Source organism: Dipodomys spectabilis, unplaced genomic scaffold (genome assembly GCF_019054845.1).
Source record: "Dipodomys spectabilis isolate Male_0828 unplaced genomic scaffold, ASM1905484v1 ptg000108l, whole genome shotgun sequence".
NCBI classification, from domain to species: domain Eukaryota; kingdom Metazoa; phylum Chordata; class Mammalia; order Rodentia; family Heteromyidae; genus Dipodomys; species Dipodomys spectabilis.
In genome coordinates, this window is record NW_024870785.1 from 1,487,462 (window position 1) to 1,631,640 (window position 144,179).

At 38.1% G+C, this 144,179-nt stretch overlaps 1 protein-coding gene across 1 annotated transcript; it reads right to left on the reverse strand.

Annotated features, from left to right (window-relative positions):
• Nucleotides 1–11,348: 11,348 nt before the first annotated feature.
• Dph6 (diphthamine biosynthesis 6) lies at nt 11,349–97,321 on the reverse strand. The gene is made up of 9 exons (XM_042687742.1): nt 97,246–97,321; nt 94,089–94,183; nt 90,062–90,255; nt 42,847–42,920; nt 32,890–33,008; nt 16,780–16,841; nt 13,848–13,942; nt 12,727–12,814; nt 11,349–11,664 (listed from the first exon to the last, which is right to left on the reverse strand). Exons 1-9 carry the CDS (start codon nt 97,284–97,286, stop codon nt 11,611–11,613), a joined length of 822 nt encoding a protein of 273 aa, XP_042543676.1. The 5' UTR covers nt 97,287–97,321; the 3' UTR covers nt 11,349–11,610.
• Between the last annotated feature and the right edge of the window lie 46,858 nt (nt 97,322–144,179).

Here is a 144,179-nt window from a genome sequence, read left to right on the forward strand (position 1 = left end):
CAACAGTTTTGTTTAAAATACACAGATAGTGCCTGTGTGTACGCAGCTTGAAAATCAACATCTTTTACAATAGCAAAAAAAAGTTTTCTACTTTTTCAAAATAGTTTCTAAATGAGCTTTGAACTAAGGTTTTAAATCAAAACATGATGTTCTTATTTTATGGGTTTTCATAATCCGAATGTTAAAAAATGTCAAATGTTTTCTGTAAAACTAGTTAATAAACTAGCAATTTTGGAAAAGTCAAGATGATTAATTGATGCCCCTTGGGTTGTTTAATGGAAGCTAAGGAATTCATAGGTCATCTGAGTTACTTCCTTCAGAGTCAGATGGGAACGCAACCCAGTCTGGTAGAACTACCACCTGCTTTAATGATTACCTGTTGAAGATTAAACTTTTTCATCTATACTTTCAATTACCTTTCCTTACTATTGCTATTATTATATAGAAGGACGGAAATCCCAGATTCCTAGCATTCATTCAGCGTATTTATTTCACTTAATAGAGGTAGAGGACTGTGACTTTTTTTGAATATAACCGCAATACTGTTACCACACCTAAGAGTCCTTAAATCTTTGTATCAAAATGGAATGAAATACAAAAAATGTAAGCTATCTTAGCAAGTAGAATACCAATGGTCAAAACAAAAGCCATAGCTAATCTGTATGTGTGTCTTAATTACTGAGACGATTTTTATAACTGCATGTTGCTGTATATGAATTTATTATGAGGTAGAGTTCATCCATGTTTCAGGAGGATTTTGACTTTGAACATTCTGTATTTACTGGTCGGCATATTCAGTGTGTTCACTTATTTCTACAGTTACACACTCACACAATTTAAGCCAGGAGCTCCTCAGGCCCGTGCCCACCGCACAGGTGCTGTTCTCTTGCAGGGGCTCCGTGCCCAGCACAGCCTTTACCTACGGCAGTGAGGAGCAGCTGGGAATCCACACGAAACACGCTTCTTAGATAAATCATTTCTCCTTTGGCAAACTTAAAGGTTAATTCAATTCCATTTAATAAATATGTATTGAGGGCCTACTCAGTGCTGTCTATGCTCTTTGACATTGCATGCACCATTGACATCAGCAGTCAATAAAAGAGAAATGATCTCTCCTTTTTTCAAGCTTATCATTTGCTCTAGTAGAAGAAATACAAAACTATACCAGAGGCAGGTCCAAATTAAATTCTAAAATCAGGAAATGTGATATTTAAAACAATATCTAACAGCATTTGTTTTGCATGTGGAAAATGTTTTTGTAGGGGAATAAATGAGGACAGGCAGGAAGTTTTGCATACAGAAGGCCACTCAACTAATACTAGTGGGATGAAATTGATTAACCTACTTTTTTTCCTTCTGGATCAGTGTACATTACTCTTCATGTTTAATAAGTTGGTTGTGCTTAAGGCAGGTTAAATGACTTATAATTATATCTGAAGTAATTATTTAAGTTTGAAATATCAAGTCTGTTTTATTGTAGGATGGCTTTCTTTTGCTGAAGTTTATGATTACCACTAATGATAAAGAGGCCAGACAGAGAAGAAAATGGATTGGCAGAACATACACTAAGTTCAAAGAGGAAATACACATCACCAGTCCTAGACCCATTTAAAAATGTTCTCTCTTTAGAAAAATATTTGTTCCAAGTTGAAAGCCCCATTATATGCAGTGGAATTGACCCTTAGCTTATAATTAGCTCTGGGTCAAAAGTCTAACTCAGAAATTCAAAATATACATATATACTTGACCTAAGGGAAGAAAGTCTTCAGTTAAGTGAAAGCTTTTATGTTTGAAAGTTCTCAGGAAAGACTCAATTACTGTCCTGTAGGACCGGACAGTAAATAAGTAAATAGAAGAGTTAAAAGTAAGTAACAAAAACACTAGATTCTAAAAGAAGTTTATATTTCCTCATTTAATAGTCACTTATTTAGGCAAATAAATGATCAAGCAATCTATGTGAAATGGATCAATAAAAATAATTAAATAGTATGTGACCTGATAACACTGTACAGTATTTCTCTATATGTGATCCATGGTCAACATTAGGAACAAAATTGAAGGTAAGTCCATAACTCTATCCTGAAATTAAATCAATTACAATGAACATGGAAAATTCTTTATTTATATGTCATAGCTAAAGAACGTGCAAAAATACAAGCAGTTATGAATTCCTATCTTATTACAAACAACTTCTGGCTACCTTTGGAACTCATCCAGGGAAACTGCTTTTAAAATAGAAGGATTAAATTCTTAAAGTGACTTTACTCCTTTGTCTTTGGTAAATCAGTTTAGAAAAGTCATTTTTTTTTAAAGAAGAAAATGAGTTCCGTATGCCTGACTAGGAAAGACATGTGGAAATATGCTAAAATATAAAATAAAACTATTGAAAGATGTGATAAAATATGGAAAAATAAAACCAGTGAAATACAGTATTATCTCCCTTATATTATAGATGAGAAACTAAGCTAAGAAAGGTTAGAAAATATGCTCAAGAAATCTAAAATGAAAGTAGAAGGCCATACTATCCATTTTCCATTTTCTTATTATTTAAAAATTTTTATTTTAAAGTGATGTACAGAGACTTTACAGTTATGTAAGTCAGGAGATAAGTACATTTCTCCCCCATTTTCTCATTCTTGGTATATATATCACAAAACTGATTTGGAAATTAACCTTTATCCAAAAACCAGAATGAATGCTGGTCCTGGGGCTTGGATTCAGGTCCTGGGAATTATTATTGAGCTTTTTTTTGCTCAAGGCTATTGTTCTACCACTTGAGCCACAGCTCCATTTCAGACTTTTTGATGGTTAATTGGAGATAAGGTAATGGGTTGGAAAGGCTACCCTCAGATCTCAGCCTCCTAAGAGTAGGATTACAGGTGTGAGCTGCTGCCACCGGCCTACATGTTCGTTTCTTTTGTCATTATTTACCTTTGGGTTCTGCTAGTTTGAGACCTATGAGAATATTAAGACTTTCCTAGGTGTCATGTATTAATGTATTTCCCAGGCTTGAGTTTGTGACTTCTTGTTTACTTTTGTGAGGGGAGCCTTCCTTTAAGTACCTTCTGCAAAAGCAAGCTTGGTGGGCATGACTACTTTATTCTTCTCCTGGATGGTCCTTGTTTCTCCATTGGAGTTGAAGGGTAACTTGGCTGGGTAGTGCTTTCTTTCCTGGCTTTTAGGGTTGTGCTAAGAACCCTGGGATGATTCTTACGTATTTACTTTATATGTGAGCTGCATTTGCAGTGTTCAGTACATTGTTTCCTAATCTTGGCATTTTAATTATGATGTAACATGCTGACATTTTCTCTATTCATGTCTACATGGAGCTCAAAACACTTACCACAGGGGTGTCTGAATCGTTCCCAGGCCTTGGGCACTTCCTATTATCATTTCACTGAGGAAGTTTGTCTTTGGTTTGTATTTCACCTCTTTCCTCTACCTATGGATTCCTAGGTCTGGTCTCTTGATCATGTTCCAAAATTCTTAACACTTGTGAGCAGTGTTTTTTTTTTTTCCTTTACTGTTCTCTGAGTGAATATTTCTTTGATTTTATCTTCCATCTTAGATATTCCTTGTTCTGCTTGATAATCACCAGATATTTTGATGTCATAAAAAACACACACACACAGAAATCTTATCACCTCCTCAATAAGCTGTAGAAGGAGCATGGTTAAGCGATAAACTGGGGGTATAGGTAACAAAAAGTATTAGGAGGTTGGGTGCTGGTGGCTCACACCTATAATCCTAGCTACTCAGGAGGCTGAGATCTGGGGATCACAGTTTAAAGCAAAAAAGTCTATGAGACTCTTATCTCCAATTAACCATCAGAAAACCAGAAGTGGCACTGTGGCTCAAGGCTAGCCTTTAGCTGAAGAGCTGAGGGGCAGTGCCCAGGCTCAGAGTTCAAGCCCCATGATGGACCAAAAAAAAAAAAAAAAAGGAAAAGAAAAAGAAAAAAAAGAAAGTAGTATTAGGAATGGGATAAGGGAAGGAAGAAAGTAGAAAAAGAAGCAATAACGTACAGAAAATAATAGTATGAGAAAACTCTATGTAATTATTACAGAGAAAAACAGAATGGGTTGAGAAAGAGTAACAAAACAACCAAAAAAACCTAAATAAAACAAAGCAAACAAATGCTTAGATACAAACCTAGAGATTATAGGTCATTTCATGGACTGATACTCTTAATGGAATCTGTATCAACAGACACAGTAAATACAAGGTGTGTGAGGCTACTTCTGAATAAAACACATTTTCACAATAAATCTCTTTAACAAAAAATATAGTAAATATCTGCCAGTAACATAATAATCTATTATCAAAAATTATATGCTGTTGGGTGCTGGTGGCTCACGCTTGTCATCCTAGCTAACAAGGCTGAGATCTGAGATTCAAGGTTCAAAGCCAGCCCAGGCAGGAAAGTTTGTGAGACTCATCTCCAATAAACCACCAGAAAACTAGAAGTGGCGCTGTGGCTCAAGTGGTAGAGCGCTAGCCTTGAGTTGAAGAGTGCAAGGACAGTGCCCAGGCCCAGAGTTCAAGCCCCAGGACCGAGAAAAAAAATTATATACTGTATGTAACTGTATGTGCTATATATAAACATATGTACTGTATGTGTGTGTGTGTGCGCGTGTGCTCACGCACATGTGAATTTTTTTTTTTTGTCGGTCATGGGGCCTGAACTCTGGGCGCTGTCCCTCAGCTCTTCAGCTCAAGGCTAGCATTCTACCACTTGAGCCACAGAGCCACTTCTGGCTTTTTCTGCTTATGTGGTGCTGAGGAATCGAACCCAGGGCCTCATGCATGCAAGGCAAGCGCTCTACCACTGAGCCACCTTCCCAGCCCTGCACCTGTGAATTTTATGCAGTGGACAGAGCAGTAGTTTGTTCATGCCACCATCGCCACACGCATGTGAATAGCATCCTGGGTAAAATGCCACTAGGGTAACAGGAATTTTCAGCTCCACTGACCTGATAGGACCATTGGATATTATAGTACTATACCCAACTGTGTGCTACATCCGTGATCATACTGGAGTAATAATACCATGTTTATTACCCATCTGAACATTTGTTAAGTGTCATGCAGAGCTTTAATAATTTAACTCTACTTCCCTAATGAGCTTGGGAAACAGCCCACTTTGGTTATTTCCAGTATTTTCTTTGTCTTTTTTATCTCTAGTAGTTTTACCATGACACGCTAAACACATTCTCTTTTTTAAATTCTGTTTGAGGTTCATAAGACTTCTGGGATCTATACCTTGGATGGTTCATCAATTCTGGAAAACACTTTGGGAATATCTTTTCAGATTCACACCTTCATTTTTCCTTTACTCTCAAACTCTGAGTATATGTATTTTAGACCTTGTCCCTGTTTCTCTGTTTCTTATACCTCTTTGAGTATTTCCTTTTTCTTTTTGTCTGTGCTTCATTCTGGATACTCTGTTCTGACATCTCCTCTAGTCCCCTGATTCTCCTACAGGCTCCTACCTAACTCCTATCCCTTCCCTACTGTAAAATACCTCAAGCAGCCAAAGTTCATAATCATGATCTGTCAACAAAACCAAAAGGACTGGTATTGCTACTCTCAATCTGGGCTGAAGTCTGTCACTATGAGCTTCAGCATTCCCATATGAACTTTCGTTCCTGGAACCCAATCGGGCAGTGAGGTAACTTTCTCATTCTAGTCTGTCCAATCTACTATTTCATCCCTAAACATTCAGTAAATAGGTACTGAATGAATAAATCACATAGTGTTCCTTATTTGTACAGTGAACTGACACTTAGGAAAACACCAGAAACTTTTTGTCTTAAAGTAACAAAGAAGTTGCATGGAATAGCAGAACAACAAAGTAAATATTAAAGAAACAATAATAGAAAAGGAAGTGAAGAAAACAGTTGATGGCTTATTTTTGTAGTTCTACTAAATTAGTAGGTATTCCAAGATTTAGGATACCAGTTTGACTCCTGACTCCTAAGACAACACCTGCTGAGGGTGGAGAGGAATCACACAGCTTGAAGTCTGGTCCACTTAACCGCTGATCACCGCTCTAGTGAACTGTAGCAGTGGTCACCCAGTAGTGTCGGAGGCCCAAGACTCATCCACGTTGCAAGCTGCACCCATTAGGCATAGAACAATTAGTTATGGCACATCAGGTTTTAAAGTCTGCTAAAACCTTGCTCCACCTTATCAGTCTTCTGATCTTCAGCCTAAGGTCATCTGTTGGAAGGTGGCAGGATGGCGTAAGGAAGTTGTTCAACCAAATGTTGGTGAAGCAAAGTCACATTTTTATGATACTGGGGTTTGAACTCAGGGCCTGGTGCCCTGCCACTTGAGCCACAATTCTGGTCTTGCTTTTCATTAATCTTGAAGATGAAGTGTAGTAAACCTTTCTGATTAAGCTGGACTCAAACCAAATCTTCAAATCTCTGCCTCCTCAGTAGCTAGGCTAACAGCCACCAGTGCCAGACATGAATCTTCATTAACTATCCTCATCTATACATGAAGACACTAAGCTTCCTGCCTTTACCACTCCGTAGGACCATCATCTAAATGACACTCCTCATGCTGGGACAACAGTGTGGCACAGCCATGGCCCTGGCGAAAACTGGGCCCACGGTGACAGATAGCTGTCCTGTGGTCACAGTAGTGGGGCAGCGAGTGCCAGCAAGGACGGGGATTTCACCATAAAACCGCGACGATTATGTAACTTAGACGTGTCTATGGAGAATTCATTGTAGATCTCACACCGTTTAAAACAGAGTGGGAACCCAAAGATGAAAGTTAGACTGAAAAGAGAAGAAAAAGCACAGAGGGGGCTTAATGTTAAAATGTTTCCCAAAGTATTTGGTGATAAACCTTTAGGTTTGAAGAATGAAAAGAAAGAGCAAAAAGTGGGCTGAGACTAATAATGTCTTTAGAACTTTTAAGTATTAGGAACTTGAGCTTTTATAATTATTTAAAACATGTAATTGCCCTCAGAGAATACTGCAACAGAAAGTTACGTGCTAAGTGATTATAGACTATTAGTGCTCCAAAGATTATTTCTACAAAAAGGAAAATTCAGTAAGAGATGGTAATAAAATTGAGACTATATTTCTGTGACCTTTGTTTCTTTATAAATACATTGGCTTTGCCATCAATTAATTTGAAATACTATTTCTCATAAAGTTATTTTAAAATCTAAAACAACTATATAAAAGTTTCTGAGTAGTTACAACTAAAAACTTGATTTTCTGTTAAAGGTTATACATTTCAATATGATCCTATGGTTGATTTATGTAAAGTTTTGTATTTTTCATTTTCTCAGGCTTGTCACTGCAGTGATGTATGGTACATTTTAGCATCAAGTTTGCCATAAGCAATAAACTCAGAGTCCTACAGAAATTTTAATGTATTTTCCCATTTTCAACCTAAGCCTTTCATTTGTTTTTTGAGGGGTGGCGATTCCATGTTCAGTTGATATCATTTTAATACTCACATACATATATAATTTAAGATTTTAATTTAAAGGTAAAATTTAACTAAATAAATTATTTAATAGAAAAGCTAATGGAGGCTCTCATATATAAAGTAAAAGCCCAAATGATATCTTAAAATGTTCAATAATCTCTCTAAACATTGTGATTTTACATCCTAGTTTGCTTTAAAGAATTTTTGTTTAATAGTGAGATAAAAGAAAAGGAAAAGTGAGTCATAAAATATGTATGCAATACAAAATGAAGATATATCTCTAGGACTCCACATGGAATAGAAAAATGAAGTATGAAAATAACCAATTAATTTTTGAACTGTTAGCTAGTATCTTTAGAACTACTTTAGAGCTGATTCAGAGGTTATACAGATGGGAAGGAAACAGTCCTCAAAACAGTGCCACCCAGCAGAAATGGTCAATCATTCATGTATTGTCGAGCACAGACCACCAGATTAATCAAGCAATGACATAAAGCTGAATGAAGTTATGTTACAAAAAGTGAAGAAACAAAGTGTTGGTATAGTTTTAGCTTGTATGACTAAACGTATGGCAGCATTTGAATTCGACCCTATATCATGAGTAGGTTGTAACCAGTTAAAGAAAGGGAAGAAAGCAAAGTGGAAGAGACAGAATAAGTACAGGCAAGGAAGAAAAGACATGATATTCAATGGTTAAGAGCGAAGAATACATTCAAGACAGCCCTGATAAAAAGGACTAAGGAAAGTTATATATTACAGCAATGTATCACATGGGCCTCCGATTGATGGCTATTTTTTTTTTTTGGTCGGTCATGGAGCTTGAACTCTGGGTTTGGGCACTGTCCCTTTCCCTTAGCTCTTCAGCTCAAGGCTAGTGCTCTACCACATGAGCCACAGCACCACTTCCGGTTTTCTAGTGATTTATTAGAGATAAGAGTCTCAGAAACCTTCCTGCCTGGGCTGGCTTTGAGCCTTGATCCTCATATCTCAGCTTCCTTAGTAGCTAGGACTACAGGTGTGAGCCACTGGTGCCTGGCTTTGATGGCTAATAATTTTATGCATTTAGAAAATAATGTGATCAGGAAATGTGCTGGAACCAATAGTAGAAAGAAAATTCAATATAGCAGTAGAATTGCATATTAAGATTGTAAAATTAGACAACTCATAGAACTTTGGGCAAAATACAACTTTAATGGGAGATGCTGGTGTACGAAATATTAGAACTATGTTGAAAAACGAACTTTACAACTTTGGTGGTGGGGGGGAGGACTTGGTGGGAGGGGATGGGAGAGGATGGGAAGGAATGGGAAGGGGAAACAAAGGAGGAGGCTACAATGCTTGATAATTACATGCTTGCCCATGTAATTGTAACCCCTCTGTACAGTATTTTCACAATAAAAAATAAATAAAGAAAAATTAAAAAAGAAAAAGAAATAGAACTACAATATAAAGGATTACAGCATTAAGCGAATAGTGAATGAAAGGTAGGTTAATGGATGATGCCAATAATTTCTGCCTGAGTTTCTAAGGAGAAACATTTATGCTAAATAACAAAGTAGGGAAAAATACATTTGGAAGATTAAATGAGTTCAAATTTGTGAATAATGGTGTAACCTTGAGGCCATCTTTTACTTGTTAGGTTATAACAACACACCTAAACAAAACTTTGATGACCTAAATAAAAGTTATAAGAAGTAAATAAACAGAAGCTAGCTGCAAGAACTAATAAGTGGGACTCTATATTAATGTTCTTAGGCAAGGAGATTCAATATTATCAACATGTCAGTTCCTCCCAACTTGATCTAAAGATCAATAAACTCCAATCAAAATCCCAGCAAGATATTCTGTGGACAACAACAAACTCACTCTGATGTTTATAGGGAAGCAAAGACCCTGAGTAGTTGATACAATATTGGAGAGTAAGTCAGAACTCTGACACTATGTGAATTTAAGACTTACTGTACTTAGAACAGTGTTGTATTACAAAAAAAAAAAAAAAAAGACAAGTAAAATTAGACCACACAAATGCTCCAGAAAACAATATAGTGGAAGAAAGATACTCCTTATAATAAATGCTGCAGGAATGATTGTTGAATGAATATATATAAGCATATTATTCTTCACAAAAATTAAATCAAAATGGATCTTGGAATTAAAAGTAAAATGTAAAGCTATAAAACTCCTAGATATGATATAGGAAAAAATGTAGATGACCTTGAGTTTAGCAATCGTCTTTTAAATATAGAAGAGGCATAATCCATGAGACCAATTATTGAATAGTTGATCTGATGAAATGAAAAATGCCTGGTTTGTGAAAAACAGCAGTATGAGAATGAGAGCATAAATTACAGATTGGGAGAAAATACTTGCAAAAGACATATCTGATACAGAACTATTGCAAGAATATACTGACTCTAAAGCATAATATTAAGAAAATAAAAACACAATTTAAAACCCTGCTATAGATCTAAAGAGAGATCTCAGCAAAGAAGATATACATACGGAAAATAAAAATAAGCAAAGATGCTCAACAAAATATATCATTAGATAATTGCACACCAAGACAATTAATGAGGCAACATAACATCCTATTAGAATGACTGAAGTCTGAAACATGGACAACATCCAAAGCTGGTGAGGATGTGGAAGAAAAGGAACTTTCATTCATTACTACTGGGAGGAAGTCAAATCAGTACAGCTATGATGGTAGACAGGAGTTTTTTCCAAAGCTAAACTCTCATACTCTTACAATCTATGAATCATGGTCCCCTGTAATTACACAAACAAACTGAGAACTTACATCACACCAAAACATGCACTTGGATGCATACAGCAGCTTTATTCGTAGTTGCCAAACGTAGAAGCAATCATGATGCCCATCAGGAGATGAGGGGATAAACACAACTCTCACATATACATACAATGGAATGAATATGTGTGCTACTAACAAGAAATAGGCTCTCCAGCACAGTAAGATACAGGGAACCATTAGCACACCAATAGGTGAAGGGAAGCTAATCTGAAAAGGCTACATACTGTATGATTTCAACTCCCTGACATGGAGTCAGAAAAGCAAACACAGACTGCCAGGGGATAACTCAGAGGGTGGAAGGAATAGGGAAAGCACAGAGGATTTTGGGTAGAAGAACTCTGTGTGATACTCAACTGTGAATGCACATCACTAGACACTTGTCAAATCCCACAGAATGTAAATTGCTAACTGTGAACTGTAATGCAGACTACAGACCTTTGAGGATAAGGATACATAAAAGCTAGCTCATCTGCGTCCCACTCCAGATGGCCAGGGGGCTGTGCTTCTGTAGAGGAAGGGCGTATACCTGAGTAGAAAGCACTCCACTTTCTACTCAGTTTTGCTGGAACCAAAAGCCACTTGAAAAAATAAGTCCATTATTTAGACGGTCAATATGGGTAAAATTATTAAAATTCTATTTAAAATCACTTCTAACATGAGCAGTGAAAGTTATAGTTCTTCCTGATTGTCTAGGAATGCTGAAACTCATGAACCATGCATATGTTAAACACAAAATTGACACCCAATAGAGGAAGTTGATTAGGTTGGTCACTTCTTTATTCATATCTATATCTGAATTACTCTTCATTCTGATGTAACTGCTAGAGATGGGTGCAAGCAAGGAAGAGAGGAAGAAGAAAAAAAGAGTTCTGAAAGAAATGTATCAGGGGCTGGGAAGGTGGCTTGGTGGTAGCGTGCTTGCCTTGCATGCCTGAGGTCCTGGGTTCGATTCCTCAGCACCACATAAGAAAAAAGCCGGAAGTGGCGCTGTGGCTCAAGTGGTAGAGCGTTAGCCTTGAGCTGAAGAGCTGAGGGACAGTGCCCAGGCCCAGAGTTCAGGCCCCATGACCGTACCAAAAAAAAAAAAAAAAAGAAATGTACCATGTGAGAAAAAGGAAAATTAAGAGACACATTCCAGGAAGTGGCCATAGAGAGGAAGTGCTAAATAAAGAGAAAGGGCAAATCCAAAGGAAGTTGTCAATATGAAGGAATAAGCTATTGATGTTTTCACAGCTAATCAATGGTTCCGTTAATTTCTTCTTGAAAAAGGTGTCATTTTCTAAGTAAAAAAGAAAAGGAAAGGGAAAAGGTTGGCATCATAGTTTAAAAATGCTATGTCACTTTCATGAATTGTGTCTATCATTGGATGTTCTGTAGCTGTCAGGACCAGGAAACACCTAAAAGAAAAAGAAAGGAAAATGCATCACACCTTAGAGGTGTCACACTGTGCTGTGCATGGGGCAAGTGGGCTCTGGAGGTGGATGGCACACGAAGCCAGCCTGGTGGACGTGAGCTTTCTCAGGTGGAGCTGCACACACAGTGTGAGGAGTGGCCGCACAGGAATTCAGCGGTCCTCATTTTCCACATGTGTACATGGTGTCAGAGTAGTAAGGTCCTGTCAGTGCCTCTCACAGAGGTTTGGACACTGTCACCCCATTTTCAGAGAGTTATTCAGCTCCTCTGAGATGAAAGCCACCAGCCATCAACTTTCAGTCCATTTTAATGACCTGTTTTTTAAGCTGTTCACCCTAATTTTTCTGGAGAAACTACCCTGTACTATGCAAACTCTCACCAAGGTTCTTTCCCTACTTTTGGAGAACCCTTATTTATCCTCTTGGTCCTTCAGACCCCTGGTCACATAAACAGACTTCGGCGTGTGCCTCACGAGGGGAGAACATGAAGGGAGGACTGTCCCCTTCACTACTCTCATTTACAGGCTTATTTGTCCCTATCATTTCTATGACAAATATAAAACGATTGCGATCGGATCCAGATTTTCACTTGTTGCTCAAGACATCTTTAAGTGGTTGTTTTGCTGTCTCTTGATCAAGCTCCACTGTTCTTTCGGCTTACCTGTAAACTTTCTCTTCCACCCCACGGCCTTATCTGTTCCCTTGGATCTTTTCATAAAAGCTGTTTCCCTCCTTTTGTCCTGTAACTGTGTAATGAAGATTCAACTCATCATCAAATCTTTCCTCTAATGGCTGTGCACATTAGGTTTTATACTGCCCACTGTCTTCTCATCCACTGAGGTATGCCTTCTTCACTTTTCAACAGGCCTGACAGCTCTTTGGAACAGTGTCTGTGTGTCATACAGAGCTCTCAAAACCAGAAGTATGTGTAAAATTCTTAGCTACTTAGGAGATGAACTTGGTTCTCTACCTGTGGAGTCACACATGCACCATCAGTGCACCTGCCTCATACGTGTGTGAAAATAACTGTCTGCTGAGGTGACTTGCCTTGTCTTCCAAGTGCGCCTCTAAAAAGCGTAGGTAGGCCACAGGTGCAAATGCATCATCTGAATGGACGACTACTTCCCAGGAGTCCCTGAAACACAGGTAATTTATAATGCATTTACCGATGATGGGCATTATGGCAAGTCATCGTCACCCCCCCCCCCCAATGCTGCATGTGCTTCCACTGGCACACAGTATGTAGTGAGAACACTACACACTAATTCAATACGTCATGCCAAGAGTACAGAACTTAATGACACATAATTAAACGTTTAAGCTCACTCAAAACTCTCTGAACAACTTTTGAGACTTCATTCCTTTTCTTTTTCACAAATTTGCTTGGTATGGGCTAAACATTAAACATTTGTGCTTTATCTTCATTATTCTTTTCATTTTTCAAGAGGTAATTCAATGTTTCACACACACACACACACACACACACACACACACAAAATCTCAATTGTCCTTTACAAAACCAGTGCTGGTGATGGTTTTATGTTCCAGTTGAACTCTAGACAATGCAGTGTTAAAAACAAAGTTTAAGCTGGAAGTGGAGCTGTGTGTCAAGATGGCAGAGAGCTAGCTTTGAGCATGAAAGCTCAGGGACAGCACCGAGGCCCTAAGTTAAAAGTTCCAGGATAGGCACCAAAAAAAACAAAAACAAAGTTTATACATAAAAATAATCCCAAATAATTGAATGTCTAGTATTACTTTTCTATTTTGTTAAAACCAAGAGAAAGGAGAAAAAAGGATAGAGTTAATGGAACCCACAGGCTACTGATGTGGCAGTTTATCAAAAGTAACTATAATGAAAGATACATAATACAGGCAATTCACACTTGGTGAAAGGCTAAAAAGTGTCAGTGTGCAGTTATCAGTTTTACTGCAGGCCATAATCAGCAAGTGAACCAAAGTGCAACTCTACAAAGTTTATAGCCTTCTCCGAAGGCCTCTTCAGGCGAGTATTGATTTAAGTGTTTGGATGACTTCACCAGTATTAAACAAACTGAGTGTTTGTGAACTTGAGGACCTGTTCTATTTCTCCCAACAAAGGTCACCTCCTGCGAAATATTAAGTTGTTACTATTACATAAATTTAAGAAAAATGCTGAAATTAAATCTTACACAATTATTTTCTTCTTAAATAAAGGGCAGTCCAAAGTGAACGTCTCATATTCTCCACCTTCTCCACACACATGGACTCCATACTTCTTAGAAAGCTGCCAATGAGAGACAATCAAAGAGGAGAAAACTTAAAACTACACACAAGATGCCACTATCCTACTTCATCTTAGAAATTCCATGTAGTCATTGACTCCAAAAGATTACCTACAACAGAAAAGTATTCTTCTTTTTGCTGAAAACATAGGTTTAAAATCATCTCAAAATGTGTAAGAGATTCTGAATCCATTAAATTTTCTTCAAAATGACAAAACTTATTACTATATATTTTTAGGATACTATCTTTAGATCCAAAGGGAAAGTAAACTTTTATGTAGTATATGGAGGTATAATTGACAATCTATGTCTCCTACCCTTTGACCTTTATGTGGAAGGAAAAATAATGTGTTGCTTTTGGAGAACCTTAAGGCATGTGAAGAAAATGAAGTCGCATACATGGTTATGATGTTTATAAGACTATTAAGACAGTTTCAAGGATACTAAAATTTGTGAAGTTACAAAGCTATAAAAGGCCTAAAAAGCACTTGGAATGGAATGTAAAGTTGCCTAATGAAACCTGAAATTTAACAACAGGCAAGCAAGAAGACAGGTCTCTGATTTGCAGTAAATATAAGCCATAGTCCTGAAACAGTTCCCGGGCCAAGAGAAGCCTGTCCTGGGCAGATGGTTAGCAGCACAGTGCTGGGCAGCATGTCACAGGCTGTCACGGCAGATGCCAAGTCCACTGCCGTCCTCTGACTGTCGGAGCTTCACCTGCCTGAATTCCTCCTCATCCAACACCCTGGTGGCTCAAGGGAAGTGTTATTCCTTTAATGTTCTACTTCTACCACTGCTGGAATGGTTTCCTATATATAGTTGCATACTTACTTGAATTTTTTTTAAGTCAGGCTACTGTTGTGAATCCATTAAATTTAACTGATATGTGCTTGCATACAACAGTTTACTGTTTGGAAGGAGAAAGAAAAAATTAAAGGAACAATTATAGTAAGAAGTCGTTTTTTTTTTTTGTTTTTTTTTAGCAGATTCATAAGAATCTATAGTAGGCAATGCAAACCAGGAAATGTCTGCAAGGAATTCTAAAGGCCTCTACAAATAAAACTCAAGCTAAAGAGCTGAAAGATGTTTGCCAGAAAAGAGGAGACATGCAATGGTGAGGCCTGGGGAGGGAAGGCGTGTTCCCGTCAAGTTCTACAGAGCATACAAAGGGCAGTAGAAACTCCAGTATGGAGCTGCTGGGGTGGACGAGGAGAGGACGCAGTGAGTGACCCTGGAAGCTGGAGGGGACAGGTGGTGTGGGCCTTCCCACGCCACGCTGTGAGGGCCCTCATCTAGGAGAGGGGACAGAGTTGTTAAGCAGAAAACTCACCTGATGATTGCATTTTGCAAACAATATTTTGGAAACACAATGGAGAAGGGACCTAAAAGGACCTAAATTCTAGAAGCAAAAAGAACCGGGGAGTTTTTAGCTTCTTAGAATCCTAGCTTCTTAGCCTCTTGAGTAGCTAGGATTATAGATAGGCATGAGCCACCAGTGCCCGGAAGAAACAGAGTTCTTGGTTGTTACCTATAGTCAACCTACTTACTGGCTTTTTCTACATGCTTGAAATATGACTTGTATTTTGAACTTGAAGCTTCAAAATTTGGAGGTAAATTACAACAAGTGATTTTGCCCCCAAACTCTCTCTTTCTGAGAGTCCCCACCCACTCTGGCAGTCCCTCTCTTCTGCAGTACTAAGGATTGAGCCCAGACTCTTAGGCATGCTGGCACTTGAGTGATGCCCCAGCCCTGTTGTTTAATTGCTTTGTTAAAAGCTAAATTTAGTCTGAGGGTAGTGAACAGATGTGAACATAAATACAATGGCGGCCACAAAACTAACTGCTGAGAGTAATCATACCAGAAGAACAAGGAAAGCAATCATATCTTATAGATTAACTTAAATATATGATATCAACCATCTAGAAACCAAACATAATTTGTCACAATTACATATTATTTCATTTCTCTTTTAATCTCTGCAATCTACCCAGTTAATACTAAGCACTTACTAATCCTTAATGAAATAAGGAATTAATATTTCAGGAAACATCAACATTTGGTAATAGCAATTACATCATTCCAATGGCATTAACAATGGCCAGACATAGAATCAAAAAGTTAGGGACTTGGCAAAAAATTATGACTTCTTAGAAATGCAGTTCTCTCATAGAAGCAGAGTGATTTTTTTCTCCATCTTGATTGTGAAGTAAAAAATCCACATGGTATCATTATCTTCTTCTAGCTAGTGAAGATTTGCCATACAAAACCTAACATTTCTCTTCCCAAACTAATCAAATACAATACAATTAACAGAAAAGAGTAAATGAAAATAACAGAATATTTCTTATGTGCAAGTGCTCATTCAGGATTTGAAAAGTATAACGATTAAACAGGGTCATCGAAACCTGATTAAACAGGGTCATCTAAAACCTGGTATAATTTTTTTCACTAAGTAGCAAATTAACTTCTAATTGGTAAGAGAGAGATCAGAATAGATCTTCAAAGGATGTTTCACTGCTGTTTATGATAGACAAATATCTGCCTATAGAGATTCTGAGATACTTTATAGTAGTATTATTTTTATGGTAGACAATACTCATTTTAATAAAAGAAAATTTTGGACATACCTAAAAGGTATTTCAGTCAACAGACTAGAAGTATTTTCATGATTGTAAACTTATTTTCATAAACATTGGACATTCAATCTTCCAGAAAACATATACTAAATGTATTTGGATTTTTCCAAAACAAGAATAATTTTTATAATCATTATACCACATGACTATTTTTCTCCTCCCTTAGGTGCCTAATATTTTGAAAACTTGTACAAATTCTTACCTCTAAGAGATAAGGCTCCATTTCAGTCAGGGTTTTACCAAGATGCTTATCTGGATCTAAACCTGCCAAGAAAGGTTAAATTTTTGTAGGTAACTCTCAGATTTAGAACTTTAAAGACATATTTGCCCTCCTTTGGCTTTTTTTATACCTTGGAAACCTGTGTGTATACCTGCAGTTGCACTGATTCTAAAGTAAAAGGTCCTTTGTTAGTATTTCCCCTTGTAAAATTGTTTTTCATGCTCCTGTGACAAATACAGGCATCAACAACCACAGGTATGATTCAATCTACTCTTCCTCTTTGAGAAATTGTAATGAGCATGGATATGTAATTTCAAAGACCGGAAACTTAAATCCTTGGTATTTTAATTACTGCAGCTCATTTTACTCATAGACCACAGCGTGTGAACTTAGTTCTAGTTTATTCCTATTTATTAACCTTTAAACTTCTCAGGTGAAGAATGAGAAAATAAAAGAATGGTACGTTGTTATGCCTGTGCAATCAACTCACTTAATAGTAGAGTAGCATGTGGACACAAATAATAGCATTACCACTGGAAATGACATTTCATTCCAATGGCCTTGTACAACAATGTGTTTTCTTAGTATTGTAAAGAGGGTAACAAGTTCTTAAAAATCATTGTGCCAATACCCTGTTCATGAGCTCCCATACAGATTTCAAATAACTCGACAGCAGGGTATACGTAGACATCTGAGCATAGTGTGGACCATACAAAGTCTTTCCGTACACCAAGGATAACCTGACAGGAAAAATAAACACACCTACCAGAGTCAGCTATGAAAGAAATAATTTTCTTTTAGCTGTTTAAATACATATATCGGCTCAGTTTAACTCGACTAAGTTACTCTCACTAGTGTTCCAAGTTCAGCTATAACTCTGCTTTCGGCATTTGTTGTTCTTCATGAGAATTATGCTGTCCATCTAACAGTGCTTACAGTTAAAGAATCTTCATTTTCTTTATGCTAGATTGTACAATTTTCAATGTGGCTGTGAGGTTTTGCAACTTCCATACAGTCTCCCTAGGTGTCTGTTTTTGTGTGTACTTCCTAGCACCCAACAAGACCTTTCAATCTCAAAACTCACATGCTTCTTTAAATTCACATTGCCTGTAACATAGTACTGCAATTTCTCAATCTACTCTTCTAGTTTTAAGTAACTCTCAATTTGTTAATTCTGTCTATGTTGTCTTTGGGTGAAATACTTATTTTCTTTTTTATCTGCTTCATGCATTCTCCCTTTGGCTTGATTCATCCAGAGTTTATTCTGCCTGAATATTTTGTTTTACGTATTATGTCTTATTTCCAAAATTTCTAGTTGGTTATTTTTTACATCACAATGTTTCATTCTGAATGAATGATTATTTCTAATCAACTGCTTAAAAAGTGATTCTAAAGCTGGGTGCTGGTGGCTCATGCCTGTAATCTTAGCTTCTCAGGAGCCTGAGATCTAAGGATCATGATTCAAAGTCAGCCTTGGCAGGAAAGTCCATGGGACTTCTAACTACAATTAAACTCCAAAAAGCCAGAAGTAGAGTTGTGGCTCAAGTGATAGAGCACTAGCCTTAAGCAAAAAAACTCAGGGACAGTGCCCAGGCTGATACACCCCCCCCCCCCACACCCCCCCACACACCCGCACACACACCCGCGCGCGCGCGCACACACACACACGTTCCTCCTTATGGGACACTTTCAGTGTTTGTCTCTCTATAGGACATGCTCTCCCATATTCCCTGCTCTTAGATTCCTAAATTATAGCCAATAATAGAGGAAATGATTTTAAAACACAATTTTTAAATCCAGTTTTTAATTTTTTATTCAATTTTTAATCTGAAAATCATTTTCAAATTAAAATTACTTTTATAAATACAAGAAAAGATGAAATATCTAATTTTCTTACAGTTTCACTTTCCCTTTGTTTCCTCATCTAGAAACATTTTACTATTATATCTATAGTCTTTGTAATACTTGCTGTAATTTCCCTAATTTGAACAAGACAATCACTAAATTTTAAATCAAGGATATGGAAAAAATAATTTCTTTATGTAGAAATACTTACAGCTTATAATTATAGATCTCTAAGATTTTAGTATTTACTTTAGGTATTTTGGTTTCAGAAATTTTTAATTGAGTGATATCTGCAAAAAACTCTGATTTTCAAGATCTTTCATAGCTGAAAATAGGTCAGGCTAATAAATAAAATATAAATAAAATGTATTTATCATTGAATTATTTTTAATTTTTGTTTCAAAATGACTCAGAGCAAAATATCGTTAATCAAGTCATTGAGCTAAAATGTGTGACAAACATAAACCACTGCTCAGTTTAATTTGTTTACCAACAAGAAGAATCAATTTGCATTTCTAAGCATAGCTAAAGAGTGTTGATGACATACAAACATTTGTGCTTTAATGATTCTATGGAATTATTCTATAAAACTGTTCTATGTATATGAATATACAATTATACCTCAGTAACTTTTAATTCATTTCATACATTTCTTGTGTTTTTAACTTTTAAGAAATAGTTATTTTGAAGATATATGTTACTCTCTAAATAAAACCTAGAATTTTGACCTGATACAAAATCATTGTAATTAGAAAAATCTTTCTCTTAATCTTTGTAATGTCCTATTTCCCACTTTACTTTATATAAAACTACCTTACGCTAAAAACCCACTAATGGTCTATGAAAAAAAGCACAGCAGCTCATGCATTTTCAAATACAATTTAAATTAATTTAAAAGCTTCAACTTAATTCTCATTCTTAAGAGATGTTTCTTGTTTTGGATCATTCCTTTTAGATGTCTGTTATCTAGTGAAGACTGGATCATGATGTACACAAACTATGAGCCACCAAATCTTAGAAAATCTATTCCATTTGCCTCCCTGACCTATCAACTGTGTGTCTACAGTTGACAATTGTGAGCCTGTATCACCTACAAAACTTGAGACAATCACATGCAGTAATATTGGTATCAATATCCTCTATAAGTACTAATATTAATAGGAAAATACTCCATAGGATCCCAGATGTGGTTATTTTTTTTACATGCAAATGCTACACTATTTTATTTTTGTAAAGGTCATGTACAGAGGGGTTACAGTAACCTGTGTCAGGTACTGAGTACATTTCTTTTGAACGGTGTCATCTCTTCCCTCATTTTCTCCCAGTATTGCCCCTCCAAACCCCCAATCCTACCCCTACCAAATTGTATAGCTCATTTTCAACATAGTGTCTAATGAGTATTGCTGCAGAATTACTTTACCCTATTGTCCTACAGTTTCTGGGCTTACCTACAAGACAAATGGTACAGAAATCAAATACAGTGGAGAAAATAGAAAGAAGGAAAAAAAAAAACAACTAGAAAAAAAAATGCACATAGCTATTAAGCCCTTGTGATCCTCTCCTAAGAATATCCTCCTTTGGTCTCACTGTGTGAATATTTAGTCCTGTTTAATCTATCATGTCCAAGTGTAACTTTCTGCCTTTTACTATCCATTGGGTTTACTTACAGATTTATAGCCACATTTCAATGATTACAAATGAGGGAAACCACGTAACAAATGTTTCTTTGGGTCTGGCTTACTTTGCTTATTATAATTTTCTCCAAGTCTTTCCACTTCCTTTTGAATGGGGAGATGACATTCTTTCTGATGTGTGTGTGTGTGTGTGTGTGTGTGTGTGTGTGTGTGTCTCACATTTTCTTGGTCCATTTGTCCATGGAAGGGCATCTGGGTTGATTCTCTATCTTAGTTATGGTAAACAATGCTGCAACATACATGGTTGTGCTGGTGGCTTTAGTGTGACCTGGCTTGTGATCAACTGGATAAATGCCCAGGGGTGAGATTGTTGGGTCATAGTGAAGCTCTATGTAGAGTCTTTTGAGGAACCTCCACCTGCTTTCCAGTGTGGTAGAACAAGTTTACATTCCTATCAACAGTGTAGTAGTGTTTCCTTTTGGCCACATCCCTGTCAGCATTTGTTATTGTTAATTTTCTTGATAATTGCCATTCTAACTGGGGTGAGATGGAATCTCAATTTAGTTTTAATTTGCATTTCTTTCATGGCAGAGATATTGAACATCTCTTCATGTGTCTGTTGGCCATTCTTACTTCTTCTGAAAAGTCTCTCTTTAAGTCGTTAGCCCATTTATTAATTGTTTCTTTGAGGAGTTATTTTTGGGGTGTTTAAATTTTTGAGTTTTAAGTAGTTTAGGTAAGAGGGTCTTGTTGGATGCACTCCCATCCTGGGGGCTTTCTATTTTTCTTGCTTGCTGTGTCCTTAACCATGAAGAAACTCTTCAGTTCAATGCAATTCCATTTATCCAGCCTTTCTTTGATTTGTTGTGATTCTGAATCTTAGGAAGTTTCGACCTGTGCAGAGGAGCCCTAGTGTTTTTCCTACCCCTGCCTGTATTTGCAGGGTACCAGATGTGGTTATCTTTAGAGGTATATTTTCACTCAAATATATGTTATTTTAGGTTGCTAATATGATTTTTTCCAAGTACAAAAAAAGATTTATTGTAACTTCTGACATCTAAAACATTAATCATGTTTTACAGACATTCTTTGATGGAAGCTGGGTAGATGAATAAACCCACAACAAGACCTAGGCACTGGATAACTCCATGCAGAATTAAGAAATTAATTAGGAGGAAGAACCATAATTTGCAGAGCTGACATCTATTTTACTTCACTTGCATGTATCAATGGGAAGCAATTACAATTCAATTAAAATATTCAATTTTATTACTTTACTGACTGACCTTGAAGTTAATGCCTGTTTTATTTAATTGCATCATCTATGAATAAATGTTAACCCTGCAATGTTATGCCCCATTATTTTCAATGCATTTTCAACTTCTCAACTGAATTATATTGTCAATTTATTATCTACTGTCATGAAATCAAGTGAAGGTTTATTTCTTCATGACAGCCCAATATATGATGAGAGAAACATCACAAAATGGTTGGCAATGCTATCTTAACAAACTCAAGTCAAATGAACTGTGCTCTCATTTCAACTTTTGTAGTCTAAACTTTACTGTAAAAGTCAGAAGGTGGTATCAGAGAATGCATGGTGGCTCTGAGAAGTAATTGCTAGTCTGCTTCTAATTCTTGATTAATCCACAGGAACCAACATCCCTCATGGCTTCACAATGAGCACAGCCTGCATTCTTTACCTGTATCCACCAAGTTCATTGCTCACCACAGCAAGTAGACAAAATTCTATAGTTATTCATTTATTTATAGTTTTTGTATACGAAGATTAAACCCAGGGCCTTGCACTTGCACTTGGTTTCTTCACTCAAGGTTGGCAATCTACCACTTGAGTCTCAGCTTTACTTCTGGCTTGTTGGTAAGTCTCTCTCAGAGTCACCTGCTTAGGCTGGCTTTGAACTGTGAGCCTCAGATCTCAACCTTCTGAGAAGTTAGGATTAACTTCTCAGCAGTTGGCAAAACTTTGATTTTTTAAAATAAATTTGTTTCTTCCTAGAATCAGATGTATGCACCATTATCATATAATTCGGAATGTTAGATGAATGAGACAAAAATTTATATTATTAAGAACAGATAGAATAAAAAGAGTATATAATCTCCAAAACAAAGACATACTTACATATTTCAAAGTGACTATCTGGGAAAGGACTTAATTTCACTTTCTATATTTTCTATTAGACCATCACATGTTTACTATTTAAAGAGGTTGTGTCAAGACTTATCTCAGCATATAACTTCTTCTGAAATCTATGAACTGGCCTTTTGCCTCAGCATAAGCAACATAAATTAGATTCATACTAGGTGCTTAATTTCAAGCTCTATGATATACATGAAATGAATAAACAGTGTCACCTTCAGCATAATTATAGTTAATGACAATCAATACTTTACAAACAACAACTCTGTGCCCTCTCCTACCATTAAAAATGCTATATAATTTTTAGAACATAAAAACAAATAAAAAGTAAAAGTTACATGTAGAATATAGAACTTTTTCAAAGAGGGGATTTTGAATATTCATTTTAAAAAGTGCCTGTATAATTTTTCTTACTAGGTTTAAGCATACCAACTACTAGAAATAAAAAGCAGCTCATTATGAATAGAGAATGTTTCAAAGGGGAGAAGTTGAAGCTAAAAATGACCAAAGCCAGATCCACAATTTCATGTTAAGGAGTTTGTAACTGAAAGGACTGCCACAGAGAAGACGGAGGAAGTCTAAGCAGAGAAATGGCATGATCCAGGTTGACTTTTAAGAAGCTCACTCTAGCTGCAGTCTACTTACAGATAAGGAAACAAGATTGTTACAAGGCAAATAAATAAAATGGGTGCTTCAAATAGTCTTGGTTAAAGAGGATGTAACAGAATAAGAATCAGGGCTGGGAAGGTGGCTCAGTGGTAGAGTGCTTGCCTTGCATGCATGAAGCCTGGGTTCGATTCCTCAGCACCACATAAGCAGAAAAAGCTGGAAGTGGCTCTCTGGCTTGAGTGGTAGAGCACTAGCCTTGAGCTGAAGAGCTGAGGGACAGCACCCAGGCCCAGAGTTCAGGCCCACAACTGACAAAAAAAAAAAAAGCAGTATGGAAGAAGAGATTTGAGAGCAACAGATGGCATTTTTCTCTTCTCCTGCCCTCTCCACCACTGTACTCATTCCACACACTGAGAACTGGGGACTCTATTCGGTCTAGCTCTGTGACTGCTAGTATTTGTATTTAAAATTAAAGGAATGATTTTATCAAACATACTCAGAATTTTATATTTAATCCTTGATTTTGTTTCTTAAGTTTTAAAACTCTCAACTTTTGATGTTCTAATTCTTGAGTTATAAGTTTAACATTTCTGTGCTAAATTGCTTTAAAGGAAGATAGAATACATTTAAATCACAATTAACTATACTTGAAAGCATACTAAGTTATCTTTTTAAACAAAATAATCATTTGAAGAAAGCTGATATAAAAATTGTTAGTTAGAGAATATGAAAGAATAACAGACCTCCTTTAACCTTTACTGTTCAGCATTCTTTTCTAGGAGGGCTATTACAATGAATGGTTTTAATTATATCCATTATTACTCAAATGAGTGACAGAAGAGCACCATGTGTGGAAGTAGTAATTAGCAATGCTTTATCTTAACTTATCGGGGCAGTTATGAGAGAGGAATCAGATTAAGGAAATGTATAGAAACTACCACAGGTGAGAATGTGTAGGAGTAGAACTAAGCAATTGGAAATACCGCACAATTAAAGCACATGTTCTAATTAGTAAGGGTATCTCCAATGTTAACCTAAGGTGAGACTTTACAGTATCCATTAAGCATCTGTCTGGTTAGCAGACTCTTAAGAGGAAAGTAGAATATAAAAACAATCTAGGCTGCTCCATACAGCGATATGGACACGCGCTAGAAGGGATATAGGTACTGTAACACTACCTGACATTAAAAAAAAGAAAATCCACAGACACACTCAAAATATCTGGAAACAATTCCATAGAGACATTTATGAAAACACTGATAGTATCTAGAATATCTTATGACATGTACAAAACTTAGTTGCCAAAATATATGTCAGGGAAACTACTGTGTATCTGAAAAATAAAAAGACAAAAAAGCAAGGGCTGAGGAAGCAAGGTAAGAATCTGGACCTCGGACAGGAAGGCAGAAGAGGAAGAGCAGCAGGGGAGTTAGCTCAGTTCAGTTTTGTTCTTCATCGACCTTTACTGAGCAGAAAAGTGGGGAAAGGACTATTCCAAGGGCACTTTCTGAGCAAAACCAGTGGGGCAGGAGCAGAGAGCAATCTCCCACGAGGAAATAATAGAGCAACTTGAGAGAGTCTACAGCAATAAATCACCACAGCCAGATGGCATTCAACTGAGAGTTCCTGAAGGAAATAAAGTGTGAAATGGTTGAGCTAAAGATGATGATATGTAATATGTCAGAAAATTACCAACCATTGCTAAAGCATGTTTTTGCTAATACGGACCTCTTCTTTAGAAAAGAAAACAATAAATAACTAAGACTTGTAGAATTATAGACTGGAGGATCTCTTGTTTATAATGGAGAAACTGACAGAGTCTAATTAAAAATACCTTCCTTCAGCCTTGGAATGAGGCTGACCTGCTAGGTCAAGTCGCCCACTGAGTCCATAAAGAGAACACTGTTTCTCTCCATCCTATTAAACTTATCTGGAAATGCCAATAAAATACTAGACAGAAGTAAACCAGTAAATGTAATTTATCTGGGAATTGCATGAAGCTTTTAACAAGGTCACATGAGACTGTTGGGGAAAATAAATAAACACAATCTTCAGAGGAGAGGCCACAAGAGAAACTTCTGTCATTAACTGTAAAACTTGCTAGATAATGAAAACAAAGTTTCAGGGACAATTTCTCTTTTCTTCCTTAACACTGGACTATGTGTTTCTTAATGTTAAACCAATGGTGATATAATATATATATATATCACAAACATATCTGTACATATGTATATACACATATGGTATGTTAGTAGCATAGAAGAGTAGATGAAAAGATTGCCTTCACATTAAGTAAAAGTGCATTTTACTATAGATAAGACTCATAGCAATAGCAAGGAAGGAATAGATCAGCAGGCAATAAAAGTGAGCATCTAACAAAATTTTACAGAATCTGAGAGCTGCAACTGGATCTTAAGTTTCTTATTAGTGTGCATCAGATAGTAATAAAAACTATAGTAACAATTTAATAAAGCTGATTGTTATGGATTCACTTCTGAACAATATGTTTATTGAGCAATATATGCTTTCCCTTGATTAAACTACTTTTAAAAATGTTTCTGGGATATACCTTCACAGCCAGTGTCTTCTGAAATTATCCAATGGAACCAAGTCTTTATTGAAGAGTGGAGCCAGAGAAAATTAGAAAATGAGAAAGGATGGAATTTTTCTCTACACAGTATGTAGTTAGCCCTATTCTATAACCTCTGATAACCTCTTCTGTCTCATCACAAGGGAATATGTTCTCTTTTGAAAATTTTATTTTAATGTAAAGGTGATGTACAGAGGGGTTATAGTTGCATAAGTAAGGTAATGAGTACATTCGTCAAACATTGTTACCCCCTCTCGTTTTCTCTCCCCCTTCTCCCCTACCAACTCCCTCCTCTACAAGTTGTAAAGTTCATTTCCAACACAGTGTCTGTGCATATCACCACTACAATGGTTCACCCTTTGTCTTTTGTCTCACCATTTTGTTATTCACATTTCTTTCCCCAAATCAGAAAAACATATATACAAGACACAAGGTACCAAAATCAAAAACAGTGACAACGGGATAAATCAAAGGGGGAAAAAATGAAAGAAAAAATAACTTCACAAAGTACATTAAAAACAACAACAACAACAACAACAACAACAACAACAACAAAACACCTTGTTTCCATATCTTGGAATTCATTTCAATTAGTATTATTTTATATGGCCATACGTACATAGCTATTGAGCAATTGTGATCCTATACCAGGACTATCCTAGACTAGGACTATCCTAGACTAGGACTATCCTAGACATATACTAATTATTGCAAATGAGGGAAACCATGGAACCTATGTTTCTTAGGGTCTGGCTTACTTCACTTAATATGATTTTTTCCAAGTCTTTCCATTTCCTTACAAATGGGGACAATGTCATTCTTTCTGATGGGAGCATAAAATTCAATTGTGTATATATACGCCATATTTTCTTGATCCATCATCTACTGATGGGAATCTGGATTGGTTCCCAATCTTAGCTATGGTAAATAATGCTGCAATGAACATAGTTGTGCTGGTAGCTTTAGCGTGGCCTTGTTTGTAAGGAACATATTCTAGAGGGACCAAGGGCTATGCCCCAGCAGCCCACACAAAGAGCATGGAGTTCTCTGCTTATAACAATTATACCACAGCTCCAAGTGTTAGAAAGTTCCTAGACAAAACCACAGAAGTCATTGTGCAATTCTTGCTCTTAGACTTGTCCTCTGAAGCCACAAAGAGCAGCAGAGAGCTGCTTTCAACACTGGAGACAGCAATATAGACCCATACTCTCCAGCCTTCTGTCTGCCCCTGAGGGAGGCTGAGTATCTCCTCACGCGGCGTCCCACGGCGCCGCTGCTACCCTTTCACTGATGTGGCCACCCTCCTCTCCCTGACTTTTACTTGTGTCTGTGGTCTCTTTTCTTGTTATTGTTTCCCCTTTGTGAAAAAGTAATGTCTGTTCATGGTAGGAAATATGATAAAACACTGTAAATTATTGACATTTTAGCTTTACTATATTAACACTTACTGGAGGTATGAGTTACTAATATATTGCTTTTTTTTTTATTTTTATTTTTATACTCTGTGAGGTTTTCCCTATAAATACATTCCACAATTGTTTTTAGAATGATTTTTTTCCCCTAAATTACTATAAAAGTGCATATTACAACACAATATTCCTTATTAACTTGCTATGTAGCCTTTCAGATCTACTTAGCTTCTTTGGCAGAAATCACCACTTGCTTACACAAATTAAGGATAAGATTTCCTTAAAAATCAAGGGCTATACAAGGCAATAGTGGCTTACTCCTGTACTCCTAACTACTCAGAAGACTGAGGTATGAGGACTGTGGTTCAAACCGAGTGTGGTAGGAAAATCCTTGAGACTCTTACCTTAAATTAAGCATAAAAAGGCCAGTATTGGAGCTATCATTGAAATGGTAGCACACTAGTCTTGAACAAAAAAGCTCAGTAACAGCACCCAGGCTCTGAGTTTAAGCCCCAGGACTGGTGCAATTGCATGCATACAAGCATACACATGTGCGTATCCCCCCGACCCCGCAAGCCCTAGTGCCTATAATATACCTATAATATGTATATATATACATGTATAATATCTTATTATGTTTGTATTATATACATATAATCCATACGTGTTCACATATTAACATATGTACATACACATATGCATATTATATACCACATTATTGTACCATATTTTATATTATAAATATACGTTTATTACATTTTATCTTGTATTACATATATTTGCTCTAGATGATATATAATAAATATCACATATTACTATATTATAAGTAATATGTGACAGTTATAAATATATATGTAAATATGTATATAAGTATATACATTATGTGCCACATATATATTGTGTGCCTACAAGCATTAAATTTTACCTGGAAAGATACAGTTCCTAGTTTTAGCCATTTGATATGATTTAGTATTAGGAAGGACTCTATTATTAAAAGTATCAGTGAGTCCATTAACTTTTGTGTCATCAACAAATTTAATCGGCATCAAGTTTAAGTATTCACTGAAATAATTCTTTAGAAGAGTAAAAATGGTTGGATAAAGAAATAATGTCACATGCCAATCACATTTTCTTACGTGTTGGTATTGGCTTATTAACGTCATATTAGTTCCATTTGTTTAGGTGAAATAGTTGTCTTCTATTTTATACATTCTTTACAGATACATCCTTATGCACACAGAGCCTGTTGTCTTTACACAAGAGATGTGTATATGAAAAACTTCAAGTAAATTAAACACATCCACTAATTCAACAGAAATCAATTTAAAAGGATTTCTGTAATGAAAAAATGTACCAATGATACTTTAGTAATGCTATGTCATCATAAATGTTATATTGTTATGTAACTTTAATGAGCTAGAACTACAAAATCAAAACACAGGAGCTGAGGGGCTGGGTAGGTGGCTCAGTGGTAGAGTGCTTGCCTTGCATGCGTGAGGCCCTGGGTTCAATTCCTCAGCACCACATAAGCAAAAAAAAAAAAAAAAAAAAAAGCCAGAAGTGGCGCTGTGGCTCAAGTGGTAGAATGCTAGACTTGAGCTGAAGAGCTGAGGGACAGTGCCCATGCCCAGAGTTCAGGCCCCAGGACCGGACCCAAAAAAACAAAACAAAACAAAACAAAAAACACAGGAGCTGAACATTGTGGACAGAAAAGTGAACTAAGCCTGGTCTCCATGGGAAGACCAAAGGGAAATCATTTAATTGTTTAGTGTAGGCCTAAATCTTAGCACAAGTTTAACCTTGTTAATTTGTACAGGAATTGAAAAGATTAAAAAAAATGGCATCTGTTAAATAGATGTTGTTAAGTAAAGCTTAAACTTTTCTAGCGAAGGATAAACAAAATTAAGGCAAGAGTCCTCTGGTTAAAGAGAAAGAATAGAAGTATATGTAAGTTGTATGATGTTTTAACCTGTAAAAGCAGGAAGTACTCCACAGAACACAGTTCTGATTTACACTCTTAAAGAGGAGTATTCTAGATCCTGTGTATGCTGCGGTGGGGTTTCCTGTAACCATCTGCTACCCTTCTAGATACTAGGTTTTTCAGACTTTTAGGGCATACACATTCTACCAGAAAGGAACTAAGTGATCACAGATGGAAAGTGGAAAAGGGGCCTTACTGTAATAGTGGGGAGGCAGGAGCTGTTGAATCAAAGGGAACACATTGTTAGCATTCCAGGAAGGGAAAGGACCAGATAATGCATGGAAGGGGGGGGGGGGGCGGGAACTAACAAGATAAAATTCAGAAAGCATAAACAAAGATTTCTCAGCTATTCTTAGAAATCACAGTGGTAGTGGCAGTAATCTGGGATTATTTCAGTACTGTCAACTTTTTATCTGTATCTACTAGTATGCTGAATGCCAGCACAAGTTCCCTGAAGCAGAACACAGTATTGCCATGGCTTACACGCGGCAAGTAAACACTGTCATTCTGACTCTTCCCATCTCTTATTTTGGGACTGCACAGATCACTATGCAGTCAGTCTCAAACTAAATGCTAAAGCTTGTCTTTTAACCTAGGTCCTACATTTCTGTAATATTTGCTCAGTAAGCTCTACCTTCAAAAATCTATAATGATATTTTACCTTTAATTCCACCTATGTAATATATATGGCACAAAATAATGAGAAACTGAATTAAACCAAAGTATTGCACTACCCAATCTTATTGAAACCAGAGAATCAAGCCTCCAACATCAACATTTTTTAATGGCAACTTCAAGAACAGAAATACTCGGACAGCACAGCAAACTGGGCAAACGTCCAGGAGATCAAAATAGCTCTCCAGGACCCCCATGCCATCTTGTATAGATTTTGACCCAGATCAGCATATAAGATTAATTGGAATTACAGCGGCAGTCTATTTTCCCCACCACACACAATTTTTCTTAAGCACTTCCATATTTACAGCATCTGGTGCACTGACCAGAGATCACCGAGAAGTCCAGACTTCATTTGGCTCAAGGACCTGGATATGTGCTAGGTATCACAGTACAGGTTTTAACAGCCACTGGGTTCTAGATGTTACTATGCTGTATTTACTCCAGGACAACATAATGTTTCTCCCTTAGCTGTAGAATTTTGATGCATGTTTGATGAGGAGCACAAATAAACGTTTCATCCGTGATACTTGAGGCCATTAGTGAAAGGCTAACTATTGTGTTCTCCTTAGTGGGCATCTTTAGCGTGGCTTCTAGCACTCATGGCAACTTTCATAGTGACTTTCAGCTCCTTCCTGCCCTGCTGACTGACAGGATCTCCCACTGTCTAAAGTAGTCTGTTAGTCCAGTCATTTAAGCTTTGCTAATTCCCACCAGTCTCCTTAAAGAGAGCTCCCTCTAGTGTTTATTTCTTCTTTCAATATGGACCCAAAGAAACGTAGGTTGCATGGTTTCCCTCAATTGTGGCAACTATAAATTTACAAGTAAACACACTAGATGGGACATGATAAACTATACAGGTCTCTATGCATTCACACAGAGTGAGACCAAAGGAGGATGTTCTTAGGAGAGGTACACAAAGGCACGATACCTATGTGCATATGGTCATATAAAATAACATCTATCGAAATGAACTCCAGGAAAAGGAAACAAGAGGGTTTTTTCCCTTTTCTTCACTGCTGTTTTTGTTTCCTTTTGTCTTGTTTGTTCATTTATCTGTCTTGGAGAGGGTAAGGGAAGGGGACAGAAATGGAGGGACAAAGGGTAACCAAATGCAGAAGTGATACTCACTAGACACTATATCGAAAATGAACTATACAACTTGTGGGTGGGGACAGGAGGGAAAAATTGGGAGAGAGTGAGAGAAGAGGGGACATTGTTCAAAAAGAAATTTTTTATCTGACTTAGCTAACTGCAACCACTCTGTACACACCATCTTTAAAATAACAATAAATAATTTTTTAAAAAAAGAACATATATTTTTTTTTCTGATGTAGTTACTTTTCCCTTCTACCTCCCAGCCTCCTAAAGTCTAGTACCAAATATCCCTACAGAATATTGAGGCAGAAGGGAAAACTGATCAAATCACAACGTGGATATTAGCAAAAATGATTGAAGAAAATGATTTTAAAAAATGATTTGCACTCATAAAAAATCTAGAGTTAAAGATTCTCCTTTGGCATATGATACCAAATACAGCTGTGCTTGGGTGTGTCATATTCTAGAGAGCAGTTCTCAGTAGCAGTACTTTCTATTCATTATATCACATTCAGACCCATCTCCCTCAAAGGTGGTCTTCTAAGGCCCTTACATTAATTCCACTCACGTTCATGTATTCTATATTTGAAGGCGATCAAGCCGTGGCAGATAGCAGAAATCTGTTTTACATTGTATCTAGGTAGATGTGTAGCAACACACTGCTCTGATTTATGCCCAGAAAGAATGCAAAACAAGTATTACTCATCTTTATCTAGTTACGATTCACTACTAGTAGTTAACTCATAGGAAAATGACCAGAGTGGTAAGAACTGAACTGCAGTGGACTACCCACTACCCACTACAGTTAAAACACTCGGAGGCACCATACCACTTTATTATACCATGAATCTTATGGATTAGTTTGTACATCATTAATTTACCTTCTCTGCAGAAAACAGTACCATCTTTTTTTTTTTTTTAAAGTAAAACACCAGCTAAGGTTAGCATCAGACCTGTGAGAGAGACCTAAGATTATTATTCTCTAGCTCAGAGGCTCTAACACGGAGGTCACATGATTATGTCCCTCCACAGAAATGTAATTCACTTGAAAGTCCCTTTCTATCTCTTACAATTCCTCTCATTTCCATTTATTACCTATTTTGACACACACTTTTTTTCTGTATAATTAGACTTTGTGGCTCAATGCATGTATTGGAAACCCACAGGGCCAGTAAACACAACAGCCATGTAAGTACTTCTACTCGGTAGGTATTACAGGGTTAGAGATAAAGACTCTCAGGATACTTGGCTGTGTTTAGGGTAAGGCCTAAACAGACAAAATTAAGTGTGCCATTTAAAGCCTTTTGGTTGATGCACCATGGATCTTTGTGGTAGTCCTAAGTGTGAGGTGTGATGCTAGAGTTTCACAACCTCGTCCCCCTCACCTGCCAACCTCGCCATGCAGCAGAGTGATGGCCAAATGTGAGGGAAAAAAAAAGAGTAAGGAACAAAACAAAGAATGGGCATTGTTAAATTTGACGAGATTGATATTTTGTATTTAGTAAATTGGTAACACTTTAAGACAACACATGAGGCAAAATGAAAAAAAAGTTCCATGAAATGGAAAGACACGTATTCCTGTACTTGCTTCCTTCGTAGTCCCTTTATTCCTACCTCCCAGTCCTAGAAACCTTACCAGCAGACTCTTGGAATCTTGCTTCCTTTCGTGGTCATTTAACTCACCCTTGAACCGCTGAGTTGTTTCCAAAGAAGTTGCTTTGCAAACAAATCTTGCAGGAAGCATAAAATTTTCTAGTAATAGTTTCATGCTTTTTCTCTTATCATACTCTCTGTTTTATCAACTAAATACATCTTGCTAAACAAATCATTCCCAAGATAAGGACGCATTCCCTTTACTGGGGAGGGTCCTGGAGGGGTTTTAGTGCCAGTTATATATTCAAAAAGAGAAGGTCAGAGTGGATTAATCAATATTCTGAAACCCATTTTATGACTGTCTTTTTTATACAAGATGCTTGCTGAATTTTCCCAACTGTGACTCCACACTCATATTATAAATCATCGTTCTCGTAAGTAAACTAAGCATTCTCCTACAGGAACGAGGGAAGAGCCCTCTTGGAAGTCTGGATACACACCCAAAGCTGCCACTTTGATGATCACGGCTTGAATATCAGATTCGATCATCTCTCGGAGCAACTCCTCCTGGTTCCTCTGCCAAAGGTAAGCCAAAGGCTGAAGACTTAGCCTTTTGCATCTATCAGGTAAAAGGGAAAAAAAAATCAGATCATACCTTAAGTGTTCCATACTTAGATCCATAGCAATCACATTGGATTTTAAACATAACACTTCTTTCAAGGATTTTAGCAGTTAAAATGCTTTAAAAGCATGTCTTGCATAATTATAGCAAGTTCCATGGGTACCTAAACTGAAAAATAATTAGAAAAAATACATATATCCTAATGACCATGTATTGTAACACCTGTACACTATGAGCTAATTTTATCTACTAACTTTAAAACTTTTTTTTTTTTTTGGGTTCGGTCGTGGGGCTTGAACTCTGGGTTTGGGCACTGTCCCTCAGCTCTTCAGCTCAAGGCTAGTGCTCTACCACTTGAGCCAAAGCTCCACTTCCGGCTTTTTTTCTTTTTGCTTATGTGATGCTAAGGAATCGAACCCAGAGCCTCAGGCATGCAAGGCAAGTGCTCTACCACTGAGCCACCTTCCCAGCTTTAAAACTTTTTGTGAGAATTTGATTCTGAGGAACAAATGTAATTAAGTGAGCACCTAACATACTGTACTAGAGACTTTGTATTTTAAGTACAGGAGAAAGAGTATAGGTTTTAAAGTCAAGACAAATCTAGGTTTGAAATGTTAGTCTACAAGCTAGCTACAGTACTTTTAACAAGTCAAGCAGACTGTATGTTCTTGTCCTCAGTGTCCTAGCTCATTTAGCTCAGACACTGAACAGGAAGTTCTTGATAAGATTAAACAAAATAAGAAAATGAAGCTCTGATTTGCTCTTTTTTTTTTTTTTAAGTTCTGGTCTTGGGACTGGTCCTGGAATTCAGGGCCTGAGAGCTGCCCCTGATCCTCCAGCCGCTTTGTGCTCAAGGCGAGGCTCTACCACTTGAGCCATGGTGCCACTTCCCGGCTTTTTCTATAATGTTATTGGAGATAAGTGTCACAGACTTTCCTGCCTAGGATGGCTTCAAACCAATATCCTCAGATCCCTGCCTCCTGAGTAGTTAGGGCCACAGGTGTGAGCTCGAGTGCCCAGATCCATGATTTGCTCTTGCTGTTTTACATTCCACAGAAAATGATTAATCCTTGCTAGTACCACTGCTGACAGCCATGTTGAAGGCTACCAATGTCTCCTGTGGCAACAGCCTAATTTCTCACCAAGCTTCCACCCTTGCCTTTTTTTTTTCTTTTTTTTTTTTTTTTTTTTTTATTGTAAAGCTACTATACAGAGGGTCACAGTTACATGAGTGAGGTTATGAGTACACTTCCTCTTGAACATTGTTACCCCCTCCATTGTTTTCCCCCTACCATCCCCTCCCTCCCTCCCTTCCCCGAGGTTCTTTTTTTTTTTTTTTTTTTGATTGTGATTAAATGATTACATAATTTCAAAGTCACAAGTTCATTCTAACTTCCCTGGAGCAAATTGTCTACCACAGTCTGTAATATATAACAGTGTTCACATGTTATATACCATATTTGTGATCAGCGGCATGAGGATATTTAGTAGTGGTTCAACCAGATGAGCGGGAGTTCTTTGTTTCTTAAGTCCTGTTAGTTTTGTCGTATCACTAACCTTTTGGATTTAGCATCCACTTATGAGGGAGACCATGTACCGTTTGTCTCTTCGTTCTTGGCTTACCTCGCTCAACATGATTCCTTCTAGCTCCATCCATTTCCCTGCAAATGCCATTATTTTGTCATTTCTAATGGCTGCATAATATTCCATTGTGTATAGATACCACAATTTTTGGATCCATTCATCTGTGGTGGGGCACCTAGGTTGTTTCCATATCCTAGCTATTGCGAACAGTGCTGCAATAAACATGGAGGTGCACGTGTCCTTGTATATTGGTTCCTGTTGTTCAGGGTAGATGCCTAGAAGTGGTATGACTGGGTCGTAAGGGAGGTCAATCTTTAGCTTTCTAAGGACCCTCCAGACTGCTTTCCAAAGTGGTTGTATAAGTGTACATTCCCACCAGCAGTGTAATAGGGTTCCTCTTTCTCCACATCCCCTCCAGCATTTGTCGTTGGCTGATTTGTGGATGTGGGACATTCTGACTGGGGTAAGGTGGTATCTCAGGGTTGTCTTTATTTGCATTTCCTTCACCACCAGGGATGATGAACATTTCCTCATGTGTTTCTTTGCCATTTTTATTTCTTCATTTGAGAAGTCCCTCTTTAGTTCCCTTGCCCATTTAGTAATTGGTTTGTTAGGTTTGGGAGGGATTAGTTTCTTGAGTTCCCTGTATATACAGGATGTTAACCCCTTGTCTGATATATTACTGGTAAATATTTTTTCCCAATTAGTTGGTTGTCTTTCTAGCTTAGTTGCGATAGATTTAACTGTGCAGAAGCTTTTTATTTTAAGGTAGTCCCATTTGTCGAGTCTCTCTCCAACTTGTTGTGACCCTGGGACTCTGTTCAGGAAGTTCCTTCCTGTGCCTATTAGTTCAAGTGTCTCTCCTACTCTGTCCTGCAGTAGTTTCAGAGATTCAGGTTTAATGTTAAGGTCTTTAATCCATTTTGAGTTGATGTTGGTGCATGGTGATAGGCTGGGGTCCACTTTTAGTTTTCTGCATGTGGCTGCCCAGTTTTCCCAGCACCAGCGGTTGAAGAGGCTGTGTTTCTTCCATTGTATGTCTTTGGCTCCTTTGTCGAATATCAGCTGGCTGTAGGCCTGTGGATTTATATCTGGATCTTCTATTCTGTTCCATTGGTCTTCGGGTCTGTTTTTGTGCCAGTACCATGCTGTCTTTGTGATTATAGCTCTGTAGTAGAGTTTGAAGTTCGGCATGGATAGCCCTCCCATATTGTCTTTATCCCCTAGAATTGTTTTGGCTATTCTAGGTCTTTTGTTGTTCCATATAAATTTTTGGACTGTTTTCTGTATTTCAGTGATGTACGTCATTGGGATTTTAATAGGAATTGCATTGAATTTGTATATTAATTTTGGAAGTATCACCATCTTTACTATATTAAGTCGGCCTATCCAGGAGCATGGGAGGTCTTTCCATTTCCTAGTGTCTTCTGCAATTTCTTTCTTTAACTTTTTATAGTTCTCATTAAATAGTTCTTTTACATCTTTGGTTAGGTTAATTCCTAAATATTTTATTTTTTGGGAGGTTATTGTGAATGGGGTTGCTCCCTTTATTTCCCTCTCTTCCTGTGCGTTATCAGTGTATAGGAAGGCAACTGATTTTTGTGGGTTTATTTTGTATCCTGCTATTTTGCCGAAGTGACTTATGATTTCTAAAAGTTTGGGGATGGAGTTTTTGGGATCGTGGAGGTATAGTATCATGTCGTCTGCAAAAAGGGATAGTTTCACTTCTTCTTTCCCTATGCGGATCCCTTTAATGTCTTTTTCTTGCCTTATTGCCCTGGCTAAGGGTTCTAGGACTATGTTGAAGAGGAGTGGAGACAGTGGACATCCTTGCCTTGTTCCTGTTTTTAGGAGGATTGGTTGTAGCTTTTCCCCATTAAGTATAATATTGGCTATTGGTCTGTCATAAATGGCTTTTATTGTTTTTAGAAATGTTCCTTCTATTCCTATTTTCTCCAGAGCTTTTAGCATGAATGAATGTTGAATTTTATCAAAGGCCTTTTCTGCATCTGTGGCGATAATCATGTGATTCTTGACCTTGGCTCTGTTGATATGCTGGATTACATTTATTGACTTACGTATGTTAAACCATCCCTGTGTCTCTGGGATGAAGCCTACCTGATCATAGTGTATTATTTTTTTTATGTGTTTCTGGATTCTGTTAGCTAGAATCTTGTTAAGGATCTTTGCATCTGTGTTCATCAAGGAGATTGGCCTGTAATTCTCCTTTTTGGTTGGGTCTTTGCCTGGTTTGGGGATGAGTGTGATATTGGCTTCGTAGAATGAGTTTGGGATAGCTCCCTCCTTCTCTGTTTCTCTGAAGAGCTTGAGGAGTATGGGTATTAGTTCTTCTTTAAAGGTCTTATAGAATTCTGCTGTGAATCCATCTGGTCCTGGGCTTTTTTTTGTTGGAAGACTTTTGATAGCTTCCTGTATCTCATTATAGGATATTGGCTTATTTAATTGGTTAACTTCTTCTTTGCTCAGTTTGGGTAACTTGTATTTCTCTAAAAATGCATCCATTTCCGCCAGATTTTCTTCCTTTAGAGAGTATAGCTTTTGAAAGTAGTCTGTTAGAATTGTTTGGATATCTTGGGTACGTGTTGTGATGTTTCCCGTGGCATCCCTAATCCTATTAATATGGGTTTCCTCTCTTCTTTTTTTAATTAATCTTGCCAACGGGCCATCAATTTTGTTTATTTTTTCAAAGAACCAGCTTTTTGTTTGGTTTATTTTGGTTATGGTTTTCTGATTTTCTAATTGGTTAATCTCTGCTCTCAATTTGGTTATCTGGCTTCGTCTAGTAGCTTTAGGTCCCATTTTTTCTTGTTTTTCTAGCTGTTTTAGTTGCAACATGAGATTATTTACTTGGTCTGTCTCCATTCTCTTGATGTGGGCACTGAGGGCAATAAATTTGCCCCTCAGGACTGCTTTTGCTGTGTCCCACAAGTTTCTTTGTGAGGTGTTTTCATTTTCATTGAGTTCTAGGAAATGCTTTATTTCTTCTCTGATCTCTTCTGTTACCCAGGCCTTGTTAAGGAGTGTGCTGTTCAATTTCCATGTATTAGAGAAATTTCTGCGGTATGCTTTGTTATTGAGAGCTAGCTTGATTCCACTGTGGTCAGATAGGATACAGGGGATTATGTCGATCCCTTTGTATTTGCTTAAGTTCCTTGAATGAACTATGATATGGTCTATTTTGGAGAAAGTTCCATGAGCTGCTGAGAAGAATGTGTACTGTGTTGTTTTAGGGTGAAATACTCGGTAGATGTCAGTTAATTCCGCTTGAAGTATGGCCTCACTTAATTCGGTAGCTTCTTTGCCAATCCTCTGGTTGGTAGACCTGTCCTTTGGTGAGAGTGGCGTGTTAAAGTCTCCTAGTATTATCGTATTGGGATCTATTTTATTCTGTAAGTTTGAGAGCATTTGTTTAACATATCTGGGTGCACCGATATTTGGGGCATATAAGTTGATGATGGTTATATCCTCCTCTTGGATTGTTCCCTTTATTAATATGTAATGTCCGTCCTTGTCTTTCTGTACTGATTTTAATGAAAAGTTTATTTTGTCAGATATCAGGATAGCTACACCTGCTTTCTTATTGGGGGAATTTGATTGGTAGATCCTTTTCCACCCCTTCACTCTGAGTTTGTTTGTATGTTTGGCTGAGAGGTGGGTCTCCTGAAGGCAACAGATGGATGGGTCTTGTTTTCTGATCCAGTCCTCAGTTCGTTTTCTTTTAATTGGCGAATTCAGCCCATTTATATTAAGAGAAAGTATAGAGAGATGCATTGTTGTCCCTGCCATTCCGTTTTCCTAAGTTTTTCTTCTTTCCTTTCCTCCTGTGCTTGCTCAGTTAGACTTTGAGTAATGCCTGTTTGGGGCAGGTCCCAGTTCCTGGTTGCTTTCTTCAGGTTGTGTCCCCCCTCTTAGAATTCTTTGTAATGCTGGCTTAATGTTTATGTATTCATTTAGTTTTTCTTTGCTATTAAAAGTTTTCAGTTCTCCATCGAATGTGAATGCTAGCTTTGCCGGGTATATCAGTCTGGGTTGGCAGTTATTGGCTCTCAGGGCTCGTATGGTGCTTTCCCAGGCTTTTCTTGCATTCATTGTTTGTGTGGAGAGATCTGCAGTGATTCTAATTTTTTTCCCGTTGTAGTATAGCTCCTTCTTCATTTTTGCTGCATGCAGGATTGTTTCCTTATTATTCAGATCCATCATTGTTACTATTATGTGCCTAGAAGTGTTTCTCCTGGGATCTTGCTTGTTGGGTGTTCGATAAGCTTTTGTGATGTAGTTAAGATGGTCGTTTTTGAGGTGGGGAAAATTTTCATTGACTATCTTGTTAAATAGGTGTTGCATTCCCTTGCTCTGGAATTCCTCACCTTCGTCCACTCCGATTATGCGAAGGTTAAATTTTTTAGCATTATCTGCTTGCTCTTGAATTTCCCTTTGGTTTAATTTGAGTGATTTTTCCATATCTGTCACTTTTTGGTCCAGTTGGTGTATTCTGTCTTCTGTATCTGACACTCTACCTTCCATTTCATTCACTCTGTTGACCGTGGCTTCTATTGTGGTTTGCATGATGGAAATGGATCCCTTTATGGATTCAATGTTGGTTCTCAGAGTACTGATCTCACCTCTCAATGAGGTGATATCAGTATGCATTACCTCTAATTTGGCGTTTATCTCACTTCTTACTGAGGTTTGTGCAGCTTCTATTTTTGCATCCAATTTTTGTTTGATATCCTGTATATCTTTTGATAGTTCATCCTTGTGCTCTTTCAATTTCTGATCCATTTCTCGCTTTATTTCTTGAGTCATTGCCTCCAGCAACCCTTGGATGTAGTTTTTGTCTTCCATTCCTGCTTTGCTCCCACTGGGGCTCTCCCCTGCGTGGCTGCTGGCTTTTGAGGTGAGCTTGCTGTCCTGGGTAGTGGTAAACCTTGTGATTTTTCTCTGTGATTTTCGCATGGGGGTTCAGGAGACTGGCTCTTCAATCTTGTTTTGGTGTGTCTGTCTTTGCTTGGTTGCTGATTCTCTATTGGTAGAGAGAGTGTGTCTGATCTGGATTCTGTTGGGAGCCTATTTCCAGCTGCTATTCACTTAGGATTCTCAGCTCTCTGCTGTAGCAATTCCCGCCTTTGGAAGGGTTGAGCAGCCTAGACTGCTTGTGTTTGCTCCTGCGGGTGCTCTTGGGAAGATCAGATGCTCTGGATGCACTCTCCCAAATACTGGAGTCTGCTATGGGCTCTTGATGTGTTTTTGTTTGTTTTGGGCTGGTTGTGGGCTTGAACTCTAGGTTTGGGTGCTGTCCCTCAGCTCTTCAGCTCAGGGCTGGCACCCTACCATTTGAGCCACAGCCCCACTTCTGACCCTTTTTGCTTTGTTCAGGCGCCGGTCCCCTGGCCTGGTTCCGGCCCCAGCCTGGAGCGCGCTCGTTAGGCCTGTGCTAATGTGTATACCACCTTGGTTATGCAGCCTGGAGGACACAGTTCAAATTTCTTCTACTGTTGGTAGTCTTGACCCAGGGGCACTGTTCCTGGCTTGAGCATTTAAGCTCCCTTCCCGGGGCGCTCTTGCTCTGGCCTGGCCAGCAGAGTGTGCTCCACCGGCTGGTGGGGCTCTCGAACAGTTCCCAGTTTTAGTGGGTCCTGTGGTCCAGGTGTTGGGGTAGGGAGTCTAGGTCAGGGTCTGGGGATTCCCTCCAGCTCTGGTCTCCCTTGATGGATTCCCTGTCCCCTGATGGGTACTCACCCTGTAGGTCGTCAGTTGTTGTTGCAGTCCGTCAGTTGTTGTTGCTGTCCGAGTTCAGTTGGGGTGGTTGCGGGCTGGGTTGGGCGGCCCCCCGCCGGGTCGTTGCGATCGCGACAGGTCCCTTTATGGCGCTGCTGGTGCCGGGCGGCTTTGGCGGGATGGAGCCTCTCCGCTCCGGTGGAGAGTGATGGGTGGGGTGGGATCCTCCTGGAGACTCCCGGCTGGTAGGTTTCTCTGTTCCTGGCGATCCGCTGTTCTGCAATCCGGTACCTGGTGATCTGCAAGCAGCCCCCTGTGTCTCTGTGGCTCCGGCAGCCCCTGCCGGGCCGGCTGGCCGGCGGCTTGGCGCACTGCCGCGCGGCCAGTAAAGGTTGGGGGAGGGGTCTTCGCTCTTCTCTGTTCTGAAATTCTTCTTTTCCTCTCTTTCTTTTTTTGTTATTTTCCACCTCTGGTTTTTCTCTGAGTGTTCGTCTTTTTGTTGTTGTCGGTCTCTTGGGGAGATTAAAGGTTGGAACTCGAACTCTCTTTTTGGTTGGAGAGAGCTGTGGCGTTTCCCTACTGCCCCGTCGCCATCTTGAGAACCGTCTCCCCACCCTTGCCTTTTAAAAATTTGCTTTCAATACAGAGGACAAGGTGATTCTTTTAAAACATAGATCATGAGACTCCTCTGTTCAAACCCCTCCAGTGGCACTCTATCTCTTCAGTTTAAATTCATGAAATGTATCTCCTCAATGTTTTATAATTTCCACTCTAGAGAGTTTTCATCTTTATATTTATTCCTAAAGGTTCACTTCTAATGAGATTGCATTCTTGATAATTGGCCATTGGCATATACCATGCTACCGGTTTCTGTATGGATCTTTTCCAAAGGAAGTGAAACCAGAATGCTGAAGAGCTGGCTGCACTCCTGTGTTCACTGTAACACTGTTCAAAGTACCTGAGAAACAGAAATGACCCAACTGTCCGTCAACGGATGGACAGATGAGAAAGCATGATCCACAAACACCATGTGATACTCTTCAGCTGTAAAAGTGAATGAAAGCCAGTCCTTCATGACAACATGAATGATATGATTGGACCTGTTAATACCAAGTCGTTATTGTTATTATATTTGTGTTTGTTTTGTTTGGCTGATATCAGGGCTTTAACTCAGAAGCCTTGTGCTGGCTCAGGTTGCTGGCTCATAGCTAGTGCTCTATCACTTGAGCTACATTCCAACCTTGCTTTTGGCTGGTTAATCAGAGATGAGTCTCATGGACTTTTTGGCTTGGGCTGGCTTCAAACTGCAGCCCATCAGGTCTCAGAATTACAAGTAGGGTTGTGAGTCATTGACACTTACTGTACAGTACTTTATTCATACAAATAAATTCATTTAAATTTTGCTTTGCTAAATGAACATTAAATAGTATTACCATTTAACTTTATGAATTTTAAATACATCAGTGTGACAAAGTATTTTGGTACCTGCAGGTACAAACTGAAATGTTTTACTAGTGCATACCTTGAAAAGGTCATAGGGTTTTGAGGGGAGCAATGGTCTATTTTTTTTTTTTTTGGGTCCGGTCGTGGGGCCTGAACTCTGGGCCTGGGCGCTGTCCCTCAGCTCTTCAGCTCAAGGCTAGCGCTCTACCACTTGAGCCACAGCGCCACTTCCGGCTTTTTTCTGTTTGCTTATGTGGTGCTGAGGAATCGAACCCAGGGCCTCATGCATGCAAGGCAAGCGCTCTACCACTGAGCCACCTTCCCAGCCCCTGGTCTATTTTTTAAGTAGAATGGCTTAACATTTAAGTATTTCAATCATATGAATGTTGTTGATCAAGAATTAAATTGATGGACCAAAGAGGCGAAAACTATTTAGTAAGAAATTTTTATTTAAGATATTATTCTATTTTTTCTAGTAGATTCTGATTTAAATGATAATCATGAAGTATTAGAGATTACCAGGGTTTATTAAATCAAAGGAAAAAAATTAAAGATCATAGTTATCTATTAAAAATCTTTGCTGAAGGACTGAGGATACAGTACAGTGGTAGTGACACTGCTTAGCATGTTTGGACTTGAGATGATTACTAACACCACATAAGAAAAAGTGGAAGTGAAGGTGTGGCTCAAGTGGTAGAGCACCAGACTTGACAAGCAACAAAAGAAGATAAGAGAGAGCTCAAGGCACGGAGCTCAAGCCCCAATATCAGCAAAATATAAGTCATAAGTAAAAAGAGTCTTCTATGTGTGGCAAAATGACAGGAAACATTAAGACCATGACGTATCACTTCCGTAAGTATGTATACTTTACGGCGCTGGACATGTATGACATGCCTCCTTGTGATCTGGACAGCTGTTTTCACTCCTTCACTTAACTCTGTGGTGTGATGGGTAGAACCCAGGGCTGCCCACAGGCTCGGCACATGATCTATCACTCAGCTATGCTCCCAGCTTCTCGCTCAAATTCATTACACATACTTGTAAAATACAGTAGGAATCAATTTTTTCTTACACATTTTCTACTCGAACACGCTGATAATCAGAAAGTATGGCTCCTACTGATATCCCCTCTACATCTTCTTTTTCCTGAAGATAAAGAAAAAATACAACTTTTAAAAATACAAAGAAAACCATATATGGCTCTGCATCATGTTCTGAAAATTATAAATGAGCATATCCCATCTAAGAAGTCACAACTGAAGCAAAGTAATTTCCTGCAAATATAATCCACATCTACACATTTTAATATTTAATATTATCCTCAGCTTCAGGAAAATATTATTCTTTTTCTTAAAATTTAAGTAACTAGAGATTGCTTAACATGGAAAAGCTACTCAGAATTCCATTTAGAATTTCCAAATTCACACTTACATATATAACAAGTCAGATATCTAACTTAAATATCTTACATATCTAAGAAGTTAGATATTTCCTTTACATAGCTGAAGAAGTTCAATTTCTATTTAAGGGCAATATTTCTCCAGAATCAGCATCTTTTAAATTAAGTAATGGCACAAATACATAAAATACATAACACACCAGTTTTAATCTCCAGCTTAGAAAGAGGTAACAGATAGAAGATCATCCAGAAAGCACAGTTGATAAAGAACTTATCATAGGAACAATAACTATTATCCATACAGGTACAATTGAGAAGATCCAGCCGTATGTCCAGCACGGCCACATAGAGACGGTGCCTCTGTCCTGAATGCTCACTAATGAGCTGAAGAAAAAGTAAATTCAAGTATGTTCATAAAGTAAGGATGGGTTAAAAAGCAAAGATTAAGCTGGGCACCATTGGCTCACAGCTATAATCCTAGCTACTCAGCTGACTTGAGAGTTTAGGATCCTGGTTCAAAACCAGCCTGGGCAAAAAAGTTCTGGAGATTCTTATCTCCAATTTACCATCAGAAAGCTTAAAGTGGAGGTATGGTTTAAGTGGTAAAGCATTAGCCTTGAACAACAACAACAAAAAAAAAACAAAACAAAAACTCAGGGACAGTGCCCAAGTCCTGAGTTCATGCCCCAGTACTGGTACACACATGGGCATGTGCGCACACATACACGTACACAACAAGATCAATCAAGTACATGCATGGATATGGAGAGCTTGGGAATTTGGAAGGACAGTTCTGAGATGTAATGCAGAAATGTAAGGTAGTACACTCAGGGAAGAATACTACACAACATGGGCTTAAACCAGAGAGCTGTTGTCTACAGAATGGATGAAAAGGCAGTGACTGCTGGGCAGCGGTTCCCTGAACAGCAGTGAAAGAGAACCCATCCCATCTTATGGACATGCAGAAGAACTACTTCAGAGATGACTTGAGTATTGGTCTTACCAAACATGGACTGTGAATAAAAAAAAAAAAATTGTGTTTCATAGAAAACAGGCCTAGTTTCCACAGACACTGTGCCTAAAGGATAAACAAAAATGTACAACAGGAATTCCTAATACCTTTGGAAATAAAACCAATTTAAATTTTATGTCCACAATGAGAGGAATATCTATACAAACTGACCCCCAAATAAAATGATTGTTAGATAATATTTCAGGAAAAGATCTATTATCTTTATTTTGCAGCCTCAGCAACTTGGTAAGAACACTTACTTGTAACTTTTCCTAACTTTTTATAAAAGTCTCTGTAAGTCAATGGAATAAAAACAAGTCCCCATGTTCTTCATTAACTTCAAATGTATCATAGATCAGAACAGAATTCGTGCCACTATCCACAGCAGAAAGTTCATAGCACTGTTAGATATACTGAGTGGAACTCTGAATACAAACACAAGAGTGGTATGTAAGTTATCAGCACATACGTCCAGCCTCTGGGGAAAACAAGAACTTTAAGAAACAGGACACAGGGGTGAAGAGAAGGGGTACAAAACTCCAAAGGCACAACAACATTAAGGGAGAGGGAAAAGCAGACAAACTCAGCAAAGGCACTAGAGAAGTGGTAATGATAAAAGTAGGAGACAGCCACAATAAAGTAAGGGTGTGTGCACAGATGCAGAAAGAAGCCTGATGACAATCAAAGAATAAAGCAGTAATATTACCAGCTACCTATTACGACCTAGGTACTTTATCTTATCAGCCACTTATGAAATACAAATATTAAATTTATTCTTCTGTACATAAAAAAAAACAAGAGGGTTAACTAATTGGAGTTGTAGCAAGAAAGTAGAACACTCTTTTTGTCTTCCAGCCATGCCTGCCCTGTTCCTTCCACGTTACCATATGCTGTTGAAAGTTTCACAAAACCACTGAATTTTAAAACGAGAGGGTTGACTACAACCATCCATGGGGAGTTTGCCACTGTAACTGATGGAACAAAGGATACACATTTGAAGACAAAACTCATACACTGACAAATTCACCAAAGGATGAATGGCAAATCCCTGGGGAAACGAACATGACTAATTAATCATTTTTTGTTGTGTGTTTAATTATTAATTGGAACAATTAAATAATGTTGGTATAAAGTTGCTGTTTTCATTTGAAGAGTTTATATTGCTAAACTCAACAAAATTCAGAGAATTTGGATTACATTCTCCTTAAGACTAAAGGAGAACAAAATGAAAAAACAAATGTCATTAACAAGACATTGGAGTCAAAGACTGGACCCTAAATGGCCTAGTGTATTGCTAAGCAACAACAGCTATCAGACACAAATAGAAACTATTCAGCCTACACCATTATCACTATTAATGATGGATGTATGAGTATAACCTAGGATAAAGTCGAGTTGCTTCCCTGAGTAATAGCAGTGTATAATGCCATTAAACATTTATATGAGATACTGTTCACACAGGGCTCCCTGAGGTAGACTTTCATTATCATTCTCGTTTTTTTATAAATAAGGGACATAGAACATTCTTACAGAGTCAGCTATGACAAGATTTGAAAAGCAGATATCACAGGTTCATTTGCTGTTTAAAAGTCACTAACCCAATCTTTATCAAGGTAAAACACACCAGCAAGATAGTTAAAAAGCTAGTCCAGGCAATGGTCTGACTTACAATAACAATAGAGAGAGCACAAATAAACAAACTGATTAAAAACATAGCTTCCTGATTACTGCCATTTTCACACTTCCCTGTAGGCACAAGGCCATTTGTACTAAGCATTATTCAGACTGAGCTAATACATGAACATATGGATCCAAAGGCTAAATACAAATGATCAACCACATTTCTCATATTTAAATTGTTAATGCAGGAGAAAAGCCAAGATAATCTCTAGGTTTCTCCACTGAGGCTGGGAAACATTACAGAGCAACAGTTGAGTTTTACAAAAATAGGAGCATCTGTAGCCATGTATACACATGTACAGGCCGAACATGTAAATTTGGTCTGGACTTTATATTATAAAGAAATTCTTGGAAGTGGTGCTGTGGTTCAAGTGGTAGAGCGCTCGCCTTGAGCTGAAGAGCTGAGAGACAGCGCCCAGGCCCAGAGTTCAAGCCCCATGACCCCCCCCCCCCCCCAAAAAAAAAAAAAAGTCTTGGAAATTCTGGTCTGGTTTCGAACCCTAATCCACCAACCTATGCTTCCTAAATAGCATAGGGTGAGAAACTTGAGGCCCATGCCTGAGATAATCACTTAAAAACATGCACTCCAGATACTGAGCACTGAGAATTGTTGATCCTTTGTCCTTCTGGAGCCTATGACTATCGGTAACAGATGCACAACTGATGACAGCTGCCGCTCCTCCAGGCTGGTCCTCTATCACGTGTACCACAGCTATATTTTCAGATTTTTTCTGGTTGGTTGGAGATCAGAGTCTTATGGGCTTCCCTGCCTGAGCTGCTCTGAACTGCAATCCTCAGATCTCAGACTCCTAGGTAGCTGGGATTACAGGTGTGAGCCACCAGTGACTGGTTTATTACATTCTCTTTCATACAGGTTTATAGGCTAGGCATGGTAGTTGTAATCTTCACTATTCAGGAGGCAGAGATCAGGAGAACTGTGGTTCAAGGCAAGTCTGGGCAAAAATTTAGCAAAATACCATTTCAGCCAACCAGCCAGATGTGGTAATGTGTCCAAGTTACCCAAGCCACATGGGAAGCACAGGGAGGAAGACAGAAGACCGAGACTGGCCCAAAGCAAAGCAGGAGCCCCCATCTGGAGAGTAACTAGAGCCACAAACAAAGCAAAACTGATTTAAAAAAAAAACCCGCCTCTCTCTCCCTCTCTCTTTTTCTCTGTGTCTCTGTCTCTCTCTCACACACGCACACACAAAGTAAAACCTAACAAGAAGTTTCTAAAGAACCAATCTGGCTCTAAAAACATTAACTACTATCAACTACAAATGTATACATTTTAATTATCAATATCTACTAGTAGCTGAATGTGTGGTTAAACCTTTCTGTTATGCAAATAAAGTCCTAGTATACATTTAGTATTATTCTGATCACCAAAGCATATATAAACACAGAACAGTTTATTCAGGGTTTGTGATTTACTCTGAAGAATAACTAGCTACTCTAAACATCAGTGCACTGAAGTATCAGGAACACACACAGGACAGGATGGGTTTCCACTAGGAAAGGGACCTGACTCTTGTCTCTTCTCAGCACTTAAAGAGTGTAATAATGACAGATGATACTAGGGCTTAAAGGTACACACACATCGACAACCAAATTAAGGTTCTATTCACTCAACATTTACTTGCTGAATTCAGTACAGAAAGGTTGACTCAAAAAGCCAACAAAATAAACTGAAAAAAAAAAAAAAGATGTCCTTTTTCTATAAATGAAGAAGAGGCCTATTTATTCGAAAGAGAGTATGTGCAGCTTGCACTTATCAGAGATATTATTTTCTTTGAAAAATGCTTCAGATACCAGTATTATTCTGCTAATGAGATCCTGCCTGTTGAGAAAAAAAAAAGAAAACGATCTGCTGAATTTAAAGTGCTTTTCATCTGAAAGGCATTCTAACATTTTAATACGAACCATTCATTAAAGAAATGTGCTTGCACTGTAGTTCTGAGTGGCAATATTGGACTTCTGGCAACATGGTATTATTAAATAAGAAACACTTGTGAGTGGCAACGATGCTGTGGGAATGGATAACTGAGCTAAAGATTTATATGGCCAGTAAAGTATTAAATCTTTTTTTACTGAATTTTCTAATTTTTCACTTCGTAGAATTACTCGAGTCAAAAGTAACAAAAATTATCCTAGAAAATAAATAGTACTTTATATGAAATAATTCTAAAAATGACAGAATAGCCAAGTAAAATATTCAGGCATCTTACTAAAATTCTAATTTATATTACTTGTTGAAAAAGTATTTGTTGCTCCAAGAAATGGAAACAAGAGGGGTTTTTTTTCCCTTTGTTGTGAAAGGAGGAAAAAAAGAAAGAGGATTTGTTTTTCTTAGAATCATCAATATAAAATAATTCTAAAATGGAAAATGTTTACCATCTGGAGTTCTCTGAGAGAGAATATTAGGCCACTAATTTGTAGCATCATCATATCCCTTTGTGAGCGTTCTCTATTAAGCAGGGGAAAAGGAATGTTAAATTTCAGAAAATCAAAATAATTTGTCAGTTATTTCCATTTAGTAACTAACAATGTGTTATTTTACTTTGGAGTCTACATTTCGTTGTAACAGTATAAAAGTTATCCCAGACCAAACTATGTACATAAGAATCAGAAAAGTTTAGAACTATAGTTTTTTTCCCCTTTAAGTTCACAAGGCATTCTTACTATAAGGATAAAGTGGTTCTATTTTTAATTTTTTGAGGACACTCCAAACTGATTTTCCCAATAACTCTACTAGTTTATATTACTACCAATGACTCTGTGTTAGCACAACACAGAAGGTGGTCTTTTATATGTTAGCACGTATACATATCCAAGAATAAAAGATTCTCTGAATTACCTCTATAATCCAAACTAGAAATCTTAAAATTGGAGACCCCCCAAATGATGACCAGTTGGCCATCTACAGACAATTGGAGGCTCCAATGCTACTTTAAACATCTTGGTTAAATTGAAGTGTGTACTTCTTTGATTAAGCCTTAGCATTTTGTGATCAAATACAGAGAAGCAGACTTTCTTTCTAAAGTTGTTTTAAAGAAACAAGAAATTCTGATTTGCTCTGAAGTATTTTTTATTGTCAGTTGTATTACATTAACACTTTAATCTTACTAAATTACTTTTTATTCTCTTTAAATCATTGTACGGAGGAATTTCAATTCAACATGTCATCAACAATGCATCTTGGTCAGTGCCATTAACATGTTAATATTATTTTCTGGATTGTAAGAGTCAGAAGGGGCAGAAATCAGTGTGGAAAAGAGCAGACTGAGGGCTGAGAATGTGGCTTAATGGTAGAGTGCTTCCTAGCATGCATGAAGCCCCGGGTTCGATTCCTCAGTACCACATAAACAGATAAAAGCCAGAAGTGGCGCTGTGGCACAAGTGGCAAAGAACTAGTTTTGAGTAAAAGAAGCTCAGGGACAGTGCCCAGGCTCTGAGTTCAAGCTCCAGGACTGGAAAAAATAATAATAAAAAAGATGAAGTTGAAACAAAACAAAACATAGCTATAAAGAGGGCCAAGGGTGGCAGAACAAAAATAGCAGTAGATATAAAGAAAACATTAAAATGGCGACTGTCCTTCAGCAGCCTACCCACCAGTAGATGAGAAATAAGATATAAATATATATATAAAATATATAAACAGAGAAAGAAAAATTATAGAAGACATCAAGATTGCACTGAGTGGCTAGAAAGGGCACGAAGAAATGAAAGGTTTGAGCCAGGCGCTGGTGGCTCAACTATAATCCTAGCTACTCAGGAGGCTGAGATCTGAGGATCGCAGTTCAAAGCCAGCCCGGACAGGAAAGTCTGTGAGACTCTTATCTCCAATAAACCACTAGAAAACTACATATATATTTTTGATGTTTCACCATGGTACATTAGCCAAATCTCCTCATCTCTCTGGATTTCAGTGTCTTCACTGGTAAAGAGGAGACTCAAGGGTCTGTGTGTGCCCATTATTCTGATATTATTTTTCTTTTCCATGTGAAAATACTGAAACTTTTCTGCCTTAAAAATGATCATGAGTCTTTCAAAAGAAAACCAAATACATTTGTAATTGTGCCAAAAGATACTTAGTTATGACACAATACTTTATTGTGCATACCTACAAAGATAAGACTTCTTAATTATGGGTTTTATTTTCATACAAGTTGAAATGATTGTATTATTTTAGTTTTTATTATACCCAATGCATATCATTAATAGAAGTGGGGGGGGAAAAACCCTGGAGGCTTACTGCTGGATTAAAATGTACAATTATGTAGTAACTATATATCAGGCTATGACACTTACTGTATGAGTCATTTAAATTCCTTTTCAGAATGTTTTTGTGCTGTAGTTTTGTTAAGGAATCTTTCAGGGGATAGATTTTCTCTGAACTGGTGCCTGGTAGTGACACTGTGCTTTGTTCCATAGCTTGGACGAGTTTTCCAGGAGCAAGTGAGTTACATTACCAAGTATAATAGCAGGCAGAGGCCCTGCTCAGGTCTCACAGCAGCAGGGTGCTCCATCAACCCAGCATATTCATTCATTAGAGTGGTGCCATCATGGCCATGAAAAGCAGAGACACGTTGGTTCCTGGGAGATGTATTACCACTGCAGGTCAGACCAGTGTCATATTTATAAATCCATACTACCTCCTGACTTCATTCATTTAGAAATTTCATTTTCTTGTCATGGCCTAAATGAATTCTTCTAAACACTCATTGTGATTTCACTTTCGAGCTCTAAAATGTTCTAACTGGCCAAATAGCCAATTGTTTAAATCAGTGTGACCACATTGGCTTTCTTCAATTTCACATTCTCACTTCTTATCCAGCTATCTTAGGGTTCAGCAAAAAGAAAATTAGTGATAAAGCTTTCAATTTAATTAGTATATTACATGCACTGTAATTATTAGCGGGAAATGTTATATTAATGAATGTAAAAGTTAGCAGTAAATTACCTTGTAGCCATTATCAATTTCCCAAGCTACTGCTCCTTAAGATAACCCTCTCCCTATGGTCCTTCCGGTAATTTTTCTTTGCCTGATAAACATGATGATTAAATAGCACACAGAGAAAACCTTTGATACTTTTTAAATTAAATCCATGCCCAGCCTAAGGGCTGTGTCTGATTTCAACTAAATGTGTCAGTTAATCAGATAAAAAATTATCAGTAACTCAAAGAAACAGCAGCCTTAGGCTTCATCAGTGCCAGGGAGAGCTGAACAAAATAAGACATTCAGACAATATCATATTATGTGCAAAGGTTACTGATAAGCCTGTAACTAAACAGAACTGCTTACCCCAAGTCCAGAAAAAATGTTATGTTCAACATTTAAATTATCTTTAAATTTGTAAAGGAAAAACTGTAATTTGGAGAAAAGGCTAAGAACATTTTACCCATACACACATATATAAACATGCACACATACACATGTGTATTTACACAAACCCTTATTTAGAAAGTAAAAAGATGCAGTGGACTTAGAAAGTGGAAACTCCATTCTCTATGAGGTTTTACTGAAAAAGAACTTAATACCAACACTGTTTGCATGAAGTTATTTCAACCATAATACAAAGTAAACCAAATATGTAGCAATTTGTTAAGGGAACAAATTCAAGACCATTTATCCATACAGTTCCCAAATGAATTGTATGTAATTTCATCAACTAAAAGAAATCTGAGACAGACTAACATTATAGCAAGATACTAAATTAATTACAAAGAAAAAAAGAAAAAAATTTTAACTCATAACAATAATCAACAATCATTCGCAGCATTACTAGTTAAAATAATGCATATTATCAAGGGTGTGACTGTTTCAGTAAGAGGATTTTAAAGCTCCTGCAAGTATTAGATAGATAGGTTGGTAAACCCATACGTTTTCAGAGCATGATTTGACTTTCAAAGCATTCCCAGATTCCTCCTTAAGATTGCTTTAACTAGAAGGCAGCTATCTTATAAACCGATGCATCAGTACCAATAACAAGAAAGAAACCACATCTGAAAAGAACAGAAAATGATCTCTGAAAGGCATGTGGGGCAGTAGCTATGAAAAAAAAAATCATTTATAACACAAAACACAAACCCGTAACTCTCTGACAAAGAAGCTTTCAAGTTACAACTCTCAACCTTATTCTGGCCTTCTACTGTGACTGGATAATTACTTAACTACCAGATTCCCATTTCTCCTCACTAAGAGAAGCTCCGCAGTGAGTAGACCCATGACAGAATCAGGAAGGGGCCAGTTTTACACAGACACTAGCTCCCAATTATCAGACAATACAAAGAGACATTCAACAATTTTAAATGACCACTTTAAGATGTATGGACACAGAATTATTATGTCTTGCAGTTTTGATTCTAAGTACATTGAAATTTGAAGGCATGTGAAGTGGTACTGTTTTCCTGCTTTACTGTTTTCCTGCATGCCTTTCAGTGGAAATTCATCAAGGACCAACCTTGGTTAACAAAGGTTAATCCTTCCTCAAGTTTTGCACACATTTGAACTCACCAAACAGTTACTGAAAAATTAGTGGTCACCAATCTCGCTATCCCCAGCAGTCCCCGGGGCTCTCTTCTTGTCCTCTCCGGCACGGGTTTTTAATTAGCGATGCCTGCTCCCTTTGACCTCTACCCGTCTCAACACATCACAGCACTGCAATCTTACTCTCTACAACTTGAAACCCTTCACAAAGCGTTAATAAATGGCTTACATAAGAAGCACAATGATTGATCAGTATTAAAAATTCTTAATGAAAAATGGAACAATCTTAGAATTTTCTTTTTCTTTTTCTTATATTTAAGTAGTTGTACCAAGGGGTTTGAATTCAACAAATCAGTTTATTAGTGTAACGCATCTTAGAATTTTCTACAAAAACTACCATAAACTATTTCAATGAGACATAATTCTATTAACTGAAGGAAAAAATGATAAGTCAATTAATTAGTCTACTTGTTATTGGATTATAAATATAATTCACTATCTTTTCAAATGTATCCTAAATACTTGCTATGTTTAAATGTCCCTTTCCAAATTCACGTTGAAACCAATTTACTATATTAACTGGTGTTGGAAGGTGTTGGAAGCTAGGGCCGTTAGGATAACGACATTAAGTGTATTTCACAGGAGGTTTCAGGTGTCTCAGCCTGTGGCATCCCTCCCCATGGAGCAGTGTCGCAAAGAAACACTAAAATGAGGCCAATACCTGGATAATGGACTTCCATCCTTGTAAACACTAAAAAATAAACTTAAACCCAGCATCAAGTATTGCTAAAGCAGCAGAAAACAGATGAAGACAATAGTGTAAATGTTTTTATTTTCTTAATCTAATAATACATTTTATCAAAACATTATCATTGGCATGCAATGATTGAAACAAATCAATATTAAACTTTGAAAAAAATAAAGAATATAATCTTGAAATAAAAGCAAAGTGAAGAAAAAACAAACAGAAGGAAAGTGTGATCTTAAGTTTATTTTCTACCATTCCCTGATTTTTATAGTAATCTAATTCTGTTCCTAGGATGTGTTCAAGGCACAAGAGTTTAGAGTCACATAAAGCAAGTCTCCCAAGATTCAGGAAACTAATGTTATTCTTCACTGATAAAGTACCATCAACACCTTAATAATTAGAGATTAACGCTATGTAGGATTCAATCTCACAAGAACTACATAAGTAGAAAATATTTTACACAGGATGCTTTTAAGATCTAAAGTAGTTTAGATGGGGAACCAGTGGTTCATATCTGTAATCCTAACTATTCAAGAGGCTGAGATTTGAGGAGCCAGGTTTGAAGCAGCCTGGACAAATCTGAGAGATTTCAATTCCCAATTAATCATAAGATAGAGGGAAGCAGATGTGTCACTCAAGTGGTAGAATGCGAGCCTTGAGCAAAAAAGTGAAGAAAGAGTATGAGGCCTCATCTTCAAACCCCTGTAATGGCACAAAGGAAAAATATTGATAGTAGTTTAATCTTTTTATTCATGAACAAAATGTTTAAATTCTATTGAATTTGTTTTATATGCTAAAATAAGTATTTCATTAAAGTAAGAAGAGAAATCGCCTATTTTAGATTGCATGTAGTTTAAAGATAATAGTTTCCAAATAAGCAAAAAAGAAGAATTTATTCTGTCTTTTCTACAGGAATCTACTATTGAATAACTACTAGGTAACTAATGGGTGAAGAGTCTCTCTTGATAAAGTGCCTTCTTTAATGAAATATGAAGGACAGAATTGTATCACTATTTTGCAATCTCTACTAACTAAAGATAATCAATTCTATCAACAGCTAACGTCATTTAAAAAAAAGATAATTAGTAAGTATCTTAGGATTGGGGAACATGCAATCATTTATGGGCTACCCTCTACAGGAAAAGGTCATTCCTGAATCTGATCAAGCATCCAGATACGTGCCATCCCAGAGAACTGTGTCACTGATGGAAATGCTGTACACAAACTATCTAATCTAGTAATGTCTATACACGTGCAGCTACTAGTCACCTGAAATGTGGCTAGAATGACAGATGAAAAGATTCTCAAACTTACTTTTAATTAAAGTTGAAATGTACATAATAACAATGTGGATAGTGACTACTGTATTGGACAAGGCAGATTTTGATCCAATTGTGAATTTACAGGAAATTACAGTAAACAAAGTAACAGAGTAGGAAGGACTATAAGGATTTAAACAGTCTGAAGAAAACTTTCCTGGACAAGAGACCTAGATGATTAAAAAATGAAGTGAGAAACTATAGATGACAAGAGACTTACTAGTATATAATATATTGTAAAACATAAATCTGTATTTGGATACTGTCCTAATAAAAGATTATCAAAACAGAACAAAACAAATAACAAATCTTTGACATTTATGAAACCAATGGAAATTGAATATTGATTAAAGAAAAAACCACTATGAATTTTTAAAATGTATAATTATATTTCTATTACGTTAAAAATGAAAACTTTACATTTAGAAATAGATAATGAAATGTTTACAAATGAAATTTAAGATCTATGATTTGATTCAAATATAATGGAAGATGAGAAGTAGATAGATATGTATATAAAACAAGATGGGCTAGGAAGGGAAGGGCTAGTAGGGGAAAAGCAAAGGAAGGGGTAACAATGCTCAATAGGAAATGTACTCATTACCTTACTTGTGTAACTGTAACCCCTCTGTATAGTAGCTTCACAATAAAAAATATTAAAAAAAACACAAGATGGGCTATGACTTGATCGCAGCTACCTAACAGGTGAATGAAGTCTATTGTATATTACTTTTTTCTAAAAGTGGGTATTTTTTCTCTATAGAGAATATGAGAGATAGGACTTCTGAATGGAGGATTTATTACTGGGCAAATAATATCTCCCCCAAAGAAACAACAAACTTGGACAAACTATTAAAACAACTACACCTCAGGAATCTGGAAACTGACCAAAGGTACGTGCAGAATTAAGAAGTCTATGAAAAACTGCTTCACTTTGAGAGTCTAGGGCAGTTTTAAGAGTTGTTTTTATAGCCAATGAGGGGTAAGCTATGAAAATCAGCAGTTTTATTGGTAGAGGGACTGATTATTGCACTTAAGACTAAGACCAGGAAAGTTTCCACACCCAGTATCCTCGCCGTAGTCCTTGACAACAGACAAATGAATGGTAAAGACCAACGGCTCTGTCAGAGGCTTCCATCCTGGCTGAATAAAGCAAGACACCTTCAGACCCACCAGAATTTTGAAAGCAGAACCAGAAATGAGACAGAATAGTCAATTAGCAACATGTATTATGTTAAAGACATCAAAAAGGTCAAGCTGCCAACATATCCCCAGCCAGCCATAAGTCTGTGCAGAGAGGACAAAATGGGAAAACTTACACAACCTGACTGCTGAACATTCTAACGTTACTATAAAACCAGAATAGTCACGGCAATAACACTGGAGTAACAGTAGGTATATAAGATAGAACAGAAGTGAGAGTCTAGAAATGAACTTTCACACCTACGGCTAAGTAATAATGAAACTTATTATTTAGCAGCAGGAGGAGGGCAGGGAGGAGGAGGGGAGGGAACAAAGAAGAAGGGAGAAGGAAGAAAGGAAAGGGGAGAGCAGATGCTAAGAGGATGAAGTGTACTATAATGGGTGACAATTTACATGAAATGTTCTGAAGAAGGAAAGCAAAGATTGTGACACCAATTCCAGCTGCCCTTTTAGGGGTTCTTTTTCCTGATTTTTGCTTTGCTTATAAGCCTTTCCTCCCTTTGTCTGTGAAAACTGCCCAGAGTCCTCTGTTGGACCTCTTCTTCATTAAAATCCAGCCGACAAGCCTGCCTTCCTTTTCAGCTTAAATGTTGGGTATCAGTCAATCTCACGAGACTGCAAATGTGCGCCTGAGTCAGGGGCAGGGCCGCGGTATCATGGTGCAGCGCCCACCGGCCTTCCGCGCACCAGCGTTTAGCTCAATATGTTTGTAGTGCTCTTGCGGCCCTGTGAAGCAAACCTTGCCATGGTCCTTTGAAGCTGCGGTCCTGGTTCCCCCATGGTACCCCAATATCCAGAGATAGTGAGGCCCACATGACACCCCATGTCCAGCAGTAGCCATGGTGGCACAAATCTGTAATTTTATCACTAAATGACACTCTTAAAATGGCTAAATTTTAAACGTCAAATTATTTTAAGTTTAAAACTATGTCCCAATAGATATAAAAAAACAACCACAGGGGATGTGGACAGAAGGGAACCTTACTTCATTGTTGGTGGGAGTGTAAACTTGTTCAACCACTTTGGAAAGCAGTATGGAGGTTCCTCAAAAGACTCCACATAGAACTCCCCTATGAACCAGCAATCCCTCTTTTGGGCATTTACCCAAATGTTTACAAACAAGACCACACTAAAGCTACCAGCACAACTACGATTATAGCAGCATTATTCACCATAGCTAAGATATGGAACCAACCCAGATGCCCTCAGTAGATGAATGGATCAAGAAAATGTGGTATATATGCACAATGGAATTCTATGCCTCCATCAGAAAGAATGGCATTGCCCCATTTGTTAAGAAATGGAAAGACTTGGAAAAATTATATTAAATGAAGTAAGCCAGGCCCAAAGAAACATAGGTCCCATGGTTTCCCTTATTTGCAATAACTAGTATATGTCTGAGACAAGCGGAAAAGGTCAGATAAGGTGATGTTAGGGAAATGAACCCCAAGATAAGGACACAAGTGGCTTTTTCTTTCTTGCGATTGTTTCTAACAATTTATAAGGTGATTTCTTTGTTGCTTTGTACGTCCCTCCCCCACGGTATAACCCCTGCTTTCACTGTATTTGATGTTGGTATAATTTGTGGAGGGGAAGGGAAAAACAAATTGTTTAAATAAGGATACAGGTGGACCCATTGCAACAATGAGATGTACAAGATGCTATGTCGAAAAACAAACTTTACAACTTCTGTGAGGGTGTGGGGTGTGGGGGTGTGTGTGGGGGGAGAGTGTAGTCGTGGAGATGGGAGGGCAGGGATGGTAGGGGAAAAATGAAGGAGGAGGCAACAATACTTGATAAGGAATGTACTCATTACCTTGCCCATGTAATTTTAACGCCTCTGTACAGTATTTTCACAATTAAAAACTTATCAAAAAACAAAATCAAACCACCACGAAGACATAGGAGAGGGGAACAGGGACAAAACAAGTCTGGCAACAGAGTCATTCCTCCCACTCGGGAGACCAGGCCCAAGCCCCCTGTGCATAGCAAGCTTCTTACAAAATATAGCCTCATTCCTGTCTGGATAACTAAGCGGACACTGCCTGCTACAGGTTGTGGGCTGCCGAGCCGAAATGCCGAGTCTCTGTGGGCCCTTCCTTCCTGCCGAGAGCAGCAGTAGGAGATTCTGTATCAGTAGTTCTCTCTTATCATAAATATAAATGAATAAATATTCATTAACACATATATGTATATATGTACGCATTTAAGTCGTAAACTACATTAACGTGGTTTGTACCCTTGTAACCAAAGAGCCAACTGATATATATATATATATATTTTTTTTTTTTTGGTCCAGTCGTGGGGCCTGAACTCTGGGCTTTGGCACTGTCCCTCAGCAGTTCAGCTCAAGGCTAGCGCTATACCACTGAGCCACCTTCCCAGCCCCAAAAGAATATTTTGTACGTACAAAATATAACTAGATTTTCAGGCAAATTATTCTCTTGCAGGCAAGGGCACCACATTTTTTCTAACATATACTTTTCTCTAGTCTTCAAAATACCTACCCAAGAGCAAGTATTTGTGTTAAGGGGAAAGCACACAAAGAAACATGTGTGTGTGCACACACATACACACGGCTCAAAAGTATATGATAGAATAAAATCCTTTTCTGGAGCTGTGCTTTGTTTTTAGGAGGATGAAGAACAAATTCTATACTTGCCTGTGTAGTTTCATTTATCTAAGTATGTACTTTTTTTAAAATAACGTTAACAAGGGTTACCTGGATTATGTTTTCAAATATTTTTCTGAATTAAAAAAAAATCTAATAAGCCTACCCCTAAAAAGTAACAGGGCTATTTTTGGCAAACAGATTTTAGACAAAACCACTGGAAATGTATAAGCCCAGAAGGAAAGCCTTCTATGCAGAAGGGGCACCCAAGCTTAATGAAAGACCCCAGGCTAAAAAAAGACTATTTGAGCAATTATCTCCTTACTTGGCCTAAATCTATTCCAGGCTCACTAGTGCTTTTTAAACTGCACCCTCGTTCTTTGGGCTAATTTGCACTTCACTTAACAGTAAAGCCTGAGATGCTTGTGGCTCCTCCTTACTTTACTTCAAGGGAGTGGGGGTTGGGGAGGAGCAGAAAAGACAGGCTGAGCTGTCAGTCAAAAAGAGAGGTCTGAGGTAGACCAATAGAATATGCTATATGACACACATAAATGAGCTACCCTCCATCAGTGTAAAACAAAATTCCCGTGGTCTATTTCACAAAAGGGCCGATTTAAATCATTATGTTTTTAAGCCATATGTGACCACATAGAGCCACAGAATGATACCAATCTGTTGGGCAACATCTCATTTTCTTTAAGTCCAAGATTACACAAAAGAATATTTTCTTATAATAAATTCATGTGTGCCTCTTCCTTCATGCTATTTTATTTAGAATTCCTCTCCTCTGAGATAGCCTCCTGAGACATGCATCTCATTTTCATGAGGGCCCTGAGAGACTAAAGCATACAGTATTTACTTCGGTACAGTATCAACAACATATTGCTGAAGATTTCATCTAAAATAATAATAGAAAATGTTGAGCCATCTTTCCATTTGGAAAAATATATCTGGAAGAATGTGATATGTGACGAAAGCCACATTGCTTAAACACATTGTGCTGCCTGAGCTTGCTTTAGGAATTTAAAGAGAATGGTATGTTCATACACATACATAGGATGTTAAGGAGTGGAAGAAGGAAGACCAAGCAGTAGTTCTGACACTAGGGAATAGAGCGCCTGGCTACTTTCTTGGTCAATAGTGAAGTGATGAGATTGAGATTTGTAAATCAAAAAAAATTTTTTTTTTTGCCACAAGATAGACTGTTCATAAAATTTGTGTCCTAAGCCAAATTCTACCATTTTTTCAGTGTCATTGCAGATTAATCATATGATCTATTTTGGTCAACAGCACATATGTGGTAGTCTTATTTAGGTTTCTCAAGTACTCGTGTGTATACATTCCTTCTCCTTAGAAACAGATGTGGGGGGGGGCACGCATGTATGCACATGCACCTTATTATAAAACACTGGTTAGTGTGACAGAGGGACTGCAAGCTGGAGACCCAGGAAGGCCTGTGGTGAGGTGGGTTTGGGTATTGTTTTAGTAATAGTATTTGAGCGGAGGGTCTCACCTTTGCTAGGCAAGCACTCTTCCTCCTGAGCTACAATCCCAGCCCTTTCTGCTTTGCTTATTTTTCAGGTAAGTAAGGTCTTGTGCTTTTGTGTGGGCCAGCTTCCGACAAGGAAATTCCTGCCGCCATATCCACTGTGGCTAGGCTAACGGCCTCACCACCATTCCTCGTTAACTTTTCTAAGGACTTGTCTCAACCAAAATCCATCTCTCCATTCAGAGAAGCTAAAATTACACGTGTGTCACACCATACCGGACCACTAGTGGATTCATCTGAAGACCTAAAAGCCAGAGAACCAGTGGTCTAGATTCCAGTCCAAGTGAAGGGTTGAGAATCAGGAGCTCTGAGGGCAAGACCAGATGGATGTCACTGCTTCTACAGCCAGGAACAGACTCTCCCTCTACTTTTCCCAAGCAAAAGGATGATGCCTGCCTACATTCTGGAGGTTACAATGTTGTACAATTGAACCTACTCAAATGCTAATTTCTTCCTCCCCAAATCTACCTAACAGGACACATCCAACCAGATATCTAGCTTCATGTAGGCAATCAATAGGCACAGAAAATAAACCATCACAGAGAGCAGTGAAACAAGCTAACTCAAGTTTTTCATTCAGACATGAGGCTATCTAGCTAAAAGATGGAAACGATACACCATACACGTGCTATAAGTTAATTCACAAAGGCTCACAGGCTTCACAGGAATAAGATTTAGTGTACAGGAGTAAGTTTTCTGAAGATTCAGAGAACTTTTCCTCTCTCAAAGTAGTATTCCCACTATCTCCCTCTGATTAATTTCCAGTTTCAGAGTATTGTTAATAATCATTGAATTGTTAAATATATGCTTACAAAGCAAGAATTTCATGTGTATTACTAACAAATCTTTATTACAACTTTATCAGGTATGTTCTTTACTTTTGATTTTGCCAATAAGAAACCTGAAGTAGAGGGTTTAAGTCACTCCCAAGCGCACAGGCAACGAACGTGTGCATGTTGAACCGGGTTGGGGGTTCCAAGGCCAGCTTGTTATCACTATACCAACCACCCAGGAAAGGTGGATAAAGACATAAATCCACTACTGTGGCTTGCATGAGAGCCAATGTGCAAATGTACATTTTCCTTGTACAAATGTACAAATTACTTCCATCTAAATTTTCGTACTATGTGGTTAAAAATTCCTGCTTCTATTTTCTACTCTAAGAAATACACTAACTTTAAGCTATTTGGCCAAGCAGAGTAAACTCAGGCTGATCCATGGAGATTCTCTCAATTGCTATCAAAATAGAGCTCATTTGAGATTATTCTCTTTGATTACAAAGTAAATCAAAGAATATTTGTAATACAACTGTCAAAGGACCACCATAAAGAACCTACACAAATCAATGAAACACAAAGCAATAGAAGGTACTCTCCCCACAAATCATCCAAGTGGCCAGTGAACACAGCTTGTGGACAATCATTGCAGGTCTGACAGAAACTAGATTTTCTTGGACTAATAAGATTTTTCCTTTAAAAGGAACTTTCCATTGTTTGTTTTAAAAGCAGAAAAGCCCCCAACACATTAAAGAAATACAAATTAAAACTATGATAAATAGTATTATACCAAAATGAGTTCCTTTACAGAAAGCAAAACACAACAAACAGACCATGTTAAGTGCTGATAAGGATGGAGAACAACTGGAATTCTCACATACAACTAGCAAGAAAGTAAACTGCTTATAGATATAGATTGTTTTGGAAACTATATAACAGCACCTTCTAAAGCTGAACATAAGCCTACCCTTTGACATAGTAATTTGATTCCTGCACATCCCTCTAATAGAAACAGGAGTACATATACACCTTAGCATGTATACAAGAAGCACTTGCTCTTGACAGCCCTAAATGGAAAAAATCCAAAGGAACATCAATACTTTTATGCATTTACACCCTGGACACAAGTTACTTCTATGTTATCAAAGTATCTCATAGATATAAAATAAAGCAAAAGAAAACAAACAAAAAAACAGACATAAGCTCACCAATATTATGATTCTAGTTACATGAAGTTTAAGAGCTGTAAAAGGATCCTGTGGTGACTGAAATTAGGAGAGCAGATCCTCACTAGATAGGTGAGACCAGACTAGATCGGGGAAGGCTGAGGGGTGACGGCATGTGCACAGAATCTGTGAGGTTCTCTCTTGCTGAAGTGCACTCCAAAAGTTTTTGTAAAAAAGGTATTTACTTTGTTGTTGTTGTAGAGGTGACATGCATAGGGATTATAGTTACACGTCAGGTAATAGGTACGCTTTCCTTATGCGCTCTGCCTTCTGTTCCCTCCCTCCCTCCCGTCTCCACCAACAAGCTGTAGAGTTCACTTTCATCAGTGTCCAGTGAGCTCCACTGCTGCACTTTTCCACCCCTCTTCCCTCAAGTTCTGTACCTTTCCCCCCACCCCTGAAGTTATACATGTGAATACACCATACACGAAGAAGACAGAATCATCAAAAAATAAAAATTTTTAAATAAGAAAGAGATCTCTTGTTTCTATATTTTGGAGTTCACTTCAATCGATTGATGGATCGATGGATAGATTTATATAAATATAAACGGGCACATAGGCATTGCTTAGTTGTGTTTCTCTTCAGAGTATCTGATTTTAGTCTCACTGTGTGTGAGTATCTAGAATCCTGTATAATTTATTATATCCTAGTGTATTTTAGATCTAATTTCTGCATACCAGAGAGAATATGTGCTGTTTTGTCTCTCTGAGCTTGGCTTACCTCACAACACAATTTGTTCTAGTTCCATTCATTTCCCTGCAAATGACACAATCCAAAGTTTGTAAGTAAACTTTTTTTTTTGCTCAAGTAAAATATACATATAGAAAAGACCATCAAAGTACATAGTTTGATAAATACTCTTTAACCCACCTAACACTGCAGGCAGTTCACCATCGGCTCACCTTCCCCTGTCAGCCACACACTACTGCACGGCCGTTCTGTCCTGCCCAGGCCTTTGCCCGGATGATCATCAATCACTCAGACCACAACACCCTTCTTGCTGGCACCGACTCAGAGGCTGCCTGACTGGAGAAAGCTCAAGCTCATTATGGAAGACATTTCTAGTCTTTGATTATTAAAGTCATTTTCAAGGCTTCTTCCTCCTGATCAATTGTCATAGCTGTAATTTTATGTTTAGATGGTTGATTTGATTAATGTCTGTAGATACTAATCGCTAATTGTGTAATTAATTGGTAATGAACACAGACATTAATTACTACGCTCTAAACAGATGCTCACAGTGTGTCTCTTTTTGCTATTATGATACTTAACAATGAATATGGGGCCAGTCACCCAATAAATACTCAACAAAAATGTATCAAATGTATTCTCAAAGCTCATAAACTTTATAGACTACGATAAGGAAAAGTTGCCCCATGAAGGCTAGAATGTGCTTGTGACCTTAACTAAGGATCACTATTCCACAATAGTGTGAAATTTGTGAAATTTATTTAATCACTTAATTGCAATAAAAGAAATTGCAAAAAATATATCAAATAAAGGGAAATATACTGAAACTTTAGTCAAGAAGTTGATATTTGCAATCCTTTTTTATATGAAAATTCAATTTTTGTTGTTGCTCACAAATGAATTTCAAATTACTGGCAACTATCATTTATATTAAAATATAATATTATCTAGTAGTTACTTAATCCTATTCTCTAAAACATTCCTTCCCCCTCCCCCCCCCCCCCCATTCAGCAAGTTTCCTAAAACTGCTAAGGTAAAAAGAAACAAATAACCATATCTAATAGTCAGAAGTTGAGAAAGCAGAGTTCCAGTCTAGATAATTCATTATTAGCTACAAATCACCTCCCTTTTATTTCTTCATTCTGTAGTGAGGAGATTCATTCATTCCATCATTCAAAATTTCAGCCAAACTTCAATAAAATAGAGAGAAAAAAATGGTCTCAAATGGTAATTAAAAGCAATAAAGTCAAGGCACAAAACTGACCTAAATCGGACTTTACTTATTATCTAATGTCATTACAAAACCACTTATGAAAAGTAGAGGGAATTAAGAGAATTACTATTCTTCTAAGATTATCCAAAAGTATAAAACTAGTATGATTGAAACAGTTCAAAAATACCAGTACAACAAATCAATGATAAAAGATGTCTGTTACTGAGCAGTGTTCTTATTTAGTATTAGAAACCTATGCAATACTAGCTCACAAACCACTCACCCTCTTTACTTTCTAATTTTCTAAGACTTTCCTACCCGTCTTTCTTCCTTGGTTCCTTTGTTCCTTCCTCCCTCCCCACCCCTTCCCTTCCTTTCCCTCCTTTCCTCCCTCCCTCCCTTCCTTCCTCCTTCCTACCTCATTCCATACCCCTCTCCTCCCAGGAAGTATAATAAAGTAATGGACATCAATGGAAGGTACCTAGTTCCTTGTTAATGAGAATAATCCTAATCCATTTCATAGTATGAGTAGGCACTACAAAATTCTTAATGTTTCCTACATTATTCCAAAAAAGCAGACACTTCCTAACATTTGGTAACATTGTTCATAATGCCATGTATTACTCAAGTTTCTGCTACTGTAACAAATGCCTGGGGTAAATCAGTTTTTAAAAGGCTTATTTTGCTTCACAGCTTTACAGGCTTCATTCCATGAATGAGTGGACATGTTTGGGGGCCTGTGTCAAGACAGTACAACATGGTGGAGTGTGTGGCAGGGGTGTGGAGTGGGTGCATGTTCCTAATGATCTCAGCACTCTCTCTGTCTCTCTCTCTCAGTACTCTCCCCCTTTAAACAGCACAAACTAGGGTTTGGCCTCACCCTTACCCTATTCTATCCTACCCTACACCCTACCCTACCCTGCCCTGCCCTGCACCCTCTACCCTGCCCTACCTTACCCTACCCTATACCCTACCCTATGGTATCATACCCTGTCCTGCCCTATTCTATACCCTACCCTATCACCTACCCTGCCCTGCCCTATTTCCTTGTCTCCACTCACGTAATTGTCTACATTTCAGCCCCTGAGCCCGTTGGTAACACGTACAGGACTGTGTGGCAAGCGTCCTACTTAACTTGGGAAGTACAGTGGCAATAGCTGAAGCAGTGCCAAGAGACGTCACTATTCAGTTTCTGAAAGTAGCATGCCTGTAACAACCAATCTGATAAAGAAAATGTCAGTCTTCTGCATTTCCTGGATTATAGACAATGATGATGCAATTTCTTCAGTGCAAAGTAGTCAAGAAGTTGGAAAAAAATTGTGCAGGGTCAAAATACAGTGGTGAGAGGAACTCAGCACAAAAACTCAGAGTACTATCAAATACCTAAGCAGCTTAGTCATCACAGGCACAGATGATTAAATTCGCCTCATTTCTTTAAACACTGTTAACTATCTTACTGAAAATGCTTACTAATTTATATTAAATTCTGAATATCAACATATTCTGACTAGACCTAATAATGTGGCTGGCTTCAGTGATTGGGATCCCAAATCACCCCTTGCTTATGTTCTATGTGCAGAGGCTAGCCTCAAGTTCAGAGTTCAAAATAATTCAACGTTTAATAGATGTCAGTCAGTAGAACACAAAAGTAACATTAATATTGTGCTGTAGACTAAACAAAAACAGAAGTCATCAGTCTTAAAAACTTAACTATTTTTTCAGCCTCAAACGGGAAAAGGCATTTTGGAAACACAGAGCTCATTAAAGAGGCCCTTTACACTGCCCTTGGAACTCAGGGGCTTTGCCTTACTGGTGGAACTTTAAGAATTAGATTCCTAATGACTATCCTTATTTATACTTGCCAGCATTTTAGAATTTCATACTCTAAATAGAACAGCTGACATCTGACATCGCAAAGCTTGACACTGTGAAGTTCACACAGTATGTCAAATCACTGGCAAGTCCAAGAAACAAAGAGAAAGAAAACTTAGATTTGTTAAGGAAAAAAAAATCTATCACTTTTTCCCTGAATCACTAACTTGTACTTTTACCTTTCTCTGGAACCACTGTCTAAAACTAAAACGAATCAAAATTAATTAAATTATAAATATTCAATTTCCCCAATACTGGAATAAAAACAAATCTCTAGGAATGTTTTGGAAAATTCTGAACCTTGAAAAAGAGCTGTTTACAGGCTTCTCTACATTTATAAGGGGGCAGGTAATAATGATGACTTGTATGACAATATTGTCTTTGTTAGTTTTGCCCCAAAAGAACTAAAGATTTCCTGATTACAACTTTGTAATTTAAGTCAACTGAAAAGATTTCTGTGGAAGGGAAACAAAGAAGAGTCTGAGTGCCAGCATTTAAGTGACTGTGTTACCTAGGGTTACTCTTCAGTGTGGGATACTGTGAGTACGAAGGGCTCCTGCTTCTACATGCAAGGTCGTGACCTGAACTCGCTGTCCTGGTGTAAAAGAGAAAGTTGTGCTGGGTCTCAGATGAACATGCTCCCCGGCCTCACCTCCGGCATCCTGCAATCACACAGGCCTTTCATTGAAGTGTTCACTCTGCACTGTAGCTCACTGTCACCATTTTTAAACAGTTGCTTTTTTATTGTAATGAGCCAATTATGAGCTAGTCACTCAAGCAGTCATTAACAATAGATTTTTTAATTGCATTTTTAATGAATTTTATTTTGGATAAAAGCCCTTAAAAGTACCTATGGCAAAGGGTAATCATACATTGAATTAACAGCAAAATCTGTTTAATAATGACTTGTCTTTTATTTACTACAACAAAATGAATTCCAGTGAGAGTGCTAAAAAACTGACAATGTCAGGCAAAAAGATTTGGGGCTGGGGGGGAGGAGATTGTGAGAGATTGTGTTCTGTGCGCCTAAAAAATTCTAAGGAAAAACGTGCCATTTTTGCATTTAATCATATCCTTGTTCTTTCCCAGATCTAAGATATAAACATCTCATGAACAGAAATTTGATATGCTTAGAAAATAGTATTAATATTTTATGCAAGTTATTACTTTACACAATTGCAAAACAAACTATAATGAAAACAAGAAAACTTAATAGTTCCAAAGATAGATTTTTGGTGTGATATATTTAAAGCTATTTCTTTATACTATGCAAAAGAAAACTCTTATCATGTACAAAATCTCATTCCAAAATCTTCATTTCAACAGAGTATGTGAATATTTCTAAGAACATGAATAAAGAGTAGCATTAAAATTTTATCTCTGAAACGAATAATTTTTCATGAAAACTTCAAAAAAGTACCAACTCATTCAAAGCATAGTGTGTTCATATCTGTTCATATAGTATAAGTCTGAATTTCTCAAATTAATTTGGTACTATTAGATTATAATTAAGAGCTTCCTACCTAGTGATTTAATAAATCATTCACTAGGAAATTTTAAGGAAGTATGCTGATATTACAAAATCCTCTCTCGAGGTTATACATGTGATAGACTGGGTTTTAAAGTGTTTGAATCCGCTAAAACCTCTCATCTATGTGATAAGAAAAAGTATGTGTACAAAATAAACATACATACATGTCTGTGTGTGTACAGAAAACTATTCCTAGAAAGAGTGACATGGTTCACTGTGATTGTGAGTGTTCCAGGTTTTAAAAACCTTGCATTTTCTGCCTCCAGAACGGGCTGACTGCAAGCAAGCGCCAGTCTCTGTGGGACGACGTCGACGGGGCAGCCCCTGGTTAATTAATCTGCAGGCCGAATGACAGCCTGCCTAGGGGCATGGTGCTGGCATCCCACACGCCGCCCAGTGTGCTTCATCCTGCACACTACGACTCTGCCCAACAGCAGCAGTAAGGTCTTCAGAGCCTTCCTTCTTCTGCCTAAGACATTCTGATTAATTAATAGAATCCCTCTTTATCTTAAAATTTTAATAATTTTGAGGCTGCAGTAAAGTTACACATCTATGCCCTTGATTACAGTAGGCAGTTGCTCTAATACTTTCCTTACAGACCCAAAAGGCTTCTTTACAAGGTATAAAGAAAATGAAAGCAAAAAATACTATAACGTGCTCAGAAATTTCAACCAGGCCATTTGATTTATTAATGTTTTTATATAATCCAATGTGTAAAAATGCAATTTAATGAATCTGATGATTTCCATTTCATCAGGTTTATAGTTTTTACATTATAAAAACATAAACCATATATGTATCTCAAAACTCTTTGAAAATTACTAGCACCTTATCTTGAACAAGGTAGGGCTATTTATTTATCTTTTTGTTTTAAGCAATAGGACACAAACAATATTCTCCTAATCCTTTTTACCACTGGAATAAAACATCTTTCAAATCAAGATAAAATCACTACATCATGAATGTTAATACCATTCTGAGAATATAATACCTATGACTAGAAAAGACCATCCCTTTAGGGAGAAATGTTGTGTTAAAGTGGATTATTCTTTTAGTAGTGTAATAGAATGGCTCCTACCTAGTCCCAGATGGAAAATCAAAATCTGCATTTAAATGGAAATATTTTAAAACAGGACAAAAGGCTAAAAAACCATAAGGAATACCTACTTCCTTACACTTAAAAAATTCAAAAGGCTATGAGCAAGTTATGTAAAGACTTTCTGGAAGGCTGTGGCTCTAAGATTTTGTCTGTATCTTTGTCTCATTTTTTTTGAAGGGCTTGCATTATAACATAATTTCACAGTTTTGTGATTAATGCGTACCATTTGTGCCTTTATATCAAATTTGCAAATAGGATCAAGAAGCTGGGCTCCATAGCAGACACAGATTTATGGGTTAAACATAGGTAGAGTTAAGAATGAGTCCTCTCTCCACCCCTTCCATTTTTAACCATGTTGTTTTTGAAGTAATTCTTACAGGGCAATAGCAGATTGTTGAGATCAAGTGAGATCTGAGTTTCTTCAGCATTGATTCAAATCACCATTATGGTTAGAGAAAGGAAAAAAAAAACAAACAACAAAAAAACCCCCCAAAAAACCAACTCCTAGGCAATATTATAACAAGTGCTCTTTGGGACCTGAAAGATTATTTTCAGTTCTTCAATAGTTAGGGCAATTTTCTTAAATCCTGAGGGGCCTGACAGCACTGTGCATTTCTTAATGCTTGCATTTACTTTTACATTATAAAACAATAAAACAGCAGGATAATGTTCATGCAGTTTAGAGACTTGTAACATTACCACAAATAATTCTACAGTATTATGGCAAAACATAAGCTTTTTAAATGTAGGCTGACTAAAGAAAAGGTAATCTATATTCATTGAGAGCACAGAGACAAATAAGATAGGAAATATAGCTTACATGTTGTACCTACTTCTAAAATAAGATTTGAAAAGAGCAGGATGATGTCTTTTGTCCTAAGATAAAATGCAATTATTCCAAGCACAGTGATTACTGGCAAGGGAAAGGCTTCTCACCTTTCTTTGAGTTTAAGGCACAGGACTTTAACTGCCACCTCAGCTATCAGTCATCCTAGGTGATCTGACCACTTTTCCTCATCAGTTTTTTTTTTGGGGGGGGGGGGGGGGTCCGGTCGTGGGGATTGAACTCTGGGCCTGGGCGCTGTCCCTCAGCTCTTCAGCTCAAAGCTACCGCTCTACCACTTGAGCCACAGCGCCACTTCCGGCTTTTTTTCTTTTTGCTTATGTGGTGCTGAGGAATCAAACCCAGGACCTCATGCATGCAAGGCAAGCGCTCTACCACTGAGCCACTTTCCCAGCCCCTCCTCATCAGTTTTGAGCTTTACCTTAAAGGTACAATTGTTTTGATGATGGTCGCATCTGAGTGTTAGACTGTAAATAACGGACAACCTGTAGAACTTGGCCCTTTGATGAAATGATCCCATCCTCTAATTACCATGCCCTTTCTAGAACTCATGCATTGCTGTAAGCGTCTGAACAGGAAATTGTGTGAATTTCTTTCTTTAAAAGACACGAAAGATACCTTATTTAGAAAAATAATATATTGTGTATGTATTGGGTGACTTCTCGCTTTCAATGGACAATTTCAACCGTATTGAATATAGTCATTCTAGTAATAGCTACAGAAATGAGAAAGAATCAAGGATTTCTATGTCATGGCCTAGTTCTCAGATTTACCTGAATCTTCATCCTGCTCTCAATTCCCTACACTATCCCCATCCTTCACCTTCACTCCTAACTCTCCCAAGCTTTCAGTTTTATTTTTACAAAAAATAAAAATCAATTAATGTCATCATCACTGATACCAAATAATCAAAGATCTTTTAAACAACTATGGATAAAAAATGGCTAAAAAAAAACAAATACAAACAGAGAAGAAAATGGCAAATAAGATTTTAAAAGGAAATATGATCTTCAAAATCACTGTAGAGAGAAAACTGATTTTTTAAACCTAAATATTCTTAATAAATGAATGATGCTCTGAGTCTTAAATCTGACTATTCAAACGCAGTCCCAGACAAGTATCACCTGGCTAAGCATTTAAAAACTATCAGGATCCACCCACGGAATCAGAACTTTTAATAAGATCCCTGGATGATGTGACTGCATAATGAAGTTTAAGACTCTCTAAGACTGTATCAGGTTTCACTGTTCATTCTTCACTGTGAGACAGAAAACAATACAGAAGAGAACCATCCATGATCATAAAAAATGGTAAATACTGATGACCATAACTTCAATAATAAAACAGAAACCAAAGAAACTTTAAGGAAATCCAGATTCTGGAATTTTTGGTTTTACACTTAGAAATTCATTAATATATGCATATGTTCATGCACACATACATGTGAGAAAGGAAAGGGAAAAGAACAAAAGGAGACACACAATCAGCATGAGAGGAAAAAGAACAGGGGAGAATGGAACCACACAAGGTAGTGTGTGTTTCCAGTTGAAGAGCAGAAGATACAAAGTAAGAACCCACAGCTTAGAGAACAGCCAGGAACACGTCACTAACACTCCCACTTTCACAACCCCAGCAGTATAGTAACGGCACAGTCACATCATGGAAGAGATGATGTTTAAAAGATGTCACACAAGCCTTGTTCTTTAATTTCAAAGGACAAGAAAGCTTGGAAAGATTTAGTTATCAGAAAATAAACAGAAGCCTGTGACTCATGCCTGAAATTCTAGCTACTCAGGAGGCTGAGACCTGAGGGCCGCAGTTCAAACCAAGCCCTGGAAGGAAAGTCCTTGAGACTCTTATCTCCAATTAACCACCAGAAAACCAGAAGTGGTTCTAGGCTCAAAGTGGTAGAGCCCTTGCCTTGAGCAAAAATGCTCAGGGACAGTGTTCAGGCCATGAGTTCAAGCCCCATAAACAACAAAAAATTAAATGAATAAATAAAAACAAAGAGAACTAACGATAAAAGTTATAAAATCAAGAAGGTGCAATGATACTGTTTTCCTAAGACGAAAGATCATTTAGTAATAATTATTATAAAATAACTATTTTATTCTTGCTGTTAGCACTCAATTAAAAAATAATAGCACTATAGTTTTGGTCTGCTCCTTTGTTTTGGATGCCATGGTAGAATTGACAATATTATAGGTTGACAAAAAAATCATGAAAAACACAAATATCTCCAGTGGGATATATAGTGACCTAAAATGGTTTAAACAAGCAGTTGAAAACATATGCAGAGTGAAGTATAACTAAAATTGTACACATTTGCTATAAAACACATACGACCCAAATGATTGCAATCAACATTCTGTTATCATTTATTTATTAAGAGAAAATTAGAAATCATTTCTAAGTGCTGTAAAACTTAAACTAATGCTATTAGAAAGTAAATCACTTGTTACTACTTGGTGGGAGCTGGAAAATGAAATCTATTGCAGAAGTAAGTTACAATTAATGTCACAGCTATTACAGCTTAAAAACATCATTATCTGTGTCTGTATTTGTATCTGTGTTTATCTATGTGGCATCTTTTGAGTATACAGCAAACTAAATTAATACTCCAATTTGAAAATGGTCATCAATCAAATAAAGAAACATTAAAGCTCTAAAAATTCTCTCAAAATAATGAAGAATATAATCTTATGCTTTGAATTACATGACTAAGTTGCCCTAATGCACTATCTCTTTGGTTTTTCTCCAAGACCAAAATGTGGTCAGAAACAAGCAGAGTGTTATTGCCACCTTGTTTTCATCAAATGCCAGGAACTATAAAAACAGAATTCCAAGTTTAAGATTTCACATACACTAGAGACTTAGAATTTTAAAATGTAAATAATAAGTGCATAATTGGGTAAAGTAATAAGGAAATAAGCTATGCAAAGTGTATCAATGGGCCTAGAGATTATAGACTTTATATTAATTATATGGCTAGAAATATTTCCCAGGGAATCAATTTTTTAAACGACAATAATTTATGTACCAATATTATGCGCTATTATTTATAGTAAAAGTGATATCAACCTAATTTATAAAATTAGGGAATCATTAGGGAAATTATTATACAGCCACATGATGAAATATTAAGTGGTCATTAAATTAGGTTCATGAAGAGGTTTTTAATGGCAGAGTGAATTGTTCCTGATATTTTAAATTAAAATGCAATGTATAAAGTTATATACAAATACACACAAGTATTTTATGGTGTGTATTATGTATACATATTCAGCTATATTATACTATTAATCTGATTAAATTCTGAGTACTAGCTTCATACTTTTTTATGTGTTTATGAATTTTGTTTAATTTAAAAAATGTAGCTGGGTATCAGTGGCTCACATCTGTAATCTTAGCTACTCAGGAGGATCAGAGCTGAGGATCAAGGTTCAAAGCCAGCCCAGACAGGAAAAGACTGAGAAGCTTATCTCCAAATATCTACCCCCATCAAAAAAACAAAAAACACAAAACACAAAACCCAGAAATGGAGCTGTGGTTCAAAGTGGTAGAGCACTAGGCTTGACCACAAAAGCTCAGGAACAGCACCAAGGCTTTGAGTTCAAGCCTCAGGATGCATGTAGGCATGCGTTTGTGCGTGTGCATGCACGCGCAAACCATTCTAAGTATCGTGGAAAATCAGGAAAGAATTTAGGTGATAATAATAGGAAGAAGGCATGAAAAACAAGGATATCCCCACAGAAGGCTACAATGAAACTATTCTACTGAGTCTCATTCTCTTCAGACTACCAGAGGTGGAAAAGAGTTGTGTTAAAAGATCAACAAAGGAGGAGGTAATAATGCTTGACAGGAAATGTACTCATTACCTTGCTCATGTAACTGTAACCCCTCTGTGTTCAGTATTTTTACAATAAAAATGTATTAAAAATAAAAGGTCAAAAATTAAAATAAATGAATGCAAAAATGTCATCTCTATTAGAATCTAATAGCACGACAAAGAAACCAAGAATATTTTCTAATACTATATGAACATCCGAAATAACTGTGGTGAATAATTCAAAAAATAAATTGTAAACACTTCTTAGGAAGTCTGTTGTGATTTAAGAAGCCAGTTACCATTAAATCAAAAGAAAATATACTTTACTTTATATGTATGTATCTATGTATGTATCTATCTCTAATCTATCTACCTATCTATATCCTCATTTTGTTTTCTACAAAGTTTACAGTCTGTTCCCTTTTCCCAAACACAGTTAAGACATAGTTTAACTTGTTGAGAAGATGAACACTGCACTCAGATATCGGTTAAATTTATAAGCTATAGTTTCTTGTAAGACAATATTTTAGTCACTATGCTAGTTCATAACAGTAATTAACATTTTCCCCTTAACTTTCTATAAAAGTCCTTTTGTGTTGTTGTAAATTCTTTGTAACCATGCCCTTTTCCATTGCAGATGGCTGAATTGACTCCAAATCAATAAATACATAAGATTCAGCCAATTTGTTATATAAAATGGTAAATTTAGTGAGCATTAAGTAGTGACTTTTTTATACAGTGGGGATTCAGTAATTATCAATTAACCTTAAAGCACAAAAGTAAGGTTTGGCAAATTATAACTATGAAAAATTTTCACAAACAAAATTAACTTGACCTAGTATATAGTGCTTTTTCTAAAGCACACACAAGTAACAATCTGAGACGAAATCTATGCAAAATAGTGTGGAAGACAAATGAAACGACTAGAAACTAAAAACAAAAATTTCTACCTAAGTATAAATGCTCAAGAACTGCATCTGAAAACAAGGTCTGCTGATATTGGCCTAAAAATAAAGTTTGTAAAATGTTACCTATTCTTTGTTAGGATATAGTCCATGACAACTCTAAAGAATATCTGAACTAAATGAGATGATACTTCAGAAGTAGGGGATCTGATTTTTAAAAGCAATTATTTTTTAGAGTAACTAAGTTTCTAATCCATAACCTCAGAATACAGAGAACTGGAAATCTGACTTCAATTTAGCGTTAGGTCATGTGATCACTTTGTGGTTACACCATGTTACCTGGGTGGAAGGCTGCAAATCACCTTGATATGTAACTCTTGAGGCAGCCAGGAGAAAGAAACTCAATGAATCTTTGGAAGAATCCTGAAGACTTCTGAAATGGTTAGGAATCAACTCACAAAGGCATTACAAAGGCATTTATTTCAAGATATTACACAAAATTGTAAGGTGAACGAAAAATCCTCAGCATAATTCTAACAAACAGGCACAGACAGTAATGTTCAGTTACACTGGCCGGATACAGAAAGATAAAACAGCAAGCCATAAAAAAAATGAGACAAATCTGTAAAAAATGTGTGGTATTTTAAAAGAGCAAACAATTTTTCACCAATAATTATTTTCATTAGTTCATACCAGCAACTTACTGCCTTAAATCTCAGTGTTTTAATCGTATACGTCTATGCCTTTACCACTGCACCTCCAGCTCTTAGAAAAGTGGCCAGAACACAGCAAGAGGAAGAACAAACCTACCAAGCTGTAACTCTATCACCGGAAAGCAAAACAAAACAACTCCTCCCCAATAACAAGATATTAACATTTAAATTTATGCAGCATATGTGAATATTATAAATAATGGTTATTCAAGCATGTGACTTTTTTCAATGTCATTTTACTGAAGCTCAAAGGAAAAAAAGCATGCAGAACAAAATCATCTTAGAAAGTTCTTTCTCATACTGTGTTCTCATTTTACTTTTGAAAATCCAGGCAATGTGTTATTTTTCAGACTAAAAGTTTTCCTACTCAAAAAGTTTTTAATGGTCACTAAGAAGACTCACAAACTATTCAGTTAATTCTAGCTTGTATCAAGCTAGAGCTAACTCAAAGCAGATACTAAAATGCACAAGGTATGAGACTATTATTCACCAGTACCAAAGCAGTTGATATATGAAGTATGAAAAAGAAAAAGACAAAACAAGGAGCAAAATAATTTTCATCATATAATACAAAAGGAGGAGCGCACAAATAATTTAAGAACCAACTAACAAGATACACCATGACTGATAACAATTATCTTAAGTAAAAGCAAAGCTCTAGTACCTCACTGTGTGTGTGTGTGTGTGTATACACACACACATATATACATATACACACACACATATTATATATATATATAAAACAGTAACAATGTAGCAATATACCCTCACTTGCCTGTAGTTCAAACAATGTAACAACATAGCAATGGAGTACCATTCCTGGTAATGCTTCCTTCCTACCAGGCTGTCCCATCAGATGCTCATAGTAATTCTTTGATAGAGTCTTACTGCAAATTTTCCAAGTATGAAAGCCATGATCATACCAAGTTGGGGCACCAAAAATAAAAGTCTAATCCTAGGGTCATTATTTACCTCTGAAGGGAACCAACAAAATAATCTACTAACATTTCTTGTTAAATTTAAGATGTTTTAAATACATTTAGTTATGAAAGTATTCACTGGGCTCATTAAACAAAAGTAAACTGCATGACCCATGAGGGATTATCAACCACTTTTCTGATCTCCAGACAATTTCCTTTCTTTCACTCACTCATGTGCAGTGTTGTCACTCATCGCAAATCAATGATGGAGCTGAGGAGGGAAGACCACCCGCAGATCTGGGGTGTCCCCACAGTATACACACCCGCACCTTTACCTGTAAGTGCACCCACTTCTGGACCCACCCAAATCTTGCTGCATCTCCAAAGGATTTTAAAATAAAATTATGCCCAAAGATTTTGTCACATCTCCCTCACACAAGGCAAGATTCACGTGCACAAAACAACCTAACTCAATACTAACTCATAATAGGGAAAACTGAATTAATACAAAATAACATGCTGCATTTTCCTCCGATGTAATCTGTTTCATTCAGCAGCAGTAATGATTTCGCTGCTCATTTCTACCACCTTGAAAACATTTGAGAAGGAGTTTTTGGAAGACTGCTATAAAATTATCACTGACATTTTAATTAAGAAAAGAAATGTATGAAGAGTAAACAGGATGTTCCTGGTAACAGTGTGCAGTACTATTGCGCGGCTTCGTTGTACAGCCCAGTAAATTATGCAGGCTCTCACTAGAGAGAGCAGCTGTATTTCACTGTCTTCGGTAATGTAATCTACATTTATCACTATTTTAATTAAGCAGATTCTTAATTTGGTACTCTCACTTCAAAGGAAAAAAATACCTTTGCCATTATTTTTCAGGAGACAGCATCTTGTCAGCCCTATAAGCCAGAATTTAATTTTAAACATGCTTCTTACTGAAACTGGTCATTATTTAAAAATAGCTATTATATTTTGTTTATTAAGTTCTTGTTCATTTGCACTGCATCAGTTTAAAATACTAGTTCCTTCTTTATAATGTTAAAAACTGATACTTCTGTGGTTCTCAATTCTAACTTAAATGATAAACTGAAAATTTGGTTTGTTATATTAAATCTGAAGTTACTAAATAGCAACTAAATATTAAAGTTTATAAGAAAAAGAAACACAAAAAGTTTATAAGAACTGATTGTTGAAAAATTTCAACCCCGAAGTTCTTTGTGTAGTATTATTCTTTCAGTCATTGGAAATATCCAAATCTTCAGCAAAACCCATCTCTGTGCAATAGTTTTTAACCATCAACTTGAAGATAAATTCTCAATATTTTGTTATTCATTTCCTACTATTTGTAACTAAAAGTTTGTTCAATTAAAATTAGAATAATTATACTTGGGGGCTGGGAAGGTGGCTCAGTGGTAGAGCGCTTGCCTTGCATGCCTGAGGCCCTGGGTTCGATTCCTCAGCACCACATAAGCAAAAAGAAAAAAGCCGGAAGTGGCGCTGTGGCTCAAGTGGTAGAGCGCTAGCCTTGAGCTGAAGGACAGCGCCCAGGCCCAGAGTTCAGGCCCCACAACCAGACCCCCCCCCCAAAAAAAAAAAAAGTAGAATAATTATACTTGAAATAGGCCTGTTTTAAATGGTTCATGGAGGAGCAATTTCTCTATGATTACATAGACCTACTAAACTTGTGCATGTTTACATTTATACTATTTCAAACCATCTATATCAATAAAGGAAAGTCTGATTCTCAAGAAAATCTGTTTTTAACACACATTCACTGAGCATCTTCTATGTGCCAGGTAAATTTAGTGCTAAAATCCATAGACAAAGGCCTTATAGAAAACAAAAGGAACGGTAACTACAAACAAAATGCCAGCAGCAGTAAGGATGACTTTCAAACTTTTCTCAGTGCAACTCCAGACTTCTATCGCCACTTCAACCAAATAAGATCCACTTTCGCCTATTTTACATATCAGGTTTTCTTTTTTCTTTTTTTGCAGGTGACAGTGAAGGAAGCAAAAGCCGCTTATCAAATAAAGAATCCTAAGTATTACCGAATATTGTACAAAAGAACAAAAACTTCCATTCTCTTCCCTAAGGGTTCTTTTTGACCACTTTTCACATATTGCCAAATGCTGCTTTGTATGTGGATGTTCTTACGGTGAAGTACACAAAGATGGCTTGTTTTAACACGTTTAGGGAGGAGCTATGGAGGGAGTTAAAAGTAAACAATATAATTTTGTCATTTCACAACACCAAGAATGCGGTGCAAATTTCAGATTCATATGAATTACTACAGTTACTACATAAGATTGTTTACATCTAAAGAGCATTAAATGTATTTTAAATTTCATATGTTAAAATTTCCTCATCCAAAACATTGCCATTTAACTATATAATATATCATCTCTTAATTCTTCACAAAATTTCAAAGGATAAGCTAAGTTGACTCACATTTTATAGAAAGCAGGCCCAGAGGTCTGGATTTACCATTACTTGTGAATAAAGTGCATGAAGAATAGGACTTGGGTTTACATTTTTTTTTTTTTGGTCGGTCATGGAGCTTGAACTATGTATGGGCTCTTCAGCTCAAGGCCAGTGCTCTACCACTTGAGCCACAGCACCACTTCTGGTTTTCTAGTGGTTTATTGGAGATAAGAGTCTCACAGACTTTCCTGCCTAGGCTGGCTTTGAACCGTAATCCTCAGATCTCAGCCTCCTGAGTAGCTAGGATAACAGGCGTGAGCCCCCGGCGCCTGGCTGGGTTAACATTTTTAATTAAAATACTTTCAGAAGCAAAACACACTTGACCCATGAAATTCTCTTCTTCTAATCATAATTAAATAAAATACTGTTTTTTTACCAATTGATAACTTCATATCTAGCTGTATTTTACAATGAAAAACTTAGCTGTCCACACATACAATCAAATAGGTAAACCAAAGATGAGAGGAAGGAACATCTAAAATTTCAATCAGTGCTAATGAATGACAAATACTTTGAATTAATCTCATGGTTTAAATTTTAAATAATGTCACATATAAAGCTAGGTTACTTATTTCAAATAAAAGTTAAGTTGTAGGCAATCCACACAGATTCTAATTAAATAGAAGAAACAAGTACAAAGGAACTAAATCATTTCTCAATACCTTTATTGGAGTTCAACTTCAAAAAGATATTTCGTGAAGGGATAGTACAACTTGTTAAGACTCCTTCCATCTCAAATTACCCTGATGAATGTCTGATAAAACTTAGGTAACAAGTAGTAGCCAATAATTCTAAATGAAAACTCAGAATGGTCTTTTGTTTCCTTTGTTTAAGGTAAAGCTGTTAGTGAAAAACAACAATGTCTACCAAGGAAAAAGGGACCTCTTGTCTGGGCAAAACTTAAAATTTAAATACTCTGCCAGCTCTTCTGGGTCTGCTCTGCATCTGCCGGCCTACTGTTCACTGACAGACCATAGAGGGCACTGTTGCACTAGCTTTGAAACTTTACAATAGAAGCCTTAAAAAAGGAAGACTATAATGTAATTTCTCCAACAGGTCAAATGCAGGAAATCTACTAAGCTTAATATAAAGGAAAAAAGCCAAAAATGTATGTTTTTCTAGGTCGGACTTCAATGGGGAAGAAAACTTAACAAAAACAACTGTCAGGTTGAGAACACCGAACCATATACATTTTGCATTTCCCTTTGTAACGCTTTCATGAGAAAGGTAACCAGTCATAGCACCTCCTTATCCACTGGAAGCAGTGCCCACCGCAGAACCTCCAGAAGTCAATAGGAAAATGGATGTGGCACCCGTGCAATCTTCCCACAATTCCATCAAGAGGAAGAAGGCAGCCTGTTTGCATACTTGCGTCTAAAAGGCCAATTCCATTTGTCCCCTGAGGGTAAAATGACAGATACAGATCAATGACCCTCCCATAAAAGTAAACACACTAGAGGGAGAAAAAGAAAAAGAAAAACCTGGGAATTGAAACTCTTTAAACATAATTTTGTTACATACAAATACTCAAGCCAAAATAGAAAAGGTAAGTTTTTCCACCAGACATGCATTTTGAGCTATGGTGAAATAGTACCATGACCCAAAGAAAATATATGTTTTATATAATGCTCACAAATTTATAAGTATATATGGACAGCATTCAATTAAACTTCTATATATTTTCTATTCTTTCACATCATTCCTGTTATATAATTCTTTGAAACTAAATTCAATTACATATAGTGTGCCAAAGCTTTTTAAAAGTATATATGCTTGCAATGTATACAATAAGATGTATATACAACATAAAGCTTCTTACTACACCAACACTTAATTTTTTCCACTTTCTCATTCACCAAAAAATTAAAATTTTAACAATGCTCACAATATGAACAATACAAAGATGAAAGGGAAGTCAAATTACTCCAGTAACTTAAAAGTCATTACCTAAACAGGCAGTGGTGGTTTATGCCTGTAATCCTAGTAACTCAGGAGGCTGAGATCTAAGAATTGTGGTTGGAAGTCAGTCGCCTTGACAGGAATGTCTGTGAGACTCTTATTTCCAAACCACCAAAAGCTGGGAGTGGAGCTGTGGCTCAAGTAGTAGAGCACCAGCCTTGAGTGAAAAAGCTAAAATACAGTGCCCAAGCCCACAGTTCAAGCTCTAAAACCAGCCTGCATGTGCACACTCGCACACGCATGCACACACGCACACACGCACGTGCATATACGCAGTCTTGAATTACTGGACCAGAAAGATAATTAGGTTAGTTGTGAGAATTACAATATTATGGCCCCAACTAATTAGAAATAGTATGAAAGGAAGATTCTTGATTAACATGGTGAAATCATTCCACCAAATCACATGGTAAATAAGAACTAATAGTCATAAAATTGAGATTTCTGATATAAAATCCATTCAAAAATTCCCTAGCAAAACAGTATACAACTTTTTTTTTGTCACATTCAGATTTCTAGAGAGATTAGCACCTTCTCTGAAATCAAACTGCAGAACTGTTAAAGTGTTAAAAAATTCCTCAATAATGTCAACCTATTTGTAAATCAAAGCAGGAAACGGGACATGGATGGTATGTACTTGTCATTGTAGTTCAAAAGTAGTACAAAGCCCTAGTTAACAAGTCAGTACAAATAAAAAGTAAGGCATTGTTGAAGTCCTTAGTAGTGACTCTGACTTTAACTTATTAGCTTAGCTAAAATGCTACTAGAATATACTTCCTTAAATTATTAATTTATGAGTTTTTCTTAAGTCTCTTCCTGAGGCAAGGTATACTGGATGTATGTAAGTAAACAGAAAGCTTTTATAATGGTCTAATAATATGCTACACATACAAACAACCTTTTTAAATGAATGTTGAATGTACAATCTTATGAATCAAGTTTATATAAATAGACTACATAATTTAAAAAATATGTAAGATCCTCTACACACAATTCATAAAAAATTAAACATAAGCCTATTGCATATAATTGATCTGGATACATGCTTGTATCAGAATCAGTGTTGAAAAGTCACACACAATTTTAAATAAGTATGAGAAAGTACCACATACGGTGAGAAAATTTATTCGCAATACTGTTTTTTATCCACGAGGATGATTGCAAAATACATCAGGTAATGTCTTTTTAATATTCAGGTTCTTTAACTAGCTACTTTAGTATTGCAGAAACACAGATATTAAAATCGAATTTAGTTAACTCTAATTTATGCAAAGCTTGATTGTGAGGAATAGCTGCTAAGAGGACGCGGCATTGTTGATTCATACACAGCATTTTACTTAACTGCATTGGATAATAGCAGTGCTCCTAAAGGAGTATAAAAAGCAAAGTGATTAGCAGTCATTACTGTTAATTAGTGCTCACATTACATTACTTGGTATGAATCTCCTTTAAGTTGAATGCATGGACAGTTTATTTTTGAAGGTTTGCTCAACCTTGCTTAGGTAAGTACTGGGACTGGCCGTCAACTACCAGTAAGCAGAATGAAAAACAGGGACCGATCAGCATGCAATTAGTATGTCTAAGTTTCTAAACAGGAAAAGGGTTGAGGAGAATGAGTAAAACTGGAAACTCATACTTCACATTCTGAAATCTCACTGATAAAAGGAGGAAATGTGTGTTTATCAAACTTGCTGTGAGTGCACACAGTTCATTTGGAGTCCTGTAAACAATTGCCTGGCTGCCCATTTCCAAATGCATGTGAAAATCTTGGGCATTCAGAGCATCGTATTTAGCAGGCAAGGTCACGCTAGTGCTGCCCTGGAAATGGGAAATTAGGAAAACCTGGCAATCAGGGGTTTAGGAGGGACCAGAAAAGCCCTGAGGCTGGATCACCATCTTTCACCACCAGCCAGGCTGTCTCTGCTTATTCAGTATTAACACAACAAGGCTGTGAGCGAGTGAAAATAACTCTATGTACCTAACTGGGACATAGGCTTTCTTGTTTAGAAAATGACAGACATTTGTCACAGGAAAAAAGAAAAATCTCTCAAACAGAGCTTTCAAAAACCAGCTCTGAAAGAAAAACAGGCTCCTCTTGAACCTCCAGAAAGGACCTAGGAACCACAGACATCCTGCGGATTATCAGGTTTCCTTTCTCTTATACCAGTCTAAACGTCTTTAAATTTTGGTCAAGTCTTTAACAAAGAAGCATCAAAAGAAATCCATGCTCATTAGAAAACAAAAAGAAAAAAACCCAAACATGCAAGTACTACATACATTCAGGCTGAAAGTTATCCTTCAGAGGTTTTTCTATATGTGCATGTATACGAATGCATTTACAAAGATGTTTCCCTCTCTCAACACATAAGGATGCTGTTCTGCACCTTCACTTTTAATGCCATAGAGCATTTTTCACTGTATATGGACATCACAGTTTAGACTGCCAATCACTTACAAATCTTCAAGTGTGTCTGTGGCTTTTCCCCCCACGGGGAACTGTTTGGTGAAAGGAGTATTTTGGGTTTCTGGTGAGTTCTGCCAAACTAACCTCAGAAAGGCCAAACAATGTATAGGGTTTCTATCAGCACACCATGCTTAAGTCATAGCAAGCTCCCACTGAGAGAGCTTGTACTTTTATTTCTCTTTGAAATGCCTGTTCACATCCTTACCCATATCTTTATTTGGAGACAGGTTTGCAAACATCCTTTACCAAATGCTGATTTCATTAACAGATATGGTTTAATAAGGAGACAGTAAGTGTGAACATTTGAAGACCTTATCAGTGTTAGTAACTGTACAGGAGTGTATTTTACAACATATGCTACAGAAGGGATTTCCTAACCCCCACCAAAAAAAAAAAAAAATCTGAATTGGGATTGCAAAGATGATTGCACAGAAACAATCTATTCTTTCCATAAATGGGGAGGGGAGGAACCCTCTAGTACTAAGCTAGTATAATGTTTTCCTGTTGTCTCTTACCTTTCTGTTATCCCATGGGACAATCTGAACATGTACATTGTGTGTGTGTGTGTGTGTGTGTGTGTGTTGCCATGTGTTTGTGTGTGTGTGTGTATGTGTTGCCAGGATTTAAACTAAGGGCCTGGGATCTGTCCCTGAGTTGTTTCTGCTCAAGGCTAGTTATCTACTACTTGAGTCACAGCTCCACTTCCAGCTTTTTTGGTGGTTAAATGGAGAGAAGAGTCTCATGGATTTTCCTTCCCAGGCTGGCTTTGAATCATGATCCTCAGATCTCAGCCTCCTGAGTAGCTAAGACTACAGGTGTGAGCCAATAGTGCCTGGCTGAACATATTTTTTAAATCACTGTTTTATTAGAGATTTTAGTAAGTCAAGGAAAGATACTCTTAACTATGAGTGGTGTACATATTTTTTCATGGTATTAATATCGAAAGAAGGATCAGTTAAAAGGTGTGATTCTGGTGAGAAACACCAAGTATAGGGAAAAAAATTCTAAATGTCCCATTCTAGAGCTGGGTACACAGCTCAGGTGGTAGGGTGACTGCTTGCCTGCCCAGCAAATACAAGGCCCTGACCAAGCTCCAGTACTGCCAAAAAGGAGGGAGGGAGGGAGGGGGGAGAGGGGGGGGGGAAGGGAAGAGGGGGGCGGGAGAGAGAGAGAGAGAGAGAGAGAAAGAGAGAGAGAGAGGATAACCCCAAAAGGAACTCCTATGTACTGTTGGCAGGAATACAAGAATACAAATAAATCAATTTAGCCAGCCACTATGGGAATAAGTTAGAAAGTTCTTTAAGAAACTGAAAGTGAAACTATGAAAGTACAATATGATTCTGCTATATCCGTTTTGGCATATATCCAAAGGAATGTAAATCAACAGGACAGTATACACCTTATGTTTTCAGTAGCACTATTGACAGTAGCTAGTATATAGGACCCAAGCTTGGTGACTAACAATCAATTAGAGAAAGAAAAGGTGACACATATAAACCAGGGAGTATTATTTAGCTATAAATAAGAATGAAATTATGCCATTTTCAGAAAAATAAATGGAACTGGAGATGTTAAGTGAGATAATCCAGAAACAGGTTTTTGGAATGTTGCCATAATAATAATATTATTATTATAATTATAATATGCAAGGCAGATTGTTTTGAGGGACAAACAGCAGGTGGAAGTTGGGGGGAGGTAAGGGCAAAAGGTGGATATTATACAAGTACATTAGGTCTATGTATGAAAAGGGCACAATGAGACCCACTGTAAAGTGTTACAAAGAAGGACATTAAAATTACTAATATAGTTATACAAGAGGGGTTCTTACTGGTGTTTACACGTGCATATAATATACTTGATCAAATTCTGCCCACTTACCGTTTTCTAAGTCCTCTCCATGCTGCCACATTTCTGCAATTACTTTCGGCTAATTCTTTCTTAAATGTTCCCTTCCCTCTGGTTCAAATTAATTCAACTTATGTCCTCCTCACAGAGCTTAGACAATGACCAAGCAGCCAAATACACTAACTGCTAATACATATTTAATATAAAACATGTTTAAATTTAAATGAAATTACAAACTAGAAATTTTTTCTTCTTCAGAAGGATATTTAATGCTTATATAATATATATAATATAGAGATAATATATTTTATGCATATAATTGAGATTATAGACTAAAAGATAGGATATACTATCCATGCAAATAATAATGCAAGCATGCACAATATAACAAGTACTTGCAAAAATAATCTAATGTAATAGATACAAATTCAAAACATAAAAAGAAACAGTTGAGGAAGTTAGGAACAAAGTCCTTTCTTTGTATCCCTGTCCCTTATCCTCCATCACTACATCCAAACCATCAGCCAGCAACTCTTTCTCTAATCTATATCACTTTATACTCTCTTCTCTTTGAGTCTCACTTACTATCTTTCTTGAGAAAGTAATATCACACCAACCTAGCAAGATGTAGGCCCTGAATTCAAACCCATTACTACTGAGAGAGAGCGAGAGAGCACACACAGATAGGATGATATAAAATATGAGATCACAATATTTACAATAAGCAGCTATGATCATTGCCTCTGATTATCAATATTGCCATGGAGCTCTAACAAAGTTCTAACTATGTTAAACATACTCTTTGCCACTACTGAACTATGTTATTATGCCCCATTGTTCTTCAATGTGCCTTCTCCTTTCTCCCACTATTTCCCAGTAGTATCCTCATAATCTTTCAGTTAGCCATGTATTTTGACACCAGGTATTTGAGTGGCTCTACACAGTTGTATTTCTCTAATTCATTTCTTATACTCTTAGAGGTTCAGCCTGATGACCTTAAGGTTGCTTTATAACCCTATTATACTCTTATTCCTTTTGCAAAACCTTCAGGGTAGTGATTTTTGACCCTGCTTCACTACTAGAACTTACACACACACACACAACACACACACACACACACACACACACGCACGCACGCACGCACGCACCCCTACAGATTCTACTTGACTCCTAATAGAACTCATTCAAAAATCAAGTACTAGCAGGATATGAAATCAATACACAAAAATAAGTAGCGTTTTTATACACACCAATGAGGAGACTGTTGAGAAATAATTAAAGAACTCCCATTCATAATAGCCATAAAGTTTTTTAGGAAAAAAATTTTACCTTGGAAAGGAAAAGACATCTACAGTAAAAATACAAACACTGATGAAATTGAAAAGGAACACAAACACACACACACACACACACACACACACACACATACACAGAACTTTCAATGTTCATGGATTAGAAAAATAATGTGTTTTTTAAATCTCTGCACTACCCAAGCCCATATATAGAGTCAAAAATATCTCACAGAACTAGAAAAAAAAATCCTAAATTGCATATGGAAGCAGAAAAGATGCTGTGTAGCCAAAAGCAAGCTAGAGGACAAAGAACAAAGCTGGAGACATCACAATACCTGGTTTTCAAGACTTGATATATCCACGGTTACCCTAAGAGCATGGCGTTGTATTTTCTAGGCTTTAGGTAGAGACCCTGGGCCTCTGGTAAGTTTAGTAACTATAATCCTATCAAATACTGCCCAATATTTTATTCCTAAACAGACCGTTCCTTATGTAATTCCTTACACATGTCTCACCTAATCACTTGAAAGGACTAATTATGCACAGCTCAGTGAAGTTGCAGCTGGGAATGCACAAGATACTGGTCTGGTGAATCATGGGACTGGACAAGACACTGACTGCTCTGCTCCATCACTGAGTTTTCGTTGAGCCTAGAATCAATACTTAAAGAGCATTTACTGTGCCAATGGACCAGGTTTAATGTCCCAATTTTGGGGACTTGACAAGGCCTGAGGCAAGCTGCGTTATGTTGGAGAGCCAGGAACAAGGCTAAGTGCGTGTTTAATTAGCATTGTCTGGGGCCCCCTGCAAACCTGCGGCCACTTTATATTTCTTCACTTCAAATACCTTCAGATATACCTCAAGATCTCAAGTGAAAAGAAAGTCATGAAGTAATTTTTACTATAAGCAGGTTTTCTAAAGTGGAGATAGCAAAAGTATTTTGGAGAGCTGTTTGCTCATCAATTTCACGAAATTGTCAGGCTGGAAATTATTCTTACTACTGATAGTGATTACACTTCCAAAAGGATAGATCCCTTATTTTGAAAACATTTACTATAATGCCCATTCTGTTAAAGCTTCTACATAGAAAAACAAAAACAGTCAATTCAATGTTGGTTTTACATCATATATTTAAACAATATCATGGTGATTCCATAATAGATAAATCATTTCAAATAAAATAATAGGATACATTTTGGACTTAACTACTTTGTTTAATGTCCTTTTAGAGACTCTGAAAACTAGAACATCTCCTAGGCAAAACTCAGTTCTAATATTTGGAGGAGAAATGAGACATAAAAAATAAAACAATAACCTACATATGAAAGTCACTAAAGTGCAATGTATTATAAATAAATGCTGAACATGAAATTAAATCTACATATATTCAATAATTCATTAATATTCAAAGTATAATTAAAATGCAGTTCTATCTTCTTCTAAGAACAAGTGAAGACTAACTTGAAAAATTACAGCTTTTCTAGATTAGTTTTTTTATATGATTACTCAATTATTCATTAGAATATGTATGACCTCTCTTGGAATTTTTGTATCAGTGTTTCAGAAATGGACTGAACTATAAAAACCTAATCATACAATTTCTTTCATAAAAGCAATATATCTCTGATATTTATGTCCTTAAAACATCCCATAGTGAAATGAGTATTTCTACACAGGAAAAGAAATAACTATTTAGTTCAAGACAACTTGATAATATCTCTTTAAACTATAGTTATAATTACCAGGTATGAAATTCTAGAGCAGAAGTTGTCAAGATTTAACATTAACAATAATTTATATCATAACTGATGGTTACTATAAAGATAATGGCAAAGCATCCATTTCTCCAAAGACAGCATAGACTGAAAGGAAATTTCTTCTTAATTACTACTAATCTTCCTATTTTTAATTAAATAGATTAGTAATTTATTATCTTTCCATTTCTTGGAGAGCTATTATTATCACAGAGCTTCCTGTTACCAAGTTTGCAATTTTTAAACAACTCAATTCCTTCTAAGTTCCACCAATCTGTAACACTGGTTTATATTAAAGTCTTAATGTCAAGGTTGGGCACCAGTGATTCATACCTGTAATCCTAGTAACCCATGAGTCTGAAATCTGAGGTTTGCAGTTCAAGCCAGCTTGGGCAGTTTGCGAGACTCTTATCTCTGACTAACCAACATTTTGGATTTGAGCTTCTTCTTTGATAAACCAAATAGTTAAAATTAGCAGGTACTCTCCCGGTGATTTTCGGTGAAAAGTATCTACTTATGCATGTGTAGATGAATAGTAAATTATAGAACAACTGTTTTTCTGTCTTTAAAATTCTAAAATACAAAATAAGAACTATTATAATCAAGCAAATTTGAAAGAACTTAGGTGATTCCTATATAGTTTTATTTCAAATCAAAATCTTTAATTGGTATTGAGCCTGACTAGTACTAATTTTGAAGTACATTCATGAAGCAATGATTTGCAAGTAGGAAATGTTCATAACACTACTTCATGATGAACTTCTGAGAAGGTTGGACTTCTCTGAAGAATGAGCAAATGATGCAATGTCCTTTGGGGGAAGAAAGAATAGAAATCTTTTTATTTATCTTCTTATTGTGAAAATATGTCTAAGACATCCAGGAAATACTGGCCTAAAATTTCCTATTTCATCAGTACACCCTTATGTGAACTGAGTATAGCTGACTGGATAAAATTTACAGTTGAGAAAAATATGAAACTATATTCAAATAGTTGTTTATCAATGAAAATGTAAGGTCACTGCTCACTATAAAAGCATCTCAACTAGTAAACAGGTACTGAACAGAATACTTACTAGGTCTGTGAGTACCATACTTCTAAATTTTGTCTACATAATATCAAGAATAAGTTCATGTTGGTTATAGAATTGTATGTGCAATGTAAATACCTAACTGATGCTTCTCTCAACACATTTAAGCAGGCTCAATTGTGTTAGTTCTAACTTATCACAAGGTCTACTCTCACTCCCAGCCTTCCCTGCCATCAGCTGCTACCACTTTGATGCTGCCTTATTCTCTCTTCACAATCTTCAATATTAACTGTGTTGTTTGTGTTCTGCCTATTCTTTTCCATTAGAAATAGTAGTCCACCAAATGGGATTGCATGAAATTGCAGAGCTTCTGCATGGCAAAGGACATAGCTAGCAAGCTCAATAGAAAGCCCACCGATTGGGAGAAGATCTTCACTAGCCATACAACGGACAAGAGTCTCATATCTAAAATATACCTGGAACTCAAAAAATTAAATCCCCAACAACAAATTCTCAAACAAACACTGCCCAATAAATAAGTGGGCTAAAGACTTAAAGAGAAACTTCTCTGAAGAGGAAAGAAGGATGGCCAATAGACACATGAAGAAATGCTCAACCTCCCTAGCCATAAAAGAAATGCAAATCAAAATAACATTGAGATACCACCTCACCCCAGTTAGAATGGCTATAATTAAGAACTCTAATAACAACAGATGCTGGAGAGGATGTGGACAGAAGGGAACCTTACTGCATTGTTGGTGGGAGTGTAAACTTGTTCAATCACTTTGGAAAGTAGTATGGAGGTTCCTCAAAAGATTCCACATAGAGCTCCCCTATGACCCAGCAATCCCACTTTTAGGCATTTACCCAAATGGTCACAAACAAGACCATACTAAAGCTACCAGCACAACTATGTTTATTGCAGCCTTATTTACCATAGCTAAGATACGGAACCAACCCAGATGCCCCTCAGTAGATGAATGGATCAAGAAAATGTGGAATATATACACGATGGAATTCTATGTCTCCATCAGAAAGAATGACATTGCCCCATTTGTTAGGAAATGGAAAGACTTGGAAAAAATTAAATTAAGTGAAGTAAGCCAGGCCCAAAGAAACCTAGGTCCCATGGTTTCCCTTATTTGCAATAATTGAGTCAAGCAGAAAAGGTCAGATAAGTTGATGTTAGGAAAAATGAACCCCAAGACAAGTATTCAAATGTTTTTTCTTTCATGCAATTGTTTCTAACATATTTATAAGATGATTTCTTTGTTGCTTTGTATGTCTCTCCCCCACGGTATAACCTCTGCTTTCACTTTATTTGATGTTGGTATAATTTGTGGAGGGGGAGGGAAAAAACTAATTGTTTAAATAGGGATACAGGTGGACCCATTGCAATAATGAGACGTACAAGATGCTATGTCGAAAAATGAATTTTACAACTTTGGAGCGGGGTGGGGGGGCTGGGAGATGGGAAGGGGAAACAAAGGAGGAGGCAACAATGCTTGATAAGAAATGTACTCATTACCTTGCCCATGTAATTGTAACCCCTCTGTATGGTATTTTCACAATAAAAAAAAAAAAATGGGGGCTAGTAAGGTGGCTCAGTGGTAGAGCACTTGCCTTGCATGCATGAGGCCCTGAGTTCGATTCCTCAGTACCACATAAGCAAAAAGAAAAAAGTCGGAAGTGGCACTGTGGCTCAAGTGGTAGAGCGCTAGCCTTGAGCTGAAGAGCTCAGGGACAGCGCCCAGGCCCAGAGTTCAGACCCCATGACCGGACACCCCCCCCCCCAAAAAAAAGTAACTAGTTACTCCACATACCTTGACAAGTTTCAAAAGCTCATAGAGGTCTTCAACCTCATCACCTTCACATTTGGAGTACACATGTCCCGTATCCAAGCTCTTGCCTCTTATGGTCCTGCGGTAGAGGGGAAGGGACATTGCTTCTGCATACAAGTCAATGGTGTGGTGACCCACTGTCTGATACATGTAGCTATCCAATTCATCAGTTCCCACTGCAATAATGAAAGTAGAAAGGATTAGTAAAACAGAGTGAAATGAAATGGATTTGAACAGCTTGAAGGGCAGTCAGCACAGAACTCAAAAGTTTCCTATAAGACCTCTGCAGTAATACAATGGAATATGTAAACACTGTGTATTTGTCTGTAATCCCGTCTAGATCATAGCAGCTGTAATCATGTCTACTACTAATTACTAATAAAACTATATATAAATTATTAAAACTATATGCAACAATGTTTAAAGGGAAGAGTAATGTTTTCAATAAATTTTGATTGGTTTATTCAATTAAAATTTTTATTACATAAATATTTTTCTATCATTCAAGGTTATTCACAAGGTCACTACTTAGTAAGTAGCAGTATTTTTTGGAAAACACTTAGATGTTCTTGGTATATTTTCACAAATTATCAATATGGGTAAATATTCAAAATAGATGTTAGACCATATTATATTAAATGAATGGACTTAGAAATATAACAATACATTTTTTAATCTCAATTATTTTTTAGAAAAAGTATTGTGAATATTTACAAAGATTATTTTTAAAGATTCATCACAGCATAGTATGAATACAAATGCATTCATTAATATAATTTTTAAAATGAGTTTTTTCCAAAGTGTGTTCTCCAGAATATAAATTCCCAAATACATTAATACAAAGGTATTGTAAAAAGGATTGCATGTCAAAAAAATTTATAATATACACACAAAAATTATGCCTAATAGATGTCTTTGTTGCATGTTTTCCTAGGATACTATACTTTCATCTCTTAACTTTATCTATCTACAGAATTCATATATTTCATGGAGGTATTTGTGTGCCAAAGAAGACAGTAGAAATACTACTGTAGAATAATATTTAATGGAATGGAAAATGTTCACAACACGCTTAAGAAAAAGAATACACTATAAAATAAGTCAGATGCATATGTATGTTTTGATACCTACGTATATGTGTATGGATTTATATATGTCAAACAGGCCCAAGACTTCATTTCACATGTTAACTAGTCCATCAAAGAGAAAATGGAAGTTCTCCACATTATAAGCCATCTCATTTTGCCTCACCAGATTTCTTACACACACACTGGGTTCCAGCAGAATGGTACTCACAGTAGTAGTATTATAAATCTGTCTGGTTTGGGTCCAGGCAAGAAGTAGAGATACAAAGTCACCTAAAAACCTTTTATTAGTTTTCTCTCAACCCACAGTTAGACTGGATCTTTAAATGTTTTAGTGTGAAAGGATCTTATTATACTAAATCAATCTATTCAAAGAAATGTGTGCTTCTTAGAAAGAAACATCTTGCTATCAGTATAATAACTAAAACATTTTGCAGGCTTCAAAAACCTAGTAAAGTTGGGTGTGGGTGGCTCATGCCTATAATCCTAGCCACTCAGGAGGCTGAGATCTGAGGATCACAGTTCAAAGCCAGCCCGGGCAGGAACGTCCGTGAGACTCTTATCTCCAATTAACCACCAGAAAACCGGAAGTGGTGCTGTGGCTAAAGTGGTGGAGCGTTTGCCTTGAGCTGAAGAGCGCAGGGACAGTGTTCAGGCCCAGAGTTCAAGACCCACAATTGACAAAACAACAACAGCAACAACAACAACAACAAAAAAACCTGGTAAATAACTTTTTTTTAGGCTCTAGTTAATCTTCACCACAATGTAACTTTGTTACATGTCAAACTGACATGAGATAAAATAAATCACTGTTGTCCAAAGCACTTTAATGAACATGTCAGAAAAGTTACTACAAGAGATGGTTTTATAAATTTTATAACAAATGCACATTATCCCCATTGATGTAAACATCTTTTCCAGACTATCTACTGAAAACACAATATTCTCTAACCAATTTTCTTCCAGAGTCCTTGCTAGTAGTCATTCCTCTTTGAGGTTCTTTTTGCAACATGTCAGAAGGCAAAAGAAGCCATTCAATGATCTCAACTTTTCACTGACTATAACTGAATATCAGAGAAAGTCCCCCTATCTACCAACCCGTGGCAATCTGTTCTCTTCTACAACAGTTACTGTAGATTCAGCTCACTTCTTCCCTAATAATATTCTAATTCCATTTACTCTTAAATTTTTAATCACTAACAGTATTTTAAATAAATGTCTGCATTCCACACTAACAGGTATGATTTAAAGACATGCTTGTCATTACACTGCTCTGCCAGTAAACTATGCACATAAGAAGATTAAACATTAATGACTCCATACAAGATGAATACAATAAATGATGTAGAAAAGCTGCAAACAAGATAGAAACTCAAGAGAGAAATCATATCATATGTATATTATGAATAATATAAACATCTGATTTTTAACTACTAAGACCTATCAAGACAGATTAAAAGACCCACCTATCCTGGCTAGCAATATGGGATAAAGGAATGTTTTCTTTTGTAATAGTGTAATCCTGAGAGTTTACTTTTCTTTCATAATACGGAAGTTACATAATGGTTCTCGCTCAGCTTCAAAGTCTTTCTTATTTAAAGTTAGAACTAGAATGCCATTTTCATTTACAAAAAAAAAGCTCTTACTTCTGAAAAAATTGGTGATGACTCATCACTAACGTTAACTATGACATTAACCATGACTGTATGGAATCTGTGCTATTTATGAAACGCTTCTATTCTCTACTTTCCACATCATTTCCACAGTCAGTTAAATGGGTTTTGATCATGAAAGGAAATTCAAGTAACTGACTAACAGAAGTTCTTGTAGTTCCAGGGATCATTCAAACGAGTTCATTATTCAGTGACCCAATGAATAAGCTTTGAGTGAATTTCTACTGGACACAAATCACTGTGCTAAGTGTTCAGGAGCACTTAATGGAAGATACAAGATATGATGTCTGCTTTCAAGAATCTCATAATCAATCTGAGTATTTATAGAAAAAATAAAGGAGCAATTATAAAAGGATATAGAAACAAAAATACAGCAGAAGGCAGTTCCAAGAAAAGGAAGACCTTTAGTGTTAGGTTATAATTCAATTAAATTTACCATATATTATCTCCATGACATGAACTATGATTAATGTTTTCACATACACTACTCCTTAATTCATTTGAAAATAACAGTAGAGCAAAAACATAGGCTGGGAAAAGTTACAGAAAAGAGATACTAAGAGGATCATATTAAAAGAACCACATAGAAAAGTAGCAATGCATAAAGTTAGGTCAGTGCTTTTTTTTCTTTAAAGTTAGCAGTTAATATCTCTAGTTGTATAAGCATAACAAAAGTACAAAAAGTGAAGTGGTAAGTGTTCATTCTTTAAAAAGTTATAATCAAGAAATTTCATTTAAAAAGTAGATTTTTAGACTATAATTAAAAGGTGGAAATAAATTGCTCTATAGTACTGTCAAGTCTCATGTTTGACCTGAATGTAAGAAAATTGAGCTGTACCTTTTCACTAGTAACATTCACATATTACAACATGTCTGCCTGCCACCCTCTCTGAGGCATGAGCCTGTATTTTACTTATACACTGCCTGCAACACTTGCACATGTGGTACAGTAGAATATTACTGCACACTGAAGTGAGAGAGTTCCAGTCTCATTTCTGAATGTTTGCACTGGCTATTTTACTTCTGGCAAATTTAACAAAACTCTAAGCTTCAGTATCTCTACCTAGTAAAGATAGGATTAATAATGCTTCCAAAGGTGAAAAATGCCAAGCTCTATTTACGGTCCCACTTCTAATATGGCTAAATACAAGTTGGTCTTTTGTTCTCTTTGCCTACTGCATACAGAAAGATATGATTACAAAGCTGAATTTCAGTCACCTAGAGAACTTCCCAATAAAGGTATACACGTACCTTGGTTTTCATCTGGTCTTAAGTTTGCTAAAGCAACAATCTGATGTCCAGCAGAAATGCACTGCATCATATTGTAACAGCTGTCCTTCCCACCACTAAAAAACAAATGAGAGAGAAAGTGGGGGGACAAAGAAAGAGAGAAAGAGAGAGAGAGAGAGAGAGAGAGAGAGAGAGAGAGAGAGAGAGAGAGAGAGAGCGCAGATGATTATCGGGTTACTGACCAAAATACAACATAGAATCACTAGATATCAGAATACATTATTTCTTCACCTATTCTGAATAAAAGGATTGTTTCACAATTAGATAATAGTAATAATACATTAATTTCTAAATTTTAAGATAAGCAAATTAATCTCAATGTCTTAAAGTTGCTCCTTTAAAGAGCTTATGGTATTTGCAATAGTGGCTCTAATAAAGTGCTTTACAAATGAAAAATGTTTTGAAATTTACATCCCAGATAAATATACTCATTAGATGAAATACTGTAAATAATAACAATAATCTGTTCCATCGTAAGAAATCTAACTACTAGCTACTATCACAAATGAAATTAAGTTTGATTTCCAACTTCATGATATATACTTAGTTTCAATCTGTAAGGATGAAAACCCAAATGAGAAGTATCAGTACTTCAGCCTTGTGGTATATGCAACCCTGATTTCGGAAGGTCTCAGTGGGAAGGAAAGGATGAGGGGCAAAAGGAATGTTAAAAACCCACGCTCTCTTCAGATTGATATTCCATGCCATTAAGCAGATTTCCCACAACTTCCTTCAGTGAACATACTGCTCACTTTCCCCCAAACAAAAGGGAAATGCTCTACTATCACAATGTGAATTCAGTCAAAACTTAGCCTTACAATTTATTTTAAAATAGGCTGATATTTTCAAGTTTCACAATATTAATTCCTAATTTGAGTTCTCTAGAATGCTGGTGTCCGGGAAAATGTTAGCTGAATACCCTAGGAAAAAGGCTTTCCAAGGCAAACAACCTTGCTAAATGCCAAACACATCACTCTCATTTAGAACCCCACTGAACAGCTGATTACATGAGTTCAGCCAATTCCAAGTCAAAAAATTGTTTTGGGAAAAAGAATCTAACTGAACACGTAAAGACTTTTTCCCAGGTAAGCACTCTACTACCTTGGACAAGACTCCAGTTCTTTTGAAGTTTTGAACTCCAGTTTATTGTGAAGACGATGTCTTGTACTCTTTGCCCAGAGCTAGGCTCAGACTGCAATCCTCCTACCTATGTTTCCCACATAACTGGGAATAGACTTCCCAGTGTTTGATGAAAGAGGTGGGGAGAGTGGGTGGCGACCTCAAACCATGTCCCTCCAGCTCTTGCCTTCTGAGTAACTACATACAATACCAGCTACAGGTACGGGTCCTGTTGTTCAGCTTTGTGTTATTATTCACTAAGCAATGACATGTAACAGCTAGTTATATGGCATTTATATTAGGCATTATAAATAATCCAGAGATGATTATGCAGGAGAGTGTACTTGAGCTGTATACAACATTTTACATGAAGCACTTGGCATTTACAGATGTGAGTATCCATGGTGGTCCTGGAACCAATCTCCCATAGATACCAGGCATGACAATACATGTTAGGTGGAAAAGTCTACAGACCCGGACTTTTAATTCCTAAATTAATTGCTAAACTAAGCTAGTCAATGTGCTTAGGTTAAGGCCTCAGTTAAAAAAAAAAAGAAAAAGACTTGTCTAGAATATCCCCGGTGTCATAGTACGATAAACTTAGTAAATTGCCTATTAGGAAAACAAGGTTGTATGTTCTAAAGCTATTTAAATATTTCACTTATTCCCTAAAACACACCTTATTTCTCATTCGCTGTATGTTTGCCTCTCCTGTACATACACAGACACACGAGTGGCAAATATTGTGTTGTTTAAATGCCTATTTTATATGTAATAATTACATAATAGGTATGTAATACATGGGCATTCATATAAGTGTGTGCATTACTATATATAGCTTGTGTATTCATTACTATGTATTTCCTGACATTTATATAGCTCTTTAAATTTAACAATTTCCAAACATTGTGTTTTTCATTTTAATAGTAACATAGCTTTTCATTGAAGAGGATAATGAACTGTGCCAATCTTTACTTCTCTCCCATACTTCTGCCTTCAATTGGCTTGCATTCCTCTGCCATTTTTGACCAAATGAATGTAAATAACTTATTTACTGGGCTACTTTTCTAGTTTATCTAGAACAAATGAAAGCCACATCCCCTGTACAGGGGGAATTTACTGAATTGCAGTGTTTTATTGTCCCACTGTGGCCTAGTCTAAAACTGGCGGGAAAGTCCAAGTAACTGAAAGGAGTCCAGCCACTGAGGAAAGATGGGAGCATGTTATCAAGAAACCTTTGTCAACTTAGGATCGTTACCGAGTCTACTGCGTTAGAACGACTTAAAAAGTGTGTCGGACACTGTTCTGATCCAAGTCTGGCACAGGTGACAAGGAGTCTGAACTCCCGAGCCGATGCTATTGTGTTTGAAACGCTGCCGTGGGGCCGGGTCTGGGCGAGAGAACTTGACAACCTCCGACACCTACATGTGAGGCTCCTCACATGCCGCCGGTGCGCGGGATGCGGGAAGGCCGCTTCCAACAACCGGAGTCTCGCAGGCAGCCGCACCCTGGGGGCAGCAAACTCAAAAACAGAAGAAAAAGGAGCAAAACGGCACTGTGGTCCGCCGTCCGCCGGGAGGGGAGGAGGAGGGCCGCACGCCCGTTCCGAGGGCGGAACCGGTGGGGCGCGAAGGCGTCGCCCGCCCGGGCGGCCCCGGCACCCGTGGGTGAGGACCCGGGGGAAAGCGGGCCGGCGACACGGCGAGCAGCCCCGGGGAAGGCGGCAGCTCCCAACCTCCGGCCGGGGCGCGAGGCCGCGGCGCCGGCCCTCAGCCCCTTCCCAGGGACTCGGACTAGGCCCGAAAGCCAGGCCGGGCGCGCCGGAGGCGTGCGGGCCGGGACCGGGCCCCGCTGGCCGGCGAACGCCCGCAGACGCCTCTCGGTGTCCCGGAGAAACCAGGCCGGCCCGAGGCGCCAGCACGGACGCCCCATCTTTCCACCCGGGGGCGGCAGCCGGGGGCCGCTGAGGGAACGCGGAGGCGGCCTGGCGACTCGTTACCTGATCAGGGCCGCGACCCTCATGCTGACCGCCGAGCGCATGCGCGGCGGGACCTGGAGGCCGGCGCGTCGCGAGTGTGACGTAGGCGGGTCCTCGCCCGTGTTGTCCGCGCCGCTGCCTGTCCGCGGGGCGACGTCGCGGCCCAGTCGCCGGCCCCCCAGGACCCCTGGAGCCCCGAGGAAACGCTACCGCGGCGCCCGTCCTTCTGGCGATGGCCTCTTGGCTCAAAGAAGAGGAAAAAAGAACTAAAAAGTTAAGTTCGGGCGTGTCCTGGACACCTAAGTGAGGGCGCCAAAGTTGCGTCGAGGCCGCCGCCGCCCGGCCCGGGCGCGGGGTCGGCGTCGGTGGGACGGCGTTCGCGGCCGGCTGCGGGGTGGCGGGTGGGGCCGCTCGCCCTCTCCCCCTCACTGGGCCGCGCCGGGAAAGGAACCGCACACCCGCGCTGCTCTCCGAGTCCGTGGGGTCGCGGCGTGAGCCGAGGTCAGAGGTCAGGGTGGAGTCGGGGCCGGGCCCCTCGACGCGGGCCCCCCCTCCCGGGTTTGCCCGCCAGTCCCGCGCCGAGGCCGCAAAGCTTCAGCGTGCTCTGAGCCCGAGGCCGGCCGCTTTCCAGAAAGGGGACTTGGCCGCCGAACGAGTCCAGAGCGCTTCCCCAGTGCCGCGTGCCCCAGTGCTGCCGAGGCCCGCCGGCGCGTGCGCAGGCGAGGCCGCCGGGGCCTGGCGTCAGGGCCGTAGAGATAGCTGAGGAGACCGCACGCAGGTAAAAGCAACCGTGCGTTAGAGAGGGAGAATCGGGAAGCCGGGCGCCGGTGGCTGACGCCTGGCATCCTAGCTACTCAGGAGGCTGAGATCTGAGGATCGCGGTTCAAAGCCAGCCCGGGCGGGAAAGTCCGTGAGACTCCTATCTCCAATAAACCACCAGGAAGCCGGAAGTGGCGCTGCGGCTCTAGCGGCAGAGTGCTCGCCTTGAGCTGAAGAGCGGAGGGACAGCGCCCAGGCCCAGAGTTCAAGCCCCACGACCGACAAAAAAAAAAAAAAACAAAAGAAATTGGGAGGGACAAATAGAATGTCTAGGAAAGCTTTATTGGTGAGGTAAGTTGAACTCAATTTAAACAGAAGAGTTAGCTGCGTAAAGAGCGGAGCACCAGGTAGAAAGGAAATTAGACTCAAGCCTCAAGTGCTTATGGAAAAAACAAGATGAACGAACTCTTGTAATTTAAGCAAAATGAACAAAAAGAAGGTCACGATTAGGGTGAGAGCTGAGGTATGGTGATGGAAGGGGAGGGTCAAACAGTGTATGTAAGCAGTACAGATTTTAGAACAAAGGTGTGATAAAACTGGAAGGATGATGGTACTGTGCTGTGTGGAGAACTATTGAGTTCCCTATTGGGGACCTGTCTACAATCCAGAAAAGAGGTGATAAAGGAGACAGGTTAGTGAGAAATGAGGATTCTGACTCTGTCTTAAAGAGCCAATAATATTGGATGGATTAGGTGTAGAAAGTTAGAGCAAAGACCTAAGTAAGCTCAATGCATGGCACACCTTCAGTTTTATTGTAGTATGATCTTATTATCTCCAAATAGTTGGTATGGGTGACTAGAGCAGGCGTTTTCTGCATATCAGTTTCATTATCTAAAATTCTGCAGCTTTAGGTCTGTGAGCTTGGGGATATGACTCCATTGATAGAAGGCTTGTCTAGCATGAACAAGGCTATGGGTTCTTTTCCTTGAGCTAGAGGAGGGAAAACAATACATTCAAGACCAAATGGGTTATTGTCCACCTTGGAATTATAAACGTTTTCCTATCATCAGTTAAGCATTTGGAGTTTTAGCTAATTTGGTAAGATAAATACATTAAACAAGTATTGACAATACAAGAAATTATATTTTTGAAAGTGCTGAGCTATACATTAGAAGTCATTGTAGAAGAACACCAATTTTTAACTTATTCGTGTCCCCCCACACTCTTCTGAAGCATCTTTGTATTCTCTCTCCTTCAGGTCCTTGTTCTCTTGAAAAGGGTCTTTTCTTTTAAAACTATCTAAACCTGAATTCTGTCTGTCTAATATAATACCTGTGCTTATTCTTCTTAGATACTCTTGGCCTTCCTCATAGTGCCTTCTCAGAATCACCATACAACTTTCTGTGATTTAATGTCCCACCAGGGCCACCATAAAAATGGTAGGTTAAATTCACTAGAGTTTAGTAAACAAATTTGCATCTCTGAGATTAACATATCAGAATCGTCTTAAACCAGTTCTTAGGCTTATAAAAAATTTTTAGAGGTTTTTCAAATAGATTAAACAAAACCAAAACAATTCTTGACCACCATCTCCCAAATGTTCTATTAAAAACAAAAATTTAGGAGATTGTATTGTAGTTCAGTGGTAGAATATTGTCTAGAATAAGCAAGATCCCAGAGTGATCCCCACCATTGAAAAAGAAGGCAAGAGAAGAGGAGAGCAACCCAAGGTAAGACTGAAATTCAAAGCACCTAACATGGCAGTTACCAACCACTGTTAGATGTGTAAGTGAGACTTGAGAAAATGCCTATGATGGATCAAAAGAGAAGGCAGGGAGACACAGATTGTAATGCAAGTTGAAGACAACACAGAAAGGGAAGAGTAGAAAGAGTCCCAATTTGTCCGCAGGCAACTCTGAGCCATTGTTGTCTATTACAGAAATTCCATATTGGGCAAAGATAGCTCAATTCTAGTATCTCTGTTTTGCTCAGGGATTATCTGACAGCCGTGCAGGAAAAACTTGGACTGATGCAAACTCAGTAGTGCCTCTGAGAGTGCACTACTATGGACTGTAGTCTACAAGCCAGTTAATAGCAAGTGTGTCCATGAGAAACCTCTCTCTAGGCTTGAGTGTAGAGAAGGAAGGCCAGCTGAACAAGCTGTAATCCTTGACATTGCAGTTAGTCTTGGGCCATCCTGGTATGTGTTCTATTCTCTACTGCCTACTCCATATTCTCAATCTCAGCTACCACTTAAGCATTATTTTATTTTACCTGATGGTATGACTTAAACATTTATTCTTAAGGGCCCTTAGTCTCTGTGCATCATACTCATTTCAGTCTAGGCTTGCCTCATGTTTCAATAATGAATCACAATTGGTGAAGGACATTCTAAGGGCATCCCACGTGGATCATCTGGGTTCCATGCCTGAATCACTTGGTGAAAGCAAAACCATACTGGCCTGATAGCCAGTGACCGCAGCTTGCTGCCCCTGGTGTGCAAAGTACTAACAGTGTCCTACAAGTATACAAATCTTTTCACTCGATCAGTCCTTGCTCTGCTCCCTTGAAGGAGGGGAAACTTCTGAAGATAAGTAACTCCTCAGCACATGCGTGTTGTGCTTGCAGAGCACAAATGTTCCCAGTGAGTCACCGGGAGTAATGGCAAATAGATGAGTATTTTATCTTTTAGTTCTCAGATTACTGTATTCCTGCTAGATGAACAGTGTCATACAGGAGTCTCTGGTTTAGTGCTTATGTTGTATCTTAAGTCATTGTTCTCTATCCTTGCAGATTATTGTCTCTGACTTACTCGTTCACCTGTGACTCCACAAGCTTCTACAATATGTAGAAATTACATACATGAACATGGCCCATTCCTTTTTTCACAAAGTGATTTTCTTACAAGTGCAAGGCTAGGATTCAGTGCTTATAGAGACATTCTGCTAGTGGTATCACTTGAGGTTAGGAAGACAGGAGAGTCTTTGTTCTAGAATGCGAGGCATAACCTTAGAGAGCATGTTTGACATGAAGTCTAGAGTAGAGCCAAGGGTTTGGCAACAAATGTCTGTTAGTCACCTTTGGGTGAAAGGGAATCTGAGTGAGAGACTACATACAGCTGCCACATAGAGACAGTAACTTCTCACATCACATACTGAGGACAGGAATGTTTCTACTACTGTTTGATATTGTGCCTTGATGGAATAAGAAACAGAATGAAAAGTTTATTTAAACTAAGAGTGCCATTTGAAGGAGAGCAACCTAAGTTTGTGAAAACCTCATGTATAAACAACAGTATTTTTAGAGAATATCTTTACTTCCAAACAAACTAATCTTGATTATATTAACATACTAATATTGAATGTTGGCAAAGTGCTTTTTAATGATTCACAAAATAATAGGGAAAACTTTTAGCTGATAATATTCACTTTCCTATACAAATTCTAGTAACAGTTGAAATAGCAAGGCCCCTCAGTGCATAGTTTCTACATGCACATTGTAAAACTAACTTCAGCCTAGCAAATGTAACAAGTTAAGTGATTTTGTATCAGTAGAGTCATAGGAAATTCTTTTCCTAATACATTGAAATATGTGTACATTCAGTGTACATTCTCAAATAGTTATAAACAAATGACTGTGGATAGCTTGTAGGGCCAATACAATAGGTGAACAGAAAACCAGCATCAAAAAGCTCTATCCTTTGCCAGTTTGCTTAAGGAACCTCTCCATCGCCAAACACTGTTGCTGGTAATAAAAACTTGCAAGCTGTCACTGAATTCTGCTTCCTTGGCAATACATCTTACTGATATACTGATTGATAAAGAATAAAATGATCAAACGCTACAGGTAGTTTACGTGCATTTAGTGTATTTTCCATGAATCCCCCAGAAGGAAGAAAAATGAACTAAGTAAATACTTGGAGTATAATTTTAAAATATCAAGATGTGAATGATGCATCTATATTATAGTTATAGCTTATTGTATGGCACTCTTATATCATGGAATACTTAGAAAATAGGATTTATTATTAACCTATTTATAGATGAAGAAACAGCTCAGCCTGCTAAAGTTCCAGACTTTGTAAGTGTCAGATCCAATGTTCAAACCCAGGCAATCTAGTCTTTAGCCACTACATTGTAATCTACCGTTGGAAAGGGACTCCTTATCTTTTTTTTTTTCCCCTCAAACATTCTATCTCCAAGATACATTTAGAAAAGTGTTTTCATCATTGACTTAAATCTTTTGGAATCTGCTTTCAAAATGAAGACAGACACAAATTGCTATATAAATTGATAAGTGGAGTGATAAATGATTCCTGGTGGTACTATAAATGGACAACTAAGGAGAAATGTCTCTGGACATCACTTTATCCCCAAGCAAGCATAGTTGGGAATGGGGGCTGAGGTCCTGCTTCTATGGGCACACTCACAGCAGTGGAGTGGGTAACACTTCGTTTGTACCATTAATGGGACTGTGTGTAGGAGAATAGAGTGCTGTGATTCCTGCCTCTACCTCTCTACTCCTCATGAAGCACCTAGCCTTACACCAGTTTCTAATCAGATGACTACTGCTTTGGACTTCTCACTACTACTTTAATGGCCAATACTGGAAATACTCTCAAGAAACAGAGCCAATATCAATAGTGCCTGAGGAAAGCCCATTACCCTATATTGAGACCACTCTTCTACTCTGAGAATAACCACTCTGTTGCCTTCATCACACCTGCCTGAACTGCTCCAGTGTGCCTGACCTTCTGCAACCTGCAGAGACATGAATACCCTAGACTGGAGTATGGTCCATGCTGCACACCTCAAACGCACTATCACAGTTGAAACTTCAGGGGAATTCCACTAAAGAACACTGTTGGGAAGAAACAGGTAAACTGATACCACAGGATACATTTTCAGGAGAAACACTGGTTAGTAGTAGTAAAAGATACCTCATGAAAATGACAGAAATATCCATTATAACAAATCTCAGCATAGGGGAAAAAAAAGGGGGGGAAAGTCATATATAACACCTCCTACCACACATAGCTCTATTAACAGGTATCAGAGTCTCTGAAATGCCTGGTAAAGATTTCAAAAGGTTTTTTTTTTTTTTTTTTTTTTTTTTATACAGCTCAATGTGATCCAAAAGAATATAGGTAAAATTAAATTAGGAAGACTATACAGGATAAAAAATCAAAGAGGTTTTGAAAAGAACCAATCAGAAATCTTAGAACTGAAGAGCAGGATTTATCAGATTAAAAATGTAGTTGAAAGCCTCAAGAACATACTAGATCAAATAGGAAAAAGATCAGAGCTGGAAGAAAGGTTCTTTCAAATGATCAAAGTCAGGCAGAAAATAAGAAAAAGGAAAGGAATGAAGACCGTGTGCATAATATTTGAGACACCTAAAACATCAAATTCTTGCTTCACTACCACACCCAAAGGAGAAGAATAAGATTTAAGGTCATAGTAATAATAGCAACCAGTGTCCTTATTTGGGGGAATAAAATGGACCACCCATGTACTAATAAAAGGGCCTGTAGAAACCCAAATAGGCATGATCAAAGTAAATCCTCACCATAACATTTTGTAGTTACACTATTTCAAGACAAAGAACTTAAAAATATTCAAGCAAAAAAATCTCAAGTCACAATTAAGGGGCGATCTATAGACAAAGCCAGATTTCTCAGCAGAAATCCTACTGACCAGGAGAGCATTTCAAATCCTGACAGAAAATAGCTGCACACCAAGATTAGCATCCCCAGCAAGGAAAAGCTGAAAAAGAAAAGACCATGCAAGATAAACAAAAACAGAGAATTCATAATGAACAGAGAATACAAGCAATCCTTGAAAGCAGTCCATGTCCAGAAGTGAAGATAGTTGGTAGCATGAAGATATCTTGGTAGCATGAATCCCACTAGAAGTGTAGACACAAATAAATAGAATCAAGCATTATCAGTGCAACAAAGCAACCATCAATATGAGTTAAAAAGAATGTGTACAGAATATTTAAAATGTATTAGAAGAAATTCAGCAAAACGATGCCCAAGTCTGTATCTATTGAATGTAAATGGTCTTAATTCTCCAGTTAGAAGGTACACTTTGGATGAAAACTCAACCTCTACAACGAAGATACAGATACTAAAACCTAAAGGTGAAAAATTACAATTGCAAGTAAATGCAGTCCAAAAACAAATACTATATTTCTGAAATAACAGACGTTAAGATAAAAACACTAAGAAGAGAATACTGTACAATAATCATGGAATAGATTCATCTGGAAGAGACACCATTATTAGTCTAAATGCATCAAATGTTGGAGTACCCAGTTTTAAATAAATGCTATTAGACCTAAAGGGGAAAGACAGGTTCTGATAAAAAATAATACTTCATTACCCCCTTCCCCTCTCTCTCACCAATGGATAGATCATCCTAACAAATTGAAGAAAGTAAGATCACGGTTAATCCTACCTAACAGTAAAATCCACATTCTCACCAGAATATGTCACTGTTCGTTGAATAAACCTTGTAACAGGCCATAAAACAAGTGTTAACAAATTTAAGAGGTTGAAATTTTGTTATGTTTCTTTTCTGGTCACAGTGAAATGAAACTATAACAGCAAGAGAGACTTCAGAAATTATACCAGTGTGCAAAGACTGAACAAGGCTCTTTAAATGAATCACGTGTCATTGATGAAGTTAGAAAGGAAAGTATCCTGAAACAAACAAAAATAGCACAACAAATCTAAAACCTGTGGGTTACACCAACATCCATACTAAGAAGCAACAAGTGTCTACATCAAAAAAGAAAAGGACTAAGACGATCATAGGTGGTGCACACCTGTAGGCTGCAACACGTGGGATTTGAACACCAGAGGATAGAGCCTAGCCTGGGTAAAACTAACATAGGATCATATTTGAGAGATGAACTAAAAGCCAAAGAACTCAAAACTAAAAACTGCCCTCATGGTCCAGACATACCACTCCTGGGTATGTAGCCTCAGGAAATGAAGTCAATACACAAGAGAGGTACCTGTGTGCTGTGTTTGTTGCGACACAATTCACAATATCTAAGATGCACAGTCAGCCTGAGTGCCAGAAGACTGGATAAAGCATTTATCCATAAAGAACAATAAGTTTCTTGTGTCATTTGCAGCAAAGTGGAAAGACCTGGAGGACATTATGCTAGTCAAAATATCCTAGGCACAGAAAGAGGAATATCACTTGCGCTCCCTGAAAGCAGAGGAGAGATTCGTGGGCACTGGGAAGAATGTCAGAGGGAAGGGGAAGAAGGGGTCGGGGTAGAAGTGTAGGTGGACATGGTCCGTGCCTGACAGAGGGCTGTATGGAAATAAGACAGTAGATCCCATGAGCTCATAATTAAAATGTATGGATAATTAAAAAGGTTCAGACTTTTAAAAATACTTTTCTAGTGTGTTTATCACTCTAAGGAACTGATGGGACCAACTATATGAGGGACTCATTAATAACGTGGCCAACGCTTCTGCCAACAGTGAAGTACAAACTAGAACTACAGTTCCTTCCCTGATCCACCCTTCGCTTGAAACAAACCACAGTGAGATGCAAATTACACTCAGCATAATAGCTGAAGTTAAAACAATGGCAATACCAGAATATAGGTAGCCAGAATTCGGATACATTATGAGAAATGCACAGCTGAAGCCTCTGTAAGATAGTGTGACAGTATGTTCCAAGGTATACCCTAGGACCTAGTAAATTTTCTTTCAGTCAGGACTGAAAGAAAAAAAAAGTCCTGAACTGAGGATTTGGTGCTTAGGTGCTGCCCCATGCTCTTTTGCTCAAGGCTAACAGTGTGCTACTGAGCTACAACTCCACTTCCAGTTTTTGAGTGGTTCATTGGAGATAAGAGTCTCATAGGGACTTTTCTGCCTGGCTCTGAACCACAGTCCTCAGAACTCAGCCTCCTGAATAGCTAGGATTACAGGTGTGAACCACCAGCACCTTGCCTATGACCTAGTAATTCTGTTTCTACGTCAGTACATCAGAGAAGTAAACATGTGTCTTTGTAAAAATGCATATGAGAATGTGTGTAATTGGCACTCACTATAGCTAAAAAATATGATGCGTTTCAAGTCTGTCCTTTGGGGAGAGGGAAGGGAGATGGATACAATACAAATTGTTGCATGCATATCCATAGAGTGTGACAGGAAAAGCGTGGTAGGAAAAAGACGTGAAGCATAAAGGACTGCACTATATGATTCTGTTTACATGAAATTATAGAAAAAAAATACCAATGACAGGGAGCAACAAGCATAGATGAGACCAAGAGGGAGAAGAGGCTACAAAGGCAAATGTCCTGGAGGGAGCTTGTACTTTGAACAGTATGTTCTTTTATAGTAGGAGTGTGTTAAACAGCAGTGTATAATTGACAAACTACATCAGACTGCACACTGAAAAGCAGTGAATGTCTTTACAGGCTAATAATGTCAGGTATGAAATAGTTATTTGGTGACAGTGAAATCAAGTACCACTGTATTAATTCCTTTTCTTATTTGTACTAGAAGAGTTAATCTTTGAAAGGTATGTTATACTTACATTCATCTGTGGCGCATTCTCTTCTTTAACCTTTTTTTCAAGCAATAGGAATTCTAGAATTTATATATCATATTTGTATACTTGCGTATGTATACGATATATGTACAGAGATACTGTTTACCTAACAGTGAAAGGAGGGGGCTTGTAAAACTGCATTTTTACATAAAGTACAATCTTGGTTTTGAGTCACTTGATTATTATAGGGGACCCATAATATAAAGTTTCTCGATCTATTTTTAGTGACACATAGGTTTTCAGAGTGTATTGACTTCGATCAGGCAGTAGCATCTATACAGTTTGTATTACATACAAGTATCGGTATTATTTAAAACATCTTAACTGCAAGGTTTTTCTAGATACAGTTTCAGAAAAGTATATAAATTATTCTTTACTTAAAAATTCTGTGTTTAAGGCTTCTATCTGTCAAAAGAATATTCAACTATGCATAGATTATTTTAAAATAATAATTCAATTTTAAACCCTTTATTGACTATTATGACTTGACTAAGAGGCTGAGAGTTTATTACAATATTTTTCTAATACTACAGAGTCTGTTTATGGGTCAGGAAAATCTGTGTTTGAATTCTAGTTTGAGCAATTAGTATATATGTAATTTCAGAAAAATGCTTCCCTGCATCTGTAAAGTAAGTATATGTGTACTTACCAAATGTTGTGAGAACCAAATGCATATAGATATACAAGTCACAGCTTCATCTACATGCAAACTCTAAACACTGAAAAAATTTGAGGGGCTGGGAAGGTGGCTCAGTGGTAGAGCCGCTTGCCTTGCATGCATGAGGTCCTGGGTTCGATTCCTCAGCACCACATATGCAAAAAGAAAAAAGCCGGAAGTGGCGCTGTGGCTCAAGTGGTAGAGCACTAGCCTTGAGCTGAAGAGCTGAGGGACAGCACCTAGGCCCAGAGTTCATGCCCACGACCGGACCCCCCCCCCCCCAAAAAAAGAATTTGAGACAAGGAATTAAACTTAACAATCCAAAAATGATGTAAAGGGGTATTGTATCAAATCATAGAAAAATACATACTCTAAAATGACAAAATGGGCAAATAGGTGACAGAAAAGATATATCAAGAGGGAAGAACCCATAACATGGAGATTGGAAGTTTGACAAGAAGGTAAGATCCAATTATACCTTGTCTATAAGAAGCATGCTTTAAATATGGAAACATAAATTTAAATCAAAATGACGGTGGAAAAGCAAATGCTATGCAAACCTCACAAAACTCAAACCTGGTGTGGCAGATACATCTCAATGTAGATTTCAGAACAAGGAGTAAAATTATCCTTTTCCTTTCTTCAGAGCTCTAGTAGTCCCGCAGGTCTTTTCCTGTGAGGAAACATATTACCCACTTTTCTGCATCTTTCCAGAATGAGTTTATGAATATATGAGCATATATCACTTTTATTTCTCACCAAGGGGAGCATACTATATTCACTGTTCTGTACTTTGTTTTTCTAAATATATCTATAACATTATTCTATATCACTCCACATAGATTTATCTTATTCTTTTTAACTACTGTGTAGTAAAAAAGAAACATTTTTAGGGTCTTCATCAGAGATGTCAGGGTCTCCAATTTCCAGCTCACATGATTGGAATACTAGTTTAACAATACTGGACACCAGCATCTCCAGCACATTAAAGCTAATATAGATGTACTGGCACACCAGATTCCTATCTGTCAGCCTTGCTCACACTTTTCGTAATTCCATGGTTCTTAAAGGCTTCACCCCACAGCAGTCTGGTCTCTAAAGTACTTTTTATCTTCCCTCTATCCATTATCCACCCCAGTCCTTTCCTTTGTCTCGTATCCATGCATACTCTTCTATTAAGGCATGGCAACAATTAGGAGATGGATGGTGAACACAAATTGACCTTTCTCATCAGCCAATCAGTGTATTTAGAAATAAGACTAATAATAAATTCAATTAGAATCATCATCAGATTTTTTCTATAAAATTGCATCATAGAAGAACTTCAAAGCCTTTTCAATGCTAAATTGGTACTTTAATATTACCTACTCCAAAGTTTTTCTCAGGATTGTTTTTTAATGATGATATTCATTCTTCTTCTTGTTGTTGTTGGTCATGGGGCTTGAACTCTGGGCCTGAGTGCTATTTCTCGGCTCTTTAGCTCATAGCGCTCTACCACTTGAGGCACAGCACCACTTCTGGTCTTCTGGTGGTTAATTGGAGATAAGATCCTCATGGACTTTCCTGCCTGGGGTGCCTTTGAACTGTGATCCCCAGATCTCAGCCTCCTGAGTAGCTAGCAGGCGTGAGACACCAGCGCCCGCCTTCATGTTTCTTCTGATTTAGGAAAATGTTTCAGATCCTATGAGATATGCATTGTGGAGTAATTATAACCTGGATTTATGGATCATCTTTCTTTTGACAAGACCTCAGTCCTTTAACAAGTATTCTATACACCCTAATGATATTCCTTTGAAATAGGGTGATGAAAATATATTTTCTTTCAGTTTACAAATAAAAGAATACAGAGAGATATCAGGTGATTACTACTTAGCTTTACAGAACTGGAACTACAACCCAGGTTTCACAGTCCTCAGGGTAGATTTATAAGTCTCAGAATCGTGAACCTGTCTACCCTTCATTTAAAAAAAGTAATGAATATCTTCTAACAGTCCCAATTTCTAGAGCTATGAGTTAAAAAAAAAATCTCAAGAGTCTCACTGGAAAAGACCGTTTTTCAAGAGAAGTAGAGAATAAATACACAACTAACTACTGGGCTTCATACAAAAAAGCTTCTTTGTAAAATGAGCTTAAAATGTGATGACTTAAGGCTTAATGTTGCACTCATTTTTATTCCTCAAAAATTGTTGAGACATAAAAGTTCAGGTTATAAATAAATTTTTTTGTCAGTCATGGGGCTTGAACTTTGGGCCTGGGCACTGTCCCTCAGCTCTTCAGCCAAGTACTCTTATCACTTAAGCCACAGCACGACTACCAGTTTTCTGGTGGTTTATTGGAGATAAAAGTCTCATGGACTTTCCTGCCCGGGCTGGCTTTGAGCCAGATCCTCAGATCTCAGCCTCCTGAGTAGCTAGGATGATAGGCGTGAGCTACTGGTACCCAGCTTAAATCAGTTATCCTAACTAAGTACAGCTTTAAAAATATACCCATCTGACATTTCTTTTTCTTTTTTTAATCCATAGAACATACATACCTTGCAGTCATCCATGGAGTGTCTCCTGGCTCTTGTAAAAGCTTATGCATAGCCTTCTTTAGTCAGATGTTTGTTTCTGATTAGTTGAATGAATTGAAACCTCCAACAGACTAAATTCTAAAGGGTGGCTCCATGGCAGTGAGAGTCCATGGCAACTGATGGAATTAAATGGAAACTAAATCGAGTTTTGAGAGCCTTTGAACTATTTCTATTCTTCAAAAACCGCATTTGAATTCCCACGAATAACGCTAAAATGTAGGTAAATTCACTTGCGGGACATAGTGGCAGAGAATATTTGTATACAAAATCAAAACCTTGAGATGGCTCATTTGGACACATTTTTTGGACACATTCAGATGCATCATGAATTATAATTCCTGGCACCAAGTCAGTTTATTGCTAGGACAGTATTAGGGGGCACGAGAGTGAAAGCAAGGCCGTAGGTGATGATTCAACAATTGTGAGACTCAAAGATGGTGCCACTGCTTTGCTCCTGTAAATCTAGTTACTGGCGAGGCTGAGATTGTTGGGATCATAGTTCAAGGCCAGCCCTGGCCAAAAGAACAAGAAAAAGAAAGTCTGGGAGACTCCTCAGTGAAGATTTGGATACAGTGGTGTGTATAGCTGCCAGGACCTCTTAAAATAGTGGATAGCACTCAAGCAGGAAGGAAGACCCTATCCGAAAAAGAATCACAAAAGTCAGGGCTGGCAGGATGGCTTACTGATTAGAACACCCATTTAGGAAATGGAAGGCACTGGGTTCAAAAAGCTTTATTTATGCTAGGGTCCCATAGTTAGAACAGACACTTTCTCTTCTAAGGTAAGGACACTTTTTGGGAGATGTGATACATTAAGATTTGGGATGGAGATAGCTGAGCAACAGAAACCTTTTTATTTTCTTTCTCCTTACGCACTGCTTCTCAAGCAGCTTCACTCTTCAGTAGTTCAGCTTCAGCCCATAGCCCCGCTTCGAGCTGCAGCCCTCACGGAGTGCTGGTATAACTGCCCTTCCTCCCACAAGACAGAATGGCCCACTTGCCCGAAGGTGCTAGCTTTAGCACCTTCCTTACACATCCCTGACTCCCTCTTCCGCTCTGCCCAAACCTCTACGCATGACCCTTTCATTACATCCTCTTTGGTTTCCCTGCTAAGACTTTGAATACTGCACATCTCTTAATGTTGTTATTCTATCCCGCATGTGAATGGATGATGATTGGATGGGTCACTCATTTGATCAATATGAAAGAAATAAAAGAGAACTTATTTTTAACTTTTTAAAAATTCTTCACTAATGCACAGAAATTAAACACATTATATTTTGTTTAGAACACAAAAGAAAAACAATTTAAACTACCTTTAAGAAAAGTCATAATTTTAAAGGAACAAATATTTTTCTTCTAATAGAAAAGGAAAAAAAGACTTGATTAGATCAAGACACTGAGTCTACAGCAGTATAAAAGAGTTTTCAAAGGATTACCAAGATTATGGAGGCATAAATGCACAACAAATTGGCTTAATATTAAATAACTATAACCAGAGGGTGTGGTTATTTTTATACTATTCCTAAATTAAGATGATTCCAACCATATGTGTCATGGAAAAATTTACCAATGAATTTTCAATTTATGTTAATAATTAAGGGAAACTAAACTGAGGTTTGAAAGAATTTAGGAGTTTTAGGCGTGGAATACAACAAACCATACTGTGATTTTTAAAAATAGTGCACAGTAAGTAGGGGACTCTGACCTAGCATAAAAGGATAGCTAAAAGTGTTTAGGAAGTTAGGTGCATTTATTCTGCAGGCTTTAATGCTGTAGATTTGGCTTTTTCACAATTTATTTTGTCAGGGCAAAGTACCATATTTTCTGAGATGTTGGCTTATGTCCCTTTGCCACCACAGCAGAAACACCCCCGTAAGGTTTTGGGTTATAATCTCCCTGTCAATATGACACAACTGCTAAAGACCATCTGTTTTTATTCCGTTAAATGTGTCATAGCAGCCTTGCAAATAATTTTCAAAAATGGACTTGCTCAATATTTTTCCTACCTGCTCTTACCTCAGGATGCGCATGCTTCAACAATACATTTTTAGGTCGCCTTTCTCCTTAACCTCCTGGTAAGAGAGTGCAGGAGTATTTGTGTGGCCAGCACTGAGGCAGAGGGGAACAGAGTATCTAGGTGGGATCCAGTCCTTTGAAAAATCGTCTTAGCAGTGAAGAATTCCTCTGTAAATGTATTTTATGTAGGTCCATTTCTCAACTAGTCTATGTTTGTAGAACTTCTCAGAGTATTTTCTTGTATTAATAGACAGTTCTAGTGTAGCATAGTGTTGACAACAGTCCTTATTAATTCAGCATTCGTTGTACTAGAAGAAACCTATGCTGGGATACTGCAGGGCACTAAACTGGAATAACTCTGCCCCTTACTCCTGCTGTTTGCAATCAGTGAAATAAAAAGCACCGAGGATTCGTGAGGTGCCAATATTCTCCAAGAAGGAACTTTATACCCCCATCTCATGTTGAACATGTGTAAGCAGACCTACATGAAGCATACCAGACTGTTTAAGGAGAGTCTCACTTTTGCAGATTTTAGGCAGACTTACAGATCTACCAAAAGGTATAATATCTGAAAATTTTCAATTAATAGAGAACCAAAACCTTTTCAATTAAAATAGTTGTAATTTACATTCCACTCAGGTAGTTAAAAAATTACTGAATGAGCTGAGTGTTGGTGGTAGTTCATGCCTGTGATCCTAGCTACTTAGGATGCTGTACTCTGAGGCTCACAGTTCAAAACCAGCCCTGGCAGGCAAATCTGTGATTGACCACCAAAAAGTCAGAAGTAGAGCTGTGGCTCAAGTGGTACACTGCTAGCCTTGGGCAAAAAACTTTAGGGACAGTTCGCAGGTCTGGAGTTCAAGTCCCAGGACTGGCACAAAAAAGTATTGAATGTGAAGCAGGCAAAAGAAAAAAACCCCACAAATCCATTTATTTCTCAAAAATCAAAACATTATATTGGGAAATCTGTTACTCACTTACCTGCCAAGTTTTAAGATTAGATCTTTGTTTTCACTGCAATAGTTGATGCTACTGAAAACTGCTAAGTCAGTTGAGGAACCTGCTCCCTGTTCTGTTTCAGATGTGTCTTCTTCAATAACTGTTTAAATAAGCTTTATAGGCAACCATAATCTTAGAGTAAGCAAAGCAATGCTTTCCAATTCTTTCCCTACTTGTGTATGTTTACGCATATGAAATTCTCCAGCGCTTCTAACAAAACTGCTGTTCTCAATACTGTCTGCTCTCAGAATTTTTGTTTAAAAAAACCACACACACACACACACACACACACACACACGCCCACGCCCACGCCAGAGCTAAAACTAAAACTAGCATTCTCTTACAGGTTTGATTTCACTCCCTTGGCCTGTCACTGTGTTCTGTGAGTTACCACTGCATGAAGATGTTATTTCTTGATTCTTTTCTATTACTTTACCTTTTAGTACTAGGGTTCAAACAGGATCTTGTGCTCAATAGGCAGATACTCTACCACTTGAGCCATACTCCCCGTTCCTTGTTTATTTTCTGTGTGTAACGCACAATATGTGTAAGCACATTGTAATTTATTTATGTTTTCCTTGCCATTAGGAGATAAGCAGTTAACAGTACCATGAGTCAATAATCTGCTGAAAGCCATGCTTTCTCTTATATGGCATGCTGTAAGGACTCTCATAGAAGGGCCATTAACATAGTTAAGTCAGAATGCCTTGGGTTGGTCATATACATTGATACTGTTGGGAAGAAAATAATATGAAAACATAATAATTATGCATGCTTCAGGTAATGCAAAGGATATATAAAAACAGTATAAATCCCGGAATCCTTGTCGATGGGCTTGGGAACAAATTGAACTTTCCATTACATCTTGAAATTCTGTGAACTTTTTATTATCAAGCTACATTCTTCAAAATTCCAGGAAGATTTTTTTTTTTAAGGAAATGTTCTGCTTTTCCACACACAATCATATGATTAGGGTTTAGAGAAGCTCCCAAAGATTAAGGCATGTGAATAAAAATCTTAAATGACAGAGCTGTTTTTGTTCAAACCCCCTCACCCCCATGACAAAGAAAACTTAAAAACTTGGGAGCCCTGTGAGTATAAGAGAAACAGGTGGAATCCATGAGTGTGTAAGTAGATATTGAAGAGGAGGCATGAAAAGAAGTTCTAAGACTTGTGAGGAACACACAGAGAAGACTTTGCAGTGAAAACAAGCCAGAAGTTGTCAACGGAAACCAACCATGCGCTGAAATCTGCCCAGGCTTGATGTCTGTTCCTGTAGCACCCAGTCCTGAACTTTACGACATGTGGAGGAAAGTCGACATGTGGAGGAAAGTCGCTTAGGAAGTTAAACTGTTGCTACTGGTAGAAAAAAATGAGACACTAGGGGCTGGGAAGATGGCTCAGTGGTAGAGCGCTTGCCTTGCATGCCTCTGAGGCCCTGAGTTCGATTCCTCAGCACCACATAAGCATAAAGAAAAAAGCCAGAAGTGGCGCTGTGGCTCAAGTGGTAGAGCGCTAGCCTTGAGCTGAAGAGCTGAGGGACAGAGTTCAGGCCCCACGACCAGGCCCCCCCAAAAAAAACAACAAAAAAAGAGACACTAGTGGATTTATTATTTGTAAACAATCCAAAGCAAAATTGGAAAAGCAGGGAAATTAAAATTCATCTAAAAGAACACATATTGCTTAACAATAAATTACTGTACTGGAGCAGCCACATGTGCAATGTAAGATGCTAGTATAAGGTTTTTATTAACTTACGCACATACTAATTTAAATTATATATATAATTATATATTGTATATATTTTTATTGTAAAATACTGTATAGAAGGGTACAGTAAGGTAATAGAAATTGTACATACATACATATATATATATATATATATATATATAGTTAAAGGACTTGAACTCTGGACCTGGGCACTATCCCTGAGCTCTTCAGCTCAAGGCTAGTGCTCTACCACTTGAGCCACAGCGCCACTTCTGGTTTTCTGGTGGTCAGTTGGAGATGAGTCTCACGGACTTTCCTGCCCAGGCTGGCTTTGAACTTCAATCTTCAGATCTCAGCCTCCTGAGCCACCATTGCCTGGCACAGTATTTTTTAAATCTTGGCACACATTTGGTAATCTCATAATATACCTCAGTTTCACCATCCAGAAATGCACGTCTAAGAAGGAATCTACTTCATAATTTCTTTTGTTGCTATTAACCTGTATAATTTATGTAAAAACATCTAGAGCTGTGCCTGGTGCAGGGCAATTGATGAATATTATTACCATGTCTTTATAATCGTACAGAGGTTACTTAAAATATCTGGACAGCTGCTTCTATTGTCCAATATAGTGAATAAAGTAAGGTTCCATATAGTAAAGTAAGTCAGAATTCGGTCTCCTAGAGATATCTAGACAGATCCTAAATCCCAGAATCTATGAAAGGAAGTTGCAGATATCATTAAATTGAGAATTTTGAGAAGAGATATTTTTCTTGAATCATCTAAGTCATCTTAAATGTAAGTGAGGGCATCTATAAGAAGGAGACAAAGGTGGATTTGACCACAGAACAAATCGAAGGCAGTCTAATAATTACTGAAACGAAATGCTTCACTGCTATTATTTAAGGAAAGAGGAAAAGGCCAGAAGCCACTGAATGCAATAGTTGGTTTTAGCCCAGGGAAATTGATTTTCGATATCTTTAGAATTGTAAGGGTAACTTGGTGTTTGTCAGCCATTAAGTTTATGGTAATTTTTTACGATAGGCATAAGGATCTATTGTCACTTATTCTCAGTTAATAATTGATTAAATATAGTAAGTGTACTACAGAGTGAAGTGGCTATGGAAAGATAGGGTACCCAAAATATGCATCTCTCACCTTGACTTTTATACATTGACAGGGGACCAAACTCCTCCATCTTCGTGGCCCTTTTATTTTTGACTACTTAGAGCTGTGTTCATAAACTTTCTGCTCTTATTTAGAATGACTAATGTTAGACATGTATCCTTCAGTTTGCTTATCAATGTATTAATTAGGAGGCTGTATTAAATATAAGACCAGATATCTCCAAATTTTCCACAGCAAGTGGAGGAGCCCTTCCAGGAGGCAAAGTCAAGCTGTGGAGCCAGGTAAATTTAGCTTTGAAACTTAGTTCTGTAATGAAGTGTGAGACCTTACCATCTTCAGGTTGTAGTTTCTTTCTTGTAAGAAAGGCATTTGAGAGAGGTGCCATATTTGATTTAAAAAAACCAACAACAACAACAAAACTAAGACTCATTTATATTGAGACCCTGATTACCATGCTTCAAGCCCACATTCCCTTTAGTAACAGGACTTCTAGTTTCTTTTTTCCCCAGACCTTTCCCTTGTCAAATGTTTCTGAGAATTTAAGTCTCCACCTAAGCGCCTGAGAATGCAGCATCAACTAGTGGACGTTTGACAGGTCATCTACCTGAGCATCTGGAAATACAGCAAGAGTCTCCAGCAGAAGTGCCCAGGCTGAGGACGGGAGACATCCTTTCTCTTGTGTTAATACTGTACCTGTGATAGATTTGACAGCAGACATTCCAGCAACAAAGCAACACATAGGTATTTTAACTTTCATCTCAGTGTTTCCCACATATACCCTGGGCATAATCCCAGTGCTGAATTGGATGAATCCAGAAGATTATGGCAAGAAGGATTTAGAAAAAATTCTCACTTGGGAAATCCATCAAGTGTCATTTGGGAGCTGCCCGCTGTTTAGGAAGGCTTCTTATCTTCTGAAGGTACTATCAAGCAGGAACTGTGACCATTCAGGAACCATCCCACATTGTCCCAACCAAGACACAGCCCTTGGCCCCAATTAGAAATTTAACCTCAGGCTTTTCTGCTCAGAACAGGATTCATCACATTTGAAGATGTCTTCCTTGGGGCTACCACATGCAAATTCTTCAGAATATATGTGCTTCTACGAGTCTGGAAGATGCAGGCTTGGGATCAGTTTTAGAAAAGAGTAGTTCCTAGAAAAAAAAATTGGTCCTCTGGTAAATTTTCAAGTCTCATGACTTTCAACTGAGTCAAACATCTCAGATCATTTCATTTTCTATGATCTCATTTAAACCCATTATATATAGCTTATATATAAGTACATTCAGGTGCATTAAAAACACTGAATATTATATTTTTCTCTCTGGGAATAATTTCTGTTGCCTATCTGATGGATTAAATGGAAAAAGTATCCCAAGAGAAGGGATTCTTGATTTGGATATTATAACTGTGAACCTAGATTATTTTAATCTCCTGTCTCCAAATTCAATCCCATTCTGAGGTACTGGAAACTAGAGTTTCAAAATATGAGATGACAATTTAGTCATGGCATATAGCCCTTGGACTTAATTGCTGTTATTTGTTCTGAAAATACAGTAGGGTATTTAGAAGCTGGACATGGTGGTTCATGCCTATAATCCCAGCAATTGCAAGCAGACGCAGTGGGATCATAGGTTCAAGGCCAGGCTGGGCTATATTGACTTCCAATAAATAAATAAATAAATGTGTTATATTTCATGTCCCAATTTGCTGAGGTTAACCTGTTGTCAAAATTGTCAATGTGTGTCCACAACAACCATAGGAAAAAATGTCTTATGAAATAAAATAGTAATTACTGGAATATGAAAAACCTGTCTTCATTTGAAATATCACAAAAAAAGTAATGCATAATATCTGATTTTTGAGAAGGTTTATAATGTTTGCTTAATCATGTTTACTTCGTGAGCAGAACTGGTAGGAAGGTTGTTCTTGGGAATGTAAGGACTATAAAATGATATTTTAATCCTTACCACAGTTACTGATTCTGCTGTGTCTCAGAAATATCAATAATATATTTGCAGACCTACCAGCTGAGGATAGAAATTGCAAAGGAAAAAGAATTGGTGAGTTTATAAGCTAAAAGGCTAAAAGACCAAATGTTAGGCATTTATTTAGAAATAGCATGTTTACTGTTAACTTCCTCTATTAAACTAACCTTCTGAAATAAAACCTCTTACATTGGTGGGCATGCGGACATGACAAAAGGTGAATGCAAAGAGGGGAAAATGGTAGAGCTAAACCATGGATACAAATCCACAGCAAATAAAATTAATACTGGATGTTAAAATGCTAAATATTTAGGCAATAAATCTTGGAACATCAAGGTGATCTGAAGGTCAGTTCCCACATTTGTAAAAGGTGTTCAAAACAGATCAGTCTACTTAGTCTTCTTTGCTTTCTAAAAATCTTTTTATAAGGAAGGAATCTGTATTTTCTGAGACTTGGACTTTAAGAAACATTTCCAGTGTGCAACTAATTTTGAGCAATATTAAAGACATTTAAATTCAGAAAATATGCAAAATATCAACAAAAATTTAACCCTACTGCCTAGTGTACCAGTGAACAACGGAAATAATTGCTGTCAGTTTGTACTTTTTTGACCAATAATTCTCTGTATTTCCTGCAAGGAACTTGAGTGATGCAAATGACCTTATTTTTACAGCATGCTTTTATTAAATAGTTTATTATTTTGGCAGACTAATAAAGATTTTGGTATTTGCTTTTATTTGCAATAATATTACCACCACATAAAAAAGGATTTTATGTTCTTTTTGAGGAACAAGGAGGATAAAAGTGGTGATGGATAGCGCAACTGAGGCATCAGCGATGAGCTGGAAATGAGACACATAAATATGAAAGCAGAGCTAAGAAAATAGAACTGCACCCTTGGCCTTTCTTAAAAGAACATGCACACTTCAGGGTTCATTCACACCACACAGCAACTCCTTTTGTTTCCGATGAATCAGAGAGTGCATAGAAAGTCTGAAATACTGTTTGTACTCAGATGATTGACTCCCTCTATTTAGTTAGCCTCATTCTAGGAAACTATTTCAAAGATTTCCGTGGATGCTTTTTTTTTTTTTTTTTGAGGAAAACCTGACTAGAAGTTGGTGGACATAGAGGCTGGAGGGGAATCAAAGAGATTTACTATTTCCAGCATTGTTAAGTGCAGAGCGTAGACATGAAAGCATTTTACACCGTGGCATCTTTTGAGTTGATTGGGAAATTGCAGAGCATTTAAGGATATTTGAGGTAGGTGGTTAGGCATCTGAATGTATCTTTAAGAACAGATAGTGCTCCAGAGATCACATCAGATGCAGATTTAGGAGTTACAACATTGTATCTTGCCAGTAATGGCATGTGTTTATTCAATACTTCTAATTGTATGTAGCATGTTTTCTGACCTAATGTCAGTATGCAAATTACACTTGTGAGCATTCGATGTTTGTCAGCAAATCATATTTAGCGTTAATTTTATCTTCATTTGTTAATAATTTTTCTTTTCACACAGCATTTACTTGTTATCACAAAGAATGAAAACAGATGGTACTAAAGAAACCACAGGAAAGGTAAATCTACCAAGGCCAGCTCCTAAGGTGTCACACAATAGTTCTTACTTCAGTGATAATCAGACATGGAACTATTTTTCCTTCCCCACTAAAATGCAGCCAGTAGATGGAAAGTAGGAAAAGCAATATACTGTGAGCTGAGAAATATACTGCTTCATTATCGACCCGACTCGGATCGTACAGGGGGAGAGAGCTCTACCATTTGGACTCTTGTCTCAAAGACTTACAATAGACATGATTCTGACAAGAGGTTGGTGGTAGCAGAACAGACTTAACAATTAATGGGATGCCAAGGCTGAGTTCAGAGAATTGCTTTACCCAATGCCAATCATTCATTCCTGGCAGTAGCACTTCACATCTTTCCTGGGATGCCATCCAACCACAGTGGCATCTAAAATATATCGAGCAGTGTTGTTACAGTTGGAGGTGAAATTGAAATTTGCGCCAAACAGAAGTGACAAATTCACATGGCTGAGTGTTGCCTAGCAATCAGGTCCAAGGGGGACGTGGCAATTCTGCTTTTACCCTGGGTGTGGAAGGGGGAGAGAAACATTTACATTAGAGTTTAACCGGTCTCACGAGTAGAGCTAGGTTTAGGAGGAACTCTGTGCGAGGGTCTGCAGGTATCAGCTGGTAGGAAGGCAGGGGGCAAGGAGGGAGGCAGCTGACGCTGGAAGGATACTTACGGTGGCTTTCAAGGCGGAGGGTCTCAGTAATTAACCTGGGTGGGGAGAGCAACAAGATGCCAAGATGCCAGACTTCCTGCAGACCCTGAGGGCAAGTGGTCATCCTGCTGCTGCCTTTGGACTGCAGGCCGCTCAGCTAGCACTCGGCAGCTGGTGCCCCGGGACAGAGTCCGCACATGGGGGCCTTCTCTCCCCAGAGGCCACCTGAGGGTAAGGCCTGGTGGGCAGCCAGACTGGAGCAAGAAGGGGAAGCCAAGGGACGCTTGAGCTCTGTGTCCCCGGGCCCTCGTCTGCTGCACACTGGGGACCTGGAGATAGGAAGAACGGATCACTGTCGCACCTGTCCATTCTGGCCACCTCCTGCAGCTTTCCCCACTTCTGCTGTCCTTTCGGTCCTCAGGTCTTCTGGAATCATTATGTCCAGCATTCCATCAGCATTTGAGAGAGGATTCTGGCCCAGGCTAAGCCAAAGGGCTGGGCCACTTCCTGCTCTGAGGCCTCTCATTCCACAGGCCCATCTTCAATCAGTCAGGCCTGAGCAAGTGCTTATCCTCAGTACCGCAAAACTACATCCCACGTTACGGTGTTGGACTGAGTTTATCCATCACTAGTGTTCCTAGGGAGGCCGAGTTCTCTCCTACATAGTTCCAGACAAGACAAACATGAAAATGCAAAGTGCCACATAATTGTAAGATGTGTTGGTTATTCCTATGATTGCAGCACACTGTTAATTTCACAATAGATGGCTGATAAATGACACAAATACGTGGTAGACTCACAGCACTTTATACTAGCTAAATGTATAAAAGCATACATAAGTAATAACTATAACAACTAAAATTTCTTGTCTCATTATCTTGTGTCATCTTAAATGCTTTTGTTTTAATTACTATGATAATAAAACAACGTTTTGAATATCTGTGACAATATTGAAAACTGTCGGTGTTTGACAGGTAGCCTTTAGAAAATTTTCATCTGGCCTCAGGGAAACCTTAGAGCTCCTCCTGTCCTCCCTTCATGGCCCTGTCTTTATTCATTCAGGTCCTGATGGGCACCTTGGCCATTGTGAGTAATATTGCAGTGAACATGAGAATGCAGCTTTCTCTTCCAGATGAAGATCTCTCCATTTCTGAACACATATTCAGAAGTGGGATTGCTAGATCATATGGCAACTATGTGTTCAATTCTAAGGAAACTCAATTTTTTCCCTTAGGTATTACAGCATTACACCTTCCTGCCGAGAGTACAGAAGTGTTGCAGCTTCTCCCCATCTCCTTGCTTTGCCAGCACCCTGCTTTGATTTTGAAAATAGCCATCTCAACAGGTATGAGTCGATCCTTCACTGTGCTTTCTTGGGGGTTTTTGATGATTAGTGATGGTAGACATCTTTTTATAAATGATTGTCAGTTTTTGTGTAGGCATGGAGAGATGTCTATTCAAGTACTTGGTCCATTTTTTAAAATGAGGTTTTCAGTTGTTTTGTTGTTGAGGTGATGTAGTTCCTGTGTGTTCTGGAGGGTAACCCTTTCTCAAGTATGTGATTTGCAAGTCTGTGCCTCCCATTTTAATTGATTGCTGATCGATGGGAAAAATTCTAATCTTGGCTGTGGAGGATGGATATGTGTTGGCTGGATACAGATTTTGCTGGGAGAAAGAGGCTTTCCCCTATGAGGAGCCATTCACACACCTGTTCAAATGGGCGCCCGTGGCTCATGCCTATAATCCTAACTACTTAGGAGGCTGAGATCTGAGGATCACGGTTCGGTAAAGCAGGAAAGTATTGTCTCTTATTTCTAATTAACCATCCAAAAGCGAGAAGTGGAGCTGTGGCTCAACGGGTAGAGCACTCTAGCCTTAAGCACAAAGACGCAGGGACAGCACCTGGTCAGACACACACAAGAACACCTGTCCATAATCTAATATGAACATAGGGTCCATATTAGCAGAAAGAGTAACTCAGGACGGAGATGAGATAGACAAAAACGACAGTGTCTGTTCACTGTCCATCACCAAACAGATCACTGGAGAGCCCTCCCTTCCAGACTTTCCCTTGTTACTTAAGAAGCCGGGAAGCTGTCACAGCTCAAAACTATTTTGTTAGTTGAATGTCCTCAGAAATAACTTTACTAAGTCTCAGCTTCCACATGTTTAAATAAACTCTTGTTTGAACTTTGTGAGATGAATGTGCTAATCAGATATAACATTGTAATTATTACGTAACCTATGTGTTCATGCAGGCTATTTTGCTCACACTTTGCTGGCACACAGAACTAACATATCCAAACACCCGAACTTATTGGAAGGAAATTCTGAACTTCTTGTGTATTTGTTGAGGAGCACAGATGATGCCATTTCTACCCCAATCCACACTTCAGTCTTCACACCTCTTTCCTCTTTATGGTGGGCTCCAATCTCAAAGCTGAGTTGGAAATATCACTCACCAACTCCCTCTCCCCCTGGAAAAACTTCCAAAGTCCAATCCTCTCTACTTTTTATTCTTAGTGAACTGCCACTTCCCAGATGACCAAACCTGTCTAGTTCTATTCCTCTCATTTCTGCATTATAAGCTTAGAAATTAGAGAGACAAAAAAATGGTGCATCCCATCCTTGCATAGTCTCCTGCCATCTTTTAGAAGTACCATGTTTTTCTTAATTTCGTGTGGAGACTATATTTGATATCTTTTCTACTTTTCCTGTAGCACTAATTGGCGTACTGAGCCCACAGACGCCACACCGTTAGGCCCTGCTAATTATGTGACAAAGCACTGAAAACATTATATTCGAAGGACTCACTAAATTGCTGCTCCACTCTCCCTGGAAGTATGAGCTGGTTGGGTTAGTGACATGTGGACATTTATTCTCCCAGTCTCTATAATGGGATGCTAACTTCCCATGTAAGGTCCTAATAACCATGAACTGAAAATACACAAGTGTTTCTGATACCAGTTGAACACTGAAATGTCTCTGTAAGCTTGAACAGCCAGCCGTGGCTGTGGATTGACACCTGTCCTAGAGGGAAGTTGCATGATATTTAGGGACTGGACCCCTTCAGACTCAGTATTCTTTTCTACAAATGGAAGTATTAAAAGAGGATTCGGAAGGTCATTGAAATTCTAATAGTTTCTCTTTCCAGTGGAGAAGAAAGATGTTAGTTGAATGACTAATGAAAAGCTTTCTAGGCCCCAAAGCACTGACATAATACTGAGCAGAAAAAGAAAAAGAATTTGGAAAGTCATCATTAAATGGATAAAAACAGCATCTCTCCAAACACAGGAACATGCTTGCAACTTGAGCAAATATCATTTGGTCCAGTCAGTGATGATGCTTCTATTGGACTGATGAGAGAGAAAAACAAGAAAAACAGTACTATTCTGACACTCACACACTAAGTTAATAAATACTCAATGTAATCAGCAACAACAACAAAAAAACCCCAAAGAACATTTTGTGAATCTAGATTTACACAATTTCCTAAGATGATACATTTTATTTAGTGACGTTTCCTGCTACGTTGGTGTCAACTTATCTTTTCATGATGCAAAGGTAATAAAACATAGTAATTGTTGATTCAAGTTTCCTTATGTGGGAAAATAAAAACAGGGGAGATGAAAAGCTGGCATTTTCGGGTTCATAAAACTTGAATGTCTGAAATCATGGACCTACAGCACCTACCATTAAATAGATGCAGAGTTAAAAAAAAATATTCCTTCTCTTTACTCCAAGAAATAAAACTGGCAGAAGAAACAAATAGCAGGAGTCTGATCTTCTGTTTCTGCTCCTCAGGTGCCCTGTAAGTTTCACCTTGGCTGGTGTGGCCATGTCTCTGGGGAAAGGAGCTTGGGGGGAGGGGCTGCAGCAGCTCCATGAAGCCAAGTGAACCACTTCTGAGCCCTGGCCTGTTCAGGCAGGTAGGTCTTGGGCCCCTTTGGGTAACAGAACAGAGAAATGACCAATGACCACTGTCATTTCAGAGTTGTTATTTGAATTGCCAGACTTTCACCAAAATAATACAGTGACATTTGGGGGAGATTTTCATGAGAAGAATATTTTAACAGGCATGTTAGAAAACCTGAGGAAAATATTATAGAAGTTAAAATCCATGCATAAGGAAGAGTTAATTCCCCAATAAAGGCTTAGTGGTGTTAACCATTTGACTCATATTTGGAAGACATTCTTGTAGTTTGTTAGTATATAAATTGTATGATAAACATGGACATTTTGTGATTTAAGAATTTAAGCATAAAATGCTTAATCTCTAATTTGTAAAATGTGAAAACTGCTATTGTTGTTACTTTTCTTATCCATCAGAAATATCTATTTACATATATTTATTTATAAGCATATATATGTGTATATATGCTTTATTAGTCACTTATTAATTGTAGAAGTCCTGGATACTTCTTTACTGTGAACGTAAGTCGATAGATAGGTAGATAGCTAGCTAGCTAGATAGATATTAGGACATGCAAAATAACTTCCATCAGTCACTAGCATTATTAGGGTCTTCATCCTCATGTCTGAACTTTTTTTTACTTCACTACACCAGTTTTATGAAAACACAAATAATTATTTTTCTTTTTGTAATGGCAAATGGTTCAAATAATGCTGAACATGACTTGTTGACTAATACAAGGGCTTTAAACATAGAAACAAAACCTTTAAGGTACTTCACCAGTAAGAATGGAGCTCCATGGTCTGTGCGTGGAGGGCAGGGGCAACTGGCACCCACCCACAAGACCACGCCTATCTTCAGACTTCTTACAGAATCTTTGACAGTATGTGGTGTGATGCTTTAATTACATCATCAACAGAATTAAAAGGCTTCTCCATGGTTGTTTTGGAGTTAGTGTTTTATGTATGACCTTATGGTACCTCAAGAATGTAGGGCAGGCATGTTTTCAATGTGGCTTGCTGGCCAAGTCACACAGCATAGGGCTTTTACCTCTTCACTTTCAGACAGCAAAGAGAAGTTCAGAGAATGAACATTTACTTTTTCTTTTCTTTTATTCTTTCTTTCCTTCATTCTTTCTTTCTCCCTTTCTTTCTGTCTTTCTTTCTTTCTTTCTTTTCTTTCTTTCGTTTTTATTGTTGTTGTTGTTGGTTGTGAGGGCCAAGGCACTGTCCCTGAACTTTTTTTTTGTTGTTGTTGGTTGTGGGGCTTGAACTCCGGGCCTAGGCGCTGTCCCTCAGCTCTTCAGCTCAAGGTTAGCGCTCTACCACTTGAGCTACAGTGCTACTTCCGGCTTTTTCTGCTTATGTGGTGCTGAGGAACTGAACCCAGGGCCTCATGCATGCGAGGCAAGCACTCTGCCACTAAGCTACCTTCCCAGCCCCTGACCCTGAACTTTTGTGCTCAAAGCTAGTGCTCTACCACTTTGAGCCACAGTGCCACTTCTGGTTTTTTGGTGGTTAACTGAGGATGAGAGTTTCATGGGGACTTTTCTGCCCAGCTGGCTTTGAACCACAATCCCTAGATCTCAGCCTTGTCAGTAGCTAGGATTACAGGTGTGAACTACCAGTGCCCGGCATGAACATTTACTTTATCTCTGAGCCAGCTTCCATTGGGATCAATATGTACTCTTTAGGGACAGTAGCACAGGCATACATAGGTTGCATCGCTGTGCCAGGATACAGCCACACTAAGAATCTAATAAAAAGCCATATATTCAGATTTAAGTGCACACGTTAATATTTCATGTTGAAGCATAGTTCTGACACCGTTGAATAGGACACGCTGCTGTCACCAAATGGGGCGATTATTTCCCTGGATCAGGGAAGCCATGCAATTTATTGTAAGCACATTGCTAATACAATCAAACAGCATGTACATCCTACTAGATCTGAATTACAGCCGGGGAGATGAGCTGGTCCAGCCTTACCTACTCTTGAGTTGAACTCACAAATGACTTACTCTATGTGTGGGTTCTACTCCACTTCTTTATGATCTACACAGGGTTATTATAGACTGTGTTGCTTCTCAAACTGGGTATCTTTATAAGAAGCCCATCTGTGATGGAGTCAAGGGAACAGTAGGGCCAGTCAAGAGTGCTTGTTCCCAGGAGGAAAGGCCAAATGAGACTTGGTCCTTGTCCAAAAGTGCAGTGAATGCCAGTCTCTACACCAACTCCACCTACCAAGAGCTTCAGGGCCTATCTCAAGAAGCAGGAGGCTGGCAGTGGGAGGAGATCCTGCAAGATGTGCGGTTGGAGACTGAGATACTTAACATTTTTGTAAACTAATTGCTTCTCAGAATACTTCATGTGCACACAGACATGAGAATGTGCTGAGTGTCACAAAGAATTGTTTCTTATACACCTACTAGTTCATTTAGACAAATATGAGAATTAAAGCCAATGAAGGAAAAACAATAAAGTATCTAAAATGTACAGATATTTAATATTTAATATTGGAAAATTTCAGTATTCATTGTGGATTTCTTGATTTTAAATAGAAATATTATTTTAATGATGTTTGCCACTTTGTAAATTTCCTTTTCAGTATTGGGGTTTGAGCCTCTGGCCTCGTAGATGCTAGGCATATGCTTTGCCACTCAGCACCATCTCCAATGTCATAGTTTCCCTCTTAGAAGTGACTTTTATTTTCTGGTACTGGAGTCTGAACTATTGTTTCTGGGATTTCATGGAGGAGAAATTCTGTTTGTAAGGCTATACAGAAGAATTGTTTTGAATTCATGCAAAAACCAAATTAACTACTTGAAAAATGAAATACTTATTTAACATTACTACAATCAATAAGCATATTTCTTAGAAAACAAGGAATTATATATATGGAGACTAGGTAGAAGCTCTCATGAATAGATGTTCTTTTTACAATTCATAGTTATATTGTAGTAGACACACCTATTTCTGAATAGAGAAGTCGATGCCTCATAATAGATGAGTGAATGCAACTTAGAACAAGTGTTGTATTTATCACAGTGGAATCTATTTCTCTACATCTCTGTATGTGCAGAGATCCAGAAGGTAAAACTACAGGCAAGTTTTGAGAAATAGCCTAAGACCTTTTCTGCTATGAAGTTCATGTGGTCAGAAGAGAAACTTGTTAGAGATGTGTTTAGATGCAAATGACATGAAGCATCCGTAGGCGCAGGTCTGCCTGCTGCAACTCCAAGTCTGGAGTAGGTAGCCCAGGCAGGCGGGAGGTCTGAACCTTGCCACCAGGGTTTAAGTGCTCGCCATCTTTCTGTTCTGCCAGAGACAGATTGTCGGCTTTTGCCCTCAATCTTGGCATCTTAGGATTGCGAGAAAGATGCTTGCCCACCAGACCGTATGCTAATATTTCAGCAGACAAAAAGAGGAAGGAGCGAAGAGGAATGGATGGTGACTATATCAGGAAAGCAGCAGCTTTCCCATCAATCCCAGCACATGTCTACTTACATTTCGTAAGAGCAGGACTGTGCCACCTGATTAGGATGCAAGGGAGTCTGGGAAAACAAGTATTTTTAGCCCGACAGATTGCGGCCTCTCCAAAAAGCTAGGGTCGCATCGACGAAACAGAAGTGAGGACAGATATTGGGTAGGCAACTAGCTGTATTTGCTCTGGGGCTAAAAAGAGGAAGTTGGTTTGATTATCAGAACACAGTAGCTGAGTAGGACTCCTCTATTTCACTCTTCTGAAAAATAAAGTCAAGTACAGAATAGTTGTATGGGACAACAATTTAACTGACATTTTATTCAAGATTGAGTTAAATCACACCTTGTAATTTTTGTAAATAGCTTAACAAACAGATGCTTTCTTGATAGGCTTTCCTCTTACATTTGTAGCATAGGGAAAAAGTAGTTACTGCCTTATTCTACCTTGAAATCAGAACCTTCCATTTACTCAACCAATGCTTTATGCACTTCTCCTTTCAAAGGCATTTTAAAAATAAATATCTTATCTGAGAAGTATTATAAAAACTTAGTACCAAAATGTGAGTCGCTGACACTGTCTTTCTGTGTTGTCCCCTTTGGAGATGGTTTTACAGCTTAATGAGATAATACCCAAAAAGTAAATATCTGCTTTCAGTAAACACAGGAGGAATGTCTGAAACAGGTGATTTTGAGGAAAAGAATCTTAATCATAGGTGTTAAATCACTCAGGAGGACAGTTGTTTTTCATGTCTTTAAGAAGCTTGTTTTTACTTACCAAGAGTTGTATAAAAGGGATAACAGGGGCTGGGAAGGCGGCTCAGTGGTAGAGTGCTTGCCTCACATGCATGAGGCCCTGGGTTCGATTCCTCAGCACCACATAAGCAGAAAAAAGGCGGAAGTGGCGCTGTGGATCAAGTGGTAGAGCGCTAGCCTTGAGCTGAAGAGCTGAGGGACAGCGCCCAGGCCCAGTGATAACAATTTTCTTCTCCTTAATACTTGACAGGTTGATGGGAAAATAGTTGTTTTAGCATTGCAGTGTGGATTATGTAATGCCATGGTTGTCTGTTCATAGACATAGGAGCAATTTAATAGTGGTTAAGAGTTAGGTATTCTTAGATCTTGAATAACTTTCTGAACCATCCCTTGGATTCGTCATTTATTTTGCCGAGGCTTTTATGAACATAATGTAGCATTATGTTTGGCAGAAAGGTATAATATAAATTTATCCTCTATAAATTTAAGGAACCAGCAGGGGTGGGGGGATGATTTGTTCCTGAATAGAACAATGGAGACTGTTCACGGAACTGTTCATGGTGCTCGTGGATGTTGTATCTGCACCCAGAAGGTCTTTACAGTCTTCAGAACAATTAGTCTTCATCCTTAAACTGTACAGCTTTGCCATGTATTTGCTACTTACCAGCCCATTTTCTCCTGTAATTTTCCTTCTCTGCCTGCAGGCCTAACATTTTTGGTATAGAAGAAAGCTTGTGGAAAATATTCATTAATTTCTCATTACAGCAATGTTGTTTCTGCATGGAAGCCAGGGTATGAAGGCTAGTTACAGATCCCAGACAACTTCCTTAATTTTACAAGATCTCCAAGGGATGCTGTGCTTCATGATTTGAGTGGGAAGTCTCAGGCCTGCACTCACTCATCCCTTTCCTTGGGTTGCCAGGAGACCTCGGCTGTAACAATCTGCGTGGATACTAGGCGTATTTTGACAGGAGGCAACAGAGGCAATGCTGTCTTTCCTGTAATTGGCTCTAGGATGCCCACAAGCCCATTCCATACTTTCCCATACAAACGCCCTTTTCAGGTTGGGATTTCCTTTCTCTAGACTTCATAACAGTACCAAATTTTTATCCTTGGGATGGGAGTGGAAGAAGAGGCCGTATGTCCTAGATGTCTTTTAGAGCGATTGTCAGGGGTGAAGACTGTCAGAGCCGTTCTTCTGTCCACGGATGGAGCAAGGCATTCCTTTCGATCCGGAATCACCTCTCTGTTCCAGAGAGTCCTATTCCTCAGGAATCCCGTAAGAACAGCCTCCATTAACAGAACGGGGTTATTCACTGCTAAAATCAGAAATGCATTATACTACAAGAGGACTCAAGGAGGAGTTTGGTAGGGAGAGAAGGATGAAAAGACAGAGAGACAGAGAAAGACAGACTTTTCTTTTATTGTTCCTGTTCAGCAACTTGTAAAAGAATTTTTTTAGCTGTCTTGATTTTTGCCCCAGATTTCTAATGGGCTCATTTATCAGGATTCCCACAGATTCTGTCTGTTTTTTCTTAAGGATTTTTTTTTCTTCAGATGCACATCATAGGTAGATACATTTTAAAATTGATCAATTTGACATGCTAGCTTAAAATGCAACATTTCCCTTAAGACCAAATGTCTTTGAAACATAGGAAACTTGAGGTTCAATAGCTTAAGGCTGAGTTAGAAAAATAGCCGATATTAATATCAGTAAGCTTGCTTTGCTTTTGATTGCATGTAGACAGAAAATCATGTCTCAAAGGTAACGTTTTTGTGTATTATCAGCTGCCTTTCTTTACATTGTTCTTACTTTCTGACATGAGAGCGACTAATGATGATTCTTTACATAGAGCTACATGCTGTTTCACTCAACTTTTTAAAATAATATATAATTTGATGTTATAGACTAGGTAAAACATACAGAAAAATTACATGTTAAGCAAATCTTTAGTAGCTGCTCCAGTAACATTCTCGCTGGCAAGGCAGGAACTACAAGGTGTTTTGTAGTTCCATTGTTTTTGTCTGTACCTAATGCCTAGCTCCCAAGAAACAATAGCCAAGCAATATATTTAAGAGTAGGCTTCAAATGGGCCACAGAACAAACATTTGGCCTTTCTTGAAAGATAGAAGCCTCCTATATACTTTAGCACCAGTAATTCAGTATTTAACTGCAAAATACTTACTTTGCTCTTGAACTACATGTACATATTGCATTTCTTTTCTTTCTATGTCTGTCTGTGGTCACCTTGAATTGTAACAGGGAGCTAAAGAGTAATGTATACAAGCCCCAAACAGTCTGTCTTTCCTGGTGGTGTGCTGATTTGTGTGGTGCCCTCACTTGGCTCCATGTCTTCTTGGATGCCTCTTGTTCTCTTCCTATGAACTTGTGATGCTTGTGCACAAGTATAATGAATGTCAGCGGCTCAGACACAGCTTCTTTCCTAAACTCAGTCACTGTGTGTTTTCCTGTTACCGTCCATGCCTGGAGTTACAAAGATAAGGATGGCTGTCTTACTTCAGTGTCTTTAACTGGCTCAGTAGGTAGAAGGCTGGAATTATCTCAACTTTATCAACATGAATTGAGTCAGTTCATAGTAAAATGAAGCCTGGATTTTTAAAAATTCTCTTACATTGTTAGAATTTTTGATTCTTGGAAATTCTGCATCCTGGGCTTTGAAATTAAGTAGTGAAAGCTAATAGAAGTCCCATATATTGCTCTGAGGATAGTAACTAATTACATAGGCCCTTGAAATTACAGTTCAGTTGTTAAAGAAAAAAAATGTCAGTTTGAAGTAAAGATAGATTAAAAACTGTGGATACTAGATTTTTTTTTCCTACTTTAGGAAATCAGTTCAGAAATTCCAAACTTCTGTTTGTCATGTTCCTATGATTTACATTGTCAATGATTAATTTCCTGTTCCTTTGATGTCCTCAATAATTTACTTTTTCCATTTATCTTCTAACACAGACCTCAGAGCTATACGAAATTGACCATTATATGCATATATTTCATACATATATTATAATATTTTATGTATATATTATATACTGTTAATAACTATTTGTCATATATATATGGTGTTGCTCAGGTACTCAGGGCTGAATTTTCCTAGGTAGAATCTTGTGGGTTTTGTTTTTTTGCCTGACTGGCCACAGACCCCACAATCCTTCTGCCTATACCTCCCTTATAGCTGGGATTAAAGATAGCTAACACCATGCCTGACTTACTTGTCGAGATGTGGTCTTGCTGTTTGCCTAGGCCTTCCTGAAACTACACTGATACCTTGACCTTTATTCTGTTGTTGTTTTCTTAGACATAGTATGAACTCTTGCCAAACTAGAAGGTCTGTCTTGGCTTGAACATATGCCGTGTTTTTCTGCTCACTTACCTCTGAACGTGTTTTTGTCTGCTTTGTGATGTCACTTTCCTCAGCTCTGCCTTTGAAAACCACATATACCTCTCACAGTTCAAGTCTTTTCTCTCCATGAAGTCTGAGCTAATGCTCAGGATCAGATGTCAAGTCAGACTTTCCCAGATCAGAGAATTTACCCAGTATCAAGCTTTACAACCAATTTCAAGCATAGAGGAATTCAGCAGACACAGCAAGCTGGAGAAGAGACTGGGGCTCCCTCGAGACCTCCCACCTTCTTCTTTTGTTGACATAGGCTCTTCTACACAGCAATAGGCAACGCTTCTAACAGGAGTGCAAGTCACCCCCCAAGGTGGAGAGCATTTAACATCAGGAAATTACTTCATGCTTCAGAGAATTCATAGCATATGCCACGTTTTCTGGGGAGTGAAATATTATAAATTCAGAGTGGTAGTACGTCTACACGGAACAGTCCTAGTGTAGAGATGTCCTGCGTTGTTAGTCCATTTGCCCAGAAATCTAGGTGTCATATTCGCAAGGAGTTTGGACTGGATCAGTTCTTAATTTTTATGGCAGCATCCCCACGGTTATGAAGAAGGAATGAATCCCAGGACATTCCAACTCTACAGAATCTTTTCCTTTTGTCACTCAGCGGCATCACTATTTTATATACAAGCATCATGCTTACTTAAATAACCCTCTTACCTCCAGAAATCCAGAAGAAGAAATGTGCTTGATTCATTTTGGAACATTACCAATACTTCTCAACATGCTTTCCATTTAACAGCTAGTTTATAAAAGCTGAAATAAATGAAGAGAAAACAATAATTTCTCATCTAATTCTTTTCCTACAGACACCACTGTAGAGTTTACAGAGAGAAATCAGGCAGTTAAGGTCCAACAGGGTCTATGTATGTACTTGTGCTAACAACTTAATAACAATCGCAACAAATACTCAAAATTATAGTGCAGGAACAGGTGTTTTCATGACTTTCCTTCTCATTCCTGAGTACTTTTTTCTTTCCTCAGCTCCTTATATCTGGATGGTTCTTAGTGAGGGACTTTGCCTGGTGAAATGACCAGGTTTAAAGACCTCACTATAACCAGGATAAGTCCTGGGGGATATTTTTGCCTTCTTCTTTGGAAGGACAGAATTGGTGGTAGCAATGACATCAGCAATCAAAAAGCTACACTAAAGGTAGGGAAACTGGAAAGTAGTTGGTCATCAACTGCTGTATCAGCTGTAAGGGTAAAGTAGACTCATAACCCCAAATCACAAGATGGTAAAAGGAATAAGAAAACAGGGTTGCCATCGAAGTAAATGGTTCAATATCCAAGTCTGAAAAGTAGTACATCCATGGCGTGTTATCCATGGCGTGTTGCTTTCCTATGGGCTTGGAAAATTTCAGTAGTTAAAGGTAATTAAGAAGTTAGTGGCTGCTTGGCCAGCAGAGGATTCAAGCTCCTCTCCACTCCCTACATAAAATTTCATTCTCAACATGTGAAAGTAAATGGAAGTAGTTTAAAATGTCAACCTGCTGAGGGTTATTCGCACATGCTCAGATAGCAAGTCTTAGGGTCAAATGAAGAAGTATTGATTTCTTGTATTGGGATGAGGAGTGCTGGAAGTATAGAAACTTTCCTAGCATTGTTCAAATTGCATCCTCGAGTGTCACAAGGTCCTGCTCCTCATATTGGCTCTGTGACTCTGAGAGTTTATAAGTGTTCCTATGCCTGAGCAGTCTGACTGGGGACACAACAGGTCCTATGCTATTGCTTCTTTACTTGCAGAGAGTAAAAAAGGGCCCACGGATACTTGGTTGATTCTTTTCTTGTTTGCATAACCCTGTGTCTTGCCAGTTTTAACACTGTGCTCCTTAGAGGTGGTGCTGTTTTCACAATTCTGTGTAGTTAGCCACATTTACTATCTTGTTGAGTTCCTGTGAGCCAAGAGCAGGCCATGACTCTGCTAAGTCCTCAGCTTGGGTTTTCAAGGGACCGCAATTGCAGTGAGTAGGCCTGGATTCTCAGCAGAGGCTGGGCTGGAGAATGGTCTGACTCCATGCTGCTTAGGTGGTCAGTGCGTTCACTCGAGAAGCTTAGGGTTTATCACAGTTCTTTCTTCAAAGCCAGAAAGAGCAAAGGGATCATAGCATGTTGTGTGCTCTGTGAGGATGGGATTGCTTTGCCACATCCGTTAGTTAGAAACCAGTCCTGTGGCACCCTGCGCAGAGAGGATTTCACAAGATGTGGATACCAGAAGATGGCAGCCCTGAGGGGTCACCTGGGGTCCACCTGGCACAGAGGTGACAACGCGAGCAGGAGCCTGAGGCAGGTGGGAGTGTTGGGAGTGTGGAGTATGATGACCCTGGTGACATTGGAGGTGTCGGAGGTGTAGAACCAGATTTGTCCAACCACAGCGCCTAAGCCAGAAAGAGCTGCCTACTGTTCCGAGGCTGCTCTGGCATCATTCCACTTGACACAGGCCATATATGTTGATTAAGGATTTCCTGACTAGGAATTAAGTGTCTGCCTTGTGCATTCCTTCAATAGTGTCTTAGGTACAAAAGATGACTATATATTCTACTTTGCTTTAGCTACATGAGGTTAATGATGAACTATCTTGGCCCAAATAGGTTCTAGAATCATAGAAAGAGACAAATAAAACCACTGTGATAATTTGAGGCTATTTTGTGTTTCGAACCTAACAAGGCTACAGTAGGAAAACTGATGTTCTTTGCCAATATTTAAGAATTTGATACCCAGGAAAGGACCTGTGTCAGAAAAGAGGCCCTCGTTTTACTGTGGCGCCAGGAATGTTTCCTTTTTAATACATTATACCTACTAAAAGGAAAGAGGGACAGCTAGAATATAGAACGGAGATCTGCACTTCCGACGTGATTCACTGACCGTTGTTGCTGCGGAGGTAGGAGCGACACAAGGACACCCCAGGACGAGAGTAGTGCCTGCGTCTCCAGGTGGTGCCTGCGTGCGTGGGCCGCCTTTCCCTTCACTGCACCCTCCCAGCTATTCAGTGACGGCCAGTCGGTGCCACCAAATGCATGATACACCATGTTAAACAGCTTTACATGGACCTTTTGGCTACTGGTTGTCTTCCCTGAAGCTATTTCACATATTTTTACATTAAGGCCTTAATTTTCTCAGAGCCTACAAGATTCGTGAGGGCAAGAAGTGTGTTATTAGTATTTGGAACTCTCAGAAGACCCATTCAATTGGCCTAGGCACTGACCAAACTTTAGAAGTCACAACCAAGTTTGTTTTGGTGCTGCTTCAACACAACAAACCAAGTTCTCACAGATTGTTTCAGTATAAAACTATTCTTGCTTGGGACATCAGCAAATAATCTTTGAACAAAACTCTTTGTTAAGGGATCTAGTAGGCGCTCCAAGGCTATCTGCACCTTCTTGAAATGTTTTCTTTCCCTGGATTTGAGGGACACAGGTTGGAAATTGACTTTTGCATGGTCCTGGCAATTAAATCCAACAATAGGCTATTTTTTGTTAGCTATTTCAGTTAGTTTCTGTGCCAATCAAGTAATGGACATGATGAATAAAGAAGAGGAACAAGAGGGATATTATTCCTCTGTTTTTCTTAACTCTCAGGATGGACATCAGGAGAACTAACATGCTACAGACCCAGGAAGTTGCCCTTCGTTACAACATTTGTTTTCAGGACCAAGGACATGTTTCACTACTGAGCTGATGGTTTGGGACTCACTGTCCTTGAAGAATTTTCTCCTAACAGGAATGAAAGAATGGACATTTGTATGTATTATTTTGCTCCATAGATTTTAAAGCCATTTTAAAGAATTTGTGTGTGTGTGTGTGTGTGTGTGTGTGTGTGTGTATGTTGTGAACTCAGGGACTGGGCACTATCCCTGAACCCTTTTTGCTCAAGGCTCGTGCTCTACTACTTTGAGCCACAATGGCACTTCCAGTTTTTAAGTGGTTAATTGGAGATAAGAGTCTCACGGGGACTTTTCTGCCCAGGTTGGCTTTGAACCATGATTCTCATATCTCAGCCTCCTGAGTAGCTAGGATTGCAGGTGTGAGCCACTGGCACCCTGCAGAATTAATTTCTATGCTTGAAACCATTGTGGTTTGGGATAAGGAAATGGTTGTGGTATGGGCCTTACATGTTCCTTACATGGGCTTTACAGGTATTTCCATGTTGACAGCTCTGCCCCATGTAGTAGTGTTCAGAGAGAGACATCTGGAGGATGATTGTGCCCTCAGAGCTCTATCCTTATTAATATGTCAATCTACCCATGAAGTCATGGCTTACTGGGCTGCTGGGAGGTGTCAGGAACTTTATGAGGTAGGTTCCAATGGGAGGAAGTCGGTGGCAGGAGGCATGGCTTGTCCCCCAGCACCCCCTCTCTCCCTCTCTGCTCTCTGCCTGCCATCAGGTGAGCTGCTCTGCTCCACGACATCATGTCTGCCTTACAGAGGTCCAGAAGCAAAGGGGTCTGGTGCCAGGAATCCTCCATGAGCCAGGTAAACCTTTCTTCCCTCTAAGTTGTTTATATCAAGTGTCTTGTCATGCTGACACAGATCAAGCTTTTTACAGTTTGATTCCCACCTTTGGCCTCAGTTGTTTTGGTCCCCCAGCTGTTCCTCGGTGACTGACATGTTAGGGTCATGACTGGAACCTGGTCCCCACTCCTGCCCGTGCCGATGTAAACGACAAGGGTCTTTTACCTTCTATCATATTCTTCCTTTCTTCCTCCTTTCTTCCTTCCTTCTTTTCATTCTCTTTTTGTTGTTGTTGGTCATCTGGTTGAACTCTGGGCCTGGGCACTGTCCCTCAGCTCTTCAGCTCAAGGTTAGTGCTCTACCATTTGAACCACAGCACCACTTCTGTTTTCTCAGTGCTTTATTGGAGATCAGAGTCTCATGGACTTTCCTGCCCAGGGGTTGCCTTTGAACTGCGATCCTCAGATCTCAGCCTCCTGAGTAGCTAGGATTACAGGCGGGAGCCACCAGCACCCAGCCTCTCCTTCCTTTCTTAATAATTTTCTTTTTAAAACAATCTTTCAATGAAGATGAACAAAAGCAATTTTGAATGGCTGCATGCCAAGTATATCCTCATGTAAATTTCATTTGTATTGTTTCATAAAAGTAAATTGTTTCAGTGAAGATCATCATAGAGACAGAAGGGTAGTGATGAATTCTAATCTCTTCACAAACATAGACACAAGACTTAGTCAGCTTTTCTGAGGCTACACAGAGAACACTTATGCCATGACCTGAACTCTTACTCCTGTGTGTTTAAGGATAGTTGCATAGAGCTGCAATAGGTCCTATACTTTTTCTAAGTCTTGTAGTGGTTGAACTTGTAGTGGCTCTTTTTCAATTAACACATGTTTTAGTGATTATAAAGGTGATGCACAGAGGGGTTACAACTAGTAACGTTTCACAGAGTACATTTCTTTATGGACAATGTCACGCCTACCCTCGCTGTTTCACAGTTTTCCCCTCCCACCCCAAGTTGTATAGTTAATTTTCAACATAGTGTCCAGTGAATAGTCTTATAGCTCTTAAACAGACACTAAAACCAGCCGGGCGCCGGTGGCTCACACCTGTAATCACAGGAGGCTGAGATCTGAGGATCGTGGTTCAAAGCCAGCCCGGGCAAGAAAGTCTGTGAAAGTCTGTGAGCCTTTTATCTACAAATAATCACCAGAGGACAGGAAGCTGTGCTGTGGCTCAAATAGTATAGCGCTTTCCTTGAGCTGACGGGCCGAGAGAGGCCCAAAGTTCAAGACCCACAGCAGACAAAAAAAAAATAGACACTAAAACCTTAGCAGAACCTCTAGGTTCTGTTCTCCGTTAGAGAGTGTTTGAAAAGAAAATAGCAAAAATTCAAAGAAACAAAGTTGGAACTAAAATTACTAGTCAAGGAAGAGCTCAAAATGAAATCCAAGAGAAATAAAAATGATTTATTATTTTAATAATTTATCGGCCAGCTGCGTTTGTTGATACATGCCTATATTTCAGCCCTAGTGAGGCCAAGGCAGGAAGAGCCTAAGTAAGGCCAGCCTGTGCTACATAGAGAGACCATGTCTCCAAAGGTCAGTGGCTGAGGATGCGATTCAGTGGTAGACTGCTTGCCTCGCATGCACAGGGCGCTGGGGTGATCCCCTGCACACACAGAGAAATTATGATAAGCTAATTAATTAGCAGCTTTCCTGATGTTAAAGACGGATGTCCAATATGTTTTTCCTCTGGAAAACACAAAGATACCAGCTTGTTGTAAGGCTTCCAGCCACTCCCTGTGGACCGATCTTGGCCTCTGCCTTGCAGACCACAACTTGAAAAAGAAAACTGAGACAGAAAGAAAAGCCCTGAACAGTTGAAGCTTTTTTTTTTTTTTTTTTAACCTACATTGGGAAAACATTTTTGTTTCTGAGCTTTCTCCCTGGCCACCCTATGTGGAGGCAGAGAGGAAACTCACCAAAAAAGCTTTTACATGGTATACTATGAAAAGAGCAAATCCTGAGAATTGTGTTTAATAACAGCAATGATGAATTTCCTGGCAGTCTGTACTGAGCAGTTAAAGACCAGCCAGCATGTGAAAGAGGCTGGATTCATCAGAATGGCCTACAGCAGCCTAATAGAGAGCGCCAGAAGATTTATTCCCTCATATGTATAATTTTCAGATATAAATGACTCTATATTGAAGAAATGTATTACAACTCTCTCATTAAATTTTACTAAGATATTCTCTCTTGACTCAAAGCAGGGTCTGAAAAATGGAAGAATAATGCTTTGAGCCATCAAGTTAGTGCCCCACAGAATATTTTAAAATTATTTAACACACATCATCTCAGTGTCAACAACTCATCACAGATAAACTATCTAATTAACAGAACCCTTCATAGTATTTGATAACTGAGTTTGGCTCGGTTTTTATACCAGAAGGGCAATCCTTGATAAGCAGAAATTATAAAAGCAGATTCTAAAAAGCATTAATTCAGAAATAGAATCAAGTTGATTTCAAATTAACCCCCTGTTGGTATTTAAACTTATTTAAAAATCATTTAGCTTAAAAGATAACACTTAGGAGGCTGCCTTTGGCCGGTGTCAGGCATTGTCTGGAATGTCAGCCTTTGTGTGTTGATTCTCTTTGTTCCCAGCCTCCACAGGCCCAGGGTAATTGATATGGGTCCCATACTAGGGACAGATGACTTTATCCTGTCATTGAAGCCTTCACAAGATGCCTTAATTATTAGGGCTAATTCCAGGATTTGTGCTCAGTGTTCTACATAGGAAGCTTGATTGTTTTCTCTCTCCAATTCCATGTTGGCAACACTCTGAATGACAAATGCAATAAAGAATTAGTAATTTGGATCCCTGTGGACATGGAAAAAGGTCAGTAAGAATGAGCAACAGTAATAGCCCCTTTTGTATACTGTGTTCTTTCCAAAGCAAACAAAGTCATTATTGCTACAGTTTAGTACAAATCTCATGAAAAAATAGAGGAATTTGAATAATCTGCATAAGAATTATAATTCATAATCCTTTAATCTCTTCTGCTAATTAATAGCCTATTTTGCAACTATGTGGAAATTTAGTTTCCAATGGAAATAACTGGATAAAGGCAAGACATTTTCATTAAAAAAGTCTCCACTTTTTGCTCTTTTCTAAAATAAGCATGCTTCATATTTATAATAATAAGATGTTACTTATAAAGCATTGGCTCTGTGATATCCTATCAGATATCTATGTATCTATACCTCTGTGTATCTATGTGAATTTCCAACATTGAGCTGGAGAAATCAGGTATACTCTATACACAAACCCTCAGCTGTTCAGTTCTTGCTATCAGATTCTGTGGTTGCTTATTTTATTGTTTTTTTTTTTTAACCTTGCATTTGAAAGCTATTATTCAGTCTGGGCAGATAGAAATGAAGCATGCACTTGGGGCCTGATCAGATCTTGTTTCTTGCGCACACTAATTCCAAGTTTCTTACTTGCTACTCTTCGCTTATGAATAGCCGGACAAAAATGAAACTGTAACGCTGCAGGTTTCCAATTTTACATCCACCTTCTGTGGCTTAGCAAGGACACCGAAGGATGCTGTGTGCTTGTGCAGGGACTCGTCTGGACACCCAACATGGGAATAGACATCTTGGCAAGTGAACTTCGGTGTTACTAATGCCAAAGAAGAATTAGGATCCCTAAGTAAATCAGTAAGGTATCTCAGCAAACCCAAGACATTTCCAGGACCTCATTTGGAAGTTTAATATCAATAGTTAGCTTTAATTTTTTGTCTAAATTTTTCATATCTAACTTTTCGATTTCTTGGTGCCCTGCACTTTTCCCTTCATCTCTCCATAGAGGTCGTTTATATACTTGTAGGTCAATATGAATCTCTCTCTTAGTCTTTTCTTTCTTGGTCATAATTGTTATTTTCTATAGAAAGACTTTTACTTAAATGTAAGTACTTTTATCACTTTTAAAACTTTCCTCACGCCCTTCTCTCTATCCCTATGGAATATCTAGTTGACTTTACGTCATTATAAATTGTGTTATCTGCTCTAGAATGTTGTGTCATCGAATATTAAATAACATTATAACGTTATTTTTATCAGCCTCTTTTCCTCAAGACAGTTATTTCAAGATCCATCCAGGTTGTTGCATGTGTGGATGTCTTTAGTTTTGTTGCTGATCAGTCTTCTGTTGTGTGTCTGAATCAGAATGTTTCTTCTGTACTCATGGATGGATATTGAGTTATTTCTAGCCTATGAGTACTACAAAATAAAGCTGTTGTGAACATTTATGTAAAAGTCTTTGTGTAGACATATGCTTTTACTTCTCATGGGTAAACATAAGTGGAATGACTGGTATTTATGGCTAGCAGATGTTTTTAAGAAACTGCCTAGTTTTGTGATTTTAGTTTCTGTTTAATACTATTACAATATTGCTTATCACCAAATACTTATGGCCTGGCATTTTTAGGATTTTGAGTTCTCTTGGATTTTGAATTACTTGTATATTTGTAATGAGATATCTTGTGAATGGGACCCAAATCTAAACAGGAAATTTACTTACATTTATAAACATTGCCTGTTAATTTTGTAAAGTATTCTAAGAGTTCCTCTATTTTGACTCTGATGGGAGGTCAGATGTGGAATTTTCCATTTACAGCATGACAGTGCTCAAAACATTTTGGATTTTGGAGAATTTAGGATTTGCATTTTCAAATTAAGAATATTAAACCTGTATATCAAGATGCAATTGATTTTCACATATTACATATTGCTTAGTATCGTACAATCTTGGTAAATTCACTTATCTTCATAGTACTCTCATAGGTTCATTGGACTTTTCAATTAACATGACTAAAATCTACAAACATGGACAGATATACTTTCTTTCAGTTTATATACCATTTATTTTCTTTCCTTACTACACTGGCTAGTATCTCCACTAAAATATTGAATAAATGTAGTCATGGTGGACATTCTTATATCTTTCTCTAGTTTTTGTTTCAAGATCATAATAGTTTCATTGTTTAACTTGGAAAGAATTCTATTCTACCTTTGGGATGAGTTTGTACAGAAATGGTTTTATTGCCTTTGTATAGGTTTGCTCTGAGCCAATATCACTAGGCTTGTTTACTGTCCTAAGTGGATTTGTAAAAGTCTGTTTCTTGCCACCAAAAGTTTAAATTACACTTTTCAAAATACATGGAATTTCTGTAACTTCCATTACTTTTTCCCCACCATTCAAAAGATCTGAACCTCCACTATTAACCTACATCAGCACATGTTAAAGTGAATTCATTTTAGCAAATTTAGCTGTACAAATCAAAATACTTCTGGCTAGTATTAGACAAGAGTATCTTACAAACACTTTATATTACCTTGCAACCTGAATCATTGCATTTATTTGTGTGTGTTTATTTTAGGCAACTAAAACATCACAGAATTTAACAGCAAAATAAGTTTAAAATTTTTGGTTCTGTACATTAGTTCCAATAATGTCTATTAGGTTCATGACATGTTTGGCACTAAAACATCTTTAAAGATTTCTGGTCAATTTTAGTGAGCAGTATGCATTTTTTATAATCTTTTGTAGTTTTGTATAACTATATACTTAGGTAAGCTGGTTGATAATGTTGTTCAAATATTCTTTCTTCTTTTCTCTCTCTCTCCCTTTTTTTTTGGTCTGTTGTGGGGCTTGAACTCAGGGCCTGGGCACTGTCCCTGAGCTCTTTTGCTCAAGGCTATCACTCTACCACTTGAGCCACAGCACCACTTCGGGTTTTTGAGTGATTAATGGGAATAAGAGTCTTGTGGGGACTTTTCTGCCTGGGCTGGCTTTGAACCGTGATCCCCAGATCTCAGCCTCCTGAGTGGCTAAGATTATAGGTGTGGGCCACCAGCGCAGGGCTGTTCAGGTATTCTCCAGGGATACTGCTCTATTCTCTACTTTGTTGAACACTCGCACTGTGGTTGTGGATACCTGTTCTGCCTCCAGTGTGGGTCCAGCCTGGGGAGCAGACAGAGCGGCCACATCTGGAGGGTGGCGCGGGCGGCCGAGGGTTGCCTGCCAGCTCTACTTCCCACTGCTGGCAGCAAGGCCTGCCCGGCACGGGGGTCAAGACAGCGGGCCTAGGTACTGGCAAACAGACCCAGGTACATGACCAAGTTTAAAAAAATAGAGTGGAATTTGGAGAAAAAGGCATGCAGGTGAAACTGTTCATTCAAGAAGAGGAATGACTCTGGGAACCACCTGCAAGTTTCGGGAGGTATTCAGAGAATGTGGTATGTGCTTTGACATTTTAGATGTCACTTAAGACATTTTTTATATCTCATTCGACGCTAGGTTATGATTAGACTTTTCAATGATTGGATCACTAGCTTAAATGGCTTTTATTATTAGAATGGATGTTTGGCTTTGCAGAGAAATGTTTCAGCCTACCCTCTTTCTGATCCATGGGGCAGCCCGCTACCTATTTGTCAGCTGCAGAAAATGTTGATAAAGTCTCATTGAATAAATTTCACCCTCCATTTGAGTAATGTGCTGTTTTACAGATATGGGAGAATTCTGTTTATCTTCCACTTAAGACTCGCCCAGTGCATTCATAAGGAGATGGTTAGCTTTGGCAGGTAACACAGGAAAGCTCTTCAAAGGAACATGTTAACACTTTCTTACTCCTCGGAGAGGAACCTGAAAAAGCGATGGTTACATTTCTTACATGGAGTTCCCCAATGCCTCTTATAAATGTGCCATATTTAGTTTAAAACAAATTTCCTGAAGTAAACAGCGTATTTCACTGATTTTCATCTCTTTTGGTGAGCTTCCAAAAAACTTGGAAGTGAATTAGTGTGCAATTTGCATCCAAATCTTAGCCAAGAGGATGTGGTTTATTATAATACATGGTCCTCCTAATTATTGAACAGCCCAGGGAGACTCAGCCCAGCGTACATCTGTTCCTGCTTGACCACATTGCCAAACATAATGTAGCAAGCACAGAAATGTACATTGAGCAGACCCACAAACTGATTTGCGTTAGAGCTTGTGGTAATTACATGAAAGCTATAACTGAACACGCTTGTCCTCTCCTTTTAGACCACTTCACTTCTAAAAAATAAACAAAAAGTAATCCCCCCTTTTGGTGTCTCCTTGAGACTCTTCAGTAGGCTCTGATCAGCGCCCAAGTGTTACTTCTGCTTACCTGTGGAGAGGAACTCTTATTTCCCGCCCGTTTCATGCAGCTTTACTCTTATTATCCTTGCTGTCTGTGGCTTGATGACACATGCTTCAGTCTGTGTTTGATATCATTGCTCAGAAGCGTAAACAGGACATCCTCTGATGGTTTGAAGTGGGGATAAGGAATCACAGAAAGAGCTGTGAACTAAAAATCATAAAGGTGCCGATGAATTCTTACCTTCAGTGGGCAACATTAAGCAATTTACCAAGTCTAAGTGTCTAGTTACTAAGTTGGAGTGTCAGGTTTTTCAAATTTATAAAATTGGGGGTATCGATGCCTACTTTATGAACTACTTTAAATGCTTGATGTGGTGCCAATTGGAAAATGGGAAATAAAGGGAATTTTAAGTGTTTTGGTTGAAAATGTGTAAATGGTAAAGATGTTTAAAAAGATATTAATATTATTGTTCATTAGCACGTATTACTAATGAATACTAAAAGCCTCTAGCAAATATTGTGGCATAATGTACCACATACCCCATGCAGAGACCACCAGGGAATGCGATGCTGCGGCCAGGCAGGGAAATCTGGGAGCTGGGAGCTGGCTACCAGTGTCTGAGCACCCTGGAGTACTCTGTCTAATAGGAGAGCTGCTAGAGCGCTCAGAGTGCAGCTAGTCCGAATAGTGAAAGGCTGCTAGAGAAAAACACACAACAGAGTCAGAGTTACTATAGGAAGGTAAAATGACTTCATATTTTTTGTGACAGTTATTTGCATTATATTGAGTTAAAGGTGATGCATTATAAAACACATTGTTTATTTTGCTTTCCTTCTTAACTTTGCTGGAAGATTCTGTGGGTCCTATTCTGTTTCTACTATACAGTAGTACTCTAAGGCATGGAAGTATGGATTTCTGAATTATGTCAGAGCTAAAGCCAGAGTTGGAAATTAAGTAAGCTATCAGAACACAAAGCAGGTACATATGAACAGATAGTAACTGAGGGTACCAAGGCAGACCTAGTGAAATTAGCAGAGTGGGTAGGGAGTGGAGATACTTTCTGGAATGTGTATTAAAACTGCAGTTATAGAA

Coding starts and splice junctions, on each gene's coding strand:
- Dph6 (XM_042687742.1), bottom strand. CDS start 97,286: ATGCGCTCGGCGGTCAGCATGAGGGTCGCGGCCCTGATCAG. Junction 90,256..94,088: donor AAGACCAGATGAAAACCAAG/GTACGTGTATAC, acceptor TCATTATTGCAG/TGGGAACTGATGAATTGGAT. Junction 16,842..32,889: donor CATCAAAGTGGCAGCTTTGG/GTGTGTATCCAG, acceptor CTTTCTTGGCAG/GTTTAGATCCAGATAAGCAT.